At 41.3% G+C, this 121,896-nt stretch overlaps 1 protein-coding gene across 5 annotated transcripts; it reads right to left on the bottom strand.

Annotated features, from left to right (window-relative positions):
* Positions 1–516: 516 nt before the first annotated feature.
* ZMYND8 (zinc finger MYND-type containing 8) lies at positions 517–106,593 on the bottom strand. Of its 5 annotated transcripts, XM_075276764.1 has the most exons (23): positions 105,909–106,593; positions 96,178–96,248; positions 78,741–78,800; positions 69,962–70,110; positions 67,566–67,784; positions 67,072–67,185; positions 60,758–60,850; positions 59,637–59,724; positions 56,309–56,364; positions 51,717–51,794; positions 42,353–42,468; positions 38,887–39,368; positions 34,349–34,489; positions 20,111–20,263; positions 19,505–20,017; positions 18,635–19,021; positions 10,922–11,106; positions 8,179–8,259; positions 7,981–8,059; positions 7,532–7,771; positions 6,902–7,050; positions 3,158–3,253; positions 517–1,442 (listed from the first exon to the last, which is right to left on the bottom strand). In XM_075276764.1, exons 1-23 carry the CDS (start codon positions 105,920–105,922, stop codon positions 1,341–1,343), a joined length of 3,666 nt encoding a protein of 1,221 aa, XP_075132865.1. In that variant the 5' UTR covers positions 105,923–106,593; the 3' UTR covers positions 517–1,340. The 5 variants fall into 5 exon arrangements, with proteins under 5 accessions (XP_075132865.1, XP_075132861.1, XP_075132863.1 ...); XM_075276760.1 differs by lacking the exon at positions 3,158–3,253 and having other exon boundaries at positions 6,865–7,050; XM_075276762.1 differs by lacking the exon at positions 3,158–3,253 and having other exon boundaries at positions 18,791–19,021.
* Positions 106,594–121,896: the final 15,303 nt, after the last annotated feature.

Below are 121,896 nucleotides of genomic sequence, written 5' to 3'. Positions count from 1 at the left end.
CACTGACATTACTACAGGTAAGTAAAGAAACCCCTAAGCAATGAGCATAAGTGCCCAGTACACCCTGTAGACCTAGGTCTAGCCCCTATACAACGAGCATTAACCCCTATAGCCCCTAGGCAACTAGCATTAACCCCTATAGCCCCAATGCAACGAGCAGTATCCCCCTATACAACAAGCATTAACCCCTATAGCCCCTAGGCAACGAGCATTAACCCAAGTTAGACTGACGTAGCTGCTTTCTTCTTTGTCAGAAACGGCCTTCTGACAGTGAAGCCCTTAATTAACATACAGGACGCCAGAATTAACATGAGCTCAGAGCTCTAAAACGAAGGGGGCTACAGACATAATTCAAAGTGCACCAGAGTCTGTGCAGCTGCATCTATAACATGAGGCAGAAAGCTGCACCGGTGAAAGGTCCTCTTTAACCACAATGCATCCAGACATTTTTTCGTTTGCTGCAGCAATCACCCTGTGCTGGATTTCGCTGTTATATATTTACACAGAATCAGCATGTAAAGGCAATGTTTGGATTTAATACAAATTTTATACAAAGAAAATGTGAAAAAATACTTCCATATGCTAAAAGCAATTATGTTTCACAAGGGAAAGCTGGCCAGTGCCACAATCCAAACAGCTCGCCAGAGACACTGCGTCTTACTCAGGACTGGTGGTATCTCTCATATTTGTCATTGGTTACTATACACACCGTCTCCATTATGAACAATCTTGAAAATCAACAGTGTGATAAATGTACAATGCATGGCACTGGAATGATATTATACAGAGGGCCCTCATATACAGACATCAGCAGTGATTTTCAATAGGATACAAAGTGAATCCGTGCTGTCAATGTAACAGACAGTGCGTTGCCATAAATTGTTTGTTGTCCACAGATAAACGCTCCTCATATTCTCGTAGTCCTCATTTCTGTTTTCCACAGGATGTTCCATTTGAATGGGTCTTTGATTTAATGCAACAGCCTCTTGCTAAGAATGCGCTATGATCTGTGGTTATTATTCATAAAAAAGATTGTATCATTTTCCATGTCTTTGTATACACTGGATTATATTGATAATAGAATCTTTTGCTTATGTACACCTTATTGTTCCATCTGTTCCATGAGCTTGGTGGATTTCAGTAGCATCTGTAATAATTTTGTGTCCGTAATATTGTGGCTCCAAATAAATGTTCTTAAGTTAAAGTGAATACAAATATAAAAAGATGGTTCTACTCAATGACATCCACAGATTGTACATTATATACATACAAGATGAGGCTCCGGTTTTGGATTCTTACAATGTAGTGTTTCCTTATTGTCTTGTGTTAATGCTTGCAGATCACACTCTCCTAACCTGGACTGGCATGGTGGTCTGCACATACTGAACACCGGCTCTCACTGCCACAGCTCCAGAATTGGGGCTCACAACCACAGGGATGGTCTGTAAATGAAAGGCAAAACATTTAGCTACAAAATAGCTACAAAAATAGTATAAAATTCAACTACAATGAAATTTCACTAAGGAAGAAAAAAAGTATTAAGATCTGTATCACAACACCATGTTCATCAACAAGATACACTGAAAAAATATCCTTGTACCGTGTTAGCCAGTGGATATGAAATGAAAGAAATTTTTTGAGAGAAGTCCTCAGTAGTTGATACCTTTTTTTAATGGCTAACTTAAAAAGTTTTTTTGATAACATATCGAGCTTTCGAGACTATCCTGATGAAGAGACCTCTATAGTCTCGAAAGCTCGATATGTCATCAAAAAACTTTTTAAGTTAGCCATTAAAAAAGGTATCAACTACTGAGGACTTCTCTCAAAAAATTTCTTTCATTTCACGATACAATGAAGTGGACAGCCCCACATTTGTAAAAATGGATACTGACATTATAAAGCTTAAGAATGCAGCATCAATTGGAATTGGCCCCACCACTTTCCACACTCACCATCTCTGTCCAGGCCCTAATGGCAGAAAAAAAAAAAAAAAATCTGCACGCAAAATAGAAATTGTTAAAAAGTGAATTTCCCATTAGTATGTACACAGCACTTCCAACTTCATACATAGGAATATATACATTTATAGGAACACAAAAGACTGTCCCAATTTTGTCTTATTTTACAGTTAAGATTGAGAAATAAATATTGTGCGTCTCAAGAGCTCAGTCATGTCCCCTTTCCCTTCTTCAAAATCCTGTAACCGCCTGTAAAGAAAAATATCTGAAACAGGAGCCTCCCTGATGTGCGATGTCTGAGGTAGGACACACAGATTATGAAGCCCCACCCCCTTGGCCAAGTCCTCAGTCAGTCTCAAGTCAAAGATAGATCAGATCAGCTGAAGATTAAAGGGGTTGTACCAAATTCCATAGGATAGGTGATAACCTTATGATCAGTGGGGGTCTCACAGCTGAGACCTCCACCAAGTCCTGAGAATGGTCTTTAGAGTCTCCCATTCTAAAAAAGCGATAGGTACTTGGTTCTCTCTGGGGCTTCCATAGAGAATAAATGCAGTCACTGGGTGGGTCAGGATGGGTGAACCAGAGCCCCATTTTAAGATCAGTGGGGATCCCACTTGACTTGTTTATTTCTAAGTTTAAGATTCCCTTTAGGAGTGTTTTTCGCTAGAGAACTCCCTTCCTACCTATTTAGAGCAACTCAAGCTAATGGAGAAGGACATGGGGAGAAAAACAACAGGTGTCATGTGCATTATGCAGTGCACCTTATATATTAATGATGATCCGATCATCGTTTTGTGAAGCAGCCCTAAACAATTCTTCTCAAAAGGATCCTACCAACTCCTCCAAGCATACTCAACTGATCAGTGTAATCTCTGCTATTCTATCTAGAGGAAATGTCTGTGATTTAACCCCTTCATTTTATTCAGTTTCATAGGATTGACACTATTTTAGTATTTCCATTTGCATGACATACAAACCCCACATTCAGAAGTGACATTAATGTGAACGCGATTTATAAGACTCTCAAATCACATCTTTTAAAAGAAAACCACACATTTATTTACTGCAGCACATCTCCATTGCCCTAGCCTATCTAAACCAGGGCAGGGCTGGTGCAGAAGCAACACAGAGGAGACATGAAGTCACTACGCTACTGGGATGCCAACAACAGACTGAATGAAAGTGCTGGTACTTACAATTGTGGACTGAGTCTGAGTAGCATGGATAAAGGGAACATTCTGTGACACGTGGACCATTTTTATGGGCTGGCTGCTTGCCACACCTGTTGCTATCTGCAGGGACAGCACAGGGAACCTTAAATTGCAGGCTTCACCATAAGGACAGTGACTGCTGCCAGATACAATAATGAAGGTGCCATACATGTCTGCCTCCTGACACTGACTACAAAAAGTTGGGGACATATAGCAATAAAACAATAGGAGTTAGAGTGCATCGGTGGGAGGGGGAGAATTCCTTTGTATGATAAAGCTGAGGAGCTAGCTGAACACAAATCACAAAAACCAAAACACACTGTAGATAAAACCACACCCAAATGTCAGCAAATTATTCTCAAGACAATTCAGATTGTTTGATCTTTGTGTACTCGTGCCAAACACAGTGAGCTCCAGATGTTCACCATGGGTCACAATCTTCAGGTCTATGGTAAAATTTACTTGCAGTACTGCACAAAGGTTTTAGGCAGATGTGGAAAAAAAATGCGACAATATAAGAATGATTTTAAAAATAATCTATTGAAAGTTAGCAAAATGCAATCAATGAAGTGAATGAACAAAAGAGAAATCTAAATTAAATCAATAGTTGAAGGCATCAATTCTCCCAGGTACACAATTTTTAAAAGGAACTTGGAAGGGAGGTTGTTCCAAACATATCAGTAACTAACCACATATCTTCTGTGGATGAAGGCTTACTCAAATCCTTCCATCTCTTCATGTACTTAAAGATCAGTGTTCTGTGGGGGATATATTATAATTTCCAGGACTTCTTGTCAATCGTAACTTCCACTGAAATCAATGGGATCTTTTTGAGTGCGCAAACTGCTGACACGCGTATACGTGCCAGATTGTGCGCCACTTTACACCGTGTGAACTCCCCCTTACTCTGAAGATAGTTCTTAATGACCTTGACTAGGTGTTTGGGGTGGTTCTCCTCTTTTCAATAAATTTGGGCAATCGGATGCCTTTGATGGTACTGCACGATGGATAAGGATCTGCCTACTTCTCAGCATTGAGGACACCTCATTCCTAAACTCCTTTTGTTGAATACAATCCCAAACTTGGAAGAAACCTCCACTACGCTTCACTGTTGCTCTGCAGCGCTTCAGCAAAAAAGCCTTCTGATACAACCAAATATTTCACATTTTAAATCACCAACCCAGAGCATCTGCTACCATTTTTCTTCTCATCACTTTTCTTGCATAGTTGAGTTGCTTAGCTTTGTTTGCAAGTTAAACGTATGGCTTCTTGGCCGCTCGTCTACCATGGCGACCACTTCTGGACAGACTTCTTTAAGCAGCAGATGGTGTAACTGGATCAACCACTTGTTTTGTTCCAGTTGTGAGCTGATGGCACTGCAGGACATCTTACTATTTCAAAGGGAAATAGGCATGCCATGTCTCATCTGCTACACTAAATTTCCTTGGAAGATGTTGAAACCCTTTGGAAGACACCTTGCAGATGCAGTATAACTACTTTATGTCTTGTCATATTGTATGACCTGTGACATGAAACTGTCTTCCACTTTTCCTCAACCCCTTTTAAAGAAGACATTTCAACATCTTCAACACATAACAATCCTTCAATAGACACAACTCCACTAATTCTGCTAAAGCAATTGGAAATTTTTCTCTAGCCCACATCATTCCTAAGCAACAACTTCCATTAGTTTTGGCACAATTAGGCTGTCTAATGTCAGGTGGGCGATCCTAGGATGGATCAGACAGACAGGGACCTCCCACCTAACTGTAGAGAGCATAACTGTGTTAAAAATAACAACAGTGACTGTTCAGGAATGGTGGAACAGAGAGAAAAAAAAATCCCAACTGCAGCAGAATCAGTGGAGCACCTATTGAAGGATGCAATTAGTTGGAGTTTGGGGAGGTGGTCAAAGTCCCCTTTAAGCCTCTTATACATCTGCTTCTGTTTCAGTTAGGACTGTGTTTCAAACTACACATGAAAATGATGATGAGTGCCATTTCAGTGTAATCTAATGATCATATACCTAACTAATCCTGCAAAATACCTGACTTTGTGAACGCATACCTGGAAGAATTGATGTCATTTTAAAAGGAGAACAGTGGTCATGCCAAAACTGATTTGATTTAGAGTTCCCTCTTGTCCTCTCACTTTGCATTTTGTTAACTGACGAAAAGTCAGCTATTATCACTTTTATTTTTTAAAGAATTCTTGGGCCCAGTTCACATCTGCGTTCAGATTTCCATTCAGGGAGCCCGCTTGGGGAACCTCCAAACGGAAACCTATATGCATTAAAAAGAGGTTACCTAACGAAACCACATGGACCGCATAGAGTATAATGAGGTCTGTGTAGTTTCTGCACACAACATGCAAAGAGAAAAGTGCTGCTTGCAGGACTTTGCTCTCCGCATGTTTTGTGCGGAAACCACACAGACCCCATTATAGTCTATAGGGTCTGCGCGTTTCATAGGTAACGGTACATAAGTTTCCATTCACGAGGATCCCAGGTGAACTTCCGGAACGGAAAAACGAACGCAGATGTGAACTGTGCCTAAGAATTATTTACAATTTTCTGCAATTTTTACCCACAGCACTATATGTCTGACTTCCTCCTCTATATTTGGTGCAACTAACATCCCTGTAATTGTAGACACCCAGTCACTTTTATTCTATGGTGCTCTGATGATTTATCAGTAGGTTTAGACTCCCAGCAGAAAACCACAGAAGTGTGTAATCGTGATATAAATACATATCACTCACAAATCCTTTATTTTATGTCAGAGCTGCAGAATTGCAACTTCCCAAAACAATTTTTCCATCCCGGCAGTGTCTGCCTAGGCATATCTCCACAAACAAAACACGTAATCTTCTTGGACTGCACATATGCAATCTATGATTAGCACGCACTGTAGAGACAAAGAGGTAGAACATCCCATGTACTTGGAAGTGTGATTAGAGACTAAATGTACATTGGGTGGGGAAGGAGGTAGGAGGTGTAAAGCGGATAGATTAGTATGTACAACAGTGCAATAGGTAACCAATGAGAAATAACCTAGAACAAAAGTTAAAATCCCCTACAAGTTGGTAACATACATGATCCAGCAAGTGTTCTGAATTTTTTAAGTGTGTACGCTGGCATCATTCAATTGCTGGCCAATGTGTATTGGCAACCTTCTGAATCTAGATGAAACCATCCAGCAGTTTTCTTTTCAGTGGAGATGGCTAGCTCGAGGTCCTGTGGGGTCTAGTGCTGTAAAATGAACACTGATGGGGAGGCTACTGAAGCACCAATATACAGGTGGTATGGCTGCTTAAAACATTATGATGTACGATTTTCTGTGCATTCCTACACAGATGTGAGACAAACTGGCTTCAAAATTTAACATTAGAATTTTCAGTGATACTGAACATGACAGATTAGAGTCATGCAGGGCATCGGGATACAGATGTCACTGAATGTGTCATTTTATAGCATAGGGGTACATTAGTGATCTACTTTAACATGACACTTGTTATGCATATTGGCACAAAGAGGAAGAACCGTGACACACAAAAGCACTGAAATGCTGCATACATTTGATTGTATAATACTTGAGATACGACTTGACTACAGCATGAAGGACTTAATGGGATTGCAGCAGGAAGGGCAAAAACAAGGCACTCTGCATACAGACACAATTGTTTTCACTCACTTTGGACGCAGGCAAGCTATCGACCAGCGATACGTACAGTGACACTCTCTTTGTTCTTATCAGCCGTGCCATCCTTCTCTTTCGGTGTTGCGGCCGTTTCAACAGGCTGTGGCTGGGCACCAGTTGAAGTTTGTGCCGTTTTATCATTACTGAGGTCAGGGTCGGCTTCTTGCTGTGTCGCAGTAGCTGCAGATACAATACAAATCGACGTTAAAACTAATGTGACGTCCAGAACCCTGTAAGTATGAAACAATATAGTAACTGTAAGATACTTTGTAATATAATGAAATAGTAAGATAACTGGAAACTCATCATACGCTGGTAGTAAAAAAGCTTCACAACTGATCATTTTGAGCCCATTCAGATCACGGTTTTATATTCCATCTGAGGATAAGTTTTATACAAAATAGCTATAAAAATGTTAAAGCTTCTCTATTTAGTCTCTGCTCATGCTTCTCCTATATATATTTTTTTTATTCATTTATTTTAACATTTTCACTGCAAAAAAAAAAAAAGAACCTGAACGGGACCCTTGCTGTGTGTTGCTTCCGGGGACTGTATGTACATTATGGTATGTTAAGCAAAATATAGTGTTATACATGTAGTTTCTGTATGTACTACTACACAGTTATAAACTGCAGGTGACTCTGCTGCTCCAGACTTGTACCTGACTGCGTGCATGACTTCATATGCTCTGGCCAGTGTGCTTGCTGGCATGGATAATCACAGTAGCTGGTGTTCCAGCAGCAGTAGAAAATGGCCTCCTTCTTGCAATTGGCACACCACTGCTTCTTCTTGGTCTCATCCACTGCTTGCTGCTTTTCTAGCTCAGTTTGTTTCTTTACCTCTGCAATCAGTCTGTCTCTCTCCTGCTCCAGACTCTGCCTCATTTCTGCCATGGTGAGCTCTAAAGTGGAATAAAAACAGTCCAGAGACTCAAACAGAAGTCCTTTAGTGCATAGAACATAATGTAATGAAACAGCTGAGATTTACAGCACACATAATAATATGTGTATATAGATTCTAAAACGTATCTTTTAAGGTAAAACAAGATCCACACCTTTCGAATTATACAATATTAGATGGATGTAATTCTTCTACAGGCCCACTGCTTACCTAAATTATGTTTCATTTCGGACAGTTCCTGCTGATGAAGCCACTGCAGTTTTTCAATCTCTATACGTAAGCGTCGAATCTGTGAAGAAATCAACAATTGGAATGATTAACAATACCTATAAGGTTTCTACAATATTATTTTTACAAAATCATAATCCAATGACACTTCAGCTTAAATAATATTACCTGTATACATACCTCAGCTATGGTGTTCCCTGTTGTATTCTTCGACAGGTCATTGTATATCTCAGTCATTGTGCCCTTAATTGCATCCATCATCTAAAAAATAAGAAACTATAGTTATGTATTTAACGTCTTACCCCCACCATGATGTAATTGTATCTCATTTTACTTTCACTTAAAGGGGTTATCCGGCATAATATGAAATCCCTAAACTAATCTAAACACCCCCTCCTACTTTCTAATTAACATTATTAATAAAAAAAAAATGTATATTTACCCATATCCCTGGGGCTCCCCAGGGGCATTTTCTGACTCTCCAGTGACAATCTGTTTCCCCATTTCCGGAAACGGATCGTCACTACTACTCCCACCCCACCCCCATCCACCCCACTAATACTTACCATCCATGGCTTCTTCTGGCGAGATGGCTCCTCCCTCCTTACTGGCAAGGTGCGCGCTGATCTCTGATGGGGTTTTTTAACCCCTTGACTGCCACGATCAAACATGATCGCTGCGACCAAAGGGTTGCGCAATGTTGCCAGGGTCCCCGGCACCCCCCTGCGGCAAGATCAGGGGGTGCTGGTATGTAAAACATGCAGCCTGGGGTCTAGCCGGTGACCCCAGGCTGCTGCATGCCCCCACATACCTAGTTTTCCTTGGAGGAAAAACTTTAAAAACATCTTACACATGTGAAATGACATAACACAGGAAGCAAACTTTGCAAATGCCAAAACCTCAGCCTAAAATGTATCAATAACTGTAAAAATAATTACGTAAAAAAATAAAAATAAATATTTGTTATTGTTGCCTATATAACAACCAGTACAATAAATCAAAAGCAATATTTAACCTGTTCTGCATAGGCTATAAAAAAAGTCAGAAATAATGGCAATTTAGCCCCCTAAAATATGGAATCAAAAAATGTATCAAAAAGTCATGCATATGATATCAAATTAAAAAAATATGCATTGTCTTGCAAAACACAAGCACTCAACCAGCTTGGTCGATATACAAATTTAAATGTTATGCCTCTTACAAAATGTTGATGTAAAAACAATTGATTTATTTCCCCAAATGAATTTTTATTCTTCAAAATTAAAGGGCATCTATCATTGGAATTTAAAATTTTTACCTAAATCTATTTTCATGTAGCCTTTAGAAAGGCTATTTTAGACATACCTTTTGTTTTCGGATTGTTGTAGCCAATATGAAGAAAAATTTGTTATCGAGTTAACACTCTTACGCAAATTAGTCTTCTGGGAGCACAGGGGGCGTTGCCCCTGTGCTCCGAATACCCCCCCGCGTCATCATCCTTGACCTGTATCTCCGCTCCCTTCTTGCTTACTGTTCACTCCTTCTCTTCTTTGCTTCCTTTTCTGTCAGTGTATTGCACATATGTAATTTGTATGCTCTCCCCTTCTTAATTCCCAGTTAGATTCCCCATTGTTCACACCCTAACCTTGGTAAAGACTTGACTTATCACAGGCATTCGGTGGGTTCGGGGACTTAAGTCTCTCGAGTGATCGTTAGAGCCTCAGATCCAGTTCTAGTGTACTGTAGTGTGAGAGTGCAGAAGAGACAGTTCATGCCAGCACTGTTCACTGAAGCCAAGCGGTTCATATCCAGCCCCTAAGGAATAAGAATTCTAGCCCAAGGATCTTATAGAGATAGGTCTGAACAGTAAAACGGTCTACCCTTTGGACATTGTGTCAGGAGGAATAGTGGAGTCTTGTGATAGGAAGTGTTATCCCGACACCTTCCACAACAGCCCCCAGTATCTGCTGCTGGAGGAGGCTGAGTAAAGGAGATAGTTTTGGCTTGGAATACAAAGCCTAAACATCACTGGGCATCCTCTCAAGACCCAGACGGGGGAAGTTGAATAGTGTGATACTCAATCCCCATTTGAAAGCTTCTTGTTTTCACTGTTCAGAGTAAAGCATGTTTCAATTGCACAACTGCCTCCACGAGTCGTTCCCGTATCACCATCAGGACCCTTATGAACACCATCACACCGACTCAAGGTAAAGAGGTCCCTTTCTCCAATGAAAGTACCCCCGGGAACTCCTGCTTCTCTCATCCAGTGACGTGCCAGTCAGTAAACTGGGCAAAATGTGTTTGACAGCATTTAGTCAATTATCTCTCCCCAAGAGGTACAATGTCCAAAAGTAGAATCTAAAAGCGTTTTTATAGGCAGAAGGGAAGCATTTCTTCGCTCTCTTGTGGCAAGACAGTGTGGCCCAGATTTACTAATATGGTCTAAAAGCTAGTCTAGACTAGACAGTTTTAAACTGCACGAGATTTATCAAAGTTTCTGATTAGGTCTGATAAATTTGGTGTATTCTTAGACTGTCTAGTCTCTTTACAACTACTATTTATTGGCTTAAATATTCTTGGCGCATTTATGATGTATTTTTATTTCACAGATGCACAAATTAAACAACAACACTCATTCCTGCGAAATACCACACCCATTTCCCATGAGGCCATTCAATTTAATTTTAATACACTTGAAGTCTAAAACACTTGATAAATGTGGCAAACAGAATGCTAGGCAGCTGAGAATTTCCATGGTAAAACCAGATGGACCCAGACAGACCAGCTGACTGCTCAGGGATTTCACTGTGAAAGGGGTTGTCCTGGATAATATGACTAAGTATAGCTAGCTACATTTTAATTTATCCAAATACAAAACACAAACAAAAAAAACAGTAAACAGTAAAAGAATTTAGTTCTCTGTAGTATAAGGAACACTACCTACCTTACTGGTGTATTTGGCAATGTCAGCTGCAACATCAGCCGAGGCCGTCGCAATGGGAAGATCACTGGTAATTGATGTGGTCACTGGCTGTCCTGTGCTAGTCACCATGGCAAGTGGTGGGGCACTGGTCACGAGGGTTATGGTGGAGGTGGATGTAGCTTGAGTAACTTCTTTTTGTTGAACCGCTAAAAAAATAAAAAGAAAAAACACAAGTGAAAATGATAAATTGATAATTCATTGTCTGCTCTGCTACATGCAGATAACTGTGCTACATTATAATATAATATTAACATTCTAAATATTCTTTTCACAAGGAGTGATTTGAAAAAATTTTCCGCAGGTTTGGGGACAACAAAATAGTGATGTTATACAGGTTTCCACAAACATAACCATATTTAAATTTGTAGAAGAGTATAAATTTTTTTGCAAATATAAATCCTAACGTTTGCAGTTTTAAAGATTTGTCTAATCATCTTCGTGGTGATGGTCTTGTCTTGATTTGTTGCCAATTGATACAACCACAAATGCAGGAGCTTTCTATGGTCTGGGAACTGTCAGAATATGATTTCCTTACTGTGGAAAAGTTATCAGGCTGGAAGACTACATGCATGAGAAGATAACCCTGCTAAAATAGAGAAATCACAGATGATTTTACAGCATTCATGGTTGTAAGCAGTGGCAAATGATCAAGGCAAAACACTGTCACCACCAAGATGGTTAGAGAAAATCTTCAAATTTCTGCAAAATTTTTAATTACTATTATTTGCAAAAATGTTTAACTTAATTGCCTACAAATTTAAATATGATTATTTCTGTGGGAAAAACCCTTTTAAGGCTAAGGCCTCACATAGCAAGAAAAGACCAGGGAGGAAACGCTTCGCGTTTTTTTCTGCAGCATGTTTCACAGAAAGTTCACAGAATTTCCTTCTGAGGACTTTCTGCCTCTATTATACCGATATGGAAAATACCAGTGTTTTACATAGGCATAACAGACATGCTGCAACTTAGAAAAACGTTACAGTTTTTTGAAATTGCAGCAATTCCACTATGGATTTTTTCTGAAATGTGTGGGTGGGATTAGCCAGAATCCCATCCACTTTGCAGGTCACGTAAGATGCAGCCATCCTACCTCACACTGCCATTAGCTAAAGAATATATGTCACTGTGCACTATCCAAGAAGGATTGCAGATATATGAATAACCAAAAACTAATGCAGCAGTGATGTAGCATATAATGTGTGTGGCAAGTACAAATGGGAGTGTCCTAAAATAATTATTTATTGTAAATGAGGTAAAATGTCAAGAGAATTGTCCTTTTCCTTACCATACTACCCAGCCTTATTAGTCCAGCAACATCCTTCAGGCCCCACATGCCCCACTCATTATAGGTGCAGTTTGCATCCTTTTTTCCACTCCTCCTATGGCTTCTCATGGTAAGTTCTTTGTACTACTCATATGGATCCCATTTATATTACTTTTGGGCAATTTCTAGGCCGGTTATGGTACTTATTCAGTTTATCTACTTTGCGGTATACTTATGTATCTTGTTTAACATTATTTGTGTTGTGGCCCCCTATGAGGAAGACATATTGCAATCTTGTGAATTGCTATACATCTTCATTTGTAAAAAGTAGTTTGCCGATCTACCCACCCACATATTGATCCATTCCATCTGTACTCACCTGTACCTACCAATATACATTGTAGATACTTCATTTCCCTAGTTAGTTGTTTCAGCTTACCTGATTTATTATGAAGTCCTTGAGACATTTTAAACCATGTTGAATTATATGTGCTAAATGATGACATTTGACTATTCATATTTATTAGATTATAGACTAGGCTTTGTATATGTATGTATATATAGCACGTCTCACTATGTTTAAGTGCTTAAATTCCATCGAAGGGTGAAATGTGTTATACCGTTGCATTTACCTTGACTGCTGTTGTATTATACACATTGTGAATATTTGGATACCATTGTTATACTACATTTATTGTGATTACTGTGTGGACACTGCTGTAGCACTGTTGTTGCAGTGAAAATACTATGAATTTCTGGAGCACTGAAGAAAATACCCCGTGCACTAGCTTATTATATGTTTTCTTGGGCTAGCACCCTCAATCATGAATCTAGACGTTAAAATATAGCTAGCTTTTAATAACATTTGATTCAGCAATCTGTACTACAGCATTAACTAATATGTTAGCCAGGCATCTAGGGACCCAGAAAGATACCGCTGTCAAGTCAATAAATACCTTTCATGTCCTCCAAGGTAAGGACAGTTATATACCATAGCAAAGCTGACTGTGTGCCCACTTTCAGCTTTGCCTGTTACTTCTCCCATTGCAGAGATATCTGTGAAGTTAGTTTTGGCTACCGATATCACTGCACTGTCCACATCATCGCAAGATGGTTGGGAATAGCCACTTGTATACACTTGTAGTGTGAAGGAGGAAGTTCCTCAACAACCAGCAAGGAGTTTGAGGCCAACCCCTCTGAAGGTGTAGGACGCTGAAGTACAAATCTGACATGGAATGAAAATCACAGAGCAAAGAGGAAGGTTAATTTCAGTATATTTTGCTTCAGACGCTATTACTGCTTACCATGGCATGTAACCTGGCTTTCCTGGGCCCCTGATAGACATATGTGGCAAGTTACTGAACAATTACAGAGCTACACGAGGGACTTATTTAGATAAATTACCGTATTTTTCGGACTATAAGACGCACCTAGGTTTTAGAGGAGGAAAATAGGGGAAAAAAAATTTTGCAGCAAAAAATGGTAAAATATTTAATATATGGGAGTTGTAGTTTTGCAACAGCTGCAAGGCCACATTGACAGGTGACCCTGCAGCTGTACGGGAATGCATAGTGTGTTTTTTTTTTTGCGGGGCCAGAAGTACTTTTTATTTATACCATTTTGGGGAATATCTATTGCTTAGATCACCTTGTATTGAAAAAAACCCGGTGGTTTATGACATATGATTTTCTACTTTTAAATATATATTCTAGCGACAGGAGGTGATTTAGAACTTTTATTTATTTCATATTTTTATTATATATTTTTAAAGCTTTTTTTTTTTTTTTTTTTTTACTATTTTATTCCCCCCGGGGGCTTGAACCTGCGGTCACTTGATTGCAAGTCCCATAGACGGCAATACAACTGTATTGCCGTCTATGGGACATTCTGTCTATTAGTATTACGGCTGGTCATAGACCCAGCCGCAATACTAATATATAGCAGTGACAGGCCTGGGAGCCTCATTAGGCTCCCGGCTGTCACCCGAACAGGTCGGCTCCTGTGATACCGCCGCGCAGGAGCCGGCCTGCAACTTTACAGGTATGGGGCCAGTGGGGACCGGCCCCGGGGGAGAAGAGGCCGCTGATACAGACTGCAGACCCGGCATCCGCTGTACTAGAGAGGCGGATGCCGGGGAGGGATAGACGCCAGCACAGGTGCCGGGGCCTGAGACATCGCTGCGCTCCACTGTCCTGCATGAAGCCAGCGGCGGGGGGACGGAGGAGCAGAATAGTATCACTCCTCCCGCTGCTGGTTTCATGCAGGGCAGAGGAGCGCAGCGATGTCTCAGGCCCCGGCACCTGTGCCGGCGTCTATCACTTGCCGGCTTCCGCCTCTCTATTACAGCGGGTGCCAGGCGCCACATTCAGACTATAAGACGCACCCTTCTTTTCCCCCCGAATTTTGGGGGAAAAAAGTGCGTCTTATAGTCCGAAAAATACGGTAAGTACTCAGCAGTCCTTATTACAGCACTGCCTGATGTGTAACCAGATTTCCTAAGGGCTTAAAAACAAATCTAGCAAGGTATGACATAATTATGGAGAAAGGAGATTGATTTAGACATAATATTTCACGTTATACTACCCCACTTTTCCAGAACCCAGAAGGGCAAATTTAGCAAGCTTTGGCATGATTTGGGAGCAAGCAGGGTAATTTATTTAGCAATCAGCAGTCCATACTACTACATTACTTGGTATGTTACCCAACTTTCCTGTGAGACTGAAAGGCATATCTGGCAAACTCTAGCATGATTTTGGAACAATGAGGGAATTATTTTATATATTACGTTACTATACTGAGTATTCAGCAGTCCCTAACACAGTATTACCTGGTGTGCTACCCAGCTTTGTAGGGGCCCTGAAAAGCATATCTGACATGATATAACACAATTAGTTAGCAAGGAGTAGCATTTTATTTAGATAAATATTGCAATCAGTATTCTCTAGCAAAGCTCCACATGCTATGCTAAACAGCTTCACTAGAACATAAAAGGCAAATTTATCAAGCTTTGGCATGATGGAGCAAACATGGGAATTTATTTGGTATATTTAGCATCAGCCGTCCATACTACTGCACTATGCTACCTAGATTTCCCTCAACCCCTTGCAATCTATGGAATTATTATAGGGCAAGGAGGTTTATGTAGGTAAATATAGTATTTCGTATTCCCTATTACAGCTTCACAATGCTATGTTACCCAGCTTTCCCATAAGTCTGAGAGGCAAATCTGGCAATTATTATTCAGCAGATCCCCATTACTGTATTACCTGATATGCTACCCAGATTTCATGAGCGCCTGAAAAGTGTGTCATGCTATTAAGTACATATACAAATAGTATCAGGGAAACAGTCAGGTCTGGTATTCTGAATACCTATCAATTAGATGTTATTCATCTTTCCCAAGCGCTCTCTTAATTTTAAGATTCCTGCTTCACTAGCCAGACTGCTATATTTAGTTTCAGGGGGCCTGGATGGAGAACTGGCCCTTGAGAAAGATGATCCTTGATGCATGGAAGCACAAAGGGGTCCTTCTATCTTGAGACTGTTGATCAGGATCAGAGTAACCGAGTTCTGAGTTGATTTTTTGGAAAACCTTTGAGATAACAGGAACAGGCAGAAAGGCATAAGCCTTTTAGGAATAGGTGATGTAGAAAAACATGAGCTAAAGCATCCACCCCTACCACTTTATCCCTGACAGGTGAACAGATCTACTTGGGGAACACATCTGCTGAGAGAGAAGGACTCAAATTCCACAAGACTTCTTTCTCCAAGTTCTTTGGAGTTAGCCACCAGTTCATGGTATTTTGTTTTGTTTTTTTTCTAGGGATGGGGACTTCCTGTCCCATGAGGATAGTATCAGGTACAGTAAATTTTGACAATAAGCTTGATTCCACAGAACAGCTGGAATACAGGCAGTCGCACACTGGAAATGCATCAGTGTAGGCGGCCGAACTATTGAGAGAGCAATAGTAGAAGTAGAGAGAGGCAGGGGAGAAGACCTGTAACTTGGGAGAAGATTTGGCTGGGAGGAATAGAGACAACCAAAACATATCTAAAAAGACTCCCAGAGTTGCCGAACCGTCAGGGGGAGTGTATGGAGTGTATCCATCTGCAGGAGGGGAAAGGCAACTACCAAATACGAGCATTCCCCCAGTGAAGGCTTTAATTTCAGCTAGACCTCAGCCAGCACCTTTCTGCTCATAGTCTAATAGGGACAGGAAATTACTGGGTATTGAGAGGAGGAGTTCCCAACTAAACCTTTGTTTCCTGCCTCTACTGGGTCGTGGAGTTATCCTTCTGTGGTATTGTCATGAAGGATGACTGGAGAAAAAATATGTTTTATCAATACTTAGTAGTCCCATATGGGTGTATGCAGTAGTTTAATTACTTCATTAAGACAAAGCACTACTTATTTAGGGCAGTGTATTTTGCCTGCCTTTTACAATTCTATTCAATAGGCAGCCTACTAAACTCTGCCTACAATTGTAGGGACAAAAAAGCCCTTTCCCTCTGTTTAACTCCTTAGATGACGGGCTCAAAATTAACATGGAGAAAACTGAGTTCACGCAGCCCTCTTACCTGACCCATCCAAAGTTAATGATGCCACACACTTAACCCATTCACACAAGTCCTTTGCCTTGTGGAAACCTTTGATTTTGCCTTATTCTTCAAGCCTCACATTCACGCACTCCTGTTGTCTCCATCCTTACCCTTGAAACTACAAAAATGTTGGTCCATGCCCTCATCATTTTCCGCTTTAGACTACTGTAACACCCTTCTCTAAGGGCTAGTTCACACAGGGGGCAGTATAGCGGGTTTTGGCACAGAGAGTGCGCCGCGGCTCACCGAGCTGCGGAATCTGCCTGAAGAGAGGGCAGCTCGCTTCTTTTTTCTGTGAGCGTCATGCTGCTGCTCACGGAAAAAAAAACATCCTGGCGGTCTCCCTAGATCACCATTGTGAGGGGGCGGATTATGACGTGGATTACGCGCCATAATCCGCCCCCTCTGTGCCTGTGCGAACGGACCCTTAGGCCTTCCCTCAAGAGCTTTAGATCCCCTTCAATCTACCCTCCACTTCGCTGCTCACTTAATTGATCACATCCCCTCTTTTACAAATCCTTTCATTGGCTACCCATCTCCCAGTGAATATGCCAATACTGACATACAAAATCATCCGCAACTTGTCTTTTCCATCCATCTCTGACCTAACCCTCCTCTACCTACCCACAAGTAATCTCCTATCCTCTCAAGACTGCCTTCTTTACTCTGATCTTATCCACTCCTCACACAAAACTTTTTCATGTATAATTTTTACTTCAGAGCTCGTTACCACAATATATATGACTGTCCCCCAAATCACAACCTTTAAGAGGACCCTGAAGATTCAGCTTTTCAGGAAAACCTTCAATAATCCGGCTAACACTCACACCACCACCAGATGACCAGCTTCTACTATTATCTACTGTCTCTATTCCCCTTCCTTCATAGATCCTAAGACCTTGAGGCTAGGACCTTTTATTCCACTATAGCAGTTGGTCACTATGTGAGTATTGTACGTATTTTGTACGTAAACCCTCAAATGCACAGATCTATAGAATTAATGGTGCTCTAAAATAATAATAATAATAATAATAATGCTACCAGGATCACAGCTTTTTCTGATCCTTAAGGCTACTGTCAAGTGTCAACACATACTCTGTTCAATACTGGATTAGTGTATACATACATGAGGCAGACTGCAAAATTATTCAAGGATTTCCTAAATTGGCAAATGACCCCTTTGAAAGTGTTATACATCAAAAAACACAGGTGCGGCTGCAGTGACTATACATTTTTCACCTATTCTATCACTAGGTCGAAAGCCTCCAGTTTATTTGTACTTCATGGTCTCTGTAGTGGTCACACATGCAGTCTTGAATGGAACCCTAGTGCACATGCATTATCACTGCTCCATTCATACTCCTCCAAGTAAGGAGGAAAATTGGGCTCAGGGATTCTGCTGAAGTGATCAGTGGAGGTTCCCACTGACGATCATACATATAATCACTTATCCTGTGGACACGTGATAAATGTTGCTTGGGAGAGGTTGCCTCTTTAATTCTGCTGAAGGTTGATGCACAATGAGGCAGAAAGTTTGGTCTCACTGGGCCTCAATGCCAATCAAAAAACAATGTATAGATAGCTTTACATGAAACAAGTGTAAATTTCACAAATAAATATTAGTATTGCGAATCAGAGGAGATACCAATTCCTTTATACAAATCAGTCTTCTCCCTCTGATAATTGTGATTGTTAGATGGAAGGTGAGGAATGTAAAGGTAATGATACTGAATGGGACCCTCAGACTGAGGTAAATGAGACACTGGTCTTAGGGACAGTGACATGACAGGGATGTGAACAGCATGCAATACCTTTCACAGCCTGCCGTGTCTGGTATCTCGTCCCTTGTGGAGACTGTGACGGCGCAGGTGTGCTTGGCTGCTGCTGCTGCTGTTGTTGTTGTTGCTGCTGCTGCTGCCTCTGAACTTTCTGCATGTGCCATTTCTGGGAAGAGGTCTGAAACTTACTGGAAGAATTCCACACCACTCTCTGCACAGTGGGAACTGTCTCCTTTGGGAGCAGCGGTCTCTGCTTCTTCACTGGGCTGCCGGTGGCTGCAGTTGGAGTACTTGCAGCTGATGCTGAACTTGTAGTCACTGTTACCCCTACTGCGGGAGCAGCCTGGGATGCAGACCGAGTCATGATGGGGGTCTCAACTGTTGCCTGGCTGCTGGCATTGACCAGGGGTGGTGATTTTACTGTGCAAAAAAGAATAAAATATATTGCTGGTAAAAAAAATATATAACACAAAGCAGTATATTAAATCGTAAGGTACAGCATAAAGTGGAGAGCAGCTTAATATACAGAATACAGTACACTATACTGAAATAGAGATATTACAGTAAAATGTAGTTCACCATAGTCTAGGAGTTGAGAAAGATGTTAACTGTAGTATACCATGGTATAATGTAATTTACTACAATAAAATAAAGCACATTACAATATAATATAGTGTGTGTTTGTATGTGTATATGTGTGTGTATAGTGTTATTGTATAGAAATTTAAAGTACAGTAAATTCATGTAGTATACTGTAGCATATTAAATTATTGTATAGTATAACTGGATGTAGCAGAGCAGCCTCCTGCATTATAGGACACTAATATAGTAATAGTCTAGCCTACACAAACAAGCATTACAGCTTTCCTATATTATTTACTTAGTATACATTGCAACACATACTTTCTGGGCGTTTTGCTGCCATTATTTTAGCATCCTTTTTGGCTTTACGTCCTTCTCGTCCCGAATTATCTTCACCCAAATCAATGACCAACTCACTTTCTGAGTCAGAGTCAAGTCCAAGGTGCACAGTGGGAGAGTCGGTCTCATCTTTTCCCTTCAATTTTTCTTTTGCAGAGTGTGGCAAGGATTTACTTTTGTCAGGAACATCTTTGTCTACGGGGCACCCCAGCTTCTCCTTACCCACGGAGTCAACTTTATCTCCTGCCGCTGTTGCAGTGTTGGATTCATCTTTCGTCTCTGCTGGGATTGAGGGCTTGGATTTTTTCTTTACAGAGGATAAAGGGGAGGTTTCTTTTTCCTTCACACTTTCCTTATCTTCTTCATCTTTCTCATTCTTTGACTTTGACTCCTCATCACTCCCGTATTCACTGTCACTAGAATCAGTCTTCTCAGATTCCTCAGAATCACTGTGTTCTACTGTGGCATAGGCATCATCTGAAATCTCATTAATACCTGGATTAAAGCAGATTACAAATCAGTAATACAAATACAGTACATATATCATACAGTTTAAGCTTTCCATGCACAATAAATCTAGGTAAATACCTAATTGGGCTTTGCAACTTTCAATGGTTTTGTCTAGATTGAGCTGGAAGCGGCTGCGGATCTGCCTCTTAGGAGAAATAAGTGGGGTCGCTGTGGACTGCTGAAGCACAGACTCACTCAACTCCTTCAAGTCCATTTCTGCTTTACTGCGATCTAAAAACAGGAGTAGGGTTATAAAATATACAGTCAAAAGTGGCAAATTCACAAATTCAATTAAACTCCTTAAAGACTCAACTGACAGGTGCAGAGGTATCCAAGATTATTGGGAAAAAACACAAATGGAAGATTCCCATGGTTCACAGGAATAAATAAATACATGTAAAAAGGTTCAAGGATCAGAGAAATCAAATCAAATAACAAAAAGTTCTTTTAACACATTACAAGGTTTACCCCCCCTCCAAAAAAAAAACCTGCCTATGCGATAAAACTGATAAATAAAAAAGTTGTATATACCCCATAATGGTACCAATAAAATAAACAGCTTGTCCAGCCCAAAAAGCTCCCTCTACCATCAATGAAAAAATAAAAATATTATGTCTCTCAGGTGGTGGCAATGCAAAAGCATTTTTTTTTCCTCCCCAAAATGGGATTTTATTTTGCAAAACTGTAAAAAATGTAGATTTCGTATGCTTATAATCATATTGACCCACAGAATACAAATAACATGTTTCTTATGCTGTATGGTGAACAGCAAATAAGTTAAAGTATTACAAATAATGCCATAAAGCAACTCCGAAATTGTGTTGTTAACCCCTTGGGGACGCAGCCTAAAAGTACTTTAAGGATCAGGCCTCAGTTTTCTTTATATGGCAATAACCTTGAGAAGCTTTGACTTACACAATTGATTTTAAGACTTTTTTTTTGGTAACAATTTGTACTTCATTTTTGTGGTAAACGTAATCAATATTTCTTAAAAAAAAAAAAAAAAGGCTGCAGCTGTTACGGCACATCGCCTAGGGATTAAAAAGATCTCATCCAGCAAAAAGTTTTCATATAGCTACATCAATGGGAAAATAAAAAAATAAAATGAAATAAAAAAAGAATTCTGTGTATATAGACAGACAGATAGATGATAGATAGATAGATAGATAGATAGATAGATAGATAGATAGATAGATAGATAGATAGATAGATAGAGCAACATAGAAAAATAATAAAGTTTGGGAGCAAATCCAAAACAGATGATGGCAAAACCCCCAATGTTTAGAAGAGAAAAAATGGCAGCACTAATAAATAAATTCAGCAACTGATGAATTTTGTTATTAAATGTAATGACAGGCCTGTCTTGGATTAAAAGTTAATACTAGTTGCTCAATTTACATGGAGTGCTGATATTTTTTTCTCTTCTAGATGGATAGATAGAGTAGATATACACCGTGTTTCTCTGAAAATAAATCAGGGTCATATTTCTTTATTAATCTTTTCTGATTGTTCTGGACGAATCTTGTAAAATGGTTAGGGTTAGTAACCCTAACACTATCTTACATTCACAATTAATGGTGCAGTGTCAGTGGGTCTTAAACTTACTGGCACTGTCTCTAAATAATTTGTGTGGCAGTGGCACTGTGCCCTTTCCATCTCCTCTCCTTTACGCTAAGGGGAAGGTCCTGTACTGGAGTGGCTACGTCTGTGGGAGCGAGCAGGGGTGGCACCTGATGTCTGGTCAAGTACGGTAGGTTGTCAAGCCCACAGCATAGTAGTGGCCTGGAGGTGAGACCCATTAGGAGGCGGAACTCTGTAGCAGATTTTGCCCTGACGTGTCGGGAGGTCCAGGACAGCTGGGAGTTATAGTACAACTATTCTTCGCCTCTGTGAAGTCAGTGACATCATGTGACATTACCTAGCACTGGAGACACTGACTGTAACTATGGCTTATTTTTGGAGTAGAGCTTATATTTCAAATCTACTCCAAAAACCCTGAAAAAAATCAAGCTAGGGCTTATTTTTGGAGAAACAGGGTGTGTATGTATATACACATATACACACACAAACCCATATGATACTTTATACTTCCCCTAATGTCATATATTTGGACACAAACTGCTGAAGTGAAGGGAACAAAGAGGAGTGCCAATTGGCTTTTGGAGCATAGATTTAGAAAGTGTGATTTTTGGATGCCATGTTGCTTTTGCAAAGCCTGTGAAGGGCAAGTAACGTAATCTTTTGATATGTAACTCCATTCTATAAACAACTCCCCTCAAAGAATGTATCAAGGTATGTATTGAACATTTAATGCAACATTATCCCTGGGTGTTACATTAATTTATTTTCCAGAAATTAACGTGCAGTGTCAGAATTGCAATTTCTCCAAAAATACCCATCCCAGTGCCTATTATGTTCTGCTGGCAAATTATGCTGTCTGATCTGGAGATCGCACAATAGATCTCAGAGAAACAGTCAGTCACCTATAGGAGAGGAAAAAAAATCTTTGTGATAGGCTACAGAGGAGCCATATTGAACTAATACGAACAGGAAGCACTAGGTTGGACCATAAATGTACTGGTACTTTTAGGTGTGGATCATACAGAGCACGTTCATTTATTAAGGCAATACCTTTAGGAGTGACAGTACTGGATGAACATTTGAGATTAGGGATTTTGTGAACTGAGACTACTAGTGTGGTCTATCTTATCGCAAGTCGATGTCTGGTTAACTACGTGAGTAAAACAATTTGTCAGTTCAGACAAAGACCATGTAGAAGATGTGTTGAATAGAAGAGAGGCACAGAATGTAAAAACATATGTGGACCAAGCAAAATGGTGATGTAAATGTGTTTGCATTTTAGACAATAAAGCATATACACCCACCAACTTACAGAGCAGACTGTGATAACCTGCTATGGCACAAGGAAGTGCAGTGAATATACAGGCTCCAGCCCATAAACCCGGGTGGTCTTAAAGTCCATTAAATTTCACCTTCTTTATAGGTTGATATTTCGAGTTTTATTTATGAATCATATATTGATCACCTGATTTTTATTGGCCATAGTGTATTACATGATATAATCTGGGTTATCTGAGGTGACATGGACCCCCAACCCCCATCCCCGCCATCTATATATAACACACAAAACACACAGACTTACACTTTATTTTTCAATGTCTGTACTGCCCTTGATGATGACTCTAGCGATAGTTCACATTGTGCGATCAGAGTCCTTTACCCCTGTTCATGGTTTAGTTTATGTATTTTTTTTCTGTCTAAGACTGATTTTTGAAGTAGAAAATTGTCAGCCCTTTGATATTTTAATCAGCAAGGAGTCCTGCTTTTGTTACACAATGTTAGCAGACTGGTCTAAAGACCACATAGGCAAAGCCATGAAGAGGTGTCACACCAGTCCCTGGGAATGAGGTGTAGGATGGCATAAGGCACAGTAACAAGACCCCTGTAGTATTTATTTCAGGTAAAATAGCAGCTTGTTGTTGTGACTGTGGTACGACCATTTCTCCAAATTTCCAAGGGAGCAGTTATTCAACCAAGCAGAATAATACTCATGTTACCATGAGTAGTCTGTGTGGCCTAAACATTCTACCAGCCATGCCTCCAACCGAGCCCATTTGGGGCATCATTGGTTGACAATTGCAAAGTGAGTTGTTAGTTCCCAATTTTGATTATATCAGCACACAAGTGAATTCAGCTTTGTACAACTTTCTTCATCCAACAATTACCTTACTAATAAAGTGTATGTATTTCTGTGTGTGTATACAAGGTGAAATGCAGAATCTCCCCAGAAAAAAAACAAAAAGAAAGACAACTGGAAGATATTTTTTTTTTTAAAGACATGGGGGACATATCTGTATTCTAACAATGACTTTGTGTTGTCACTTGTGGAGTTTTTGTTGACACACAAATGCTTTCTGTTCAACTGGTGCTTCATCCACAAGCAGCGGGGAACGCTATGAGGACTCCCACTACCCTCACTTATGCTAAAATCTTTTTGGGGTGGAGGAGCACCATGTATTCACTGAATCATGTGAGAAATAGATGTCCCTCATCCTTCTTTGGTTAAGTTACATTGCCGATATCTTGATTCTGTAATCAAGCTTGTCTTACTTATTCCAGGAATTTACTCAGACCTTAAACGCTAACCATCTTAATTTGAGTTTCACAGCCTTATTTGAAACCGAATGTATCCCCTTTTTGGATTTGTCCATAGCCATCATTGATGAAGGTCATCTCTCAACAACTTTGCTAGTTCATGGATAAGTTTAATTACCAGTATTGACACCTGGAAAGATGCTTTGGAATTTCCTCGCCCTCTTCTGAGTAATTGTAATGAATAGCTATTGCATCATACACACCTCTCACCAGTTCTTCACACTTTTCTGAGATACCTGAAACAGGACCTGGCTTTGTGAGACCTCATTAACCTGAGTCCCTCCAACACTTATTGGAGAGGACAAAACCTTGAAGATCATCTGGTACACAGTCGTCTCATTCCCCCCGAGACCAACTACTTCCTGGTTGGACAGTAACCGCCCTACAGGTACCTTTTGTTGTGGAAGGTGCAAGACCAGTAAATTCATCCGTAATGATAATGACGTCTTCTTCATTAAATTTAAACAGTCAATTACTAAAACATGATTTTATCCACAAATTTTTCAATATCAAAAGGGGTTAAAGGAGAAAAAACACCCCACAGTTTGTTACACAATTTATCATGAACACAGAAATTACCACATATGTGGTCGTAAACTGCTGTATGGGTACATGGCAGGGCTCAGGATGAAGAGAGACATATCTGGCTTTAAAAACGTTCACTGTACACCTGAAAAAAATCCTACAGGAGTATGGTTTTCAAAATGGGTGACGTGTCAATGGATTCTACTTTACTGACATTTCATGGACTCTGCAAAAGTGGTATGGCATCCAAAAAACAAACCATTTGTATCTGTGCTCCAGCAGTTTACATTAAATACTTTATTCAGGGTGCAATAGTGTCATACATGAGGTCATAAAGTGCTGTTTGGGTGCACATAGCAGTACACAGAAGCGAAGGAGTGCTATGTGTCTTTTGGAGTGCAGATTTAAATTGTTTCGTTTTTAAACGCCATGTCACATTTGCAGAGCCCGAGGTACCAGTGTAGTGGAATCCCTTATGGAGGGATACCAATTTTATAACTGCACCCCTAAAAGAATTTATGAAAGGGTGTGGAGAGCATTAGTTTCACCCAGACATGAATGCACAGCAGATGATGAAAATTCCCAATTTTTCCAGTAGTCTCTATGATTGGCTCACTTCTGGTATCTTTTCCCTCGTAATCCTAAATCTAGGGTGTATTCTAATATACCCTCACACAGTTATATTCCTTCCTGTCACAGTCAGTTTTGACCTGAAGATTTGGCAATTTATTTTTGTATTGTATTGTATTTTTGTATTGTATTTTGTTGTATTGTACAAACTATATTTTTTTTTTTTGTTTGACAGAGTAGGACAGCGGAAAACCCTTAGATGAAGACAAACATGAGCTCACGGGTGATACAGGAAGGTGTCAGCTAGTACCAATACATATAATCCTCAGGACAAGAATGCATGTTGAAATGCAAAAAGTGCTCGCTGCTTAGAACAAGCATTCTCGTCCTCCATTGATGAATAGGCACTCCAGACAAAACTTTTTTCCATCCTCGCACTCCTCACCTGATTGTCTGTCATTCTGCAGGCTATTTTCCACATATACTGCCCTCATACCCCTACATTTCAGCTTCTCCTCTCTCCTGATCAGAAACAGTCTTGACACTTATATTTCTCTGTGCTGTGCCATCAATCCTATGATGCCTCAACACAGCATCATGTGGATTGTGGAGAAACAAGTCAATAAAGGACACGAGGGAGGCTTGAAGTCTACAGTGAGCCCCTTTTGAGTATATACTATGGAAAATGGTACCCACCCTGGAAGGTATTTGGCTATACGGGCTAAGAGTCACATGGGAACATCTAATATCTAATATTTTATCAATAAAAGATATCAATTGTAATGTGCATTTCTACTCAAAAGACATGGAGGGTGTTTTTGTACAATATTTCAGGAAACTGTATACCAAAACTGTATCAGATCGAACCAAGGGGGAAATACACCATAATAATATAGATATCCCTAAATTATCTCCAGAAGTCTGAACACTCCTATAGGAACATAGTAGGGAAAGTTATGAAGTTGGCACCGTGGTTAAGGTGTTGGGCCTGGATGTGCCATCTAGAGCCATTTATTAGATTATAAAAGGATGACCTGGGACCTTTCCTTACAAACTTTAATATTTTTTTTTTTATTTATTTAACTTGAAAGACAGACATACTTAATATCAGGTGAGAAAGCATTTCTGAAGGGGTGGCTAAATTAGAGTAAAGAACTTGCCAACACACATCCTCTTTCTTATTGATATAAATATAAACATTTTGCCAAAAATACTGGCAAACAGGTTGACAAGAGTTCTTCCTTCTTCTCTTTTCAACAAGCAGGGTCCGATTGGGGGTGTTCCAGGAATATGAATACTAATAAAATCTTGGTGGTGGTCAATGAGTTGACCATGTCAGTGGCACCAGAATCAAAGGCAGCTAAACATTTGACAATTTGTCTTTGACATGGCAGTTTCAAATCCTGGACCCACATGCTGTTTGGAGGGCCCATATTTGAACTTTTTGTGATCAAAGTATAAAAAATCCAAAAGGAGCAGACTGATATCCTTAGCCCTCTGAAAGGGGGCAACCCCACCTGGTCCTCTTTCCCCAAATACTCCTGCTATTAGATCTGTTGATTGAACCCTTAACTAGGAGACACCCTGCTGCATCAAAATTGTCAAGTATTAAGATTTTTATTAAGAAAGGGAAGAGATTGGAATAGTTGCCGCTGACCCAATTGTTTCTTTTGAGACCCCTGAACTGCACTTGCTATTGAGGGTTGTGCAGGAGTTTGGGACTTCTTTGGGTACAAAATAAGCAAGAGTAAGGCTAGGTTCACATCTGTGTTTGAGTCTCTGTAGGACAGACTCCGCCTAAAATCGGAAAAGAGAAAATTCCTGCACAGAGGACTTTTCTCTTCACCAGTTTCAATATAGATATGGCAGAAACCCAACAAACCCCATTATAGTGTATGGGGTCCGCAGGTGTCCCAAGGCAATTGCGGTTTTAGAAGACGATCTCTAAATCATTTAGGTCCCACAGCTGTCCTGAATGATGGACACCCCATTGCAAGTGTAAGTTTCTTAATGCGGTACTAAGCAAAAAACGGGCCTCCAATCTGGAGCCGGAAGTGGCAGAGTTACCTTTTTCAATGCTATATCAATGTTATTTGATAAAACTGATTTGATTTGTTTTACATGCTTTCTTTGTTCTCTTTGACTGGAGAGAACCTTTTAAAAATGTAAACAGAAGGGAAGAAACCCCTGTAATTCAATTTATAGGTTAGCAAGTAAGATGCATATTTGGAGTAATACTGTATTTTCAACTAGGCAAAATACACAAATAGGTAAATACAAAACAGATTCTGGTCCGTCTCATCCTTTTTCACCTTGGGGACTGTTCCATGGTAAACGGTCTAAAATTTCAGTGTTATGGAAAATGTTACTATATGGTGATAAAATGGCTCTTCACAAGGGACACAAAGCTCCCAAATAATGTTAATCAAATGTTTCCATTAATTCACTATCTTGGGTTGCAAGATATCGTTCCCCAGTGTGGAGAACTGTGAGGCGCAAGCAGGGCCGCCGATAGGCCAGTACTACTGCTACTGGCGTCAGGGGCCTGGCCAAATTTTAAAATGGGGGGGGGCCCGGGCCCCCTGGCGCCGGCAGCAGTCATTGTATGTCCTGTTTCAACTCAGATCTGCGTCCAGAGGACGCAGATCTGAGTTGAGCACATACACGGCTGAAGCGGGAGCTGACCTGTGTCAGCTCCTCACTTCGCTGCTGCCGTCTCTCTCGGTGACACATATGCGGCTGAGCCGGAACCCGGCTCAGCCGCATATGTGTCAGCGAGAGAGCCGGCAGCGGCGAAGTGAGGAGCTGACACAGGTCAGCTCCTCGCTTCAGCCGCATACATGTCAGCGTCAGCAAGAGAGGCGGCAGCGGCGAAGCGAGGAGCTGACACAGGTCAGCTCCTCGCTTCAGCCGCATATGTGTCAGCGAGAGAGACGCGCAGAGAGCGGCGAGGGAGCGGAGGAGAAGGTAAGTTTGTGGAGGTGGAACGTGAATCTGGGGGCAGATGAAAGAGAAGACGGAATGACACTGGGGCAGATGAAGTAGGGGACGGCATGACACTGTGGGGACATGAATCTGGGGGCAGAGATGGAGGGACATGAATCTGGGGGCAGAGATGGGGGACATGAATCTGGGGGCAGAGATGGAGGGGACATGAAACGGGGCAGAGATGTGGGGACATGAATCTAGGGGCAGAGATGGAAGGGGGACATGAAACTGGGGGCAGATGAAGGGTGTATATGAAACTGGGGGAGAGATAGAGGGGGGACATATAATTTACGGGTGACTGTAGGAGGATTATACTGTGTGCGGGCACATGAAAAATTAACAAGTGGGTGGAGTCAACACAAAAGTGGGCGGGGCTAAATTTGCTGCGGCGCGCAAAGCAAAAATGGCAGGGGGGGGGGGGGGGCAGACACTTAGGCTGCCACACATTTTGTCCCTCTTTTAGTTCTTCAAAAGTTGGGAGGTATGGAGATGGGGGGACATGAATCTGTGGGCAGAAATGGGGGGACATGAATCTGTGGGCAGAAATGGGGGGACATGAATCTGTGGGCAGAAATGTGGGGACATGAATCTGGGGGCAGAGATGGAGGGGACATGAATCTGGGGGCAGATGAAGGGTGTATATGAAGCTAGGGGAGAGACGGAGGGGGACATATAATTTACGGGTGACTGTAGGAGGATTATACAGTGTGCGGGCAAATGGAAAATTAATGAGTGGGCGGAGTCAACATAACAGTGGGTGGGGCTAAATTTCCCGCGGCGCGCAAAGCAAAAATGGCAGAGAGGACTCTGAGTGCCACCTCTGGTACCCGTGTCATAGGTTCGCCATCATGGATCTAAGGGATTTTGGAGTGAGGAGGCTCACTTCTGTAGGCATCAGCACTCCTGCAAACAAAATTGCCTGCTCTTACAAAAGTCACCCATGATCTCCTGATGGCTAAATGTAAAGGAAACTATTCACTTATTTTTCTGGGTCTCCCAACAACATTTGACACCATAGACCTCCAACTCCTCCTCACTATGCTCCACTCAATTGGCCACAGGGATACCGCTACCTCTTTGTTTTCTTACTATCTTTTGGACCGTTCATTTAGAGTATCATTCACTGATGCTATTTCTTCTCCTCTTCCCGTTGCTGTTGGGGTTCCTCAAGGCTCGGTCCTAGGCCCCATCCTCTACTCTTTCTACACAGCCCCTATTGAACAAAACATGAGCAGATTTGTGGTGATGACATCCAACTATATACCTCACGCAAAGACATAACCCCAGCACTACTACAGAAGATCAGTGACTGTCAATCTGCTGTCTCCAACATCATTCATGTCTTATCTTTATCTGAAACGAAATAATTCAAAAATAAATTCCAACCCACCCAAACCCGATATCTCCATTTCAGTCTGTGGTCTTACTTATTACACCGAAGACATCAAAAACCCTCACTGTCACAACTGCAACTCTCTTCTAAATGGGATTCAATCTGTCCTGAATGCAGCCGTGAGACTGATCTTCCTGCCAAACCGGTACAAAGAAGTACCCATCTTTATACCTGCCGGTGCGCTGGTTGCAAATCCAACACAGAATACAACATAAAATTATAACACTCGCTCATAAATATATTCATAGTCGTGAACCTGCCTACATCTCCTTCTTGTCGCTGTCTACCACCCTAACCATCCTCTACATTCTGCCAATGACCTTAGACTTCTGTATCCTCTTTTATCCGAACACCCCCATCACCAAGACATTTCTCGAGCTAATCCGGTGCTCTGGAATACTAACCTGGACAATTAGATAAATACCCAACTGCTTATCACATTAAAAGGATCACATTGTTCTACACCTCCACACATTTATCTAATATTTGTTATCCTATTCTATCCTTACAATGTTTTTGCTCAGAAACTATATAAATGAGTAAATCTGTAATCAGAAGAACTAGAAAATTAAATTTTAATATTTTATGTGCAATAGTATATATAAAAACTATTTTGTTTTAAGTAATCAGCCCCTCTTATACTTCATTGTATCACATTACACTGGGGATTAGTGGATCCGGGGTTCGATTCCCCTTGTGGGATAAGATGTTAAAAAGAGTGTTTCAAAAGTATACAAAAAAAGTATAAAAAAAATAAAATATAAAATATGTTAAAAACTAACTAACTAAGACGCACTTTTTTTCCCCAAAATTTGGGGGGAAAAGAAGGGTCCGTCTTATAGTCCGAATGTGGCGCCTGGCATCCGCTGTACTAGAGAGACGGATGCTGGCAAGGGATAGATGCCGGGGCCTGAGACATCGCTGCGCTCCTCTGCCCTGCATGAAGCCAGCAGCGGGAGAAGTGATGCTATTCCGCTCCTCCGTCCCCCCGCCGCTGGCTTCATGCAGGACAGTGGAGCGCAGCGATGTCTCAGGCCCGGCACCTGTGCCAGCGTCTATCCCTCCCCGGCATCCGCCTCTCTAGTACAGCGGATGCCGGGTCAGTATCGGTGGCCCCTTCTCCCCCGGGGCCGGTCCCCACCGGCCCCGTACCTGTGAAGTTGCAGGCCGGCTCCTGCGCGGCGATATCGCAGGAGCCGACCTGTTCGGGTGAGAGCCGGGAGCCTAATGAGGCTCCCAGGCCTGTCATTGCTATATTAGTATTGCGGCTGGGTCTATGACCAGCCGTAATACTAATAGACAGAATGTCCCATAGACGGCAATGGGACGTCTATGGGACTTGCAATCAAGTGACCGCAGGTTCAAGCCCCCGGGGGGGAATAAAATAGTAAAAAAAAAAAAAAAAAAAAAAAAAAAAAAAGCTTTAAAAATATAAATAAAAGTTCTAAAACACCTCCTGTCCCTAGGGAAAAAAAAAAAAAAAAAAATTATATATATATATATAGATATATAGATATTCCCCAAAATGGTATAACTAAAAAGTACAGCTGGCCCCGCAAAAAAAACACTCTATGCATCCCCGTAGAGCTGCAGGGTCACCTGTCAATGTGGCCTTGCAGCTGTTGCAAAACTACAACTCCCATATATTAAATATTTTACCATTTTTTTGCTTCAAAATTTTTTTTTCCCTATTTTCCTCCTCTAAAACCTAGGTGCGTCTTATAGTCCGAAAAATACGGTATATACAACCTCTTGTATATATACCTACACATACAGGTTCTGTCTTCTGGTTGTATGTATGTAAGTATGTATGTATGTATGTACGTACCTGTGTGTGTATAGGTGTGTTTATAAACATACATGCACACACATAAGACAGAACATGTACACACACAAGACACAGCATATACCTGGAGCGAAGCCAGAGATTGATTATAGTCCGAAAAATACGGTAATTTACAAAATGAATAATGTAAACAAAAAGTAAACAATTTGGTATCCCCGGCCATATTATCTAAAAAGCAATTGGTCACTTTGCCATCCACTATCAAAAAAGCTACTCATACCAAAAATTTGTACCAATAAAGAGCTCTGACACAGTTCCAACAAAAAAAATAGCAAACACAAAAAAAACTTTATGGTCATCCAGAGAAATCATCCATTTTCAAAAAATGAAGTTTTAAGTAGTAAAAGCAGTAAAACAAACTCAATGCATATGGGCAGAAACGTAATGATCTGCCGGACCGAGCTGACAAGCCATTTTAAATGCAAAAAGTAAAAATTAATGACAGCACTGTAGTTTATTTTTCACACAGATAATATGTACCCTAAAACGGTGCCCAATGAAAGTTACAACTCCTCATGCAATGAATAAGCGCTCATATAACTATGTGAACAGATTTTTTTTTAAATAAAAGGCGGAGAAAATATGAAAAACATTGGCAAGTACTAAAGGGGTTGTGCATGGCTTGAAAACATGGCTGCTTTCTTCTTGTCAGGAAGGGCCATAATCTCCGTGGGTCACATAACAATGCCACATCTCCATCTCATTAAAATAAATGGGACGGAGACGCAGCATGGCCATGTGATCAACGGACATGATGTCACTTCCTGAGAAGAAGAAAGCTGCCATGTTTCCAAGTCCTGCATAAACCTTTTAACGTCCAAAGTACCTTGCACCTTTTAAGGGTTAACAGCATTTAGTGATATACTTTACAGTATAGTCATGGCAATAGACAGCAATAGTCTGAAGCCTACTCACTAATGTCTGTGGGAGAGTTTTTGAGGCATGCTCTCTTTTTCCCACAGGAATGCATTGACCAGCGTTGATTGGCTGAATGCCATACAGTGTACAGCATTCGGCCAATCAATGCTGGTTCTGCCGGAGGAGGCGGAGTCTAAGATCGGTCCACAGCAGTCTCCATTTTGGTTGGATCTCAGGTGTAGCAGAGTTCAGCTGTGCGCTGAGCGCCAGGGAAGGTGGAAGGGGATACGAATTTTTAGTGCGTTTGCTGCGTGGTATTCGATTGGAATCAAACAGCCTGATATTTGTTCGAATACCAATTCGATCTAACGCTGTTCGCTCTTCTCTATTAGTATTGTATTTGTTTTGTATATTTTTTGCATATTTTGTGTAATTTATATAAACCTCCAATATGCAGTACCATGGAATTAATGATGGAAGGAAAAGGTACATTCATGACATTTTTTTTCTTACTAATTAGTAATATATACTAGAGTTCAATGACTAATAAAGAGATTAATAGTGCTGGCATTACAATTGTAATTTTTTTGGTATTTAGACCATTAAACTTTGTATCCTTTCAGATTTTCCCTGCATGCTTTTTTTACTTAAAGTTTCTCCCTATAGATAAATGTCTGGGTTTTCTAGGAAACCTAGAGACATTACCTGGTAATAAAGTCAAACCAGAACACCTTTTCCAAAAGTAAGAGAAATCCACCCATATATAGGAGTTTCAGTGTTATTGATCAGTGACCATCAGAGTGAAGCAGTATGCTGGACTGGCTGGGTTAGAGATCATAGACATGGGTCAGAAGGGGTACTACATCTCAGTGGGGAGATGGATGTCGCCTATGCAGACTGCCTTATCATATATACAGTCAAAACTTGTATGCTCTAATAGTAATTCTGGAAAAGGATGGAAAAAGGAAAATGCACTATGACCTCTGTAACCCAGTTAAGATCCCTGCTTAGGGGCAATAACTCCAAAGCATCTATTTGCAAAATGGTTGTTCTTCCGTTCTGGTTTGGCTTCATTCCCAAACAATGTCTCTAAGTGTGACAGAACTCCAAGAATTTATCTATAGGGAACTACCAAAAGGTGGCACGAAAGAGTTTTCCTTTTTCCATCAAGGACAAATTATTTGCATATTACTTTCCCACAATTCCTAGTAGAGAATGCATGGTTTGTTAGAATCTACATACCATCAGGTAGTCTACATAGGCAACATCTCCCTAAGGAGATATACAAATGTAGCAATGGTTAACATTAGAGATGAGCGAACACTGTTCGAAACGGCCGTTTCAAATAGCACGCACCCATAGGAATGAATGGAGCCGGCCAGCACGCAGACCTTGCCGGCGGCCGGCCGCTTAACCCCCTGTGTGCTGGCTACGTCCATTCATTCCTATGGGTGCGTGCTATTCGAAACGCTCATGACATGACTCATACTGCGTTAATACTGTGGCACTGTGCTGAGTCAAACCTTTCAGAGGGTTTTTAATAGCTTATGTTGTCTTCTTTAATAGGATATCACAGCACAAAAAGTTATCACACTGCAGTTAGTAAACAAACAGTGTTGTAGCACTCCTTCTGACTCCTGTTTTTTCTGGTATATAACAAGTTAATATGATATGTGGGTGTTCACATTCCCCACTTCTAGAACATGCACTCCCAAATAACCAAGTCAGCTATCTGGGAGTGCATGTTCTAGAAACGGGGAATGAACACCCACGTGGCCAACGCCTGCAAGGACGACATCAGAGTTTTCTTCCAGCCCAGGAAGCTGAACATACATGAGTTTGCCTATCAAGTTAATATAATAAATTAAAGACATTCATAATTCCAGTTACCAGGCTGTGTTGTTAATAATTATTATAACAATAATATTACAAATATAAAGGCCTACTTATAGTCACTGACCAAGGTTAAGGTTAAGGATGCTGCCTGTGCTGCTGTTCCTCTCAATCTTACATGATACTGGTGTAGAGGATTGTGGAGAGAAAGGTTTAGGACTGCCTGATATGCTGCCGCCATGTCCCGTTTTTATCGATACAGGAGAAGCTGTAAAATGAATACACAGATAAAAATACTGTTAATATCTTAATATAATCACATTCCATCTAAATTGTAAAGAACAAACTCCAGCTGGGAGGGACAAAATATTTAATACTAGATAGGCCAATGTCCCCAGGGCTGCACTTCAGAACATAGAATGGAAGCAGCCAAGTAGTAACAACAGATTATGGGTACCTACACTACAGTACTCGATTTATTCCTATAAAAGAAAAACAAACATTTTAAATTAACCCCTCCCCCATGGCTAACAACAATTGTAAAAATAATAAGTAACAAAAAAAGGTATAAAAGTATTTCAAACGTAAAGTATTAGTACATAGTTACATAGTTTTTGAAACCTCCCCCCCCACACGTTTTTCTGAAATACCGTAAAAATCTATATATAAATCAGTCCTACCGTGCACAGTGGGCGTTCCGTGCAACCACCGTGTCATAGCCTGTTCACGCGCTCCTCTCTTCTTTGAAGTCCACCTCCGCGCGATTAACCGCCTCCAGCCCGGCCGATGTTCTCTGCACAAAAATGGTGCAGGAGTGTGCGTAGAAGTGCTACTGCGCATGCGTGAGATTTTGATAAAAACCGCCGGGCTGGAGACGGTGAATCGCAAGGAGGAGGACATCAAAGAAGAGAGGAGGGTGTGAACAAGGTATGATGTGGGGGGTGCACGGAATACCCACCGTGCACTGTGGGACTGATTTACATATACATTTTTACGGTAATTCAGAAAAACGGGGGGAGTTAAAAAATGATTAGCAGCACCTCAATAGTCTTTTTAAAGGTTATTCAGGCATATGTTTATCTCAAAAACGGAAAATCTACTGATAGAGCCCCTTTAAACGATATAAAAAAATTTCATTGGCTTAAAAGTACATAATGGAAGGCAAAGGGAGATATTGGGGTAATATCTGTTATCAGGGGAGATAAGCTTCTTTCAGTGGGCAGAACTTTTGTGTCCCTACTGTACCTCGCTGCTGCTGCTTCTTTAGCAGTGGAGGCAGAACCTTAAAGGGGTATTCCCATGAATATAATCATTTATATTTGTAGATAATTAAAAGTTAAAATTTTTGCAAATATTAGTAGTTAAAAATTCTGCTGAGTTTTAAAAATTTTCTCCACTATCTTAGTGGTCACAGTCTGTTGCCTTGATCGGTTGCCAATGGATACAGCCACAAATGCAGAAACTTTATATGGTCTGGGACTTGTCAAAAACCAAGTCATGATGGGGCAACATGGTGGCCGAGTGGTTAGCCTTGCAGCGCTGGAGTCCTGGGTTTGGATCCCGCCAGGAACAACATCTACAAGGAGTTTGTATGTTCTGCCCGTGTTTGTAGAATGGGAGGAAATCCACGCAAAAACTGATAGGGAAAAAAAAAAAAAAAGAAGTACATTGTGATTGTGATCCCTATATGGGGCTCGCAATCTGCATTTAAAAAAAAAAAAAAAACAAGCCATGATTTCCTTATTGTAGCTGTGTTTATCAGGCAGGGACAATTCATGTATGAGAAGATGTCCTGGCCACAATAAGGAACTCATTGCTGATTTTCTGGCCTTAGAAAGATCTTACATTCATGGTCGTATTCATTGGCAACCGATCAAGACCACAAGACTGTGATCAAAAGATATTTTTACAAAAATCTTCAAAACTCTGCAAAATGTTGAATTACTTATATTTACAAAAATGTTTAACTTTTAATTATCTACAAATATAAAAATGGTTATGTTCATTGGAATACTCCTTTAAGAGGCCAGCTCCCAAATCACTCCCTTATAAAAAGTATAGGAGGAGGTGCTGTTTATTGCAGTTCTATCTCCACCACATGACTCTGTTCTGCCCATTATGTCACTGACATTTGCAGACGGCTAAACGGCAGAAATGATGGGACCTCTTTCTTGATGATCTTCATACGGCTCTTCCTATAGTAAAGTTCATCAGCTCACAGCCCAGGTTCTGTAGGCTCCTGTACATACTGCTCCGAGGAGGCCTGCATCATCTCACATTTTACAGGAGCCTGGAGAGCTGGGGAGTATGAGCTTCTGATCACTCATGCTGGAAGTGGAGCAGGACTGTACTGCAAATCTAAATGCATTATAGTACCAATGATAAAGTAAGACATGAGCCTTCTGTACTGAGTGGATAGATGCTGTGGGAGATGAGAGATGGCGGTAGGGGGGGGGATCCTGCAGAGGGGAGAGCTAAAAAAATACAGAAGCAGAGAAATGACACGTGGAGGAAGGACTAACTAATACTGGTGGAGATTAAATGTGGGGGAGGGGTAAATATACTGGGGGAAAGAGATAGTAAGAGAATGTGGGGAGGAGGAGAATTATAATAACTTAATTTTAATTATAAATTCTGTGAGATGTTTATCTAATTGGTGAAACACTGGGGGAGTGGTAAAGATGCTACTCAGAAGCAGAGCCCACTCCATATGCAGCAGGTGGTGACAGTGCCGAGTGTGCCAACCTCCACTGCTTAAAGGCAACCACAACATCTAAATTGTTACATTACCTGAGAGCTTCAATCTTAACCTCTTCCCACCGATGGCACTTTTTGACTTCCTGACCAATCTCGATTTTTCAAAACCGATGTGTCACTTTATGTGGCAATAACTTTGAAATGCTTTAACTTACCAAAGTGATTTTGATATTGTTTTCTCGTAACACATTGTACTTCATACTAGTAGTAAATTTTGGTTGATATGTTTTGTGTTTAATTATGAAAAATAGGAAATTTGGTGGAAATTTTGAAAAATATGCATTCTATAAAGTTTGAAATGATGTGCATATGTCCCAGATCTCTGCTTTATGTTGGCATCAAACTTTAGTCACCCTTTTATTTTTTACGGATTATTTAGAATTTTCAAGAAATTTCCAAAACCCATTTTTTAAGGGACTAATCCAGTTATGAAGGAGTTTTGAAAGACCCTTGTATTACAAACCCCCATAAATCACCCCATTTTCAAAACTGCACCCCTTAAATAAGCCAAAACAACATATATCAAGTATTTCGGCCCTAAAAGTGCTTAACTGGAATTAAGACAAAAAGGAGGTAAAATTTACACATTTGATTTTATTTTACTAATATTTTCGTTTAGTCCTAGAATTTGCACATTCACAAGGGGTTAAAGAGGACCTTTCATCAGATTGGGCACAGGCAGTTCTATATACTGCTGGAAATCCGACAGTGCGCTGAATTCAGCGCACGATTGGCTTTCCTGATCTGTGCCCCGGGTAAAGCGCTATTGGTCCCAGTACTGTAGCACTTTATAGTCAGAAGGGCGTTTCTGACAGTCAGTCAGGTACGTCCTTCTCCACAGCAGTGCCTATCGCGCTGTAGAGTGTGAGCGGGGAGGAACGCCCCCTCCCTATGCTCGTCCATAGACGAGTGTGCACACTGTGCAGAGAACTCATTTGCATACCGGTAAAAAACGGTATTTCTAAGAGAGGTGACTCTTGGTCTTCCTTTCCTGGGGCGGTCCTCATGTGAGCCAGTTTCTTTGTGGCGCTTGATGATTTTTGCAACTGCACTTGGGGACACTTTCAAAGTTTTCTCCCTTTTTTCAGACTGACTGACCTTCATTTCTAAAAGTAATGATGGCCACTTGTTTTACTTTACTTAGCTGCTTTTTTCTTGCCATAATACAAATTCTAACGGTCTATTCAGTAGGACTGTCAGCTGAGTATCCACCTGACTTCTGCACAACACAACTGATGGTCCCAACCCCATTTGTAAGTCAAGAAATCCCACTTATTAAACCGGACAGGGCACACTTGTGAAGTGAAAACCATTTCCGGTGACTACCTCTTGAAGCTCATCAAGAGAATGCCAAGAGTGTGCAAAGCAGTAATCAAAGCAAAAGGTGGCTACTTTGAAGAACCTAGAATATAAGACATATTTTCAGTTGTTTCACACTTCTTTGTTAAGTATATAATTCCATGTGTTAATTCATAGTTTTGATGCCTTCAGTGTGAATCTACTATATTCATACTCATGAAAATTCAGAAAACTCTTTGAATGAGAAGGTGTGTCCAAACTTTTGGTCTGTACTGTATAAACAATCCCAAAAGAATTAGAAATCACCACCCCTTCCCAATTTTTCATCAAAAAATATAAAGGTTAGGCATTGCTGCATGTGCCTAAACTAATAAAATGTAATACATGTCATAAATAAATATGGAATAGAAAATGATCAAAATAGTATTTACCTCACAATGGAACCAATAAAAAAAATTTATGGGAGACAAAATATGGCAATACTATTTTTTAAATGTCTATTGTCTAAAATGTTATTTATAAAAAAAAAAGAAAAAAAAAAAAAAGGCAGAACTCTACAGATTACCGTCAGTGAGGTCAGAGTAGATAATTTGTAAGCTTTTCACTCACCTGTACTTTTATCTATAAAGTCCATGGACTCTTCACTTGCACTGTAGTGGCTGGATGCAACTTTCTTCTCAGCATCTGGTTCTGCATCAGAACCAGTGTGCACAGAGGAATTTGTGCTCATTGGAGAGCGTGGCATGTCGGACAATGAAATCCTTCGTCCTCCACTGCTATTTAATACCGGTTTGCTCATCAAAATTTTCGGGGAGGCTGTCATATCAAAGTTTAGCTTGATCTTTTCCTGTTTGTCTGTCTTTGCAGTCCCAGCGCTTGGATTAGTGGTGTCAAGCAGCATTTGGTATTGGTTGTTAGGTGTGTAAGGTGTCCGGAAGGGAGCATAGTTAAATACGCCAAACCTTTTGCGAATGTTTTCCACATACACTTCCATCTCCTGCATTGCACTGTTGAAAATGCTCTTAGTTTTTTTTACAGAAAAGGGGATTTCTTTTGACATGAGGTAGCAATTGTTCATTGGAACCCAGGCCCTGGTAGAAATTTACAATGATTTAGCGTCATAGCAACAGTATATGTATCAGAGAAGGACATAAATATACAACGGTAGTTCCAGAAATTTAAAAAAAAAAGAAAAAAAAAAAGTGCATTACAATCATTAGAAAATAAACAGCACACTCCCCTGTGAATTTCATCCATATTACAACAGGTTTTTTTTTCACTCTTAGGGTGCATTCACACTGAGTAAACGCTAGCTTATTCTGAACGTAAAACACGTTCAGAATAAGCGGCGTCTAAAGCAGCTCCATTCATTTCTATGGGAGCGGGGATACGAGCGCTCTCCATAGAAATGAATGGGCTGCTTCTTTCACTCCGTGCAGTCCCATTGAAGTGAATGGGGAGTGCCGGCGTATACGGCAAGCTCTGCTCATGCCGGAGCGTACACGCCGGCACTCCCCATTCACTTCAATGGGACTGCACGGAGTGAAAGAAGCAGCCCATTCATTTCTATGGGGAGCGCTCGTATCCCCGCTCCCATAGAAATGAATGGAGCTGCTTTAGACGCCGCTTATTCTGAACGTGTTTTACGTTCAGAATAAGCTAGCGTTTACTCAGTGTGAATGCACCCTTAGGTCTTATTTTCATTTATAATTATTCCACAAACATATGTTAGAAAGTAACAAGTAATACATCAATATATTGCCATAGAATGACAATAGTCATGCCTCAAAAAGTCTGCAAGGAATCTCAGCTGTGTTAAAATCAATACAGCTTTTATTATACCCTACAGAGAAAAACTGGATTTTTCTACTTTGTAAAATTCTTTTCTTATTGATCGCACTCGAATACGCAGCACTACAGGCATAGGCAGGCCTTTGCTTATGCAGACCTTACCCCTCTGACAGAGGATAGGTAAAAAACAAGAAAGAACCAACCATACTACCCATTCTGCCTCAAAATCCTTTCTGGAATGAGCAGTCACCTAAAAGAAATGAACAATGCCAGATATGTAGGCTGAAAAGCCCATCAAAGATCACGAACAAGGCGTCAGTACACTGGAAGGACTATGTAATAGTCAGAAAGATGTGTAGATACAGCGATATCAGCTGCAGATGAGAACGGAGGATTAGGTTCTCATTGACGTGTCATGCAGAAACTTCGTTAGGAGGAAAAGTGGGCACAGGCTGAGGAACGTGACCTTCTAGAAAAGGGTCCTGAGCAGAGGACAAAAGGGGCAAAGACAAGAAGCAATTTAAATTGTATTACAGTCAAAATGTATGGTAAAGAAGAACAGTCGCGGTTTTGGAAATCGCAGCAGGTCAATTATACCTATGGAAAAGCCGTAGTTCACTAAAGGTTTTTAATGGAAGCAGAAAGTCATCAGAAGTTTACTTTCTGTGACACTGCACTGCAGATTTTCCCGCAATGCTTTTTGTTGCAGTCAACTATGTGGGGCCTTAGCCTTTGGTCTATTTTTATGTTAGGGGGCATTACTAAATGGGTTGCTCGGGATTAACCCCATAAAGCCTTCTCATGTACATGTACGTGGGAGAATGCAGTTACGTGCATGTACGTGATGGTGATCGCAGGGGCTCAGAAGCAGAGTCCGTGCGATCACCATGGGAGCCGGGCTGTATCTGAAAGCCAGGCTCCCGCTGCAACAGTGGGGACGGTGAATACACTAATCACCGCTGTATAACCCTTAAGATGCCGCGATCAATAGAGATTTGCCATGTTTGCCAGCACCGGCGGCATCAGGAGCGGGTGTTAGCTCCAGCTCCTGTTGTATGGAGACAACAGGGTAGTTATTAAAAAATAAAATGTCATTTATCCTTTCCTGCATCCCTTGCCCTGTTTTTGCACTGGGCCAGCTGTCTCCTCTGCCGTGCTACTGCAGTTATGACGTCACATCAACTTCTCCCCAGAGAGACCCCATTTTGCAAACTATTCTGCTTACAGAATTTGTCAAGGGGTATAGTGAGCATTTGCACTGCACAGCTTTTCATAGATTTTATAAACATTTGGATGTGTACATTAAAATTTACTAAAACGTCACTTTATGACTAGTTTTAATTTTCACAAGGGATTAAAGGAGAGAAAGCCCCACACAGTTTGTTAAACAATTGCTCCAGAACACGGCAATACCCCATTTGTAGTCGTAAACAGCTGTATGGGTACAAGGTCGAAGGGCAGATTTTGCTGGAATAGTTTTCAGGTGCCAGGAAACCCCCCAAGAGTGAAACCATTAGAGAAACTACATCCCTCAAGTACTTTCTCAAGGGGTATTATGATTTTGAGCATTGTGAGTGCTCCCAAAAAATAATTGTATAACGTAAAAAATTAAATAAAATAAAAAAATTCAATGCCCTCATTATGCCTACTTTGTTTCCTCAGAGATACGCAATCCTAAAACAATTACGTAGGCTGTCCCAGGTACAAAAAATTTGTACATGTGGGTGTAAACTACTGCTTGGGCACACAGCAGGGCTCAGATGGGAAGGAGAACTGCACTTTTTAGCTTTTAGAGTATAGACTTAGAAGGACTTTCTGGACACCATGTTTTTGAAGATCCCTGGAGGTGCCAGTAAATTGGAATTCTCCAAGAAGTGACCCCATTTTGTAGGGTCAATTTTAGGGTCTCTACAAACGTGACATGGTGATCATTCACATCTGTGCCCTCTGTGTGCCCAAACTCAACATGTATGAAACTGTTGTACCCAGGATAACGTACTTAATACCATATGTGGGTATGAAATGTTGTTTGGGAATGCAAGGGAAGGAGTGCTATTTTGGTTTTTGGAGCACAGTTTGGATGACTTTTGCAGAGGCACTGAATTAATTTCAAGAAATGTTCCACTGTATAGTCACTGTATGGTGGAGGTGGGGGGCACTCAAATGTGTTTGGCCTCTAGCAACGTCTCTGGTTCTAAAACTGTTGCATAGTACCTTAACAGAGAGAAGACAGAGACAGGGAAAGAGAGACAGAATATAAAATAGATTTACATTTAGGTCCTACCTGTCGTGCTGTCCAAAGAATCGTGCATCCACCTGCCCATCTTTGTCTCTCAGGGCTTTTGCAGGCCAGAAAGGAAATCCTTTTAATTTAGCCCACACCAGAGGGTGTGGATTGCTCTGAAAGAAACAAAAATCAACTAACAAATGTTACATAGTTACACAGTTGAAAAGGTAGATAAAAGACAAAAAGTCCGCCAAATGAAACCTATGATCTTACGATATTAAATTCATATAATAAGGCACCTATGTTAGGAGAAAAGTTGTTTGTTTTTTTTCCCGGAGTCCAAATACGGCAATCAGTATGTATCCCTAGATCATATCCGGTTCAATCCCATTTTTAGTAGAGAAGCATTTAGCTGTTTCTTTTAAATAGCAACATAGTATTTGCCATAACAACTTCTGTTGTTTTTTGTGTTTGTTTTTTAAATCTAAATCTATATCACTGTCTAAATTGTAGAGATGAACGATTACTATTCGAAACTCCCGTTTTGAATAGCACGCACCCATAGGAATGAATGGATGCAGCCGGCAAGCAGGGTGTTAAGCAGCCGGCCGCCGGCAAAGTCTATGTGCCGGCCGCTTCAATTCATTCCTATGGGTGCGTGCTATTCGAAACAGCCATTTCGAATAGTACTCGCTCATCTCTACTAAATTGCTTTTCTTCCATAAAAAATGCACTTCTTTGCATAGTCCACAGAGAAGTAATGTATACCACTAAAAAGTCGACAGTGTGCTGAATTTAGCACACTGTCAGTCTCCCAGTGTGTATCCCGTTGCTGGAGACTTCAGCGCCTGTCCAGTTCCCATCAGTATGTAACACCACACATCTAGGAGGATGAGAAAGGTCCTCTAAACTAGAACCTTTACAGACATAATACTCTGATGCCAAGCAGTCCGTTATGGTGTGCAAAAAAAGGCCATGGACACATATATGAGCGGTTAAGAGCACATTTGATCACCACTAAGTCATAAAAGCTGAACAAATTGATTTTTTTATCTTCTTGTAAGGCCTGGTTCACATCTGCATTCAGTACTCTGTTTGGGGAGTCTACTAGGGGACCCTCCGAACGGAATACCGAACGCCTTAAAAAACGGTTAGCTAAGAAACCACACGGACTCTATAGACTATAATGAGGTCCGTATGTTTTTCGCACAAATCATGCGGAGAGAAACGCGCTGCTTGTAGTACTTTTCTCTCCATATGATTTGTGCAGACACCGCATGGAAAAAACATGGACCCCGTTATAGTCTATGTAGTCTGTGTGGTTTCTTAGCCAACTGCTTTTTAATTTGTTCGGTATACTGGACATCATGTCACAAACATTCATACCTCAAATTTAAGAATAAATAAGGTTTATATTTTACGTTGCTACTATCCAGTCTGTACCAGATTATTAGCATATAATGTACTATAGGTTACATGCTAACATAATAGTGATAATTATCACTAGACAGAAATGTCTAAGCTTTTATGAAGGATGGAAAAAATTAGAAAGGACATTTTTAGTAAACGAATGTTGCCATAAATGATCATTTTAACAAAAGTAGCTATTTTAATACTGTCAAAATATAGGTACTTTTTGGAATCTGAATTTGTTTTTGGCAAATTTTGGTCAAAAACCTTTTGGTAGCATAGCAGCAGTTTGTTGAGTGCAGTATGCAGTGGTTTGCAAAAGTATGCATACCTCTTGAACTTTTTGACATTTTGTAAAGTTTCAACCAAAAAGTTAATATGTATTTTATTGACATTTTAAGTGATAGACCAACACAAAGTAACCCATAATTGTGATGTGGAACGAAAATGATACACGGTTTTCAAATGTATTCATCCCCCGCATATTAATACTTTGTAGAGCCACCTTTCTCTGCAATTACACTAGAGACACAGTTTTTTACCCATTCTTCTTTTCAAAATAGCTCGTTTGTTTATATTACATTTTGTTATGAAAAAAAAAAATTCAATAAAAATTAGTTTTAAGAAGAAAAAAAAAAAAAAAAAATAGCTCAAGCTCAGCCAGATTGGATGGAGAGTCTGAACAGCAATTTTTATATCTTGCCACAGATGCTCAATGGGATTTAGGTCTAGACCTTGACTGGATCATTCTAACACATGAATATTCTGTGATCTAAACCATTCCACTGTAGCTCTGGCTGTATGTTTAGGGTCATTGTCTTGCTGGAAGGTGAGAGCTCCTTCCCAGTCTCTTGTCTTTTGCAGCTTCCAACAGGTTTTCTTCCCATCAACTTTGACCAACTTCCCTTTCCCTGCTGAAGAAAAGTATCCCCACAGAATGCTGCAGTCACCACCATGTGTCACAGTGGGGATGGTGTGTTTGGGGTGATGACAAGTGTTACTTTTCCACCAAACATAACGTTTTGCTTTTAGACCATAAAGTTCAACTATGGTCACATCTGACCAGATGTTTGCTGTGTCCCCTATATGGCTTGTGGCAAACTGCAAACAGCACTTAAAGAGGACCTTTCATCAGATCGGGCACATGCAGTTCTATATACTGCTGGAAAGCTGACTGAATTCAGCGCACTATCGGCTTTCCCGATCTGTGCCCGGTGTAAAGTGCTATCGGTCCCGGTACCGTACGGCTTTACAGTCAGAAGGGCGTTTCTGACACTTAGCCAGGGACGCCCTTCTGCGCAGCAGCGCCTATCGCGCTGTACTGTGGAGCGGGGAGGAACTCCCCCCTCCCGCTCCTGATAATACTCGTCTATGGACAAGCTGTGTGAGCAGAGGGAGGGGGCGTTCCTCCCCGCTCCACAGCACAGCGCGATAGGCGCTGCTGGGCAGAAGGGCGTTCCTGGCAAACTGTCAGAAACGCCCTTCTGACACTAAAGCGCTACGGTAATGGGACCGATAGCGCTGTACACCGGGCACAGATCGGGAAAGCCGATAGTGCGCTGAATTCAGCGCACTGTCAGCTTTCCAGCAGTATATAAAACTGCATGTGCCCGATCTGATGAAAGGTCCTCTTTAAAGACTTTATTTCAACAAAGATTTTCTTCTTGCCAATCTTCCATAAAGGCCTGAGACTTTCACAGAACAGGTTTAGTGGTATCAGGGCTGAATACACTTTTCAGATTTTTATTTTATTAAAATTTTGAAAACCAAGTATTATTTTTGAAAATCGTGTATCAATTATGTGATACTTTCTGTTGGTCTATCACTTTAATGCTCAATAAAAGTACATTTAGGTTTGTGGTTATGAGGTTACAAAATGTGAAAAAGCGCAAGGGCTATGAATACTTTTGCAAGCCACTATATCATTTTAAACACATTTGGAAAATAGCACCAAATAAAGCATGTCTTCTGTTAAAGTGTTTATAAGAAAACAAGTTCTTATTGATGCAAATGCTTGCAGTGTATATGAACTTTGCACACTTGGATCTATTATGTTTATATACTTTGTGTGTGGAAATGTCAAAGCTAGAAGGGAATTTAGTAGAAAGGGAAAATATAAACACTTCCTATATATTTCCCATTCCTGTTGGAGCTCACTCTTGACTTTGGCTCAAACCCCCCCCCCCCCCCCAGCAAAATCTACAACATAGAAAAAGCAACAAAGTGGGACCTTAGGCCCGGTTCACATCTGCAGCACTTTTCTCTCCGCATGTTTCGTGCAGAAACGGAGCAGAAACCATACGAACCACATTATAGTCCATGGAGTCTGTGGGTTTCCTTAACCGGTTAAGGACCGCTGGCCGTAAATTTACGGCCAGCAGTCCTGGTCTCTAAGACCAGCCGATAGTAAATTTACGGCCGGTCTTCAGAGACTCACTAGGCAGGGGGTGGGGCGGGGGGAGGGCAGGGGTTAGGTGTTACTAACACCTAACCACCCCCTCAACAACGTTCAGTCGGACTCAGTTCCGACTGAACGTTTTAACCCTTTCGATCGTGCCATGAAACATCACGGCGCGATCGAAAGGGATCCGCCGCAGATTGAAGCTGATCGGCACCCCCCGCGGCGAGATCGGGGGGTGCCGATGTCAGTAGAAGGTAGTCTGGGGTCTGGCCAGTGACCCCAGACTACCGGAGCCCCACATACCTGGAGATCCTGCCAGGCGGTGGAGGAAGTGAGCGATGTGTCTCACTTCCTCTGCAGCTTACAGGACACGAGCAGGCTCATGTCCTGCTCGTGTCCTGCAAGCTACTATACAGAATCAGTTGATGCTTTCATCAAAGCATCAACTGATTCAAGTGTCCTAAATGGACACATGAAAAAGTAAAAAAAAAAAAAGTTAAAAAAAAATAGTGTATGAAAAAAGTAATAAAGTTATAAAGCCCAAAAATCCCTTTTTCTCTATACAAAATGAATTATATAAAAAAAGTACTAAAAATTAATAAAAACAATGCATATTTGGTATCGCCGCGTCCGTAACAACCTGCACAATAAAAGTGAAATAATATTTAATGTATACGGTGTACATCTGAAAAAAAAAACGGAAAAAACCCGCCGGAAGTAATGATTTTTCACCATATCACCTTACAAAATATGCTATAAAAAGTGATCAAAAAATCATATGCACCCCACAATAGTACCAATAAAAAGCGCAGGTTGTCCCGCAAAAAATAAGCCCTCAACCAACACTGTCAACCGAAAAATAAAAATGTTACGCCTCTCAGAAGATGGCGATGCAAAAATCACTGATTTATGTCCCCAAATGTGTTTTTGTTCTGCAGAATTAGTATCGCATAAAAAAATACTATAAATGAGGTATCGCCGTAACCGTACCGACCCGCAGAATAAAGGCTACATGTTACTTATACTGTACGCTGCATGGCGCAAAATTTAAAGGGTACAACTCAATGCCAGGATTGATTTTTTTTTTATTTTTTTTTTAAATCCAGCAAGAAAGAGTTAATAAAATGTATTCAGTATGTTGTAGGCACCCAAAAATGGTGTCATTACAAAATACATCACATCCCGCAAACTACAAGCCCTTATATGGCCGCGTCACCAAAAGAATAAAGAAAATATAGCATCTAGCAATGTGAAGACAAAATCACGCAAAATCGCCAAATCATTAGAATAACAACTGGCGGCGTCAGGAAGGGAATATATAAGCGGTGTGAGCGAATATCAGTGGACACCCCAGATTTACAGCTTATGAGGGAACAGACACCAGAAGTGACCCCCAAAGTGACCCCCAGAGTGACTCCCCCAATCATAGGAGCTACTGGGACATAGTAGGGAATTTGGTGTCTGCAATGTTCTCCGCACAGCTTATATATTCCCTCTTCGCCATCCGCTGTGCAGTCACGTCTGGGATACTAATACTCACTACACCCCCTGATAAATTCTTTGAGGGGTGCAGTTTTCAAATTGGGGTCACTCCTTTGGGGAATCCACTTTTCTGGTACCTTACAGGCTCTACAAACATGACATGGCGTCCAGATACCAAACATCTGAATCTGTACTCCAAAAGCCTCATCGCGCTCCTTCCCTTCTGCGCCCTGCTGTGCGCCCAAACTGCAGTTTATGACACGTTTGACACATGTATGACACTGGTGTACCCGGGATAACGGACGTAATGTCATATGTGGGAATAAACTGATATTAGGGCACAGCCGGACACAGAAGGGAAGAAGGGTTATTGGGTTTTTGGAGCCCAGACGGTTTGGTTTTTGGATGCCATGACACCTTTGTAGAGCTGAAACGCCAGTAAAGTGGAATCCCCTGATATGTGACCTTATTTTGGAAACTACACCCCTGAAGGATTTATCCAGGGGTACAGAGAGCATTTTTAGCCCCCAAGTTTTGCTATAACTTATTATCCATAAATGAATACGCAGATGATTGTGAGAACTGAAAATGACCATTTTTCCAGGAATCCGTCATTTCAGTGCGTAATATGTTGTGCCCGCCTTGTATCAGAGATGAACGCTCTGAAAGCTGTTGTGCCCGGGATACCCGCTTACCAGTTTTTGGAGTGTCTCTGCTGACATAAGTCGGGCACAACATATCGGGTACTGAAATGGCGAATCTCTGGAAATTTTTCATTTTTAACTTCTCATTATCAGTTGCGATTTCATTTCTGGAAACTAAATAAATGCAACACTCAAGGGTTAAAAATTCTCGCTACGCCATTTGATAAATCCCATCAGTGGGCTAGTGTCCAAAATAGGGCGACATGTCTGCAGATTCCACTTTATTGACAATTCAGGGGCTTTGCAAAAGTGACGTCCAAAAACCAAACTGTGCACCAAAAACCAAAATAGCGCTCCTTCCCTTCTGCGCCCTGCTGTGTGCCCAAACTACAGTTTATGCAACATGTATGACACTGGTGTACCCGGGATAACGTACGTAATGTCATATGTGGGTATAAACTGATATTAGGGCACATGTATGACACTGGTGTACCCGGGATAACGTACGTAATGTCATAAGTGGTTATAAACTGATATTAGGGCACAGACGGACACAGAAGGGTTATTGGGTTTTTTGGAGCACAGATGGTTTGGTTTTTGGATGCCATGACACTTTTGCAGAGACCCTAAACTTGCCCCTACAAAATGGGGTTTACAGTTACCTCCAGGTCTCTCCAAAAGGAACATGGCCCCCAGAAAGTCCCTCTAAATCTGTACCCCAAAAGCTAAAAAGCGCAGTGCTCCTTCCCTTCTGAGCCCTGCTGTGTGCCCAAGCAGCAGTTTACACCCACATATATCATTTTTTGCCCCTCGGGATGGCCCCTTAATAGTTTTAGGAGTGCAGGTCTCTGACAACACAAAGTGGGTGCAACGTATTGGGCACCGAAATGGCATATTTCTTTCAAAATTTCAATTTTCATTTTGGACATTCATTTTTTGGAAGCATTTTAGGCACAAAATGATAATACCCCTTGATTCATTCCTTGACAGGTGTAGTTTATAAAATGGGGTCACTTTTGAGGGGTTTCCATTGTATTGGTACTTTAGGGGCTCAGCAAATGCAACATGGCACGAGAAAACTATTCCAGCCACATCTGCCCTCCAAAATCCAAATAGCGCTCTTTCCATTCTGAGCCCCATCATGTACCCATACAGCAGATTATGGCCACATATGGGGTATTGCCGTGTTCAGGAGAAATTGTGTAACAAACTGTGGGGGGCTTTTAATTCTTTAACTACTTGCAAAATTAAAAATATGGCGCTAAATGGACGATTCATTGTGAAAAAAAAGTAATTTTTCATTTTTACGTCCCAATGTTAATAAAATCTGTGAAACAGCTGTGAGGCCAAAATGCTCACCAAACCCCTAGATAAATTCTATGAGGGGTGTAGTTTCCAAAATGGGGTCACTTTTAGGGGGTTTCCACTATATTGATACTTTAGGGGCTCTGCAAATGCGACATGGGACTTGAAAAATATTCCAGCAAAATCTGTCCTTCAAAAGCCAAATAGCCCTCTTTCCATTCTGAGCCCCGCCATGTTCCCATACAGCAGATTATTACCACATATGGGGCATTTCTGTGTTCAGGAGAAATTGTTTAACAAACTTTATGGAGCTTTTTCCCCTTTATCCTCTTGTGAAAATGAAAAATGTGGGGCTAAATTGACAGTTTATTGGAAAAAAAGTAATTTTTCATTTTCATGGCCCAATGTTAATAAAATCTGTGAAACAGCTGTAGGGTCAAAATGCTCACTCTACCCTTTGATATGTTCTGTGGGGGGTGTAGTTTCCCAAATGGGGTCACTTTTAGGGGGTTTCCACTGTATTGGTCCTCTAGGGGCTCTGCTAATGCGACATGGCACCTAAAATTATTCCAGCAAAATCTGCCATCCAAAAGCCAAATAGCGCTCTTTCCATTCCAAGCCCCGCCATGTCCCCATACAGCAGAATATGGCCACACATGGGGTATTGCCGTGTTCAGGAGAAATTGTTTAACAAACTGTGGGGGGACTTTTTCTCCTTTAACCCCTTGTGAAAATTAAAACTTTGGGGATAAAGTGACATTTTAGTAATTTTTCATTTACACATCCCAATGTTAGTAAAATCTGTGAAACAACTGTAGGGTCAAAATGCTGACTATACCCCTTGATGAATTCTGTGAGGGGTGTAGATTCTAAAATGGGGTCACTTTTGGAGGGTTTCCATTGTTTTGGTACTCTAGGGGCTCTGCAAATGAGGCATGATGCCTGAAAATTATTCCAGCAAAATCTGCTGTTCACACCCCCAGTGTCGCTCCTTCCCTTCCATGCACTGCCATGTGCCCAAAAAATCAGTTTACGCCCACATCTGGGGTATTTCTGTGCACGGGAGAAATTGCATAACAAAATGTGAGATGCATTTTCTCCTTTAACCCTTTGTGAATGTGTTAATTTTAGGTCTAAATGAATGTATTAATGAAAAAAAATGAAATGTCTAAATTTCACTTCCATATTATGTTTATTCTTATGAAAAACTTAAAGGGTTAACAAACATCCCAAATGCTGTTTTGAATAATTTGAGGGGTGTAGTTTTGAAAATGGGGTGATTTATGGGGGTTTCTATTATATAGGCCTTTATAATTCCTTACAGAACTGAAGCGGTCCTAAAAAATTGGTTTGGAGAATTTTCTTGCAAATCTAGAAAATCGCTGTTACACTTGTAAGCCTTGTAACGTCCAAAATAAATTAAAAGACAATCAAAAGATGATGCCGATATAAAGCAGAGATATGGGAGATAATATTTATTCATGTATTTGGGTGGTATGACTATCTGCCTGAAAAGCAGAGAATTTCACATTTTGAAAATTGCAATTTTTTCCAAATTTCCATCAAATTTCCTAGTTTTTTTATAAATAAATACAAAAATATTGATTAATATTTACCACTAACATGAAGTATAATGTGTTACGAAAAAAACAGTCTCAAAATCATTTGTGTAAGTTAAACCGTCTCAAAGTTATTGCCATTTAAAGTGACACGTCAGTTTTGAAAAAAAAATGCCTGGTCTTTAACATACTTTTGGGCCTGGTCCTTAACCGGTTAAGTAACTGCTTTTTTTTTTTATGCATACAGGTTTCTGTTCAGGGGGTCCCGTAACCCGTACGCAGATGTGAACCAGGCCGTAATTTATAAGCAGATTTTTTTTTTTGTCTTTCCATTAATTTTCTTTTTTAATTTGTGCGTGTAAAGTGGTGAGTGGCATTTCAACATTGTGCCATGTATCCATGATCTAAAGAAGTGTGGGGCTTTAGTATGCTTGTAATTTAGCTTTTGTCTTTTTGAAAGTTTAAAGTAGTCCTGGCTTAAGAGAGGTGCAAACTGTCCAAAAACCTTAGGCAGCAAAAGGATTAAAAAGGTGAACCAATTCAGCAATGATGATTATGTCTGCAGACATACAAAGGCATGAATGCTGCATGCCCTCAAAATGCAGGGACCAGATACTTACACAAGGTTCACAAAACCAATTATCTCTCTTTTGGCAAGCAGCTAAATAACATTCAGGGCAGACTTCAATTTCATTCATCTGAAAGAAATCAGACATGTATGTAAGCAGTAGTTCATATTGACAGTGAAAACACCGGGCAACATTTAAGCCAGTATCATACAAGGATCCATTTGCCTTTGGTCTGGTGGTGTTGTGATATTAGTGCAGTGAAGGGAAAGGCAATGAAATATCCGCAAAAATATTCACTCAGACTTCTCTTTTACATTATAGCTTATACGTTTTCTTAATTCTGACCAGGGCAAATTTATAGCGTTAAGATACTTTGCTCTCATCCATCACGTGACAAGCGCAACAGACATTATGTAAATAGTCATTGATGCAGAAGGAGAGAACTTTTTTTGACAGAAGAAAAAGTTGTACATGGAGGACTTTTACTTCTGGTACAAAAGTAAACAAAACTGACAGAAGAAAGCTTCCATCTTGTTTTTATTTTCATGAAAGTGAATGGGCACAGACACAAATAAGGAGTCAGCTTCTGCATCAGTCACTCTATTGCCATTAATGTCTGTTCTTCCGATGACAAATGAGAGCAACAGATAATTTTAACGGTACTGTGAACCTCCCCTAGCATAGTATTTATTTCTTTTGTCTATATATTTCACAGGCAACGAGGATATCATATATACCAAGAGTTCTCCCACAAATAACCCTCAAAATAATATAGTAGTCAAAGAAAAAAGATGGCTGCTACAACATAACACTGCATAAAACGTAACTTTTAATACAACAATTAAACAATTGCATGCAGGACGTTATCTTCCGTTACAAAAGAAAGTAGCTTTTTCTTATAAATTTTGAAATGCCTTAAAACGCATTAAGTAAAACGAGTAACAAATATGCATTTTAAAAGGACTAAAAAAGGAACAACACTTTTTTCAATTAATTAATTTTTAATGTGTTTCAAATTGCAAGACAAAAAAAACTCAATGCATATTTGCATTGCTTATTGCACGGCAAATGAGAATTAGTTTGTTTTGTTCACTGATTGCATTTTTTAGGGACCATTCCATGATGCAAATTTCATTTAAACTGTATTTCATGAGGTTTTTGATGCAGTTTCTTAACTTTACGTGCACAACACACCTCTTTAATGTGCTTCACCTGTATTATCAAAAATTGCACAAGCAAGGAGGTAGCTTGAATTTGATGGGGAACATATACAACTCTTTCCAAACTTATCCTGGGTCACCTCAGTACTGTGCTCACCACACTTAGTTATCACAAGATCCCATGTCGCCAGGGTTCCCTTTTGTTCAGATTTCCCATAAAGAAGGAACACCAGCCACATTGAGAGCACATTCTGACTTTCATCTCCTCTGCGACCCTACAGACATAGCAAAAAAAAAGTCCCCACAATAACCTTGTGGCCGAGTCCGATGCAGTCAATCTAGGTGCCCCAAACAGGTACACTTTCCTTTCCAGGGACTTATTGATCTTTACCCTTGATCTGATTTCTAGGAGTGTAGCACCTTAGGGTAAATTCACACGGCGGAAAAGGTTTCCTTTTCCGCCATGTGACTTTATCTTGCAGCTAGCCGCACCGGGATGCTGATGCAGTGTATCGGCATCCTGTCGTGGCAGCCCGCTCCTGATTAGGCCCGGATGAATTGGCCTAGCAGGAGGGTGTCTTGAGTCACGGAAACCACAGCTGACTCAGTTGCAGAATCTGCAAGAAGATAGGGCATGTTACTTCTTTTTCTCGCTGGCTGAAAAAAAAAAAAAAAAAAAGATAGTGACTCCCTTTGAAATGAATTGGAGACATTTTTGCAGGTGGATTATGAGGCAGATTCTGCATCAAAATCCACCTGCAAAAACTCTGTGAACATACCCTTGGAAGGTGATGCAGAATTGCTTTATAAGCTGGCTTATTATGCATTTCATTGTTGCATATCTGTGATCTCTTTGGTGTTGTCTATTCTTTTCTCTGCATGCTACGTGATATGACAAAGTCTGGGGTAAGAACCATTAGTAGTGCTTCCTACCTTTTTTAGCTCAAAAATGGTGCAAGTACATTGCTCTGAACATGAAGGGTATGTGATCTAAAACAAAGAGTAGTTTGTTCTAGTGAAAACTAAGTACCCTCTGGACTAATGTGACTTTTTTATCAGGAGTCTCATTAAAATACGTCAGGAACCTTTCTATATGCACAACATTATTTTCCGGTCACCTATACTATCACCATAACCACCATAAGCTGGGAGTACCTATTTTACTCTCCCACTCTAGTCTGATTAAGGGTAAGTTTCCCCATCAAATCAACAACAGATTCCGCCTCCCATTGGTTTCAATGGGAGGCAAAGACACCAGCAGGATGCTGAAAAAACATAAGAATACTTCTCAATCTTGCCGCGAATGCAGCACCTTAAATCAGCTGATTTCGCATTGGCATACCATCACAGGTAACCCGAGCCTGGGAAATGGCTGTGGAAAATTAATAGAAATTACTCTTCATTTTCCGCTGGGTGAACATACCTTAATGTGTCTACCACACATATTGGCCTTTGCCATAAAGCGTTGCCTTAAAGGGGTTTTGCCTAAAATTTTATTTATTTAATAGCTGAGGGAGGTAAAAACAAAAAAAAAAAAAAAAAGCTATACGGGGCAACACGGTGGCTCAGTGGTTAGCACTGCAGCCTTATAGCGCTGGAGTACTGGGTTCTAATCCTGCCAAGAACAACATCTGCAAGAAGTTTGTATGTTCTCCCCAAGTTTGCGTGGATTTCCTCCCATACTCCAAAAACATAGTGATAGGGGAAAATGTAAACTGTGAGCCCTATATGGGGCTCACAATCTACATATAAAAAAAAATAAATTAAAACATAACTTTTATTTCCAATGATAAAAAGCCAAGATAAGTCAGCGAAAATAAAAACAGTACTATGAGAAAGGAACTCCTTAAGTGAGTCTGAAAAAGAGAAGACTAGCCCAGACTGGAGCAGAACCTTTGTAGCAAAGCCCTACCTAGGGAAACATACAAACAAAGCCAGAAACAGCTACATCCATCCTGCACACACCAAAAACTCTTCAAATTTGAGTGATAATGGGTGGTGCCCACAAGCAGAAGCGCCACACCTCTAGAGCCCTTAGGTACAGGCATGTTATATGTAAATATGTGTGGAACCCCATTACGGCCATCTAGTGTGGTGCTGTTACTAATGCAGCCAAACAAAGTCAAAGGGCACACCGAGCTAAAAGTTTCTGCCGCATCAAAAGTAAAATGTACCTGCAGACGCCTGAACATCAGTGCATGCCAAACTATGGCCATATCTAAAAGTTCTGAAAAGTCACTATGCACTATATGGTCCCTCAAGTTCCGTCCCTTCCAGAAGGTTATCGGAGGGGGTTCAGATTATTGTCTAGCATTAGGATTTCCCGTTTTTTTGTAAGGATATTCCTTATCTGTTGATAACACATATCATAAATTCCAATAATCCTTAACTGTTGTTTATCTTCTTACCTCCTGTTCCTTAGGAACCAGGATGTTTTTTTTCTAGACTTGTTTTTAGACTCATGATAGATAAAACGTCTTTGGGATATCCTCGCTCCCTGTACCGAGATCTCAGTTTTATGGCTTATTCCTCAATGCCATCAAGGTCTCTTTAAAGACTTACCTCAGCAAGTCTGCCGGTCACCATCATCACAGAAATGGCAAATTTATATTGATTTTGTTTTATTTTAATAATTGAACAAATTAAAACATTGAAAAATTCTAAAATTTTGATGCATTGTCAGATTGTGACAACAGTAGCTTTTTTTTTTTCATAGTTCTGTGCACAGTATTATTTTGCAAGAGAAGATGTAGTTTTTATTGGTACAATTTTGGTGTTTGTGATGTTTTAATCACTTTTTATTAAATTGTTTTCCTTTTTTTCCTTTTGCTTTTTTGGCAGGCAAAAAAAACCGATTTAATAAAAAGTGGTTACGGCCATTTCAGATGTGAGTACCTAATTTGTTTATTTACTTTCAAATGCAATCTAGGTAAATGTAATTTAAAATGTTTTTTTTTTTAATGTATTTATTTTTAAAACAAAAAAAAAAATTAAATGTTAATTTGTTTAGTTCCCTAAGAGACTAGAACTAGAAATTAGGTTGTTTATAACATAAGTGCAATATTAAGGACTCCCACAAACAGGTCTAAGAAGTAATATAGCACTGGTAGGCTGGAAAGAAGGATAATCTCTTCAATTAATTAATCTAAACTAGGGCTGTCTTAGAGGCCATCACATCGATTTAGGCAAGCTCACTTACAATAAATGGAACTGATGTATAGCTGCAGAAATTACTGAAACAAAGCCTGCCACATGTGCACATACCCTAAAAGTAATCCCTGGATTCAGAAGAGTAGAGAAAGATCTAGCAGTCCTGCTACACCTTGCCTTATATACAAAACCTAGATCTGGGTCCATAGAGCTTGGCATTACAGAGAGAGGCTAGTGAACAATTACAACAAGAAAAGAGCCACTGAAAAGACCAATAATATCATAAACTCCCAACATGCATGTTAGTCACATTACTTTAGTTTCTGCTCTCACCTCATGTTCACATATCTTGATTATAACTTTTGCAGTTTGCGTTAATTTGTGATTTCCTGTGAACAAGAAAAAAATCATCACATTTATAATCAGTTTAAAAAAGGTCACTTGAGCCTGACACACAGCAACGCCCAACACATTCTGCTATGATAACAGTTGTACTGTCATCCCAAAAACAGCAGCATCTTTCCAACCTATTATTATTCCTGCTCATTATCCATATGAATACAGTATATATAGATCATATACATTTACAGAGGTTATCAATAAAGGGAGTCTATCATTGCTGCAAGCTAGTTTAATCCACTTCCATAGTGCTGTAGATGCTGTTAGCAGAATAAAAGCTATATCTTTCTTTACCTCTTCTGGACCACCCATAGACTATATACATCCGGGCAGACCCTCTCTTGTTCGGCAAGGGCAGTATGTTCTTGCAGCATTCAGTTGCTGCACGAAATCGCGTAGTTGCTGAAACAGGGAGCCAGCTGTAATTACAGTCAATGCTCCCCTAGAGAAGGCAGGGACAGTTTATTACCGGCTGTGCCTTCCGGATCGCTATGTACATATAGAGCTCAATCAGCACTGTATGCACAGCTATGGGCACCGCTATGATATGGCTCCACTCTGACCCGAATGTCAAGTGATTCGTCGGGGTCAGAAGCTGTAAGCGCTGCTGGGTCCAGATCAGCAAAGATAGTCATAGGCAGGAGTCTGTATTCCTACTGCAATTGGGAATTTACAGTCCTATGAAAAAGTTTGGGCACCCCTATTAATCTTAATCATTTTTAGTTCTAAATATTTTGGTATTTGCAACAGCCATTTCAGTTTGATATATCTAATAACTGATGGACACAGTAATATTTCAGGATTGAAATGAGGTTTATTGTACTAACAGAAAATGTGCAATATGCATTAAACCAAAATTTGACCGGTGCAAAAGTATGGGCACCTCAACAGAAAAGTGACATTAATATTTAGTAGATCCTCCTTTTGCAAAGATAACAGCCTCTAGTCGCTTCCTGTAGCTTTTAATCAGTTCCTGGATCCTGGATAAAGGTATTTTGGACAAACAATTCAAGTTCAGTTAAGTTAGATGGTCGCCGAGCATGGACAGCCCGCTTCAAATCATCCCACAGATGTTCAATGATATTCAGGTCTGGGGACTGGGATGGCCATTCCAGAACATTGTAATTGTTCCTCTGCATGAATGCCTGAGGATTTGGAGCGGTGTTTTGGATCATTGTCTTGCTGAAATATCCATCCCCGGCGTAACTTCAACTTCGTCACTGATTCTTGAACATTATTCTCAAGAATCTGCTGATACTGAGTGGAATCCATGCGACCCTCAACTTTAACAAGATTCCCGGTGCCGGCATTGGCCACACAGCCCCAAAGCATGATGGAACCTCCACCAAATTTTACAGTGGGTAGCATGTGTTTTTCTTGGAATGCTGTTTCTTTTTGGACGCCATGCATAACGCCTTTTTTTATAACCAAACAACTCAATTTTTGTTTCCAAAATGAAGCTGCCTTGTCCAAATGTGCTTTTTCATACCTCAGGCAACTCTATTTGTGGCGTACGTGCAGAAACGGCTTCTTTCTCATCACTCTCCCATACAGCTTCTATTTGTGCAAAGTGCGCTGTATAGTTGACCGATGCACAGTGACACCATCTGCAGCAAGATGATGCTGCAGCTCTTTGGAGGTGGTCTGTGGATTGTCCTTGACTGTTATCACCATTCTTCTTCTCTGCCTTTCTGATATTTTTCTTGGCCTGCCACTTCTGGGCTTAACAAGAACTGTCCCTGTGGTCTTCCATTTCCTTACTATGTTCCTCACAGTGGAAACTGACAGGTTAAATCTCTGAGACAATGTTTTGTATCCTTCCCCTGAACAACTATGTTGAACAATCTTTGTTTTCAGATCATTTGAGAGCGGGCTGTGCATGTTCGGCGACCATCAAACTTCACTGAACTTGAATTGTTTTGTAGAAAGAAATGGTCCAAAATACCTTCATCCAGGATCCAGGAACTGATTAAAAGCTACAGGAAGCGACTAGAGGCTGTTATCTTTGCAAAAAGAGGATGTACTAAATATTAATGTCACTTTTCTGTTGAGGTGCCCATATTTTTGCACCGGTCAAATTTTGGTTTAATGCATATTGCGCATTTTCTGTTAGTACAATAAACCTCATTTCAATCCTGAAATATTACTGTGTCCATCAGTTATTAGATATATCAAACTGAAATGGCTGTTGCAAACACCAAAATATTTAGAACTAAAAATGATTAAGATTAATAGGGGTGCCCAAACTTTTTCATAGGACTGTATGTATCAGCCCTAGTTACAACAAAAAAAAAAAACAAAAAAAAAAACCTGGGATTAGATGTCCCCAAAAGTCTATTATGAACTTATGGGGATGCAATGTAAAAAAAAACATAAAGAAAAAAAAAAAAGTTAAAAATTAAAATAAGAGTAAAATAATAGAAAAAAAAATAATACGCAAATAAAACATCCTTATTACAGGTTCTAGTCCCACTCCAGACTACACTATACAAAACAAAAAACACTGGAGAGGAAAAACTATTTTATAAAAGGTTTTTAGTAGCACTTTGTGCTATTAAATAAAAAAAATTAAAAAAAAAAATAAAAAAAAAATTAAGAAACAGACACATTTGCCCTATTCTTTTGTTTATATTTTCTTGGATATAAAATTAAAAAAAAAAACATGCAAAAATAAAAGCAAACATGAAAATAAAGCCTTATGTGTCACAGAAAAAAAGACACAGAAATTAAATAACACATTATAAAAAGGTTACAGCCCTCAAAACCGCACATACAAAAAAAAAAAAAAAAAAAATGTGTCTGATCCAGGACCAGTAATTGGCTCGGTACTGAAGTGTTTAAGTTTCAGAGCCCAAGGGATTAGTAGAAAAAACACTATTATTGTTTATTCAAAACCACACACTTCCCGGGGAGGGGGGGGGGGCTAAATGCAATAATGGGCGTGTTTAGTGATGATGCAGCAGTGCTCAGTAATAGAAGAAAACTTCCCTGTGCTCCAAAATCTTCTGTTTGATTCAGATGACCCTAACTCATCTATCTACAAGGATGGGTTGATATGTTGGATACTAACAAACTCCCTTTAAATGAAGACTTTTGAGTACTGTTCCAACTTCTCAAATATGAAAGACTCTTCAATAAATATCTCATATGAACGCCCCAAGTCACCATTACTGAAATGCAGATATCTTCAAGGCATAACATCATTGTTTCAATAGATAAATATTTGTGTCTTGCCACAGGCTTAACAATAAACAACACTGACCCCCATTGTATATAATGCAGTTATGCAATATCCATTTGGCATCTGCCAGGAACGCTTCTGTGCAGCCATACGTTTTCTTTTTTACATTCTATAAAAAAAAAAAAAATATACAGAGAATAAACTATTTACAAATGGAATAAACAAAGCACAAATACAAGAGAAAGCTGTTTTGATCAGTAGCTACACATGAAATAATAAGGCATGAAAATTTCCAGTCACCAAGAGAAGTCTGTTTTTGTTGAAATTCTCCTTTTAAGCTCTGTTCGGGGTCTCAGTTTGAAATTCTATCATAAAAGACCGCAGCATCTTCCCATAAAATTAACAGCCGTCAAGACAGAATCCTGACAGTCTCATATGACATTCAATGCAGGAGTCTCTGCAGTTTGTTATATGATGGATCTTGCATTCCATTTTCATTACTGTATTGGCATTATTTTTTTTAGTTTTTCTGCTTCCCTAATAGAAAAGAGAAGTAGAAAATGTGCCATGTTTACAGGGCCTCACATATAACTTGTCCACAGGGCAGCTCACCCTATTCTCAGAGTTGCAGGCACATTAAACTAAATTCACACTAGCACTGACCTTTCCATTGTTCTGGTCTGTTGGAAGTCCAGAACATTCGAATACGTGGACCACTATAACTATTGTTATTATTTATTTATTGAGCACCATTAATTCCATGATGCTGTACATTGGAGGGTTTACATACAGTACACAAAAATACAAAACAAATACAATACTAACAGTGACCAACTGACACAGTGGGGTTGAGCGCCCTGCCTGCAAGGGTTTATATCTATGAAACTGCAGACACAAACAGAGCCCAACAGACCTCATTAGCTATAAATGGGTTCTGTCAGGTGTCTGACTTTTTCAGCTAGCGGTTTCAGTTTTAAAGAACAGACTTGCAGGACTTTTTCATCCGGTGATTTTGGACTCACATTGAGACAGTCTCTCAATGAAGATTCCAACGTAGATGTAAATGAAGCCTGAACTCTGATTATAAGAGGATGGGAGGGAGGGAGGATGGGAGTTCACCTTTTCTGGAGATAATAAACACAACTGACAGTGGTAAATAACCTGACCACACAACAGCACACATGAAGGAACCAGACAGTGACCTTTTCTAATGTACTGAGATCCATAGGATTAAAAATATATTCTGCATAATCTGGATGTTGCTCCAATGACACTGGCTTCTGGAAGGGTTCTGTCTGTAAAACAAAAAGGCACAATGTTATTACATAAACACAGAGATAAAATGATATATCTATAGCAAAAGGACCTGGACTGAGTGACCTCCACAGAATAGACACCTATAAAAAATACTGTATAAAACAGATGATGATTTGCAAGTCTCTGTCTGGTCATCTAAAATAATAATCATAATAATAATACCAACAAAAAGAGCACAAAAACTAAAATAAAAAAATCAAAGCTGCAGAACTTAAAGGGATTCTACCATTAAAAACTTTTTTTTGTTGTTGACAAGTCGGAATAGCCTTAAGAAAGGCTATTCTTCTCCTACGTTTAGATGTTTTCTTCGCCCCGCCATTCGGTTAAAATTCCATTTTGCGTCGGTATGCAAATGAGATCTCTTGCAGCACTGGGGGCAGGCCCCAGTGCTCAAACAGCACTGGGGGTGTCCCCAATGCTGCGACAGAACTCTCCAGCACCGTCTCCATCTTCTTTTGGGACGTCCTCTTCATGCGTCTTCTTCCGGCGCAGGCGGTGAAACTTGTAGGCCTTGGGCAGAGCCGACTGCGCATGCCCACAGGCCACAAGAAAATGGCCACTTACTGTGTTCTCTCACAGCATTGGGGACACCTCCAGTGCTGCGAGATAACTCATTTGCATAACGACGGAAAACGGAATTTTAACCGAACGGCGGGGCGAAGAAGACATCTAAAGGTAGGGGAAAAAAAATAAAATATATAGACGGTATCCAGCACCAACGTGGAGTTTTCTTAAAACTTAGCCTTTATTTTCAATGGTTAAAACCATACATCATCATATCTTTCTGTTCATATCCATGTATAAAACATATCAGGAACTATTCACTGACGCGTTTCGAGGATGTATGATGCTCTAAGTTTGAAACGTGACATCATATTGTCAAAAGATTTATGGCTAATTCAGAGCACAGACAGGTTCGTGCAGATAAATGCATAATGAGGAAGGTTTCTGCCAGATAAATTCATTGGATTAAGAAAGCAGCTGCTAAAATACAATTCTAAAGCAGCAAACAGGTATTTGAAGCTTCTGGTGCCTTGGAATCCGACAAATCTCAAAGTATAGGATTCTCCAGAGCCTTGAAGTTGTTCATAAGGCTGGGATCACATCGCTTCAGAGTTTCCATTGTAGTCTCAGTCGCAGAGACTGCCGAAAATAACTTTCTGTTTCGAAATTGCAGAACCAACTATAGTCAACTGAACAGTGGATTTTGATTTTTTATCATTGAGAGGTTTGTACAATAAAATTTGCTTTACACTCTTGACAATTGAAGATTTAACCATTACATGAACTATGTGGAAACAGATGGGACAGACTGTGTCACATACGGGGAACACAATCCATGTCACCATAGATAACAGACACACAAAGGGCACTTCTAAATGACATAGGGAATAGCCTCTTACATCCTCCTCCCACACACATAGTTTATCGAGTGCAGTCTTCTGCACTCAGAGATTGTGATCAAGATCTGTCCCAAATGTTGTAGCCAGTCCAGATTCTATCGTGAGCCCCATCTACATTTTTTCCCTATCAGTATATCTTTGGAGTATGGGAGGAAACACAGGGAGAACATACAAACTCCTTGCAGATGTTGTCTTTGGTAGGAACTGATGCCAGGACTCCAGAGTTGCAAGGTTGCAGTGCTAGTCACTGAGCCACCGTGTTGCTCCAGGTTCACCTTTCTCTGTCCCAGCAGAAGGTTCTATCATTCTTATTCTTATGGTAGAGTTGGAAGGGACCTCAAGGGCCATCGGGTCCAACCCCCTGCGAGTGCAGGTTTTCCTAAATCATTCCAGCTATATGTTTATCCAGATTCCGCTTGAAGATTTCCATTGATGGAGCGCCCACCACCTCCCGTGGCAGCCTATTCCACTCTCTCACTACCCTCACTGTCAGAAAGTTTTTCCTAATGTCTAATCTGTATCTCTTTCCCTTTAGTTTCATCCCATTGCTTCTTGTACTTCCTTGTGCTAATGAGAATAGGGTAGATCCCTCTGCACTGTGACTACCTTTCAGATATTTGTAGACTGCTATTAAATCTCCCCTCAGCCTTCTCTTCTGCAAACTAAACAGTCCCAGTTCTTTTAGCCGCTCCTCATAGGACATGGTTTGCAGACCTTCCACCATTTTGGTTGCTCTTCTCTGGACTTGCTCCAATATATCGATGTCTTTCTTGAATTGAGGCGCCCAGAACTGTACACAGTATTCCAGGTGTGGTCTGACCAGGGAAGAGTACAGCGGAATAATGACCTCTCTTGATCTAGATTCAATGCTTGTCTTAATACATCACAGAATTTTATTAGCCTTTTTTGCAGCAGCACCGCACTGTTGGCTCATGTTGAATTTGTGATCTACTATTATGCCCAAGTCCTTTTCCCCTATGCTATCACTTAGTTCTATTCCTCCCATACTATATATGTTTTTTACATTTCTGTTACCCAGATGTAGAACTTTGCATTTGTCCCTGTTAAATACCATATTGTTCGCCTCAGCCCATTGTTCCAGTGTGTCTAAGTCCTTTTGAATACACTGCCGGCGAGGGATAGACGTTGGCACAGGTGCTGGGGCCTGAGACATCGCTGCGCTCCTCTGCCCTGCTATTCCGCTCCTCCGTCCCCCCCGCCGCTGGCTTCATGCAGGGCAGAGGAGTGTAGCGATGTCTCAGGCCCCAGCACCTGTGCCAACGTCTATCCCTCGCCGGCATCCGCCTCTCTAGTACAGCGGATGCCGGGTCAGTATCGGTGGCCCCTTCTCCCCCGGGGCCGGTCCCCACCGGCCCCATACCTGTGAAGTTGCAGGTCGGCTCCTGCGTGGCGATATCACAGGAGCCGACCTGTTCGGGTGACAGCAGGGAGCCTAATGAGGCTTCCAGGCCTGTCACGGCTATATTAGTATTGCGGCTGGGTCTATGACCAGTCGTAATACTAATAGACAGAATGTCCCATAGACGGCAATACAGTTGTATTTCCGTCTATGGGAGTTGCAATCAAGTGACTGCAGGTTCAAGCCCCCGGGGGGAATAAAATAGTAAAAAAAAAAAAAAAAAAAAAAAAAAAAAAAAAAAAAAAAAAAAAAAAAAAAAAGCTTTAAAAATGTATAATAAAAATATGAAATAAATAAAAGTTCTAAATCACCTCCTGTCCCTAGAATATATATATAAAAGTAGAAAATCATATATCATATCATAAACCACGGGTTTTTTTTCAATAAAAGGTGATCTAAGCAATAGATATTCCCCAAAATGGTATAACTAAAAAGTACTTCTGGCCCCGCAAAAAAAAAACACTCTATGCATCCCCGTACAGCTGCAGGGTCACCTGTCAATGTGGCCTTGCAGCTGTTGCAAAACTACCGTATTTTACGGACTATAAGGCGCATTGCCCATGAGCGCCTTATAGTTTGTCTCGGTTCATATATAAGGCGCACCGGACTATAAGGCGCAGTCCGGTGCGCATTATATGTTATTGAAAGCGGCGGCACGCAGACTTTGCCAGCGGCCGCTTAACCCCCCGCGTGCCAGCCGCTTCTATTGGAAGCGCTCGGCAGGCGAGGAGTTAAGGGGCTCTATCAGCAAAATCATGCTGATAGAGCCCAACCGTAAAAGTTACCTTAAACTAGCCCCCGTTTTAACATAAAACCCTGAAACAGAATGTGAAACTTACCGAACGGTGCAGGGCGGGCGGGCATTCAGTCCTCCTCTTCCTCTGATGTTCCGTCCTCCTCCTCCGGCGCTCGCGAACTGATAATGGCCTGAGCGCATGCACAGTAGCCATAGTAGAAGCATTATGATATTGCGCATGCGCCCAGGCCATTATCAGTTAGCGAGCGCCTGAGGAAGTGGTCAGGACATCGGAGGAAGAGGAGGCCTGAATGCCCGCCCGCACACCCTGCACCGGTCAGTAAGTTTCACGTTCTGTTTCAGGGTTTTATTTTAAGGGGGGGGATGAGTTTAATATAACTTTTAAGGGTGCATTCACACTACGGAACGCCGGCGTGTATCACAGCCGTACACGCCGGCGTGACAGCAGGGCTGCCGGACACTTCCCATTCATTCCTATGGGAGCCGGCATGCGAGCGCTCCCCATAGAAATGAATGGAAAAAAGCAGTCCATTCATTTCTATGGGGAGCGCTCGCATGCCGGCTCCCATAGAAATGAATGGAAGTGTCCGGCAGCCCTGATGTCACGCCGGCGTGTACGGCTGTGATACACGCCGGCGTTCCATAGTGTGAATGCACCCTTACGGTGCCTTTTATGTATGTATGGAAGCGGCACGCAGACTTTGCCGCCGCTTCCATTCATATATAAGGCGCACCGGACTATAAGGCACACTTACGATTTCTGAGGAAATCGTAGGTTTTTATGTGCGCCTTATAGTCCGGAAAATACGGTACAACTCCCATATATTAAATATTTTACCATTTTTTGCTTCAAAATTTTTTTCCCCTATTTTCCTCCTCTAAAACCTAGGTGCGTCTTATAGTCCAGTGCGTCTTATAGGCGAAAAATACGGTAAATAATATAGGGAAGCTTGGCACACATCTCATGTCATTGATAGGGGGATCTCAGTTTTCCTGCCCTCCAATAAGGCCCTTATTTAAGGATAAAGTTTCTGGGTCAGCTCTGAACTTTCTTATTCTGAATTTGTGAGGCATTACGGTGTCCTGAGACATGCCCTATTTCATCACTACTTTAAATTACTATATGTTTTTTGTCACGAAATCTAAATGCCTTGTTTCACTTGGTTGATCTTCTTAGAACCCCTGATCTCCCCAAGCCTCTTACTTAGTCTTGTACTGTATTGCACTCTGTTGGTCCTTGTCCCTTTGATAGGGTCATCAAGCGGTTGCAGAGTGATATACCGGATCAGACAGGTGAAAATTGGAGGGATGTAAACTCTTGCTTTTTTGAGATGGTCGTGAGTGCTATGCGACTTCCTCATTCATTCCCAATTGCTTCATCGTATTTATTATATTCCGGTCTCGTTAAATAGAATGGATGCCTCTTCCTCTAATTGTTTCAGATATCCAGCAGAGCTGCATACCTACTTCTACTGCATATGGTCTTGCTCTAAAGGTTTCCCCTTAAGGTCTGAGGTAATTTCCACTTTGCAAGATCATTTTAACTTTTACATTCAGCCACAAAATCAGCTCTAAATTGCCGCAAAAATAGTCCTTTCATTCATTCTAAAGATTTTTCTCTCTGCTACCTGATTTTTTTTTTCTTTTTTTAAGATGAAACAAACACTAAGTGAAACACTTTTTTTTTTTTTTTTTTTTTTTGTAAAGCAAATTGTCAGATCAACATCAAAATTAGTTTCCAAAACCTGTTCCAAATTCCTGACGGAAAACTTTCTGCCTTACAAATTCTGTGTCAAATTAGTGTGAACCAAACCTTAAAATGTAATTAGATTTTTCGGGCAACTTTTGATTTTATGGCAGTTTTTGTGTTATCCCCTTCCCGATATACACCATACTATTATGGCAGATACCGGGACCTTAACCCCTTTACGACAAAGGCAAAAGTGGGCATAATAGTATGCCCTGTGATGGCCACCCACTCACTAGCTGAGCGGGTGACACTGGGAGCAGGTGTTTACTGCTCCCTAACCCACGTTGGAGTGGTCATAAATGACCAGGGCATCCAAGGGGTTCCGCCATGTTAGCCACTGCTACCCCCACCACCACCACCACCACCACCCACCAAGAAAATGACAGTTTTTCCAGGCATACATTATTTCAGTGCACAATATGTTGTGTCTGACTTCTATCAGAGATGAACACTCCAAACGCTGTTGTGCCCAGGATACCTGCTTAACAGCGGGGATAGGATTTGCTAGATTTGCTGAGACAGTTTTTTTGTTTTATTTTTCTGTGACAGTACTGGCAAGTTTTGATTGAAGTGTTTTGGTATGAAAAATAGAAAATGTGGAAAAACATGCAAGCTTCACAGCTTGAAGTAATTTGCTTTTCATAGAGATACAGTTTACACCATTGTGAATTCCAATACACTGAAGAGGCTACGGCTCTTCATAAGGTTTTAATTCCTTCCGTCATAGTTGGGGTTTTTCATAACTGAAATCTCAAATACAATTTCTGATCAATGAAATGCTCTTTATAATCCAAGGACACACACTGGGAAGAAGCAATGTTACTTACAAGCTGTTGCAATAAAGTTAGGGCGAATGGAGGCATACTTACTCCTGGCTGCTTCATCTTCTGTAGTGCAAATTTCAGCAGATATGAGAGCTGCTCTATGGTCAACATAGTCATTGCTTTACTCTGTGTCTCTATGCATTCTGCAACTGTGATTTTCTGGAGAGAGAAGAAACACCGCTAGTACAGAATAAAGACCACAACACTTCCATAGAAAATGCAGCAAGGAGTATCCCAAAAATGTGCAACTGGAACTTCACTAGATACCCTCTACATTCTAGTCACTACACCACTACCAAATATCTGAAATCTCGATGTGACATGAGAATCTCTTTTGACATAACTGTTGCCACACGTGATATTCTACTATTATACATGCAGTCACCCAATAAGAAGCTATGTTCACAAGCGACATCAATCCAACATTCCAGTGACACCACCTGCACCCCCTACAATATTCTAGAGATAGGAGAATATAATATGTAAAGTGACATGTGGCTAAGTGAGGTCCACTGAGCCGGTAACACGTGGAGCCTCACCTCACACTCAGGACAAAACCAGTCACCCTCAGGCTCAGCAGTCAGTTTCAGACACTTAGCATGATAAACTCTGGGGCAGAGCTCACAGCATAGGACTTGACCTTCCCGGTGACAAACCCAGCAGTAGAAGTCATTGCGGCCGTCCTGCGGTACAACATCAACAGGGTCTGTGGTGAGTGGCTGCTTCATATAGTAAAACGGACCATGTCTTAGCTCTGACTGAAATGTAGGCAAGAGAGACAGGATTGGGTTCAAACCACGTGAACATGGACAAAAGACTTCAACAAAAAGCTTAATGTGCAATAAGCAAAGCAAAAGTAAAACAAAAATGAACACAAGTACAATGTACACTGCCTGAATGAGCAGAAAGCGGGGCAATCATACAATACACATATTACCATCTGCATGCACTGAAAGATCCCACTGAACATACACTCTTCATGATATATACTAACAATACCGAGGTGTAAGGTGATGATGTTTCAAGCAGACAAAAAACTTTCAAGTTTAAGGCTACATGGCAACAGGTCTGAGACTTTGTTGTGTGACACAATCACATTTAATGATTGTATAGAGTCATGCTGCAACTTTGAGCAACGGTAGCATGACAGTCGCATATATATATATATATATATATATATATATATATATATATATTATATATATAAATAAATCAAACATATAGCCCTAGCTTTAGTAAAGCTTTGGCTGTTCAGTTTGTATTTTCTGGCATATGTCCATTTTTCATGCCTGGTAATGCGGCTTAAAAAGGAGATGTAAGACTTTTAATGCAACTTATTCTTATTTCACTGTATTCAATGTTTGTCTGTTCCTATTTTGAGAAACCCAATAAAATGTTATTTACAAAAAAAAAAAAAAAAAAAGATGTATGGATTTTCTTTTTGTTATTACACATAGTCTTAGTTACAGAAAGCCATTCTACACAGCAAGGCAAAAATAAAAGGGAGGAGGGGGGAAAAAATCCTAAAATTAAACGTCTCATCTTCTCATGCTACAATATGTACACAGTCACCATAATCAACCAGCTAGAAGTGGTTTACACATTCAGACATGTCCAGGAAGCAGAAGGTTAATATGATCTAGAAAACCAAATCAAATTATTGCTCTTGGAAGCTTCAACTCAGCCAGGCAGTGCACAAAACATAAAATAATGCAGTCGGAGCAATAACCAGCACTAATGCAGCAAATTATGTAAAAAAGGAAAAAAACACAAAGAAAATTAACACATTCTCTCTTCACAATGGGTTTATGTCTGGTTACTCAAGAAGCAGAGTTCTGCCAAAGAGGTCACTGTGTGAGGCTTACAATTTCCCCTAAGGTGATACAGATATTGCCTCTCTACTCTGATTTGACAATTTAAAAAAAAAAAGCTTTGCCGATTTGCCATTTTGATCTGTCAGCAACAAGGTGATGTACAAGAAAAAAAAATCCACTTGTGGTTGGCTGTTGCAGAGGGGTTAAGGGGAGTATAATATGCTCTGTTAAGTGCTATATTAGAGCAGAAAAAAAAAAAAAAAAAAAAGAACTGCAGCTGATATCGGATATTAGGTCCAAGCTTCCCGCATTATATGTCTAAGATGGAGAGGCCCTCATGTATAAAAATGCATGCAGGTGCAGATTTACAGCAACACCGCCAATAGGGGAGTCATTGACACGAAAGACTGCTAAGATAATATGTGAAGCAATACATGAAAAGCCTTAGCGAGCTCCAGGTTATAGGAGTATTGTATCCAAGGCTCCAGTGGTCACTGTCCTGACAACTAAATGCAGCGCTTTTCACTGCCTGCAACTCTGAGTGGGAAGTGGATGACTGTCGACAGTCAAAAACAATCTATATATGAGGCAGTAAGAAGCCAGACTATCTTACAGAAGATCATGTTGGACAATGGAGAATATGAACTTCTGTTCTACAATGGCTTTTGCACCAGTCCATGAGCGGAATGTAATATCTCCATACAACAGTAACATATTAAATGGGAAAGGATATGGCACACACAATTTAATTGCTTAATAAGTCAGGTGATTATGTCAGGGAACGGAGAAGAAAAAAAAATCCAATCCCACAGGATATCAGAACATTGTAAATATTTTATTTTATAATTATCACATTATAATATAAATATGAATTGATTGAGAAAGTCTATAGCAAACAGCACAAGTATTGGAGTGGATCGAGAAATGAGTCATTACTGCATTGCGTAAGCAAGAAGGAACACAACTAAATGGCTGCATGATACATTTAACCAATGGATGATTTTAGAACTGGTCCCCAGGGGCTATTGGCTGTTCCACTATGATGCATCAGGAACAAAAGAGTCAGTGAAGGACACAGAAATATATTTATATATATTTAGTACTGTGAACATTCTTCATACCTGGTCTTTGTTGTGACTGTTTAACATTCCGGGCTTCTTCTTCTTTTTACTTGGGCTGCAGGATGTGTCTTGAGGGGAGTGTCCATTGGATGAATGCTGGGGGCTAGGAAATTTCCTTTTCTGCCCTGGACGCTCAGCAGAGCTTGGGTCTAAAATGAAACAAAAATAAGCTTTATATTACAGCAGCTGAAAGTTCCACCAGGATATACAGATATAGATGTTCCGTCCAACGGAAAATGAAAAATACAGCATGATGGTGACTTATGATACTGTGAACTTAAGAAAAGCCATGTTTCAACAGCAATTTTAGCAGTTTTCCACTATGCAATAATAATAATAATAATAAAAAAATTATATAGCGCCAACATATTCCGCTGCACTGTACAATTTGTAGGGTTCAAATACAGACTGAAAGATACATTACAAAGAAAGTCATTTCACACAATGGGACTGAGGGCCCTGCTCACAAGAGCTTACAATCTATGAGGTAGAGGGGGTGACAAGAGGTAGCAGGGGTGGCGGAAGAAGTAACAGTGGTCAGACAATTTTGTAATAAAGGTTACAGTCATTACACAAACATAAAACTTTATGAGTCATCACCAGTCGTGTCCTTTAATATGCAGATGGTGCTTGGACCTATAAGGTTAGCCTGAAATTGCATTATATCATGTGGGGTAATGTGGGAGCTGGAGCAAAGAAGGGTTAATTTTAGGGATTGTAATTACGGTACAGAAGGGTTTAAATTAGGAATGGCGATAGGCTTGTCTGAAAAGATGTGTCTTTAGTTTGCGCTTGAAGCTGAAAAGATTGGGAGTTAATCTGATTGTCCAGGATAGAACATTCCAGAGAAGTGGTGCAACTCGGGAGAAGTCTTGTATACAAGCGTGGGAGGTTCTGATAATAGAGGATGTTAGTGTTAATATAATAACATAATAACTTTATATAGCGCCAACATATTCCGCAGCACTTTACAATAGGAGAGAGGGTTCAGATTGCAAGAGCTTACAAGTTATTTGGAAATATGGAGACACGAGGTAAGAGGGCTTGCAAGTTCTCTTTAATTCATAGTTGTATCTAAGGAAGTGGGTGGAGACCAGTTCTTATCAAGTTTTTCTCAGGAGATGCAGAAATGCAGTGGAAAAAAATAAATGTTGTGCTTTACAGTGCCACCAAAACAAATCAGTTTGTTTAATCTCATCCATACCTTGCAGGGGAATAAAAGCAGGGAAAAGCAGAGTTTTCAAAACATGCATTTAAAAAAATAAATAAAAAAACCAGCAAGTTAATTTTAGCATTGGAATAGTGAGAGGTTTCCGTATATATATACTAGGAGGAGGGAAAAAAAGGCTCCCTTTTACCTTCCTCTCTCCTAAATTGAGGAGCAAAATAAACAAATGAATTACAATTTTTATCTTATTTTTACTTGTACTTTTGATTTGAAAAGTTTGTTAAAAAGTTAACAACCAATTAAATCATAGTAAGGGTCAGTTCATAAAGAGTTTTTTTGGCGAGGATTTTGACACTGAATCCACCTCAAAATCAACCTCCAAATAAAGCCTACCAATAGAAATCTATTGGTAGGCTGAGTAAGCGGCCATTTTCTTGTGGCCTGTGGGCATGCACAGTCGGCTCTATCAGAGGCCTAGAAGTTTGAACCCAGCTCCGGAAGTAGACATGCAGAGAGGCCGTTCCTGAAGAAGATGGAGGCGGCGCTGGAAATTTCTCTCGCAGCATTGGGGACGCTCCCAGTGCTGCGAGAGAACTCATTTGCATACAGACGAAAACCGGGATTTCTAACAAACAGCAACACGGAGAAGGCATCCAAAGGTAGGATAAGAATAGCCTTTCTTAAGGTTATTCCTACGTGTGATCAACAAAAAATGTGATTTTAATGATAGAATCTCTTTAACCCTGGGTTATCCTCCTGGCATATTAAACGAGGAGGTCTGACAGCACCATGTTAGAGTCTTTCTATGAGAGTCTCTGCTCTATGCTGGAAAAGCTATCGAACTGTGATGAATGACCGCAACTTGTGTCAGTTTCTATGTGGAGGAAGCTTGTTAATTCTGTTTATGGCTTCAATCAGATTGTATATAAAAGGGAGAGGTTGTCCTCTCCTGTAACTTAATATATGGCCCCTTCAATTTGAACATACATTCATTTACCTCGTGAGGGGAGGAGGGGCGACATTAATATCCATGACTTCTCTTTTCTACTGTACTATATTATTGATAACAATATTGCCTCACTGACTATATGTTTCTGCTTTCTTATAACTGAATTACATTGTGTCTTATATTCTCTGTATATTCATCCTGTTCTATTGTGCCTGTTTGGCAGGTTTATATTGTGCTGAATACGCTGTGTGTTGGCAGTGAAAGAGAGGTAGTTGGGCAATGTGTGTGCGTGCTTTTGTTTCGGTATCTGATTGGACATATAAAACAGTCTGTTACATATAAAAACGAGTTTAAAAAAAAAAACAAAAAAAACCACAACATGTCCACTTTAAACAATCTTTCTAGATCTCATTCAACTTACTCTTTGATAGACGACAGTCAGATTTCCGACCCCATTTATTGGAGGTTGTAGGACTTCCTGAAGATGTGAGTCTTCGGGGTACTCTTGAAGATTGTGGGGAACCGTCTTATGTGTTGTGGTAGTGAGTTCCAGAGTACAGGGGAAGCATGGGAGAAGTCTTAGAACTGGTTGTGTGAAGAGCACGTAAGAGAACAGCGAAGAAGGGGCGATGAGAGGATCAGAGGTTACATGTGGGTAGGTAGTGGAAGAATAAGTCAGATGTAGGGATGGGACAGGTTGTGGATGATGTTGTATGCCTGCATTTATGTTTTAAACTATTTGCTGGAAAGTGGCTAGCCAGTGAAGGGAATAGCAGGGGGAAGAAGTTGATGAAAAATGGAGGGAGATTAGCTCCCTCTCACCTCACTCCGCTCCACCTTCCTGTCTCTCTAGCTATCCCGCGCACTATTAGTCATTCCATACCTACTCAGCCCAACCCCTGGCCCCATTATATACTTACTGCTTTTCCTTCCAGTCTTCCACCTGTGGGACGGCCTATCCTTCTTTTCTAATTCTGCTGTCATGCGCTATTGTCCCAGCGCTGCTCTGTGTTCTGCAGCAGATGTGGGAACTGTGCAGTAGAGGTGGATTATCAGCTGCCGAGCACAAAGCAGTGCTTGGACTATAGCGAGCGCCAGCAGTCAGAAAAGAGGAAGGAGCCGTCCCGCAGAAATAAGCCACGAAGGAAGATAGGCAAGTATGGATGGGGTGGGGGTGGGGTGTAGTGATGACACTCCATCTTCGGAAACTGGGAAACAGTCACTGCATAACCAACAAATGTCCCTGGAACAGCCATGTGATATTGATAAATATACATTTTTGATAATTATGTTCCTTAGAAAGAAGGCGGGGAGGGCGATCAGATTAGTGTAGGGATTAGGTTTTATGCCGGACAACCGCTTTAAAGTGACTTCAACAGAGAGGGCATGGGGAGGAGCCGAGTGGGAGACGCTGAATATGTGGTGGGTGACGTCTGAAGAGATCCAGGAAAGAGGCTAGTCTATGTTGCCAATTGATGAGAGAGTTTGTAACAAGAGGGGGGAGTTCGACACCAAAGATGTAGGAAATGTCAATGGGGAGTAGAGCCATTTTGGCTTTGGCAGTTATTAGGTAGTTTGTGACTTTTTAGGGCAGTATCTGTGTAGGGATGGCATTGGAAGCCTGACTGTAGTCTGTCAAAGAGTAGGTTGGCTTAGAGATAGGAGGATAGTTCAAAGTGGCCAAGTTTTTAATCAAACTGGAGCAGCGACTAAAGGCCATAGTTGGCTGGAGAGGATTGGTTGAGGGAAGGATTTTTAAAGGAAGGGCGTGACAGTTGGTACATTTAGTATTGTACTTGTTTTATGTATTTTGTGAATCTTAATTAAACCTTGAAATGTACAGCACCTTGGAGTGAATGGTACTCTAAAAACAAATATTAATAATAACAAATATTAATAATAATAAATTATTATAATAAAAAATTCTGATCCTCTGTGAGTCCTATATTCGAATCCCCTAGAGGCAGGCAAGACCACCGCTCCCTCCACCGCTCCATGTACAGGGTACAAAGGACCGAAACCAATCCAAATGGTGGAATGATGAAGTGATTAGTACTTACCAAGTGGTTATAAAATACTTAGTAGTGACAAACACACTACGTGTTTTGAGGTTTAGCTGCCTCTTTATCAAGTGTAAAATTAGACATACAGTAAGCATAGCTCAAGCAGTCACTTTAAATAGGCATCATTAGATGCTACAACACACCTAGTAGGTGTGTCTCAGCATCTGTACAGAAATTGGAGAAAAAAAAATGCACTACTACATATAAAACACATAAATACCATAAATACTTACATTTGTGATAGAAATACAATGATGAATAAAATAAGATGAAGATCTAGGGAAATAGTAAGGAGAAAACGAAATTGAATCTCCAAGTGTCCTCGTGGCACTTATTGTGCATGTCCACAAAATTCTGGCGCCAATATAAAGGACTGGAACAGCTGTGCAGACTGAGGATGTTCGCGCAGGCCAAACAAAAGGCGTTCCGAAGAGAAAATAGTGCTCCTCTGTGGGGAGCAATGACCGGCGCAGGCACAGTTGAATAGTAACTATTACTCATAGCAGAGCTTTTAAAGGGGTATTCCCACCTCACATACTCATCAGTCTTCACTCTTGTAAAATCTTCTTTCTTCCTGGTTTCTTGCATCATTTGGTGGGCGGGGTTTCACAGGCAACCTGCCGTTTAGCTCCGCCCCAAATTCGCGTGTAGCTCCGCCCACCCACATTGGACTATGAAGTACAGGCAGCAGCAACTCCATTCTGTGTTACATACAGAGACTGCCTGTCTCTGCCATAATGAACACAACTGAATTAGCTAGCCTGATAACTGGGAAAACAGAAGAAATGAAAGCAGCTCCTCTATCTGAGTGCAGGACCAAGGTCACATGGTGGAGACACAGGATTAGCTAGATACACAGGCTCGCTCCCTGCACTTAGCCCCTCCTCCCTCCCCCCTGAGAGCAGGCAGATACATCATTTGACTCAGGAGCAGCTAAATCAGGGCTGTGGCCACAAAGAATTGAATAAAGTAAGATAGTGGACAAACAAAGCAGTTTTGCTGAAGCAGTGTATTAAGGAAAAGTCTTACATCCACATTAACCAGCAGTATAGATAGGATCCTTGTGATGGGACAACCCCTTTAAGCTTGTAGCGGTAACCAGGTCATGCGCAAATGACTGTCTATAGCAGACAGACTATTGTTGGAACAGGGGCCCCTGGCGTACTGGTCAACAGTTCTGGTACTTCTTATGGGGGTTATCATACTCACTGCTTGGTAACACAGTAATTGAATAACAATGTATTAAAAAGGAATGGGGAACAGGGACAGGCAATGAAATGATTAAATAATGGTACAGATACACAAAAAAAACAATCCAAGAGAAATATGCTTAATAAAATAAATCAACTAATGGTATGGCAAATAAAAATAAATAAAATACACATACGAATCATCATAATACTCAATATTCTATATAAAAATATCAAAATAGTACCTACAAATATACATACTAGTTGGGTATTAAAGGGATTCAATCATTAAAACTGCATTTTTTCTCCTTAACACTTAAGAAAGGCCACTCTTTTCCTACCTTTAGATGTCTTCTCCGCACCGCCGGAGTGGGTGATAAAGAATCCTGCAGGTTTCCGTCTCCTGCACTGTTTTATGCAGGAAACGGAAACCTGCATAACGGAGTGCTGGGCGCAGATGTGAACGAGCCCTGACTTGAACAAGCCCCAGTACTGTTAAAAGTGCTTCAGGCATCTGCCTTAGTTTGTGAATGGTCATATTTTCCCATTGAAAGAAAAACAACAGTAGTCCCCCCCCCCCCATCATGTTGGGATTCCAATGGCCTTGATACCTGTTCTCCATTGTAGAAACATCTTTATGGAACAAATTGGGTGGGAAAAAGTCAAGATGGGAATGTAAGAATTGTATTTTCAACTAGCCCCAGACCGTGACTTCATCTGCGTGTCGTTGGTGTCAATGATCCACCTGCTCTGGCGTTTCGGCAGCTCTCAAGTTGGCCTGCTGCTGAACTCGTTTGTCACACTGTGCCCAAAATTGTTCCGGCATCTCAGCAGCTTGCTGGGACGCCATATAATGAGAGTATTGTTGGCGTCGATGATCAACCTGATCTCCGCTTGAGGAGAAGTCTGTTGATTTCTGGCTACCTTCATAGCTCTCATTTTACAATTTCGGTACAAATTAGATTTTCTTTTTCCTGGCATGTTAAAATTGGCAAACTGCCAATTTGGATTAAGGGTGCATTCACACTACGTAAACGGCAGCTTATTCTGAACAAAAAACACGTTCAGAATCAGCGGCGTATAAAGCAGTTCCCATTCATTTCTATGGGAGCTGGCATACGAGCGCTCCCCATAGAAATGAATGGGCTGCTTTTTTCACTACAAGCACTCCCATTGAAGTGAATGGAAAGTGCCCGCGTGTACGGCTCAGCATGAGCAGAGCTAGCCGTACACGCCAGCACTTCCCATTCACATCAATGGGAGTGCTCGTAGTGAAAAAAGCAGCTCATTCATTTCTATGGGGAGCGCTCGTATGCCGGCTCCCATAGAAATGAATGGGAACTGCTTTATACGCCGCTGATTCTGAACGTGTTTTATGTTCAGAATAAGCTGGCGTTTACGTAGTGTGAATTCACTCTAAAGGTGTTTTCCCATTCAGTGTGCCAGTACTGCTTGGAGCAGATCAGATAATATGCAAATGCATGCACACAATTGACCATAGGATTATCTGTGTGTTTACATAGAGAGATAACAGACCTGGCTTTTTTTGCATTTTTTTGTAATATCAGAGCCATTTTTGCAGATGGTATGAATCCGAATATACAGCTATTTGAAGTGACCATCATCCCATCTTTGATAAATTCTTCAGCTCTGCATATTTACAATTCAACCATGTACAGATTTTCCCTAGTAACAGCTTAGTTTTGTTACAGACCGTTTTATAATAAAAAAAACAAAAAAGACAAAAAGAGGCACCGAGCCGACTAATGTGTAGTAGTAACAGGGATAGGACAAGGTAAGCAGAGAAATGGCCGCTCACCTGACTGGGTTGTGTGGGACGCCCAGGGCGTTTTTCTTATTGGTAAGGATATGTGTGGATAGTAGCCATTGTTATTCCTCATGTAGATATTTTACTGGTGTGGGCTCCGTTCACATTCTACATTATATATGGGTATTTGTTTGGAAATGACTTTCCTCTTGAAATAATTATGTAGTCTATGGTATGTGAACCCTGCCCTGTTTATATTAGCTATGTACTAGTATTGGCTGTCCACCACCCTTATACCAGATTCTGGTCTCTGGTATTAATTGATTATTACATCCCCCAAAAAAACTATATGTATTTATGTGAACTATGTTATGTTTTCTTGTTTAAATTTTAATGAGTATTTAATAAAATGAATTTTTGATATTAAATGCAATCTGTTTTGTGTGGTAGTTCTGTTTGGGTAATACACAATAACAGGACAACTCTCACTTTTCAGGCCAGCCAACAGCAGTACAGATTTCAACAAGAATAAAATGAAAATGAATGGCTATTGAAACATGTGACAATGTAGTGAAGCAATCTTGGTGACTAAGTTACAGTAAAATTCTGTACTTTAAGTGATACATACATTGGTATGTGTTATAACGAATGTTGAATAGGTCAGGAGTAAGTCTGATTCTTCCTGCAGTCACAAGAACAGATATTCTGCAAAAGCCAGGTTTATTGATTTACAACTTGTTGTCCCTATAAAGTATCAGTCAGGCATAAGAAAGGAAAAGGGAGGTGCCATAGAAGTGTGTGGCTAAACACAAGCCAGGAGCTTCACATTACAAAAACATGAGAATGTCTTGCAACTTTGTCACACTTTAGAAGCCAGAAAACAAGGTGGTTGTGCCCAATTCATCTAAAAGATCCTCCAAGGTCCTCTGAAACCAAAAGATTCTTTATCGCCTTTTAATTTTATAACTGTTTTGCTTGTTTGTCATCTTGTTGGTCTTATTTATATATTAGAACCAAACCATTTGGGTATTAAATAATTCAGTTTAATGGTATTTGTGTTTGCTCTATGAACTCATTACTTTTTTTCAACTGCGTTTACACCTGACAGCCAGAGAGGCTTGTGCATGTGCAAGTGGGGGATTACTACTGTCCAAAATAAGTAGATGGTGGCAGCGTGTATTTGAGATGTGGGGACTGTGTTGGGGTACGATTTACGCTCAATTTGCAGCCTGAGTGAAGGCTAGAGTACAAGATTGAGTGAGACAAGTTAATTGACCCCTGACAACCAGACCAACATCACCTGTTAAAACAATCCATATGTGATATACTGACATATGGTAGGGTGAGTTTACATCATGTATCATACACCGTTTACATGCAATGTAGAAAAACTGTTAATTTCGCACACTACAAGATAGCATTGTGGCCACAAATGAGGTGAATTACAACTGCAGCTGTGGATGGTGTAACTTAGGGTGCTTTCTAGCTAGAATACGACAAGATGTAGTTACAGCCTGTAAAGACTGTGGGAAGTTCTAGAGCATTGTGTGTGAGGGTGTGTGCGATTTCAGTGAGCAAGGAGGATATAATGATCACAATGAGTTTCAGTACAGTTATAACACAGAAAATGACAATACTCACTGGACTGCTGGCTGTCCGCATTTTCCTGTGATAAGCCCTCTGAGTATGTAACAGCAGAACCTGCAACACAGACCACACAAAAACAATAGTGAATGTTACAGACATGGCTACCAATGTCAAAATCAACATACCTGTGTCTAATGCTAGCCAAGGATATAGAAATACAGCATCACTTATGAGCTAGTTAGGTCACCCATGATAAACTTTGGATGAAGCTGGTGGGATCAGACAACCATAAATAACATAACATAAATAAGGATCTTCTCTTATTAAAAAAACAAGCAGGCATGGTTACCATCTCATCTAATAGAACTGATGGGTTTCTGTGGATATAATGTTAAGCTTGGTAATCAATTAAAACTTAACCTTTATTCAGCAAAAATAAAAATTATTCTAATCTTCTTGTCTGGACAAGCAAACTAAAGGAAGATCAATGTAACTGCCTCTTATGTGCTCTGGAATTCTGTTGCCCCACAAGTGTGCCCCTATAGGAGTAATCTCATTCGTGATCAGAACAGTAGTGTATCCCATAAGCAAAATGTATCTGTCAGATGGTGATGGGTTCATCCTCTATCACTAAGCAGCCTATATATAAAGGGGTTAACTTATTTCTAAGTGTCCCCTTAGGTATACACTCAAGATCTATGTTGACTACCTAATCTATATATTCACTACTATTCCAAGCTGTTGCCCTAGATAGAGCTGTAACAGAAATGTTGGTTTTCGGGGCCACACGGTGGCTCAGTGGTTAGCACAGCAGCCTTGCAGCGCTAGAGTCCTCGGTTCGAATCATGCCAAGGGCAAAAAACCATCTGCAAGGAGTTTGTAAGTTCTCCCCGTGTTTGCGTGGATTTCCATCCCATACTCCAAAGACATACTGATAGGAAAAATGTACATTGTGGGGCTCACAATCTACAAAAAAAAAATAAAAAATAGAAATGTTGGTTTTCACCCCTTATGCAGAGTGCCCATGCTACTGTTCTTATGCAAATGAGCAAGGAGAGAAGTCAAGTAGTTTTAGCGTTCTTAAGCTGAGTTCAAGATATCAAGTAGTAACATGACCCTACGCATTTTACCAGCTATCTGCTGGATCATTAGGGGAAATACCAAATCACGATGTATATTGCTAGGCCACAGGTGTAAAACACAAGGTCTGCGGGCTGATCCAACCCCGCCACCTTGTGTTATCGGGCCCAGCACTCATTTCTGAGCCGAAATGACGGCTCAGTAACGGTATATCTTAAGATTTACATCTACACCAGCTGCTCAGCGCTACACATCCTAGACTGGTTCCTCACTCAGATACTTCTGGCTTAGGAAGACATATTAACTGAGTGAGGAACCAGTCCAGAATGTGTAGCGCTGAGCAGCGCACTACAATGGCTTTCACAGCGCTTATTTACCCTGTTCAGCCTCACTTGTTACTGGCTGACTGAGGTTGAGCAGGGAAAGGTACCTGCAGCTAAGTAGAGCAGAGCGTTGGCATGTGACGCACAGCACACAAACTCCTCCCCATGGTTCCTGCCTGTGCTCCATGTGGTAGCTGATACTGAAGAAAGTAGCAACAGGTCATTCTGCAGCTGTGTCCTCCACATCAGGGTCCTTCTAGACCAGGCTGCAGTTTTAAAAGTGGTCAGTAGTAAGTTTAATAAGCTGTATTTGTGTAGTCTTGTCCCTATGCAGCACATTGTTAAAGGAGGTGTTTAGTTCTGAAGATATTTGATACTGATAACCTCTCCATAGGTGAGGTCAGGTGACAGTCCCAAAACTGAACCCTACATCGATCAGTTGATGTAGCCACTGAAAAGTAGCCCTGATCTTATTTAAGTGAATGGGAGTAGGGTTGCCGCTCCAGGCACCTCGGCTACAATGTATGGCGCACTGCACACTGAAAACAGATTTGTACACTGTAGCGGCGACATCTGGAGCTGCAGCTCAACTCCCATTCCCTTGAAAAATAGGTAAGCATAAAACACAATTTTCCAAACAATTGAACTGTTTTTTTTAATGTAGATTGTGAGTAGTAGAAAAAAAATGCAGAAGCAACACAGCATACAAACCGGGTGCAAAGCCAAACTAGAAGATGGCTAATCTTCAACTTTACATAAGAACTGGAAAAAAATGAGTGAGTAGAGATGAGCGAGTAGTATTCAATCGAATACCTCCCCTGCATAGATACTGGTGTACTAATCCAGTTGAGTACCAAGCGGTAAACGCAGTAAAAATTTGATTCCCCTCCCACCTTCCCTGGTGCTTTTTTTTTTACACCAATATCTATGCAAGGGAGGTATACTACTCGCTCATCTCTAATTGTGAGCCCCATATAGGGATCACAATGTACATTTTTTCACTATCAGTATGTCTTTGGAGTGTGGGAGAAAATCCACGCAAACACGGGGAGAACGTACAAACTCCTTGCAGATGTTTTTCCTTGCAGGATTTGAACCCAGGACTCCAGCACTGCAAGGCTAACCACTGAGCCACCATGTTGCCCCTTGAATTGTTGTACTTTGCTTAATTTTTGTTAGATTCAGAAAATGATCAATGGATGAGGATAGTAAGTAACATGCCAATGTCTTAGGTTTTAACAATGTGTTCTTCCTGGTTGCCCTCAAAGGACTGACTGTAACAATAGTAATATACAAATGTAACTATTCCTTATCAGCTTGCTTAACAGTTAAGGAGAAGTTACTTTTATACACGTCTAAAATAATCTTGACCCTTCAAGGTACCCCGTGAGGCTGAAGTGGCCACTGGTGAAAAAGAGTTTGGCATCCTGTCTCTTCCGGCTCTATAAAGCAGTGGTCCCCAACCTTTTTTTCCACCAGGGTCCAGTTTCAGCAAGACAATTTTTCTATGGCCCGGTGGGGGCAGGAAGGGGTGTGGTTGGGGGCGGGGTTAAGCATGGGGGTGTAATTAGAATCATGTACATATGAAAACACAAGAGAAAGTGCAAACTATATAACTTTTATTATATTTAATGTGACAAGTCACCATAAGGCAGAATCAGTGGGATTTTGGGCAGAGGTGTAACTAGGAGTTCAGCACAGGAAGGTGCTAAACGCCTCAGTGGGCCTAAGTGCACCTAAGATGGCTACTGATGACGGACACTGCAGGTTATGAAGATGGCTACTGATGACGGACACCGTTATGAAGATGGATACTGATGACGGATATCACTCCTAATGCTGCTATTAACTTCACTACAGCCTCACTACAGCTACATTACACGTCACAGGGACAAGTGACATGTAATATAGTTGCCCAAAGTTTGGTAGGCGAGTGTGGGGTGGAGCCAAGACCCGCTGTATGTCCTGCATAGTACTACAATCCCGAACATACAGCGGGTCCCGGCTCAACCCCGCACTTTGCTCACCTTATCCCGATGAGCAACAACCAAGTGTCAGTGTTGTGGAGCAGCTGCTGACTCCTCGCCGCCGATATGCGGCCCGGTACTGGCCCACGGACCAGTGGTTGGGGGACCCCTGCTATAAAGGACCACACATCCATCTCTAAACAAGAGCGTGTTTAATAGGGAATGTATGGACAAGGGAGTCAACATAGATCATGAGTGTGGACCTAAGGAAACACAACTGATCTTCCTTTGGAAATATGAGAGCCTTGTTATATATAGTCTGTTTAGTGATAGAGAATGATCCCATAAAATTTTTAATTTTTTTTTACCTCTCCCAGCCTAAAACAATAATATTTTAGCCTTGACAACCTCTTTAAAAGGGCTTGACCATGATTTAGGAAGGTTGGAATTGCACCCAACGATCAGATATTTATGGCCCAAAAATCCTAAACATTGGACCATAAATAAGGAAATAAATAAGGAAATAAGAATCCAGCAGTTGGATTTCAACATTCTGACTGCAATTTCTCACCTTTGCCTGTTCAGTACACCAAGTCAGTCAAGATAGCTTTCCAGAATACAAGTAACCTAAATAAGGTTCTGTTCGAACTGGTGTAAGCGGCTAGGCACATTTAATGAATAGACTAGTAATGCAACGTAGGGCTATTCATAAAAGTGACAAAAACCAAAACAGAATCTGACAGACTCCATTACATGTCAAAGGGATTAGGTGACATCTGGCGTGGCTTCAGTAATAAATAGAAAAGTACCTGCACACGATTGTTTGCATGTTGCAGGGCAGTGATTTACAGGCTTTCACACAGGGCAGTTTTAACACATTGGTAGCCCCCCCCCCCCCCCCATTTATCACTATTGCTTAGACATATCTGACCAGCATGAATTAAAATGCCCCTCAGTGCCCATTCACACAGTCAAATGCCCCTGCAGTGGCTCCATGTAATATAATAGCCCATCACACATTAACCTGCACCCCCATGTCCCCTTCGCGGTTGCCACCACAGTTTGAGGTCCCTCTAATGTTTATTTAGTTTTAGCTTATATATAATGAGGTGTTCCAGGATTATGATATGGATTTCTGTGAGCTCGTCACCAAGCAGAGTGCTATATACTGTAGCTTTTTTCATGTTTCAATTCAATAAAAGAAAAAAAGCAAAAAAAAAAAAAGGAAAAAACACACACACACACACACACACACACACACACCACTTACATGTAAATATTTGTTGGCATCAAGATAAGGTAAGAGATAATCCTTTAATAGCCCCACCATGGGGAAATTCAGTGTTACAGCAAGAATAATAGAGTATTATATATCAAGAGAGAACACATACAAATTCATGGCAGATAGATACTAGGAGTCGTAGCAACTTTTTTTTTGTTTTGTTTGTTTGGTTTTTTTTGTTTGTTTGTTGGTATTTTAGTTCTTCCAGGGAGTTAGAACCTACAATCACTGTACCACAGAATGAACTGAACTGCAATCTAGGCTATACACCCTGTATCACTATTGAGCCCTATTAGACCTAATAATATTGCCATGGCAGATCTGGAAAACTTGAGAAGGCTTCATGCTGCCATAGTAACCAAACGACTCAAACAAAAGTAATCTGAACCCCTCAAGAGCTTTGGCTCATGTGTCTGATCTCAGCATCTTAGGGGTCAAATGACTGGGGTCTATAACAGTAGAGAAACTGCAGCTATGGTGACCCTCAGCTAAATGGGCACCATAAGAGTACAGATATCTGCCATACAAGTACAGCTGTTGTCAAGTCTCAGGCTCATGCCATGTTCACCTATGATCAGTACAAATCAGGATCTGTTAATCTGTATGTTAGGCAGCATCACTGGAAAGCAAGGCAGGAGGAGTGGCATCTCATTCAGAAAATGTTGCAGATTTATCTCTCTGTATAGCATAGGTCAGATTCTCCTGTGAATTTTTCTCAGCAACAGTTCACAGAGTTTTTAGCAGGAAAATTTTGATGCTGAATCCGAGTCAAAATCCGCCAGCAAAAAAGGCTCCCATTCATTTCAATAAGAGTCGCTAATTTCCCTCCCCCCCCTGGAAAGCAGACAGATATCAGTGGCATTAGCTTTGGCTACCGCGTTCACTGCACTATCAGAGGAGCCAGCCTCTGAAAATCTACAACAGAAAAATGTACCAAAGATTTTGCTGCAGATTTACTACAAATTTCCCTGTAATGAAAATCAGCAGCATAAATTACCACAACAGGGCAGTTTTAGCTGCAGATATTTTCTGCAATATTTGAATGAGATTTACTAAAGGGGGTTGTCAAGGAAAAATAGTTTTTTCTCCCCTCAAGGGCGTGGAAGATGAAAAATACACACACACACACACACACACACGTCCCCGGCACCAGTCTTCGCCACACATAACCACCGAGGCTAATCATTGTTACGTCACAGGTAATGTACGAGTGTGATGTCCCGGGGTCCTTTCCTTAGGCCACTGATTGGCCTCAGCGGTGACGTGTCGAGGACTTCCACTAGAATAGGCTCTGGGGACTAGAGAAAATATTTCAGCAATGCTGGAATCAGTGGAGCAGCACCTACTTACAGATGCTAAGATCTTGAATTGGTGGAGATGTTTAAAGGTCCTTTGTAAAACAATACAACCCAGTACAGATCCACAGGGGGGGGGGGGGAAAAAAACAGAACAACTTGCTGAAGGGCATGTATGTGCATTTATGCTTTCATAATTTCAATCTTTCCGCGATTCCTGAAATACCTTGTATATTTACCTTTCAGGAGCTTTGGAAAGCAAAAGCTTTGCAAAAAGTTTTTGCAAAAACTTCATCAAGCTCTTTAGAACAAGCCATTTGTTAACCCCTTCACACTGAAGCCAATTTTTCACTTTCTGACAGAGCTCGATTTTTCAAATCTGACATGTGTCATTTGATGCACTGATGAATTAATGAGTGATTTTTGTTTCTGATCAAAAGGTATTTTCTTTCCAACGACATCTGTCCCATATGTCAAGTATGTCCAACTTCAGCGTTCTGGAATGAACTTGAGCCTAGGCCATTGCCGGAATACTCACCATCAGATGAACCTAAGCAGACATCACTTAACTAAGAGATACCCTTGGATTTTCTGAAAGAGTCATGTGAGACACAAACAGTTTTTTTTTCGTTTTGGGAGAAAGAAAGAGTTCTAAAATATAGGCCTTTATAATCCCCTTTAGAACTGAAGTGGTCGCTAATAATAAGTTTGGGAAATTTTCTTGGCAATCCGGAAAATTTCTGTTACACTTGTAAGTTTCGTAAACGTCTAAACTAAATTACCCCTCTCCACCCCAAAGTCAAAATTTTGCCAGTCTTTGCTAGTTAAGCCTTTGTATAATAGTATAAGGTTTAATAAAAAAAAAATAATTACAGGTCATGGACTAAAGTTTTGAGACCAACGCAAATGTTGGTTTTCACAAAGTTTGCTACTCAGTAGGGTTTGTGGGAAAACAACATGGACAACCCAACAATGATATGGGTTTGCCACTCACAGCCACCATGGAGCCATTCATTTCCTGCAGTGAACCCAGGCTGCAAAACGGAGAGGAATAGGACCTGTCCCCAGTTTTGGCCCACACTCACTCAGGGCCCCTGTACAGACTCATAGTAATACATTGGGGAGGGAGGGAGGGAGGGGAGGGGGCATAGAAAATAATCAATCAGTGTGCTAGCTGTCAGCATGAAGGAAACGTTACCCTAAGTTCATATTAGTACAGGTGTCCAAACTCCTGATTTGTCTGACAAGAAAAACAAAAATTGACAACTTCAATAGCAGACACCAGCAGAGCCCATTGATTATAATGGGGTCCGTCTGAGGTCTGGTTTTTTGGGGAGCTTTTTAAACTGAAACCAGACAAAAAAAAAGTCGAGTTTGCAGGACTTTTTAGTTCAGTGATTTTAGATGGACACTGCAATAATAGGCAACTAGGCAATAATACTGCAATTAGAACTTGCATGCAGTTGTTAAGCAAAAAAAAAAAGATTTGTAATATAACTCACGCCAGTTTTCTGGCATGTGTTATAATAAATCTGGCACTCTAGGGCAACCCTGCCTGACTAGGTCCCAACCTGTCAACCCATGTCTTTTTTCCCCCAGAAAAAAAAAAAAAAAAAAAAAGTGGCAGAGAACAGGAACACTGCACCAAAAAAAAAATTAAAAAAAAAAAATGCTAAATTGAGGTGCATTGTTTACTACTTTCTAGACTCATAAATCTCTGTAACGTACATTAACAGCGTTAATATGCTTACCACCCTCCCCCACACTGCATGCAGTGGTTGCCACGGTGGTTCAGCACTGAATTTAAGGAGAGATCAGACATTTTGCAGAGCTGGTGAGATCAAGAATGTCAATAGTGTAAGTTACGGTAATACAAACCTCAACTCAGGATTGTCCCTCTGTGAAGTCTTTTAATAAGATTATAATCTCAATTAACATCCAACAGATTTACACTGCATTCACAGGACAGAGTTTCAGCTGCATGTTGGCCAGTTTCACTGGCCTCAACACTGTGTCGGGAGGAATCTACAATGTGGAACACTACTACAGGACACTATAATTGATATAGGACAGTATGTCTCAGAGGCAGTGACAGCTTAGATAACTGTACTGCTAGGAGTCTCTCGCTTTTTTTGTCTCGCACTTTTTCTTTAACGATAACGGACACAATTATATTCTGCAGCACTTTACAGATATTGTGAACACTATCCCAAGTAGGACTCTAAATTCATTGTAAGTACCGTATGTCTTTTGGAGTGTGGGAGAAAACCCATGCAAACATGGGGAGAACATAAAAACTTGCAGATGTTGTCCTTGGCTGGATTCAAACCTAAAGACTCCAACGCTGCAAAACTACACAGCTAACCACTGGAGTCAATTGGGTGCTATATGTAATCACTAGCTTCGCAGTCCACCTGTTTGTTGTTTCGGTCTGACGGACCAGAACAATGGAGAACCAATATGAATGGGAATTTAGAATCAGATGAATTTTATTAATAAAAAAGGGCTCCTGCCACTCCCAAAGAGGTGGTCAACCACAAACATGAATAAATAAGGGACTGAACTAGTTACTATTAAAAACGGTTTAAAAAAAAACAACAATAAAAACCAAACAAGAACCCACTGATGTTTAATTGATAATTCAGACGTCCATCTCTTTCCATTCCATTGGTCCACAGAAAAATAAAGACATCTTCTTTTTGAGAACCAAAAATTCTCATTTATAAAGTCTACCGGTCAGTGAACATCACAAACAGCAAAAGTATGTTATCCATGTGCCCAGTTTTCCAAAAGTATAGAAACACTTTGATATCAGCCACGGACAGCACATAAACAAGGATGAAGTGAGGTCTGTGAGCATCTGTTATAAGCAGACTATCCTTATATAGTGATATGGGAACATAAGCAAAATGTAGGTGGTGATGAAATGTTGCAGATTAACAACATTTAATGATGGAAAAGGGACCTTTATTTTATTAGAATGAGGAAGTCATGTCCCTGAACTCTGAGAAAATGTAGAATACAACAATGTATCTAAGAGAAGAAACAAGAGGAGGACAAAGAACACATTGTTACAGGATCTCTGAGGAAAAGGCACAAAGCGCATTCTCAGCAGACACACAAAGAGGAGGTAGCCATGGAAAAGAAATGGTTTCCAGACACCTCTGTAGTGGCCTGACCTTCAACCAACAAAATGAGATAAATTAAAGGAGTTTTCTGGACAAAAAAAATTATTTTTAAAAAAGGTGTGATAATGCTATCAATGGGTTAATAAGTGCAACCAAATACCTTTATAGCAGTGTTTTGAGTAATTTCTGGCTTTCTCTGGGACCTCCTGGTATCCTCTGCATTTGTTTACTGGGGTGTAGATTCCTGCTGTCTTAGACTACAACTACCATGATGCATTTCAGTCCCATCTACTGCCCGCACCAGAGAGCCAGAGCTGGCACCTGTGCAATAGAACGCCAGCAGAAGCAAAAAGAAGCAGCGAACCTCCCACGCATGCTCAATAGAATGCAGCCTCTCTTCGCTTCTGCCAGTGTTCTATTGCGCTGGCACCAGCTCCCATGTGAAAGAAGTGACGCCCAGCAGAAGAGGACATGAGCACTGGTGAATATAATGGGAACGAAGGGGATGGGGGTTGGAGAGGTGTAATGGTGACCTCCTGTCTCTGGAAACAGTGAAACATAATGTCACCAGAAAATCAGAAAATGTGCCTGGCATATGGGTAAATATAATTTTTTTTTTAAAAGGAGTAAATTAGAAGATAGGCAGGGGGATGGGTTTAGCTTAGTGCTAAAGTTTTATCTTATGCCGGACAACCCCTTTAATACGGACAAAAGTATTGGGACACAACACTTAAAGGGGTTGTCTACTTTCAGACGAATATTGAGACATACAAGTGTGGTTTGTATAACAAAATGTTGTACAATTTTCCAGTATACTTTCTGTATCAATTCCTCACAGTATTCTAGATCTCTGCTTGCTGTCATTCATTCTGCTTACTTGCAGTGGATAACAATCACTGCATGGTCATGTGATATACAGTCCATGGTCATGTGATGAGTACACAGCTCATTATAGTCACAGCACAGTAATCAGACATCTGCCTGGTAATGAGCTGTGCACCTGTGTACTCATCATATGACCATGGACTGATTTTTATCCACTGCGAGTAAGCAACAGGAATGACAGCAAGCAGAGATCTAGAAATGCACAAGTTTTTGAAGAACACTGCACATTATTTCTACCTGCGAAAACACAATTTTTTTCACAGCATTGTATGGAGTTCAGGAACTAAAAATGAGAAAAAGCAGCAGAAAAGCATTGAATAATTCAAATCTTTTTGAGAAGGTAAATGCTGCATGTGACCACGCTGTGGTGATGAGACACGCTGTACAAAAAGGCACCCAGGTCAGAACTGGGTTGCAAAAAACTCAGATTCTCAAGATCAGTGAGGGCTACACGTTCTAACTCAGCGGTTCTCAACCTGTGGGTCGCGACCCCGGCGGGGATCGAACGACCAAAACACAGGGGTCGCCACATACCTCCCAACCATCCCGGTCGGTGAGAGGTATGTCCCGGTTTCAACTGATCGACGCCAGGAGGACGCCGATGAGTTGAAAACACAGGCGATTAAAACAGGAGCTGACACAGCCAGCTCCTGCTTTAACGCTGTGCTGCGGCTTCTGTATGTGTAGCCGCGATGTGATGACGTCACATCGCGTCTACAACTATATGAGTAAGCGAGGCTGAGCGGGCGGCGGGGGAGCGTTGGAAGGTGAGTGTAAGTGTTGTTTTTTTTTTTGTTTTAAACATTAAGGTGGAACATAATGAAGGAGCAGATGAAGGGGGGACAGTATGACACTGGGGGCAGAGATGGAGGGACATGAAACTGTGGGCAGATGAAGGGGGGGGGGCAGAATGACACTGGGGGCAGAGATGGAGGGACATGAAGCTCTGGGCAGAGATGGGGGGACATGAAACTGGGGGCAGAGATGGAGGGGGGACATGAAACTGGGGGCAGATGAAGGGGTTATATGAAACTGGGGGAGAAATGGCGGGGGGACATATAATGTACGGGTGACTGTAGGAGGATTATACTGTGTGGGAGCACATGAAAAATGAATGAGAATGGACGGAGTCAACATAAAAGTCGACAGAGCTAAATTTGCCACGGCACGCTGCGCGCGACTCATATTTTGTCCCTCTTTCTAATCTTCAAAAGTTGGGAGGTATGCCTAAAGCCATCAGAAAATACATATTTCTGATGGCTTTAGCCACTGAGAAGACTGAAGCAGCGCTATTCAGCTGGAACACACGCCGTTATGGACGCGTTTTCCAAACTGAATGGGGTCACCGCAAGATGAGGAACTGTATTGTGGAGTCACGCCATTAGAAAGGTTGAGAACCACTGTTCTAACTGGAATACTCCTTTATGACTCGTAGATATGGGAATACGCCTTTACCTGGCATTTACACAACAGTTTCAGCCAGTTTGTGGGCAGTAATGAGGTACAGCTGCAGATAAGTTAGGTTTCAAGTGCCGTGCATGTAAAAGTCGCTAAAACTTTCTAAATAATTGCATTTAAATGGGAATACGTTTCAAGCCTCCCTTGCCATCGACTTCAGCACAGAAAACGCTGTGCTTGGATCTTCATGGCATGCGTTTCCATGGCTGAGCAGGCCAATGACAAGTATCAGATTGGGAGATGTAAAGCAACCATCACTTGATTTGTATCTGTGCCATATGCTCTTTTGTGTGGCTCACAAACACATAACATTCTGCATTAGAAAGCCACAAAGTCATGGAGAGTGGAAGGGATCTTTGGCTCTCAGTATCAGTTGCCATCTCTAATTCTGAATGGCCCGTTGTAATAAGACTCCTTATCACTTCATCACCTCCTAGCATTTTAAAACCCAACAGAAAGAACAGAGGGAACATTTCAGCATTTCTTAGGGTCAAGGGGACAAATTGAAATCCGAACACTTACTAACAGGACAGTAGAATCCTATATACTTATTAATAATTTGCATCCAGTGACAATTTACAAGAGACTGGATCACATCTGTGTTGGCAACAGCAGCTAAAATAAACACAAACTCAGCCCAAAAACAGCTGGCCTTTGCCAATTTTTTTTTCTCTAACCACCATTTTGAGAATGCTGTTCGTGAATAAACAAAATGGTACCAAGATAAACAATGCCTCCTAGGCAAGTATTGGGAACAAGGATACTAAATTAACCTGCATAGGAAGATGCAGGGCGTCTACATCGCACTTACCATTCAGATTGCCTATAAATTGGCCCTAGTCACGAGATACTCTTTAGTCACTAAGTGTTTAAACAACTGACGGCTTGGTCCTTCAGAGATTCCCTTCTTTCTCTGAACACTCTCCCTCCCTACTGTAACGCCTGCCCAAGATACCCATCTAAATTCCACTACTACTAAGAAGTTACTAGACTCATCTATTGCTGCCCTTAAGAACAGGAAGGTCCCTATTGGTTTCTCCTCCTTTTAGTATAAGAAATTATAAGCTTTAAAGCGGTATTCTCATGAACAGTTTTTAAATTTGTAGATAATTAAAAGTTAAAAACATTTTTGCAAATATAATTAAATGTTTTGCAGAGTTTTAAAAATTTTCTCTAAATATCTTGTGGTCACAGTCTTGTTGCCTTGATCGGTTGCCAGTGAATACGACCATGAATGCAGGAACTTTCTAAGGTTAGAAAATCCACCATAATTTCCTTGAAGTGGCCGGGATATCTTCTCATACATAAGATAATCCCTATCTGATAACCCAGTTACAAAAAGGACATCATGGCTGGGCTCCTGACAAACGACAAACCATAGAAAGTTTTGGCAATTGTGGTATCCACTGGCAACCCATCAAGACAACAGACTCTCATCACTAAGATAGTGTCAGGATCTAAGGGTGCTGAGTGGTTGGCAATGACACAGACTCCAAGGTTACAGTTCAAGTGTTGAGTCTTATTTACTCCAAACACATGAGTTGATGCAGCACAAAACTAGGCTCTAACTAAACAGAAATTTGGTTACCTCACCTAGAGTAAAGACAAGTTCAGATAGTCAAGATCATAGCAACCTCCCTTGTGGCTTTCCAACCAAGCTCTGCCATAGGCTGCTAGGAGAGCAGACTTCTTATGCCTCGATAACATGGACAAATCCAAGACAGCTGGGTTCCTGTAGGAGTGTCCACAAGGTATGGACTGGAGGAGATGGGAATGGTAAGTCCCACTACCAGCCTACCTGCCATTCCCTAAAAATCCAGCCCAGTGCACAGAGCTTAAATTACGCTCAGCAAACATAGCAGTCTGCTGAGAAACCAGCTCTCTGGATTTTTATCATCTCACCCATCTGAGCAATCTGTGGGCATGTACAACCAGCCATCGGCTTACAATCCAGAAAAAAAAAGTCAAAAAAGTTTCCAGCACAAAAAGTATAATGTAATAAAACTTAGCCTTTATTGTTAAAAGCATAAAAAAGTGGGTACCAGATACAGAAATAGAAAAAAATATATGTAGAAAAACACTTACAACGTTAATCCTGTATGAACCTATGCATATGAAATCAAGGCAGACAATCCTACGCGTTTCAGGACGTCCGTCCCTTACTCATGCCATGCCATGCCCATGGACTGTACATCACATGAACATGGTCAGACTTTTATCCTCTAGACGTAACAGAATGAATGACAGCAAGCCGAAATCTAGAAAATCATGAGGAACTGATACAGAAAGTATATTGGAAAATTGTATATCTTTCTATTGTACATTAGTTTGTCAATATTGGTCTGAAAGTGGCCAACCTCTTTAACTCTGAAATTGCCCCCACAAGTTTTGAGAGACTATGTTTGTATGGGGCAGCTGACGGAAGTTCCCTTTCCTTCATATACAGCATACTGAACACCCCTCCTCTGATCTTAAAATAGATATTTTGAGGGGGCCAGGGGTGGGACTTGGAGACCGCACTTGCCCCAGCTCAATTGATTGATTGTTGCACCTTCAGTAGCAAGAGCAGTTGGCAGGTTACGCTTATGGAGCCATCTTTAAAGATTTAGGACGTATGCAGTCCATATTTATCGCTATTACCCATTTCCCTGATTTGTTTTTGGAGATGTAATGCCGTGGGTGATACTTTTTATATCTGGTTGATCTGCCCTCTAGCCAACGCTTTCGGATGTCCATTCATAGAATGACCCTACAATTGTCAATACCAGTCTTAATACCAGCACCAGTCTTCCTAATCAGCCTTAAGACGCCTGCTTTTCAGTGTGCCCAGTACAAAGTGTTTCAACACATACGAATGGCAGTGAGAATCTACATTGTTTCCAAATGGAAAAAAAACAGCTCTTTTCTTGTCAGAGGTCACTGCTTTGATAGACAAGATCAAGATCATGCTTCATGAGAAAATTAACACCACAACACATATCCCGTTACAATTTGAAAAGTTCTGATCTATCCTGGAGTTGACAGGTCCAACATCCCAGGACTCCAATACTGTCTACAACTTTAATATATATCTGGTTAAGTGTATTACGCTTCTTCCTGGGCAGGGTCTCCCCTACGACCTATGCTCTACGGCTATGACTACCCCTTCCTTTATTCCTGTGGGTTTGTTCCTGATTGTACACGTTTTTACCTCCTTTGCTTAGTAAGCTCTATTGTCCAAATTTACATTGTCTGATTTCAGTAGTCCGTATTTTTCGGACTATAAGACACACTTTTTTTTCCCCAAAATTTCGGAGGAAAATGAGGGTGCGTCTTATAGTACAAATGTGCATCGCCGCACTCCTGCCACTGCTGGTTTTCTGCAGCGGCAGGAGCATGGCAATACTGCAGGCCCTGTGCCGGTGACTAACACACTCCCCGGCATCCACCGTTCTATTATAGTGGATGCCGGGTCCGGAGCGAATGCCTGCAATCAAAGATTGCAGGCACAAGCTCCGACAACTCCGCTGTAAAAATTACAGCGGAGATGCCCACCGGAGATGTCCTTCCCAGTCTATGGGACTTGCAATCAAATGACTGCAGGTTCAAGCCCCCTAGGGGGTGCTAATAAAATAGTAAAATAAAAAAATCTTTTAAAAAAAATATAATAAAAAATAAAATAAATAAAAGTTCACCTCCTTTCCCTAGAATACATATAAAAGTATAACATTATTGTGAAACATATATACATTAGGTATCCCTGTGTCCGAAAATGCCCAGTCTACTAATATTTTTCCTGTACAGTGAACGTCAAAATCAAAAGTGCTAAACCGCTGGGTTTTTCTTACTGTTTTGCCTCCGATTTAAATAAAAGGTGATCTAAGCAATAGACATTTCCCAAAATGGTATAACTAAAAAGTACATCTGGCCTCACAAAAAAAAAAAAAAAAAACCTATACATCCCCATACAGCTGCAGGGTCACCTGTCAATGTGACCTTGCAACCGTTGCAAAACTACAACTCCCATACATTACATATTTTACCATTTTTTGCTTGAAATTTTTTTTTTTTTTTTTTAAATGTAGATTGTGAGCCCCACATAGGGATCACAATGTACATTTTTCCCTATCAGTATGTCTTTGGAATATGGGATGGAAATCCATGCAAACACGGGGAGATCATACAAACTCCTTGCAGATGGTTTTTTGCCCTTGGCGGGATTTGAACACCAGGACTCCAGCGCTGCAAGGCTGCAGTGCTAACCACTGAGCCACCGTGTGGCCCCTGAAAAAATTTTTTCCCCTATTTTTCTCCTCTAAAACCTAGGTGCGTCTTATAGTCCAAAAAAATACGGTGCATCTTTTTTATGCTATGTACATACAGGTATTACTTTATCTATTGCTTTGCCTATTGTCATTTCCTTGTCTGCACTTTTGTACTTCATGATGTTATACAATAAATACCTTTGAAACTAAACTGTAGGATTGTTTTCATAAGAAATGGTCACTAACAATGAAACAAAGACTGTTATCGGAGTTCTACATATATGCACAATATGTACATATGCACAACTGAGGTCACCAACTATCAACCAACTACCTGTCACACTTTCACAAACACATAAAGTCACAGCTGAGCAATGGTCCCAACAGTCTTTACATTGCAATGCAACTCCATTCATTTACATTAGTGAAGGAATCGCTAGGCAACAGGGCAATCTTTGGACACATGAGAGGGAGAGGAGTTAAATCTAAATCAATTTAGAGCGAACAGGTTTAGTAAATCACTACAAATATCTTATAAGTAAAATGTTGTTTTTGTACCGTGTTAGCCAGTAGGTAGGAAATATATAAAAAAATAAATAAAAAAAACTTGAAAGTCTTCAGTAGATGATACCATTTTTAATGGCTAACTCATAATGATGACAGATTATAACGTTTCGAAGCTCCTGGCTGATATCTGAAGAAGAAGCCGGGAGCTTCGAAACGTTATCTGTCATTATGAGTTAGCCATTAAAAAAAGGTATCATCTACTGAAGACTTCCAAGTTTTTTTTTTTGGGGGGGGGGTTTATAGAAATATCTTAGAGATAGTAGGAATAGTTTATTTGGTCAATTCACGGTTCAATCCAATGTGTAGACGTGAGTCATAGATGAACATCAACCGTGTTACATAAAAGGACACCACTACATGAAATTGCGAACAGAAAACCTAAGGTTGGGTTTACTCAAAAATACATTTATTTTCTTTAAAACTCGTTTGCAGTTTTCAAAAATACATGCATTTGTGGAGAAAAGAAGCGTAAACCCAGCCTCAGAAACTGGGCTGTAAAGTCAATAGGCCAAACCACCGAATTCTCTACCTTTCCTATAGCCCCATTCCGACTCTTTCATAAATATGTATGCCGGCTCCCATTCAAGTCAATGGGAGCTGCTTTTTATGCGCTCATTCTGTATTTTTACGATCAGAATGAGCGCAGCGTTACATCGTGTGAAGGCTCCCTAACACTGCAAACGTATGACAGTACAGACCACATGGTGACAACCAAAATCAACAAGAGTATCTATGAAAACAAAGATTGAAAGATATATTCATTCTTTCTATTTACTCCCTCCATTAGCTCTCATTATAGCAGCACTTTCAATGCAGACTCATACAAATATGGAAATAAGCAATACAGTAGGCTTTAACCCAGTCATATCACAAATCAGCTCAACAATCTCAACTATAGTACACTTAAAAATATTTTCTGTTTATCACTAGGGTTCCAGACTGCAGTCATAAATCTGTGGCTAGGGAATTCTAGGAATGAATAATCTCCCCATTCACTGAACACAAAATTGCAATTTCTTTTTAGAGAGGGAAGACAAACTGCAGCTCTATGATACACAATTCTGTTGAAATGAATTCTCCCAGAAGATTACGCTAAATCACTGTAGCAGTGAAATAGTTTAACCCCTAGAGGCTGCAGCTAGCTCTCTCCAGAAAACCATGTAAATACCAGCAATGTCAGGCAGTGCTGTGTATACTGGCTCCTGGTTTGCAAGTTTGGGTGAAGAAAAGAACAGACACAAAACAGCAGCAATGCTCCTTACCTTTGGATCGAGTGGTGACATCCATCCCCTCCACCACCTCCGGATCAGTCTTCACTTCCTCCTCTGATAAACTGTGGGAGACAAAGAAAGAAGGTAAGCAACCCTGACATGTCATGGGACAAACAGCTCTCATGCAGCAGTGACCTCACATATACACATGTGGATTCCATTGCTGCACATAACATTCCTCCCTACTGTCAGTCTCATACAATGATAGATGGAGAGGAGATAGGTGACAGCTTCATATTTAACATGTCCTCTGTGGGAAGATCAGAGCAATAAAGCAGCATTGGGCTTTTCCAGGCTGCATAATATTACAGGTAACAGAGCAAATGGTACAAACAAGGTAGTGGAGATGCTTAGGGTGTGAATGAGGAACTAGTCATACCATATTAACATTACGTAGTGATGTAGTATTAAGAAGATTTTGTATCACCAGAGTCATAAATCAAAAGGCAAGTACTGCATGATCCTGCAAGGAGACTGTCACTGCAACTGGCCAGAAAGATTAGAAAATAAAAACTAAAAAATACTAAAGAAATAATCTTTAATAAACATGTAAACCCCTTTTTCTATATGCACATTCAAGACATTATAAGAACTATCATAACATTCTCGCCATGCAGAGCATCTACATATATCATCCAGAGGAGAGCAGTCTCTTCTAACGAATTCACTCTTTTACAAATCCTCGGACGGTATGGAAATGTAAAACATAAAAAAAAAAAAAAAAAAAAAAAAAAAAAAAACACCTCCTAAACAAGAAGGCTGTATCAGACTGAAAGTCTCAGGAACATAGGACTGGTGCTTGGGAGGGGGACTTTTTTTATGCTTTTTGCCCAAGAATGTGTTTTTGTCTGACATGTGATTGCAGGATCCACTGAGATGTGATGGACTGTGATGAGGAAAGAAGTATCGTCAATTAAATATTAACTGTTGAGCATGTAACGCATCTACGCATTGTATGACACCATAAATAGATCAATACCAGATTGGTCAAACAATCAATAAACCCAGACCAGCCCAAATATTAGCAAAGAATATTAAGTACACAGTTGACAAGGCTAACCCTGCTTTCTTGACCATGAAGATCACTGGAAAGAATGTAACAAGAAATAGACTTCATTATCCTAACACTAACTGATGTGATTAACCATTTATTTTTAAGAACATGAAAAACTGATATTACTGATATTATTTGGGATTTACCTATGTCCTATGTACTTTATATGCAGGGCTGCAAAAATGTTGCATGCAAAGCAAATGTTACCACACACATAAGGGTTTGCTTTACATACCACAAATCTGTAACCCTGCATTAAAGCTAGAGGATGTGTAAGTAACAAGCCTACAAAAAAAATATATAGTTGCCTCCATGTCTCAGCATCCCAAGCAGGATTCATGAAAACGTTTAAGAAATCTATATGAAAGCCTGTGTAACAGTGAAAAACAAATGTGCTAGAAAAATGGGAGCTGATACAGAAAGACTCACCTATCACAGGCTTAGTCATCGAGGGCTATGTACCTTGTGCAGGCTCTTAAAATGGCGTCTGGCAGCAATACACTGCCCCATCCCTGCACTGGAGCTAAAATGGAAGCAGTTTATTTAATAAGAGCTTATGTGGACTCCGGCGTTGTCATCACCCCTAATAACAGCACAAGAGCAAAAGGGGAACTGCCTTCCATTCCAGCAGCAGTAGATGAAAACCAAATGTTTAGAGAAAATTCAGACAGGAACAGACTGGTATGATTTACACATCACAATGCACAGTTAGTCAGAACAAAGGTTGGAGAGGCCTGCAGTCCAGTCACATTGATACACAAGTTTGGCTTCTGAACAAAAAAAAAAACCTACCGTAGTCTTTGCCTTAGAATAAATAACCCTGGGTAAGAAAATGAACTAACTATGCCCATCTCCAAAGGATTTAAAGGATGGCACCATAACATCACATGAAAATGGGGAACTGGGGCCTGGATGGTTGGACATGAGGGGGACGTAGCTGCTGTTATGGGTGAATATTTTTAAAATCCATTCATAGACCTAAAGTAGAACTATACTAAATGGCTGATTACAAGGTTCAAGGTTATCTGCTTACATAGCACCCTCCATGCTCAACCGTATACAGTTTTTTAGCATAGTATAAATCTAATACTGAACAGTCATTTCACACATCACATCGCTCCTACACATACAAAAGTCCACACAAGCAGAACACAGTATGTAACAGCTGTCACACACAGTAAGACAGAGCAAGTAGACACTAGACTCTATACAGGAATACAGGGTGCATCATACCACAGACAAAAACTGAATTAAAGGGATTCTATCAATAAAATTGCATTTTTTCTGCCTACCACGTCAGAATAGCCTCAAGAAAGGCTATTCTTATCCTACATTTAGATGTCTCATACTGATTATTTCTATTATTTAGCATCTATGGCTAAAGGATATGTCAGTAATATGTCAGAATATGTTAGGATTGCTGATATGTGAATAACTGGAAAACAAAATTCTGTGCATGTAAAAAAGGAAGCGTGTTAAGGCTAAGGCCCCACATTACGGAAATGCTGCGTATTATGCTACAGATTTTGCTATGTTTTTTTTTTAAGCCAAAGGCAGGAGTGCATTCGGTAGAAGTATTAGAAATGTTATATTTTTCCCATTCCCTTTGTAGCCACTCTTGGTTTTGGCTCCAAAAAAAAAAAAAACACGCAGCAAAACCTGCAACAACAACAAAAAAAAACTGTTTCCACAAAGTGGGGCCCCATGGGATATAAACGCCGCAATTTGCCCGCAGCAGAAATGCTACAGGAAAAGTCTTGGCATTTTCCAGGTAGGGCAAAGCGGATAGGATTCTAGGGAATCCAATGCCCACTTCACGGTAAAAATTGCAGTGTGGTCAAGCCGCGATTTCCAAAACGGGTGCGGTTTTGGAAATCGCAGCATGTCAATTATACCTATGGAAACGCCAGCAGTTTCTGAATAAATATAATTGATATATATAATTGATATAATTGATATTAATTATAATCTAAAGCGCTGAAGGAAGAACCGCGATATGTTGCCGCCGCGGTTTTTCCTGCAGTGCTTTTTTGCTGCGGGATGCCCTGTGGTGCCTTCGCCTCAAACAGCTTTTTGCTGCATTTTTTCCTAAAGTGTTTTTTTTTTTTTTGTTTTGTTTTTTCGGTGCAATTCAGTGGCCTTAGCCTTAAATTGATTACTTAGGTTATCAACTGATTATCTGTTGGGGGGGGTGTCCAACAAATAAGTCTCTCTCATAGATCGGTTGAAGCAGCAGTGGTGCTCAGCTACATGGCCTGATCACAGCTCAGTCCCAATTAAGTGAATATATTGCAACTTGCATTAAATACTAAACATGGCCTTGGAATACATAAGATGATCATTCTTTTACTGGATAACAAATGGCAGTGTAACAAATCACTAGTTAAAATTCACAGTATGCTAACACTGGACCCTATGGCAGCTTTGATTCATCTGCCCAGTCTATATTCCAGTTCTCTTTCATAAAGCATTCCTACCACCATGGCAAAATATTATTAAACCAAAAGTAACAGACTTTACTTCCAGCTTGGGAAAAAATTCTGCCCAAGTTCAAACTGGCATTGTAGGGGTTTTCTGGCCTTAGGGCATACTAATATGATTTGTAGTTCAACTGTAACTTTAGGGAACAAAGAATTCTTACTTCAAACTGTCAACGGAGAGTAATAGTAGCTCGGAGTAGATTTTCAATCTCCTGAGGTGAACAGTAATATTATCATTTAGTAAAATCAAGCAAATCTTTAAAAAATAAAATAAAAAATATGAAGCAAAGGGGGTAAATTTACTGATGAAAATGTGTCAGAATTACGTCGTAATTGAGTGAGAAGCATAAAGAGAAATCTGGAGCAGTTTAAAGGACCCCCGTCAACTTTAATGCTTTACATTTGTCATTGGCTTTACGTCATTAATTCTGATGTAGCTGGAATATTTTCTGTATCCCCCCCAACCCGAACGAATGGTAAGGGCTACAGAGAAAATTTTAACTGCAATAGATAAGTGGATGCAAAGAATTAGGGTTGGAGGAGGTGGTGATAGGTCCCCTTTAAAACTGTGTAGTCTGAGGGTATGTTCACAAGCCAGAAAATGGATTCAGTGTGTGAAAATACCGCGTGGCTAGCTTCCACGGAATGCCAATGCAGTGCACCGGCATCCCGTCGCGGCATTCCTCTCCAGATTAGGCCCAAATGAATGAGCCCAATTGGGAGCGAGTCTTGCGCTGCAGACGAGTCAGCCGCAGAATCCGCGGGAAGAAGGGGCATGTCGCTTCTTTTTTCCACTACTAGCTAGTGAAAAAAAGAAGCAAGCAGATCCCATTAAAATCAACGTGAGCCAATTTTGGCGGGGGATTTTGAGGCGGATTCTGTGTCAAAATCCACTATCAAAAATCCGTGTGTGAACTAGCCCTAAGGCCACTTGCCTTGACAAGTCTTGCCCTGGAAAACAGACTGTATTTCCTGGATTGAACTCCACTGTATGAACTAAACTGACTAAATCATAGTGAGATATAATGCAAGGGAGCTCCCAAACATCTGAAACAATTATGTAACGTCGGTACAGTGGCACTTTGGCCGTTTGGGAGATCACTGCATTATATCTCATTAGTATGCAGTGATTTCAAGTTTAGTCCAGGAAATACTACCAACATTCAAACCATTTGTGTGAAAGCAGACTAAATTTCCACCAATTCTCAAGTATTTTAAAACACTTGTACAAAAGGGGGCGAGGCATAGCCCAAACTGTCAATGGCCTAAGTTGCGACACTGCATCAAAATTTAGCAACATTTTTCTAGGGAATGATCTTCAATATCAGATCAGTGGGGTCCGACACTCAGAAAACCTGCCAATAAGCTATTCTCAACAACTGATACACAGAGAATGGAGCAGGAAGCAGACAGCACTGTTCTCTGTGTAATGGCTAAGCTGAATCACTGAAGCTTAGCTCCCATTCATGTGAATGGTAGCTGATCTGTGTTAGTAACCTAGACTAAACACCACACAAAGAACATATCTGTTTGCTTCGTGCTCCATTCTTTATGTTTTAGCTGCCGAGATCTTAGATGTGCTCTGCACTGGAGGATCTAAATGCAGCCTAAGAGTCTATGCCCATTAACTTATGCTATCCATGGTCCATGTAACCAAATACAGCATGCTGTATCTATCTATCTATCTATCTATCTATCTATCTATCTAACCTAAATATAGCCACTGAGGTAAATGGGTCTGTGAAAAAACCATCATGTGAGTGTAAGCTGTCTAGTCTAACCTTGCACTGCCTAAACTTTAGGCCTCCTAGAGGAAACTGAGCTAGAAATTGTGGTTGGCACAAAAACCAGATTTCGTGGCACAGACACAGTTCGGAGCCCTAGACTCATTACATCATAGTGATCTATGATGTCAGGAATCCCTTCTTCACTGTGGTTCCACTGTCCTGTACTTTATATAGTATAGGAAAGTAAAGCTGTGATGAGCCTGGCATCACAAATAACTATGATGCAGGAAGTCCACATCTCTGGACCGACTTTTGGCAAGGAAATTCAGTCTATACAATCAGGTGTATAGACTGAATTTTTCTTGTCTGGATCCTTACGTATGCATGTACAGGATTAGTAAATGTTTCCAATTTGTGTTTTAAAATTTGAGAATGTTTCAATGTTTCTTCACATAAAATCTGTCATTTACGTATTCACAAAGATTTGTCTACACTTTTACTGGAAGGGATATGGATGGAAGAAGAGGTTCCCCTTGATGTTTTTGCATCCCAACGATCCAGTTCAGTATCCTCTATAAGTTTTATATAAACATTATTACTAGATAAAACTCATATTACTATTACACTCTAAGGCCAGGTTCACATCTGCGCCGCAGCCTCCGTTATGCAGGTTTCCGTTTCCTGCATGAAACTGGCCAGGAGACAGAAACCTGCAGTCAGTTTTCAAACCCATTCATTTGAATGGGTTTGGAAACTGTCCGGTCATGAGCGCCGGGGAGCGTTTTGTGCTCTCCACGGCGCAACAGTTTTTTTTTTTAACCGGACACAAAGTCGGACATGCAGGACTTTGTGTCCGGTTAAAAAAAAAAAAATGGTTCACCGTGGAGAGCACAAAACGCTCCCTGGCGCTCACGGCTGGACACTGTCTGTTGGGTTTCCACCTTCTGTCTGCAGAAGACGGAAACCGGACAGACGGAGATCGGGTGCAGATGTGAACGAGCCCTTAGGCCCTATTCACATCTGCGTTTGGGTTTCCGTTGGGGATTCCGCTTGGGGATACCCCTTACGGAAACCTACCGTATACGCATTAAAAAGCAGTTACCTGGAAAACCCTCAATCTATAATGGGTAAATCACATATTTCCGCACAAAATATGCAGAGGGAAAAGTCCTGCTAGGGTCCACAGTTTTCCTGAAGGTAACCTGAACCGAGATATGAACCATGCCTAATATTCCACTGAAATAAATATAACAGCAGGGCCCAGCACTAACCCAAATGGACTGCCAACAGGCAAACATGTAAACTTCTAGCAAGCAGCAAATTGAAGAGCCTATGGATAGTATGTTAAGCCTATGCCAGTGCACCTATGCAAAATCCATATTTCTAGGGATTTCTAAATCAAGCCCAGTATAATGGTTCTAGATATCTGTTGACAGAAACTGATTTATCATGTCCTAAATTAATCTAGAGCAGACATTGAATCATGAGGCAAGCTCAGGCACACCCTGCAAACACTTTTCTTAATATTTCCACATGAATAAAATAGTGATTTACGTGAAAATGGGGCTCTGAAAATATTTGGAAACTGTAGAATCACCTCTATTGCTGACAGACTCTCTTTAATATGTCTCAGTCACATCTGCGCCCGGTCTTCATTCTACAGGTTTCCGTTTCCTGCACAAAACAGAGGCAGGAGACTGAAACCTGCAGGACTCTTTCAAACCCATTCATTTGAATGGGTTTGAAAGATGTCTGGCCATGAGCGGCGGTGAGCGTTTTATGCTCTCTACCGCGAAACCAGTTTTTTTAAACCGGACACAGAGTCGGACATGCAATACTCTGTGTCCGATTTTAAAAAAAAACGGTTTCGCGGCGGAGAGCATAAAACGCTCACCACCGCTCACGGCCGGATCCGATCTGACAGGTTTCCGCCTTCTGCATGCAGAAAACGGAAACCACAGAACGGACTGCCGAACGCTAGTGTGAACCTAGCGTCAGTTATCAGACTTTTAGTGTTCAATGGGATGAGAGACAGGGAATGTGGAAACCTCTCTTCCCCATGATCTATAGACTATGTCACATATCTTCAGTGCCGAGACCCTCCACAGAGTTATACATCTTTCTGTGTCACTGATATCACCGCCTACTCTGTAACGCGTGGTTATAAGCTCCTGATTTCCCGTGTTTTTACAGAGTTTTCAAGAGTCAATAGCAATGGAGTTTACACTACTGCCTAGTTATCAGATACATTTGATAAAAGATACATTTGGTTAAAGAAGTTTTCCAGAAGTTACATATAGATCAATTCTTAGGATACAGCACAGCACTGTAAATTGCATAGGAGCTGTGCTGTGTATTGCAGCTCAGCCCCATTCTCTGGATAAATGAATATGACATTAATGACTAGAATTGATTATAACTGGAAAGTAAATGTGGCGCATCTAGTTTGGCCTAAAAAAATTTTGTGTTGTGGAACATGCTGGTGTGGATTCTCAGAAAAAGGGGAGTGGCTTAAACGCACCACACTATTTCAAAATTCCGTCACAAAAATCCGGCAAAAATTAAACCAAAAGTAGTATAAACTTAGACTAGACATTCTAAAGATACACTAAATTTAATATCAGGAAACAGCCGCTATGATAAATCTAGTCTAGTTCAGACTGCCTATTTAAGATTACACTATTAGTAAATCTGGGCCAATGTATTTTTACTTTGTGGATTGCTTGTTATGAAGGACTGCTATTCAGATCCTGGGCAATACAATCATGCCCTCCCATGAAAGATGTGGCTCACTGACATTCAGGGAAACTTCTAGAATCACCGGAGACTCTGAATGCAGCCTAAGAGTCTATGCCTATAACAAACTTATGCTATGTCCTCCGCTCTGCAGTCAACAGCTTTTGATGACCTTCACGCTATCATTGGTTCAGAGGCCTAACAGGACACTTGATTGGACTGACAGGGCTGGGATTTTATTTTTTCTCCTTCCTTCCTCCTGGACTTCTTGCTGCAATGCAGGCATCTTTAGTGTGTTTATGTAAAAGGAAGACAAGGCCATTTCTATTGACTAAGCACTGTAATAGTGTGAACACTGCCCAATTATACATCACAGTGAGCACAGGGATACACTGACTCCAGTGCTGTATTAAACGGTATTTAACCGCTTCAGTGAAAAACAAGCTCGAATTAAACTGTATTAAACGTATGTTTTTGTGTGTAGACAAAATTCCTGGGTTCTATGGCCAGCACCCCAGGCAGAGGTTTGGTTAAATAAAATTGAGATGAATAGGATTGTCAGCTACACTAGAGTCATATAGATATTGTAGGCCCCTAGAACACACCATTTTAAATGAGCCCCTTACATAAAGCTTTATGAACGTTCTTGGTAATGGAGCAGTTACGTCAGTGAAATGTGAGAGGATTATCAAAATTTAAAAAAAAAAAAATATCAATAAAACCATAAAGTAAAGAATATTCCTTCATAAATTGTTCCTCTTAAATGACATTGACAGTGGCATCCACTTGTCTAACAAGATGGAGACTCTTGGTGACGTCAGTGACATTGGCTCCATTTTGTAACCCTTAAATGCAAGACGCATCTCTGAGGGATCCATGAAGAGAAAATGTCAGTGACATAAACCATCTGTCTGTCATTTTCTAAATTAAATCAGAAAAACTGCATATGAAATTATACTGTAGCATCTGACATGGGTAGAACAGAGTTAATGAGACAAAATGTTATCTGTAGCCCTACCTGGCATCACCTTTAACAGACCCTCATGTGAAAATGACAGATAAAGGGGGGGGGGGGCATCTATTATTTTCAGCATCTAAAATTAACCCTTCTTACAGGGTGCATAAAAATCCTAGCAAATCAAGGTAAAGGCCTAAACCACATTTTTTTTTTTTATGGTTAGAGCAGTCACTTTTTGGGACCTCATAAAAATACTAATAAAATGAAGATAAACATTTTGCTCTCAAAATACATTATTATGCATTGTAAATGAATAAAACATCCAAAAGGCAGGAGGTAAAACAAGATAAAAGGAGTCAGAGGGCATAACAATATCACGTACACAGGAGCCATTTTGTTTCCTGCCTCTAATAACACCGAATAGCTTGCAATCATTACATTACACACAGGCCTCTTAACTTACCTTTATGTTCATTTCCAACCTCCTTTTAAAAAATAAAGAAATCAGGAGCAAGAAATTAACCCTTTGTGAGGCACAGGAGAGGCCTAAATCCTCTGCTAGGAAGAAGAGCTTCACCACAGAGGGTTAACTATAAGAATTATTGCACGGTTAAATTGTTAGAACATGACAGAGTTTATCTTAAGAAACAAAGCTTTTCTAGCCCTGCATGTACAGAATATCTATAGTCATGTCTGTGCACTTCTGCAATGCTAACTGAATAAAAGTGATTATTAATGTGCCACAGAGATACAGATGGTTTACTTACTGTTTGACATCCATTTTGGTTGGCTCTCAGCCTGTGGAATTCAGACATCCAGGAAAGAAAAAAATGTATCTCAAAAACCAATATAGTGGTAAAAAGCAAGAAAAATCATGAGGACACCAAATGAGCAAGAAAGCAAGGCTTCAGATATTCTGGAATTTTAAAAATCCAAGTGCTGCAAGCTAGGCCCCATACGTATTGTCAGACATGAGTGCTACGAGAGTCCTTGTAGTCAGGATTGAGAAGCACAGTCCTGGGTTAATCTGCCTGTTGTCCTTTAGGTACAAAAGAAAGTTGCTCAGGGAGCCAGTGTGCTTTGCTTGGAGGCCTGTACGTCAGCTGAAGGCTTGTGCTGAGGAGGGAGCCTCCATGTTCCTCTGAGCAGCATGTGACACAGGAATACACAATAATGCGGAGATCTTCTTGGTGAACAAGGGAAGGGGGCAGGGAGGGGGCCTTTGTGTAGAAAGCCTCCACTGTTTACAAGAAAGTTACTTGAGCCGTGTACCCTCAGCACCTCTCCTGTAACCCCAGCAGCAATCACTGGCTAATGGCTCCAACCATGTGATCCCTCCAGAAAGTCAAGCTATACAACACAGCCTGCTTTACTCAGTTTAGCACAAGACATCGTGGAGATGCAACCTGCAAAAGCACAGTGTCCAAAAGATGGGAATCAACTACAAAAAAAAAAAAAAAAAACAACGCTCTGGCTTACCTGTGTGGATGCATTGTTACAGTGTTATATGTCAATACTTATAAAACATGGAGGACAGACTCTCAGTTCTCAGACAGAAAGGGCTTGGCACTTCAGCCTGGTGATCAGACTCCCCTGATGCAAGCCGGGGCAGGATTGGAGGCTTTCGAGAATCCACATGTAATGCTTTAGGCCATTGGCTGAGCCACTTCCTGAGTGATTATCTTTGTACAGCTCTTGCAGGCAGGAGCCATCCTGTGCATGAGAGAGAGAAAGGGACAGGCTGCGCTAGGCCTTTACACATATACACACAATGCATTCCTCTCCGCGGCTCTCACTCGTACATTAATGGTGACACAAAACAATGCACAATTAAAGCAAACCTGTAAGACCTGTTCCAGTGCTGTGAAGCAGACAATCCATGTGAGCAGTCACACGACTGTCTGATAGCTCGAATAAAACCTTCTATTCCCCGTCCTGCAAGGCCGAATGAAGATGTCCCCGACAGAGAGACAACCCCGCTTCCGCCCTGAGGTGCTGCACATTGGACAGCATTAACCCCGCGTCGCCTGGACTCTGTGAATGAAGGCCTGCAGTGCTTGTGTCAGGCATCTTCACAGTTACACGACAGGCAGGACACCCTGTCACTCACTCTGTGTTTACCAATGTTGTTGCTTGTAAGATCTTGTAAGAGCTGCTGCTGCTATAAATATTATATAGAGAAGTATCAAACAATTTACAGCCTAGAGTCCAGATGTGGATGGTACAAACATAGGATTCAGCCATAACCATACTTTTGTATGGCATTTAGTATCACCATGCCTATATTTCAAAGAACTGGAGTCTACCAGCTTTCCCACCACCAGTGTCGGATTCAGGCTCCTTTAGCCCACCACATAAAATAATTCTGGGGGTACACCTTCCAAAGCTCTATCATATAGACCATAGTAGCCTTCAAATTTGGATGTACTTTGCTGGACCATTGTTGTGTCAGAGTCAAGGCCCATCTGAGAATCCTCTGGTACTCTGGATGGCCAGTCCAACACTGCTCACCAGAGAACATTACCAGATAACCATTAGGGTAAGGGCTAGTTCACACGGAGTTTATTTGGAATCTGCCTCAAAATCCACCAGCAAAAAAGGCTCCCATTCATTTGAAGCGACATGCCCTATATTCCGCGGCTGAGACAGCTTCCACGGCACGAGACTCACTCCTGATTAGGCCCATTAATTCGGGGAGCAGGAAAAAAAGCAAGCGGCTCCCATTCAAATGAATGAGAGCTTTTTTTGCAGGTGGATTTTGAGGCAGATTCCAAATAAACTCCGTGTGAACTAGCCCTTACCCTAATGGTTATCTGGTAATGTTCTCTGGTGAGCAGTGTTGGACTGGCCATCCAGAGTGAACTGGCTCTTACCCTAATAGTTACCGGGTCATGTTCCCTGGAGAGCAGTGTTGGACTGGCCATCCAGAATATCAGAGGATCCTTGGATGGGCCTTGGCTCTGACACAACAATGGTCCAGCAGAGTAAAGGGCAACATGATGGCTCAGGGGTTAGCACTACAGCCTTGCAGCGCTGGAGTCCTGGGTTCAAATCCTGCCAGGAACAACATCTGCAAGGAGTTTGTATGTTCTTCCCATGTTGGACATACTGATAGGAAAAAAAAAATGTACATTGTGATGAGAATGTACTTGAGGGAGATGGTTGACTTCCTTTAGAGGTCACCTAAAAGCAATTCATTATGCAGTTGGGATTTAATAAATGTACCAGGAAGATGATATGATGAACTGTACGGTAGTACTCCTTGCTATAGTGTGCATGCCCTAAGTGTATCAGCGTGCTCCGATACTATGGAGATCTATGATGGAGCAAGGAGCTATAAAGTCCCTGTTCTGACATAGATGACTATGTAGAAGACGAGACAGGACACGATGATGTCATTGCATCGCGCCCCATATGCCAGCCTTGCTATGGATTCCACAAGCAGGGAGAGACTTTAAAGGGGCTCTATCAGCAAAATCATGCTGATAGAACCCCACATATGCGTGAATAGCCTTTAAAAAGGCTATTCAGGCACCGTAAATGTTATATTAAACTACCCCCCAGTTTTAAAATAATACCCTAAAAAAGAATGTGATCTACTTACGGATCGTGCACATTAGGCGGGCATTCAGGGTGTGTCTTCTTCTTCATCCACGCCACTTCTTCCTCCGATGTCCTCGGGTCCCGTCCTCCTCCGGCGCTCGCAAACTGACACTGATATAAAAAAAAAATGGCCTGGGCGCAGTTCGCGAGCGCCGGAGGAGGACGGGACCGGAGGACATCGGAGGAAGAAGAGGCGTAGATGAAGAAGACGGCGCACCCTGAATGCCCGCCCACCGTGCACGATGCGTAAGTAGATCATATTCTTTTTAAAGGCTATTCACGCATATGTGGGGCTCTATCAGCATGATTTTGCTGATAGAGCCCCTTTAAAGGGATTCTACCACTAAACCTTTTTTTTGTGTGGTTAAGACGTCGGAATAGCCTTTAGAAAGGCTATTCGTCTCTTACCTTTAGACGTGGTCTCCACTCCGCCGTTCCTTAGAAATACTGGTTTTTACCGGTATGCAAATTAGTTCTCTTGCAGCGATGGGGGTGGGCCCCAGCGCTCAAACAGCGATGGGGGCGTCCCCACCGCTGCCAGAGAAGTGTCTCCAGCGACACCTCCTTCTTCGTCAGCAGTGTCATCTTCAGCGTCTTCTTCCACCGCAGGCTCGTAACTTCTAGGCCTCGGGCCTTGGGCAGAGCAGACTGCGCAGGCGCACAGGCCACGGGAAAATTGCCACTAACAATACTGTACAAGCCTGCAAAAGAAAAGTACTGCAGCCGGGAAGCCTTTACAGAAGCGCTGAGGGGAATCCCCGGCAGGAGCACTGAGGGGCGGACCTGAAGGAGAACCTCGGCCACCGGACCTGAAGGGGAACTGTGGCCGGCCGCCAGCAAAAGCGCTGATGGGAATCCCTGGCAGACTCAGCTGCCTGGATTTCCCCTCAGCGCTTCTGCCGGCAGCCAGCCGCAGTTCACCTTCAGGTCCGGCGGCCGAGGTCTTCCTTCAGGTATGCGCTCCTGCCGGCAGCCGGGGATCTCCCCTTCAGCTCCTGTGGCCGAGGATCTCCCTCAGCGCTTCAGGGCCACATTTGAGAAAGCGGTTGCGTCCGCTCCCTCCTCTCTCCAGGGGCATGGCAGCACCTGCCGCTTCCCCGCAGGGCATCTCCACTGTAACTCCAGTGCTCAGGAACTCTGGCATTACCACTGTAAAAGTTACAGTGGAGGTGCCGATTGCAATGGCGACCAATCTGGAGCAGAGCGGTGCCATTATAGCTACAGGCCACTACAGACTACAGCTACAGACCAGGCATACAGACACCGGGGCGGGTGCCGGGCCCGCAACATCGCCATGGCGGTGCTGTTTATTTCAAACTACATAAGTACTTATGGTACTTCTGCTAGAAGGCCTCGGTTACTTCTGCCAGGAGCGTGGCGAGGCTGCGGCCCGGCACCCGTCCCCGTGTCTGTATGTTGGGTCTGTAACTACGGTATTACCGTAATGACTCGAATATAAGCCAAGGTGGCCTTTTTCAGCACAAAAACTGTGCTGAAAAACTCGGCTTATACTCGAGTATATACGGTAATCACCTCTTTCAGCCTCAAAATCAGCCCCAAATTCTGCTTGAAATCTGACTCCCATTAATTTCGATGAGGTTTTCTGCAAGCTGATTTTTTTCAGCTGTCTGAAACTCTCATAGAAATAAATGGGAAGCAGAAAAAAAAAAGTACATTGTGATCCCTATATGGGGCTCACAATCTAGATTTAAAAAAAAAAAAAAGAAATGAATGGGAAGCAGATCATTTATTTTCTTCTGTGTAAGCATACTCTTATTCTCTCAGTGGGTTAACCCTTTCCCGCCGCGGGCATTTTTCGATTTTCCTTTTTTAGTTTTTGACTCCCCTCCCCCTTCCAAACACCATAACTTTCTTATTTTTCTTCTCTCAGAGCCATATGAGGTCTTAATGTTTGCAGGACAATTTTTTTTTTCATGATGCTACCATTAATTATTCTGTATAATGTACTGGGAAACTGGAAAAAAAAATTCAGAATGGGGTGGATTTGAGGAAAAAGTGCATTTGTGCGACTTTCTTACAGGCTTAGTTTTTACGGCATTTACTGTGCAGCCAAAATTACATGTCACATGTAGTCTATGTGTTGGTACTATTCCAAGGATACCAAGTTTATATGGTTTTATTTACATTTTAACCCCTTAAAAATCCAAAACTGTACCAAAATTTTTTGTTCCAAAAGTTGCTATATTCTGACACCCGTAACTTTTTTACACTCCTTTGTATGGGGATGTATATAGGGCGTCTTTTTTTTTTTTTTTTGCTGGACCAGGTGTACTTTTTAGTTAGTTGGATTTTTTTCACCTCAATGGCGTTTACTTTACAGGAAAAATATTTTTATAGATTTGTGGATGAGTCGTTTTTGGACACTGGGATACCTAATGTGTAGATGTTTCATAGTATTTAAGTACTTTTATATGTGTTTTTTTAATTATTATTTTTTTATATTTTTAATACATTTATTAGACCCCCTAGGGGTCTTGAACCTTGGAGTCTGATTAAAATCGGTGTGGGCATTAGCGCCAGGTGTCTGTTGTACAAAACATCAGACACCCGGTGGCTATGGTGGTTGCCCGACTTCCGAGCGACTGCCATCTTTAAACACCTGGCATCCGGCATACTAGTACGGCGAATGTCAGGAAAGGGTTACTGTTTGTTTTCCTCTGAGAAAATAAAACACCAGTGTTTTTAGGGGCACAGGGTAAGCAAATAATGTACATTTTGTACTTGTCCTTTATAACAAAAACTGCTGTTTAGCATTTGCATATATTTACATCTAATCATTTCATATTACTGAAATTTTAGGCTAAGGTTACACAGGGTGGAAACACATTGTTTTTAACTGCTGAAGAAATGTAAGTGTCAAAAGTGCTGTTTTACAGTTCCAATTTCATCTAATCTCATCCACACATTGGAGAAAAAGAATATTCTGTATAAAATCCACTGTAGTGAATTTGTCCAAAGTGCACAACAGTTCTGGGCTTTCTGCGGTACTGCCATTGATAAAGAATGGAGATGCAAGGTGCATGCTCAGTCTGCCGCTATATAGTGGGGGCAGTGGTGAAGTTAGCCTCTCTGCTGCCTTTGGCAGACAATCACCCCCCTCCCCCCCCCCCCCCCCGGTATTGAGCCCAGGGCGCGTGTGGGGGGGGGGTGTTTGTTGTTCACCTTTTGATCATCCACCTCACACAGCGGGGGTGTTGGGGATGCTAGCGGTAACATTACAATAAATACAATGCAGCAATATTTTGTGCAGTAATACTCACAGGAGACATCTTCCCTCATTTCCCGTCTCTTCCCTTTGTGCCGCCATGACACTTCTTCCAGCTGTGATTTAACTCTGTAAAGTTTGAAACACAGACATCTTTGACCATACAGAGCCTGTGGTAGCAGTAACAGCCTGTTGCCATACAGGCCCAAAGCCTGTGCTAGCAGTAACAGGCTATTACTACTAGCACAGGCTTCGGGCCTATATGGTACTGCTAGCACAGGCGTTGGGCCTAAATGGTAATATCCCAGACCATGTGACGTATGGGATATTATCATATAGGCCCAAAGCCTGCTAGGATTAACATCAGATCCCGGAGAGGTAAGTACCGTATTTTTCGGACTATAAGACGCACCCAGGTTTTAGAGGAGAAAAATAGGGAAAAAAAATTTTCAGGCAAAAAATGGTAAAATATTTAATATATGGGAGTTGTAATTTTGGAACAGCTGCAAGGCCACATTGACAGGTGACCCTGCAGCTGTACGGGGATGTATAGGGCATTTTTTTTGTGGGGCCAGGTGTAGACCGGGCATTTTCAGACACAGGGATACCTAATGTATATGTTTCACAGTAATGTTATACTTTTATATGTATTCTAGGGAAAGGAGGTGAACTTTTATTTATTTTATTTTTTATTATATTTTTTTTAAGTGTTTTTTTTTTTTTTTTTACTATTTTAATATCCCCCGCCTAGGGGGCTTGAACCTGCAATCATTTGATTGCAAGTCCCATAGACGGCAATACAAGTGTATTGCCGTCTATGGGAGATTCTATACATTACTATCGCAGAGGGTCATAGACCAGCCGCGATAGTAATATATATCTATGACAGGCCTCGGAGCCTTCATTAGGCTCCCGGCTGTCATCGGAACAGGCCGGCTCCTGCGGCCTCGCCGTGCAGGAGCCGGCCTGCATCACTAAAGGTATGAGGCCGGGGTGGGGGGGGGGGGGGCTAACTAACTGTCGGGACCTGCGGAGGAGCAGTGGGTTTGCAGCATGGCCGTGCTACTGCCACCGCTGGTTTTCTTCAGCGGCAGTAGCGCGGCAATCCGCAGGCCCCGGCAGCTAAGACAGTCCCCGGCATCTGCTGTAATAGACCGGCGGATGTCGGGGAGTGTCTTAGCTGCCTGGGCCTGCAGTATTGTCACACTCCTGCCGCTGAAGAAAACCAGCGGTGGCAGTAGCGCGGCAATCTGCAGGCCCCGGCAGCTAAGACACTCCCCGGCATCCGCCGGTCTATTACAGCAGATGCCGGGGACTGTCTTAGCTGCCGGGGCCTGCGGATTGCCGCGCTACTGCCGCTGAAGAAAACCAGCGGTGGCAGTAGCGCGGCCATGCTGCAAACCCACATTCAGACTATAAGACGCACCCTAATTTTCCTCCGAAATTTGGTGAAAAAAAGTGCGTCTTATAGTCCGAAAAATACGGTAACATTGTTTATTATATTCTCTCACCTCCCCTGGGGCTCCGATTACTATACTCGGGGGTCTGAAAAGACCCCTGAGTATAATAATAGTGGTAGTGGGATCGTGGCCTGGGCCCGGGCCTATTCACTACCGCCCACCGTGGCCTATAGTACAAGGGGAAGCAGGGGCGGCAGTGAACAGGTCCAGGAAGGTTGGTAAATAGGCCGCTACCTGCTGTAGGATACTCCAGCAGGTAGTGGCCTATTAGAAAAAAAAAAAAAGTTGTTTTTCTTACTGACCTTGCGCTGCTCCCGCTGCTGCCTCCTCTTCACCCGGCACTAAATCGCCCGTGCTATAGCCCCCTACCTCGGAGCGCCGCCCGAGGCGGTCGCCTCACCTCGCTTCATTAGAGGTGCGGCGCTGAGTTAGGGGAAAAAGTATTTAGTCAGCTACCAATTGTGCAAATTCTCCCACTTAAAATGATGAGAAGAATCTGTAACTGACATCATAGGTAGACCTCAACTATGAGAGACAAAATAAGAAAACACATCCAGCAAATCACATTGTCTGATTTGGAAAGAATTTATTTGCAAATTATAGTTGAAAATAAGTATTTGGTCAACTACAAACAAGCAAGATTTTTGGCTCTCAGAAACCTGTAACTTCTTCTTTAACCCCTTCCCACCAATGGCACTTTTTGACTTCCTGACCAAGCTCGATTTTTCATAACTGCCATGTGTCTCTTTATGTGGCAATAACTCTGGAACGGTTTAACTTACCAAAGTGATTTTGAGATTGTTTTTTCATAACACATTGTACTTCATGTTACGCTAGGTTCACACCTGCGTTCACGGTCTCCGTTCTATGGTTTCCATCTTCTGCATGCCAGAAGACGGAAACCATAGACCGGGTCCGGCCGTGAGCGGCGGTGAGCGTTTTAGGCTCTCCGCCGCGAAACCGGATTTTTTTATCCGGACACAGAGTACTGCATGTCCGACTCTGTGTCCGGATTATAAAACCCGGTTTCGCGGCGGAGAGCGCAAAACGCTCACCGCTGCTCACGGCCGGACAGCTTTCTCACCCATTCAAATGAATGGGTGAGAAAGCCTCCTGCAGGTTTCCGTCTCCTGCCTCTGTTTTAGGCAGGAAACGGAAACCTCAAGTACGGAGTGCCGGGTGCAGATGTGAACGAGCCCTTAGTGGTAAATTTTGGTTGATATGTTTTGTGTTTAGTTATGAAAAAATAGGAAATTTGGTGGAAATTTTGAAAAATATGCATTTTATAAAGTTTGAAATGATGTGCATTGCATACAGATAGTCAGACCACCAAAATTATATCATAAATCTCATGTCCCAGATCTCTGCTTTATGGCGGCATCAAACTTTAGTCACCCTTTTATTTTTTACGGACATTAGAAGGTTTACAAGTGAAACAACAATATTCAAAATTTTCAAGAAATTTCCAAAACCCATATTTTAAGGAACTAATCCAGTTATGAAGGGGTTTTGAAAGACCCTTGTATTAAAATCCCCCATAAATCACCCCATTTTCAAAACTGCACCCCTTAAATAAGCCAAAACAACATATACCTAGTATTTTAACCCTATAAGTGCTTAACAGGAATTAATACAAATTGGAGGTGAAATTTTCAAATTTGATTTTATTTTACTAATATTTTCATTTAGCCCTAGAATTTGCACATTCACAAGGGGTTAAAGGAGAAAACGCATCCCACAATTTGTTATGCAAGTTCTCTCGACTACCATAGTACCCCACTTGTGGGTGTAAACTAATATATGGACGCACCGCGAGACGCAGAAGGGAAGGCGCGCCAAGGAGCTTTTAGAGGGCAGATCTAGCTGTGATCAGTTTCAGAATCCATGTTGCATTTACAAAGCCCTTGAGGTGTCAAAACAGTGGAAACCTCTAGAAAGTGACCCCATTTTGAAAACCGCACCCCTCAAAGAATTTATCAAGTGATGGAGTGAGCATTAGTAACCCCGAAGTGAATATTTAAGCTGTGTGGAGTAATTTGGGTACACCAATCCCAATCTATTTTCCCACTAGCTCCTATGACACGGACGGGGAAGAGGGGCATTCTGGGGGATCAGCGCTGGTGTATTCTCTCTCATAAGCTCTAAATATGGGGTGTCCCCTGAAAACGCTCGCACAGATTATACATTTCCTTCTAGTCGCAGCCACTTACGTTCTAATGATTTGGCGACTTTTGGGGTTTTTGTCTTCACATTGTACAAGCTAGATTTTTATTTTTATTTTCTGGCAATGTGGCCATATGAGGGCTTGGTGTTTGCGGTATTAGATGTACTTTTCAATGCCACCATTTTGGGGCCTGTAACTTATTGACTACATTTTATTAACTCTTTCTGGGTGGGATGTAAAAGGCAACATCAATTCTGGCATTGCTTTTTAGCATTTATTTTTTTTCCCGTGCAGCGTACAGCATAAGTAACATGTTTCCTTTATTCTGCGGGTCCGTACGATTACGGCGTTGCTATTTCTGAAGAATAAAATTCAATCTAGGGAAAAAAATCAATTATTTTTGCATCGCCATCTTCTGAAAGGCATAACATTTATATTTTTCGGTAGACAGAGCTGGTTGAGGGCTTATCTTTTGCGGGATGAACTCTGATTTTTATTGGTACCATTTTGGTTTTCATTTGACCATTTGATTACTTTTTATTGAACATTTTGTAAGGGAAAGGTGGTGAATAATCATTATTTTGTGCGTTTTTCTACGGTTTTTTTTAATGACGTTTGCCGTTCGGGTTAAATAATGTTTTAATTTTATTGTTCAGGTTATTACGGACGCGGTGATACCAAATATGTAATTTTTTTTCTATTTTTCTTTATTTTACATAATAAAACATTTTATATGTGGAAAAATGGGGCTTTATTTATTTATAATTTATTTTATACTTATTTAAACTTTTTTATTTTTACTTTTTTATCACTTTTTTTTTCTGTCCCCATGGGGGATTGAAGCAGTGATCGGCTGATCGCTGCTTCACTATATATATCTGCAATACACGTGTTACACGTGTATTGCAGAACACAGGAAGCTGTCATCCTGTGTAGACGCACAGGATGACAGCTTCCATTCCTGGCAGGATCAGCCAGGTAAGTGCAGGGGACAGCATGGGGCAGACCCGGGGTCACTGATCAGACCCCAGGCTGCCCCCTACGAACACCGGCACCCCCCGAAACCGGCGCGGGGGCACCATTGTATCACAATCCCCGGAGATGCCGGCGGTCATGTTGACCGCCGGTATTGCAGGGGTTAACACCCGCGATCGGACCCGGTTCTGACCGCGGGTGTTACAGGGCATAGTCAGCCGTGTATTACGGCTGATACCCACAGCGCATGGTGCGCACACAGTTTCTGTGTGCGCACCATGCAGCCGCCGTAATAGTACGGCGGTTTGCGGGAGGTCCTTCTCGGCAGCGCCGTACTATTACGGCGGATGTCGGGAAGGGGTTAAGAAGCGCCTCTGTCCTCCACTCATTACCTGTAGTAATGGAACATGTTTGAACTTGTTATCAGTATAAAAGACACCTGTCCTCAACCTCAAACAGTCACACTCCAAATTCCACTATGGTGAAGACCAAAGAGCTGTCGAAGGACACCAGAAACAAAATTGTAGCCCTGCTGGGAAGACTGAATCTGCAATAGGCAAAAAGCTTGGTGTGAAGAAATCAACTGTGGGAGAAATAATTAGAAAATGGAAGACATACAAGACTGATAATCTCCCTCGATCTGGGGCTCCATGCCATGGGGTCAAAATGATTACAAGAACGGTGAGGAAAAATTCCAGAACTACATGGGAGGACTTAGTGAATGACCTGCAGAGAGCTGGGACCAACATAACAAAAGCTACCATCAGTAACACACTACGCCACCAGGGACACAGATCCTGCAGTACCAAACGAGTCCCCCTGCTTAAGCCAGGACATGTCCGGGCCCAAATGAAGTTTGCTAGAGAGCAGGGGTGAACCTACCCCTTTCGCCGCCCGAGGCGAACTACAGAAAGCCGCATCCCCCCCCCCGGGAGGAGGGGGCGGAGCGAAGGGGCATGGCTGAGTGAAGGGCGTGGCCGAGCGAAGGGGGCGGGGCTTAGCGCCGTTCACAGGCAGAGAGCAGTTACGGAGAGGACCTGCTCTCTGCCTGAGCGTGACGGGAGGCTGCTGCAGCAGCGCTGCTCCAGTGGCCTCCCCAAACCAGCGCTCGGTGCTAAGCCAGTCCAGGACAGCTTGTCCTGGACTGGCTTAGGTAATAAAAAATGCCGCCCTTCCTGGGGTCCTGACATAGCGCCGCCTGAAGCGCTCGCTTCAGGTCGCCTCATGGGAGGTGCGGCGTTGCTAGAGAGCATTTGGATGATCCAAAAGAGAATGAATGCTCCAGGAGAAAGAATGCTGAGTGGCATCCAAAGAACACATTACCTACTGTGAAGCATGGGGTGGAAACATCATGCTTTGGGGCTGTTTCTCTGAAAAGGGACCAGGATGACTGATCCGTGTACTTGAAAGAATGAATGGGGCCATGTATCGTTAGATTTTGAGTGAAAACCTCCTTCCATCAGCAAGGTAATTGAAGATGAAACATGGCTGGGTCTTTCAGCATGACAATCATCCCAAGCAAAATGCCAGGGCAATGAAGGAGTGGCTTCGTAAGAATTATTTCAAGGTCCTGGAGTGGCCTAGCCAGTCTCCAGATCTCAACACTATAGAAAACCTTTGGAGGGAGTTGAAAGTCCGTGTTGCCCAGCGGCAGCCCCAAAGCATCACTGTTCTAGAAGAGATCTGCATAGAGGAATTTGCCAACATACCAACAACAGTGTGTGCCAACCTTGTGAAGACTTACAGAAAACATTTGAACTCTGTCATTGCTAACAAAGGATATATAACAAAGTATTGAGATGAATTTTGTTATTGACCAAATACTTATTTTCCACCATAATTTGCAAATAAATTCTTTCCAAATCAGACAATGTGATTTTCTGGATTTGTTTTCTCATTTTGTCTCTCATAGTTGAGGTCTACCTATAATATCAATTACTGGCCGACCTCATCTTTTTAAGTGAGAGAATTTGCACAATTGGTGGCTGACTAAACTAGCTCATGAATAGACTAGGTCCTATGTACAATTCATCCAACGGAAAAAGCAGTATTCATATTCAAGAAGCAAAAGTGTAGTTTATTCATCCAACATGATACAGCAAAGTTTTAGCTCTTCCACATATGTATAGCTCATTATAAGTATAGCTCATTATAAGAAAAGAGAACTTGTGGTGTCGTACCGGTGTATGAGAGTAGATGGCAGTAATGTGCTTTAAATGCCAGTTGCTAAAACCTAGCGGTTAACCTGGTGTCATAATAACCAAACATGCCTAATCCTGGAAAAGATGTGTCTTGTGACATAAGCAGTATAGAAGATGCAAATTAAGTTCTTGGGCATATTTCAGATAATTACTTACTCCATGAAGATCTGTATTCCCCTGTACAACTTCGACAAAATGGACAACCCCTTTAACTTTTAAATCAGCCGGGAGCAGGGAAATGCTGAAATTCATACCTGTCCCCAATGCTCCGGTGGCCACCCAGCGCAGTCTGGTCCTTCTGCTGAACGTGTCTCTTCCGGAGTTCCGTTGATTGATCTCAGTGGTCATGTGACAAGTCAAACTATATTATATTAAATTTTATCAGTAGATAAATATTCACCATCCCACTCAGAAATCAGGGACACAGGATAGAGAGTATATTCCAGGGCAAGACATATCCTATATAGCCCCCATTACTTTGAAATGCACATTCAAAATATTGGCTCTAAGGTTTGGTTCACATCTGCGCATCGGTTTCCATTTGGGGAGTCTGCTTGGGGAACCCCCAAAAGGAAATCTAATCCGCATAAAAAAGTGGTTACCTAAGGGGGCGTTCACACTACCGTCGGTGTCCGACAGGTAGTGTCCGCTCCTAGTGTCCGCTCAAAATCTGTCACGGGCATTAGAAGCGGACACTAGCTGTGTCCGTGACACCTGTCATTCATCTCAATGGCGATCGGGTGCATTCTTTTGCACTCCGTGCCCTTCCTTCCCTGTCCGCAAGTGAAGATGTCCGACTTCTCAAGCGGACAGAAGAACCCTGCTTTCTTACCACTGTTTTCTACTGCCCAAAGAAGTCTGAAGCCATCCAGGTATACATGGTGCTGCTCTCTTGCCAAGCTTCCATAAACTCATGGGTAGGTGGGTGATGGTAGGTTCCCAGGCTGCAACAGAAAAGAGAAGAAAACAAGATTCCCGGCACCGAGCCGTTCTTTGTGTAATACCCTTGGTATGTAGAATAGATAAATAAAGCAATACAGGTGTCCGCTCACCTGGCTTGGTTGTGCTTGACACAACAAGCAATGGATGTTATATACAAAAAACCAGTATGGAACTAGAAGGCAGCCGCTGATAAACGTCTTCAGGGACGTCAAACCAAAGTAGGGGAAGGGATCAGCCTCGCGGAGGACAGGCAGAAAATCAGCGCTCACCCAGTTTTGAAAAATGGAAGGCAACATTATTAGGCACCACGCGTTCCGGGCAGACAGCGCTTTTTCAAGTGCAATATTGATCTTTAAAAATGAATATTCACAATTACATTTAACAATAATAAACACATAGACTCCAGATAAAACCTCCAAAAAATTACATCCTTCATATTAACCATATAAAAGTATAAATCAGCATATGACAAAACCTCTTATGAAATTCATTGTATAAAAATTCTTTACAACAAAACAGCCCAAATAAATAAATAAATAAATAAATAACTAAAAACCAATACAAGGTACGCAAACCACATCTATATAGCTTTAAAATTATATAGGCATATATGCCCAGAAGTTGGACTCATATAAACACTGATTCTGCGTGACCCAATATACCTAGTATATGTCCACAATTGATTAGAACCATACTGCTGTTATGCAAAAATAGCCAATTGGCATATGTTCAGCAATAAAAGCAACAAATTAATGAGTGGAGCTAATATAATGAAGAGAGACAGACTTACCCCGCCACTATGGACAGTTTGCTTGTCCTACTTGGGCATATCTGTGCTTATAAAGGGCTAATAGCATTGGTGTGCATGGCAGGAAAGGACGTCACGCGCCAAACCACCGATACACACGCTGTCGGGAGCCGCGTGTTCATGGCGTCCAGAATATTACATGTGCGCATGCGCGAGGATTGATTCAGTGACACTGCGCTCTCCTGGTTCTCCTCTTATCTCTCAGACTGCACCTTCAGTGTATCATTTGCAGGCTCTGTTTCCTCCCCTCTTTCCCTTGCTGTTGGGGTTCCTCAGGGCTCGGTCCTAGGCCCCCTCCTCTTTTCTCTCTACACAGCCCCCATTGGACAAACCATTGCCAGATTTGGCTTCAGGTACCATCTTTATGCTGATGACAGTTATACACATCTTCCCATGACATCACCCCTGCACTCATACAGAACACCAGCAACTGTCTCTCTGCTGTCTCTAATATCATGTCCTCACTCTATCTGAAACTAAATCTCTCTAAGACTGAACTACTACTGTTTCCACCATGTAATAGATCTGTCCCTGATATATCCATTGTAGTCTCAGGCCTTACTATAACTCCTAGGCAGCAGGCCTGCTGCCTCGGGGTCATGTTTGACGCAGACCTTTCCTTCACCCCTCATGTTGAATCACTCGCACGTTCATGTCACCTCCACCTCAAAAACATCTCCAGAATACACCCTTTCCTTACCAGAGATACACTAAAGACACTTATTGTCTCTCTGATTCATTCTCGCCTTGACTACTGTAACTCCTTACTAATCGGTCTTCCCCTCACTATACTCTCCCCTCTACAATCTATTCTGAATGCAGCGGCCAGGCTCATCTATCAGGCTAGATGCTACAGCGATGCCTCCGGTCTGTGCCAGCCGCTACATTGGCTGCCTATTCATTATAGAATAAAATATAAAGTTATCACTCTCATCCACAAGGCTCTCCATAATGCCGCACCTCCCTATATTTCTTCCCTCATCTCTGTCTACCGCCCAACCCGTGCTCTCTGTTCACTCAATGACCTAACACTTACATCCTCTATTATCAGAACCTTCCACGCTCGTATACAAGACTTCTCCCGAGCTGCACCACTCCTCTGGAATGCTCTACCGTGGACAATCAGATTATCTCCCAATTTCTACAGCTTCAAACGCAAACTAAAGACATCTTTTCAGACAGGCCTATCACAATGTCTAACGTAAACCCTTAACCTTCCTCTTTCCCCGCTCCCACATTTCCCCACATGATATGATGTCATCTCAGGATAACTTTATCTGTCCAAGCTCCATCCACATGTTAAAGGACACGACTGTTGACGGCTCATAAAGTTTTATGTTTGTGTAATGACAGTCACCTCTATTACAAAAGTGTCT

Source organism: Leptodactylus fuscus, chromosome 6 (assembly GCF_031893055.1).
Source record: "Leptodactylus fuscus isolate aLepFus1 chromosome 6, aLepFus1.hap2, whole genome shotgun sequence".
NCBI lineage: Eukaryota > Metazoa > Chordata > Amphibia > Anura > Leptodactylidae > Leptodactylus > Leptodactylus fuscus.
This window is presented reverse-complemented; position numbering and strand designations above follow the sequence as displayed.

What these genes read in the sequence shown, in the direction of transcription:
- ZMYND8 (XM_075276764.1), bottom strand. An exon ending in GGTTTTGTCCTGAGTGTGAG is followed by an intron (nt 67,186 to 67,565) that starts GTGAGGCTCCAC and finishes TTCTCTCTCCAG; the next exon opens with AAAATCACAGTTGCAGAATG. An exon ending in GACACGGCAGGCTGTGAAAG is followed by an intron (nt 11,107 to 18,634) that starts GTATTGCATGCT and finishes TTATTTTTTTAG; the next exon opens with CGGTTCAACAAAAAGAAGTT.